Source organism: Accipiter gentilis, chromosome 31 (assembly GCF_929443795.1).
Source record: "Accipiter gentilis chromosome 31, bAccGen1.1, whole genome shotgun sequence".
In the NCBI taxonomy this organism is placed as follows: domain Eukaryota; kingdom Metazoa; phylum Chordata; class Aves; order Accipitriformes; family Accipitridae; genus Astur; species Astur gentilis.
The window spans coordinates 19,772,654-19,894,549 of NC_064910.1; the positions used below are offsets into that span (position 1 = coordinate 19,772,654).

At 43.5% G+C, this 121,896-nt stretch overlaps 4 protein-coding genes across 9 annotated transcripts; all 4 read right to left on the reverse strand.

Annotated features, from left to right (window-relative positions):
- Nucleotides 1-14,643: 14,643 nt before the first annotated feature.
- On the reverse strand, nucleotides 14,644-32,221 carry ASB9 (ankyrin repeat and SOCS box containing 9). Of its 3 annotated transcripts, XM_049834192.1 has the most exons (8): nucleotides 31,647-32,219; nucleotides 25,266-25,345; nucleotides 24,010-24,117; nucleotides 23,008-23,158; nucleotides 22,315-22,449; nucleotides 20,757-20,948; nucleotides 17,478-17,643; nucleotides 14,644-16,245 (listed from the first exon to the last, which is right to left on the reverse strand). In XM_049834192.1, exons 1-7 carry the CDS (start codon nucleotides 31,738-31,740, stop codon nucleotides 17,519-17,521), a joined length of 885 nt encoding a protein of 294 aa, XP_049690149.1. In that variant the 5' UTR covers nucleotides 31,741-32,219; the 3' UTR covers nucleotides 14,644-16,245; nucleotides 17,478-17,518. The 3 variants fall into 3 exon arrangements, with proteins under 3 accessions (XP_049690149.1, XP_049690151.1, XP_049690150.1); XM_049834194.1 differs by lacking the exon at nucleotides 14,644-16,245 and having other exon boundaries at nucleotides 17,525-18,616; nucleotides 31,647-32,221; XM_049834193.1 differs by lacking the exon at nucleotides 14,644-16,245 and having other exon boundaries at nucleotides 17,525-19,160; nucleotides 31,647-32,221.
- Nucleotides 32,222-43,810: 11,589 nt separating this feature from the next.
- ASB11 (ankyrin repeat and SOCS box containing 11) lies at nucleotides 43,811-57,029 on the reverse strand. Of its 2 annotated transcripts, none has more exons than XM_049834191.1 (7): nucleotides 56,852-57,029; nucleotides 53,775-53,854; nucleotides 50,668-50,724; nucleotides 48,400-48,550; nucleotides 48,079-48,213; nucleotides 46,954-47,145; nucleotides 43,811-43,963 (listed from the first exon to the last, which is right to left on the reverse strand). In XM_049834191.1, the coding sequence occupies exons 1-7, from the start codon at nucleotides 57,027-57,029 to the stop codon at nucleotides 43,839-43,841; spliced, it is 918 nt and encodes a 305-aa protein (XP_049690148.1). In that variant the 3' UTR covers nucleotides 43,811-43,838. The 2 variants fall into 2 exon arrangements, with proteins under 2 accessions (XP_049690148.1, XP_049690147.1); XM_049834190.1 differs by having other exon boundaries at nucleotides 50,668-50,775.
- A 3,835-nt stretch (nucleotides 57,030-60,864) lies between these two features.
- Nucleotides 60,865-70,491, reverse strand: PIGA (phosphatidylinositol glycan anchor biosynthesis class A). 3 transcript variants are annotated; one of them, XM_049834175.1, is made up of 6 exons: nucleotides 70,408-70,491; nucleotides 69,451-69,883; nucleotides 68,747-68,879; nucleotides 67,360-67,492; nucleotides 65,753-65,959; nucleotides 60,865-64,041 (listed from the first exon to the last, which is right to left on the reverse strand). In XM_049834175.1, exons 1-6 carry the CDS (start codon nucleotides 70,462-70,464, stop codon nucleotides 63,778-63,780), a joined length of 1,227 nt encoding a protein of 408 aa, XP_049690132.1. In that variant the 5' UTR covers nucleotides 70,465-70,491; the 3' UTR covers nucleotides 60,865-63,777. The 3 variants fall into 3 exon arrangements, with proteins under 3 accessions (XP_049690132.1, XP_049690131.1, XP_049690130.1); XM_049834174.1 differs by having other exon boundaries at nucleotides 69,451-70,116; nucleotides 70,408-70,454; XM_049834173.1 differs by lacking the exon at nucleotides 70,408-70,491 and having other exon boundaries at nucleotides 60,866-64,041; nucleotides 69,451-70,336.
- An 8,721-nt stretch (nucleotides 70,492-79,212) lies between these two features.
- VEGFD (vascular endothelial growth factor D) lies at nucleotides 79,213-111,023 on the reverse strand. Its single transcript, XM_049834182.1, has 7 exons — nucleotides 110,415-111,023; nucleotides 91,487-91,697; nucleotides 87,754-87,944; nucleotides 85,292-85,440; nucleotides 83,873-83,970; nucleotides 81,278-81,473; nucleotides 79,213-79,873 (listed from the first exon to the last, which is right to left on the reverse strand). The coding sequence occupies exons 1-7, from the start codon at nucleotides 110,502-110,504 to the stop codon at nucleotides 79,747-79,749; spliced, it is 1,062 nt and encodes a 353-aa protein (XP_049690139.1). The 5' UTR covers nucleotides 110,505-111,023; the 3' UTR covers nucleotides 79,213-79,746.
- Between the last annotated feature and the right edge of the window lie 10,873 nt (nucleotides 111,024-121,896).

Here is a 121,896-nt window from a genome sequence, read left to right on the forward strand (position 1 = left end):
CCACTAAAGAATCTCCCCATGCAATTTCAGGTAACATCAAGGACAGTAATTTGGGGGAAGAAGGATATATCAATTCTTTTGTTGTCCAGACTGTACTTTTCTGCTTTTTGAAGATAGATGCAGTGTCAGCAATTCTCCAGTTAAATGATTTGAACTTGATAAAGTCTTTGATAGAAGTCTTGCAACTTCATACGGTGAGTCTTTCAGTCTATTAAGGTAGAGGCGATCTGCCCTCTTGACATGGGGACATTAATCTCTTGGCATATTGAGGTCAAAGCAGAGATGGCAATTTTGATTTCTATATTTTTGTTCTATTAGCTGTTCCACCTTAGGCCCAATTTTCTTCCTTGTCATCCAAGGAGAAAAATAAGAAGAAAACTATGAAAAAGTTTGCAGGCTTCTGCACTAAACTCTTTCAAAGCCTGCCTGCTTGGGAAGTCTTAATGTACAACAGCCTTAGTGGGTTTACAGACCATCTCCCACTCCTTCCTGACGGCTCAGCAAAGTGACAGAACGGTACAGAAACCCAAGTAATGCTTTTGAGTATTTAGAAAATGAGTTAGCCTTTGCAACAATCATGAAAACATTATTGTGAGTGACTTAGCTGTCAGATGAAATAGCATCTGAGAGCTAAACTGGACTTAGTTTGAATCAAGAAGTCTGTCTCATAGTTATGGTCTTATGTGTGTAGTAGAGCTATGGAAGCTGCATTGTTGGAGGACTTTACAGAATTACCACGGCCTGATTTGTAGCTGGTTGCAGTCATGGAAATCATGAGGGTTTTAAGACCATCCACTCTCTGTGGATTTGTTGGTGATTATCAAGTGACATGCTACAATCTGGACTTTAAAAACTAGGAATCCTTACACTCAAAATTTTGCTTAAAGAATTTGTTGTTAGCATAATTGAAATCTTAACAGTATAACCATTATTAGCCCAGATTTAATTATTGCAGGTAAAGAAAGAATAACAATACAATACAATCAGAGGTAATATCCAAACGCTTCTTATTTTCCACCCCTTTTGAGGAGTTATGCTGACCTTCTCCCTGCTCCTCTGAGCCTCAGTGTAGGTGGTTTCATGCTGGGGATTGTGGGGGTTGGTTACAGCAAGTCATCAGCATTTGAAGGCTTTTGCTGGGAAGAATGTGATGTTCACATTGATGGTTTCTTCTTCCTCACCCCAGGATCCACCTGGGGGCATGTTGATATTTCTTGGCATGCTTTTACACCTTTACTCTACCCACAGACACCCAGTCAATTAGAAAAATCATTATTACAACTAAACCAAGTAAAACGAAGCTGCAGGCAGGTCACAGAGTATTCATAGAGAGCAAGCCTGACAAGCCTCAGGCCTGAGGCCTTGCAAACTCAGTACAAGGTTTGTGGCCTATTACCAGCAGTGGCAATACCATATTACATGCTTACAAAATAATAAAATCCATATAAGCATATTTTTCAAATGAAAACTTCAATGATGAACAGTTTGCCTCTGCGGTTGCTATGTGGGCTCTGCTTGTCACTGGAAATCTTTCTCAGGCAGATAGAAAAGTTTCCTTAAAACCTGTTGCCTTGCTCACTACATCTGCAGTTCTATGTCCTGCAAAATGTTATTCTGTACTATTTTTAATGCTAGAAGAAAAGTAATGGGAAGAAGTTGAATGTCTTTGCCTGCTCTGGGAAGAGTTTGCAAATCCCTACAAAAAAAAAACACCCAGCAGCATTCCCTTCAATTTCCATGAAACTGCCTTTCAGGGCCAGAAACAGAGGTCAGGCTTACACTCATGAATCTGCTTCCAGTTAGTGCAGGTGTGAAATAAAGGTGACATGCAGGTAATTGAATGTCGCTGTTGTGATTGTATGGAGAAACGTAAGCAAACTGTGGCCTACGGACCAAACTCCTCCTCTGGAAGCTACCTGTGCTAGCAGATTAAATCACAGAATCACAGAATAATTGAGGCTGGAGGCGTTGCTGGAGAACATCTAGCCCAACCCCATGCTCAGAGCAGAGTCAGCTAGAGCAGGTTGCTCAGGTCTACATCCAGTCGGGTTTTGAATATCTCCAGGGATGGAGACTCCACAGCTTCTCTGGGCAGCCTGGGCCAGTGCTCGGTCACCCTGAAAGTAAAAATCTTTTTCTTTATGTTTAAGTGGAACCTCCTGTGTTTTGCTTTGTGCCCACTGCCTCTTGACCTGTTACTGGGCACCGCCAGGAGGACCCTGGCTCTGTCTTCTTTACTTCCCCCCCACCAGCTATTTATACACATGGATAAGATCCCCCTGAGCCTTCTCTCCACGTTAAGCAGCTCCAGCTCTCTCAGCATCGCCTCGTATGAGAGGTATTCCAGCCCCTTAATCATCTTTGTGGTCATGCTGGACTTGCTTTAGCAGTGCTGTGGAGCCCAGAGCTGGACCCAGCGTTCCAGGTACGTCTCACCAGTGCTGGGCGGAGGGGAAGGATCACCTCCCTTGACCTGCTGGCAACTGTCCGCTTAACGCACCTAGGAGGCTGTTGGCCGCCTTTGCTGTCAGGACACGTTGCTGGCTGATGTTTAACTCGGTGTTAAAGAACCCTCTGAGCCTTTTCCTGCAGGAGTTTTGTGTCACTTGCAAACTCGCTGAGGGTGGACGTCGCCCTGTCGTCCAGGTCCTTGGCCCCAGTATCGACCGCCGGTACGCGCCAGCAGTGAGCAGCCTCAGGGTCAGCTTCCTGACGCTGATCCTGATCGCAACCCTCAGAGCCCAGCGGTTCGGCTCGTTTTCAGTCCACCTCACTGCCCATTTGTCTGCCCATTTAACAGCTTGTCTATGAGGATGTCACAGAAGACAGTTCCAAAAGCCTGGCTAAATCTGAGCTAAACACCACCTACTGTTCTCTTCTCATCCACTGAGCCAGCAATCTTGTTATAAAAGGCTATCAGTTTGGTCAAGCAAGACTTTCCCTTTATAAATCCATGTTGACCACTCCAAATCATCTTCTTGTGTTGGTCTGCAGAGAGCTACTAGCAGCTGGAAACTAAAGGCTAGAAATGAGGGCTTTATTAACCTCATTCCCACTTTCAGGTGAAGAAGAATTTCCTTTCAGTTGCTTTTCCTAAAAAGACTGGTGCCCATGGTGTGCTGGCCGTCAGAGAAGGGAGCCGCAAGCACCGTTCCTTGCTGCTCTCTGTGCTGGCTCCCAAGTACTGTACAAGAGAACCCCACCTTTTGTAAACGGGGACAAGACTTGTGAGGTCGGAGAGCGGGAATGACTGCAGAAAGAGATCAAATGGGAAAAGGTAAATCAGAGAATGCTTGGAAAGGAATCAGGGCTGGAGCTGGGAGTGGGGAGCAGTGGGGGGGCCATGTGAAGCAAGATGGAAAACCTAGTGAGAGAAAGATTGAGTCTGCGTGGAAAAGGAGGCTGAACATAGGAAAGCTGTGGGTGGGCAGGTGGGAGATTACTGAGGAAGGGGGGAAGAATCAGGGATGAGTCTGGTGATGGGGTCAAAGAAAGAAGGGATTCAGGACATGCTGGACTGCCAGGGAGGAACCCTTGAGCCACATCAACAGTGAAGATGTGGTGTGGTCTGAAACAGAGGCCAAACTAATAACGTCTGCCGGGACTGGTTTGCATTTCCCAACTGGTTTGCGTTTCTCCAGTCACTGCCAATGGCAGGGGGAAGGAGAAGCAACGGGAGGAGGAAAGAGAAGGAAGAAGGGGAGAGGTGGCAGAAGAGGTTGCAGGGCTGGGAGAGAGCTCACCGCCTCCCGCTGTCAGAAACAGCCGCTGCACCTCCAGCGTTCACTCCTTGTTGCTCTGGTCCTCTGGAGTTCAGAGGTGCTGCTAGTCCTGTGGGATGTACTTCTCATGGAAGCCAGAAGCTACATGTCCTGGGGGAAGGATGAGGTCCTGGCGCAGGGAGCTGTAGGCTTTTCTGGAGATGTGGGTCTCGCTTTGCCCTTAGCGACTGCTACGTACGTACCGCCAGGCAAGATATGTAAACATGGTGTTTAAAAAGAAGCAATCAAGCTGCATGCATTTTCTCCGCATCTAGCTTGATTACCAATAACTTTCTCACAGTTGCAACTGAAATGAAAACCAGCTGCATATTAAGTATTTACAGTGCTACATAATACTAAGCAGCTGGGGGAAATAAAGATGCCAGATACCTCTAATGGGCATCCAAAATTAGGAATCTTGCTGTGACTCTGCTCCCCGATTATACAGCGGGGACTCCTTGCTGGGGAACTGGAACAACAAATTGTCTAATGCTTGTGTAGAAGACGGTCACGGCACCGATCAGCCCCAAAGAAAAGCGCTGGAGGAAATTAGCAAACCTGTTATCAGGGCATGGTTTGAATAGCCTGCAATGAATGAGGCAGGGTGCCAACACGCTGAGCAATGAGAAGGAACCGCGTTACTCCACACCTCTGCGGTGACGATGCAGGGTCTAGGGGAAGAACAGCTATCATATAGTTAAAGACCGTAGCAGGATTCATAGGTCCAAGGAAACTGAACTGAGGTTGAAAGGGCAGCATTACTGCTAGCACTGTCTGGTTTTTTAGGGTTTCATCCTGAAGCCTTAGTTCTTGTGATTATAATTAGTTGGTATAGGTTACTAAGAAATGCACTAGAAAGGAGAAAAAAGGAGGTGAAATAATTTCAAATTATTTCTTTTGCTTCATGCATGTTAAAAAACCTATAGACTTACAGAAAAGAGTGGGGGTCATGAAACATCAGTGCTGCCTTTCCCAGTAGTATTCAGGTTAAGTCCAGTAAACTTCCCACGACTAACATCCAAAGCGCTCATCCAGCTCCATCTTCTAGAGCTCGGTCCTCTCCTGAAGAAGGCCAGCCCTGCGGGTGGCAGTCCCAGCGCCTGCCTGCCTGGGTGCGTTAACCTGGGTGCTTCCCACAGCCCCGCACGGAGAAAGGCAGGAAGGCATCAGCACGCCTGTTTTATGGCCTGCAGTCCCTCCCTTTCTATCTCCTTGGCCCATCTCTCGTCTTCCCTGTTATTTTGGCACCCCGAGGATGTGTACACTCCATGCAGTGCATGACTTCTGAAAGAGGTGCAAGCCTGTGGCAGGTACATGCCATCGCTCTCCTCCAGTAAACTTTGAACCCATTGTGTGTAACGTATCATGAAAACAGCTGGCCAGGCAGAGGAGAGAAACTATAGCTACGTCTCTGCCAGCATGTTGTAGAGAGAACTTCCCTGTCCTGGTTTCAGCTGGGATGGAGTTGATTTTCTTTCTGGTAGCTGGTATAGTGTTATGTTTTGGGTTCAGTATGAGAAGGATGTTGACAACACGCTGATATTTTCAGTTGTTGCCAAGTAATGCTTAGACTAAAAGTCAAGGATCTTTCAGCTTCTCATGCCCAGCCAGCAAGAAGGCTGGAGGGGCACAAGGAGTTGGGAGGGGACACAGCCCGGACAGCTGACCCAAACTGGCCAAAGGGGTATTCCAGACCATGTCACATCAACTGGGGGGAGCTGGCCTGGGGTGGCAGCTCGGGAACTGACTGGGCACCGGTCAGCAGGTGGTGAGCAATTGCATTGTGCATCACTTGTTTTGTATGTTCTAATCCTTTTATTCTTATTATAATTTTATTATTGTTTTTATTATCGTTATTAGTTTCTTCCTTTCTATTCTACTAAACTGTTCTTCTCTCAACCTGTGAGTTTTACCTTTTTTTTTCCCCAATTCTCTCCCCCATCCCACTGGGGGCCTGCGGGAGGCGGGGGGGGGGGGGGGAGTGAGCAGCTGCATGGTGCTTAGTTACCGGCTGGGCTTAAACCACGACATTCCCAGAAACACAAGCTCAAAATCTCTTCCCATACTGTTACACTGTTAGAAAAACAGCATTCTTCAAAGGGATTGGTTTGGGACTTAGCACAGGCCAGGAGGGACCACTCCTAACTGCTGATGCAGACACTTTGTCTTGGAGAGGAAGAGGTTAATGGTAGAGGCTTGGCAGGTTTCTTTGCTATTGGTCTCAGAATCAGCAAACAGCCCCGGCAGGTGTGTTAGCGCAGCTGTAGCTCATCTGTGCCTGCTCAGAGAACAAGGCTGCTGCCTAGCCATTATTAGACACCAGAGAATCCCCATGGGAGAAGTCGGTACCTGTTCTGTAGAGGGGTGACGAGGAACTCCAGCTAGGGGCTCTGACCCGTGAGATCCCTGGCTGAAGGACCTGTGTGCTAAAAAGGAGACAGCTTGTTCGCGACGTTTGTGTAATACTCCCCACTGAAGCAGTAGTTCACCGTCCGTGCAGAAAACCAGCCTTAAATGACACTCTTTTTACTGTATTACTGTGGTTTACTCCCAGTAATGCGCTTGTGTGACAAAGCCCCACAGTTCCACTCTGCAGGAACGTGCTTCACGCCATTCTCGGTGGCCAAGAAGAAGTGGTGCTAGTGGAAACAGTCGTGCCAAGCGAACTTTGCAGCTGGGGCCTCAGCACCTAAGGATTTAAACATCAGAGTCAGTGTCCTGAACTGCAGCTGGAGATCAGGTGAAGCCAGCCCTGTCTCAAAAGTAATGCTGCTGTGTTCTCCCAGTGTCCATTTTTTGCTGAACGATTGGGCCGTTTGATTTTGCAGCAGCTGTAGCTTGAGCACTCTCCAAACACAGCTGACTGTACTACACAGTGCATTAATCCAAACCCCAGTCTTGACGTCAAGATATCTTGAGTAAAACTATGTGTTTTGGAGAAATAGCTAAAGCTTTTGTGCAAAGTAAAAATGACCAGCAAAGCCTCCAGGGTTTCCCTTTATAAACGTGGGGGAGAACAAGGGAAGTGTAGGAGGGTGCACTCCATTGTGCAAGACATTCTTCCTTCTCAACAAAGCTGTAGGAAAGATTTTTTTTTTCTTTTTTTTCATTTCCCCACCAGTATTTTTTGTCACGTTTTCACTTCTTTTCTCTGGGAGAAGCATGACATCCAATACTTCATGAAACAAACCAGCCAAATTGTTCTGATTCCTTTAACAACGACTTGGCACCCTTTCCTTGGTCACCCACCTATGAGATAAATAAGCTTACAAAAACTTTGAACTCTTTGGATATGTAAGGACTATGAACAACATCCTATGATTCCCAGCTGTACTGAGAATAACATCTACAATCTGACCATCTGACCATACTGCTGTTTCAGATATGCACAAAACACCATTCTGCCTCTTTGATGGGTGAGATTCCGGTAAATTCTATCTCCACTTTGTACCCCCCCTTCCTCCTGGTGGGAAAGACACTCGGTCACAGCGGTCTGAAGGAAGCAAAAGCATTCTCCAGTCTGGTCCCTGATGGTGGCAATGGGTGGAGCAGAAATCAGGATGTGCTGTGCCACCCAGATACTGTTCAGCCTCAGTGAAGCCAAATCAACCATGGGCTTCTTTTTAGCCATTATGAAACACTCGCCAGAGGGGAATCCTTAATTCCAGTTTCATCGTGTACTACGTTTGCATATGGATGAAATGCTGCCATACAAGTGCAGATACGAGAGCCTAAATCCGCAGGTCATCCACATGTCAGAGGAAGGAGGTCCCTTGTAGTGATGGAAGGTGGCGGTAAGGCATCCGAGAACTACGGGGGAGATGGAGGGTACGCTTGTACACCTTGCACTGTGGAGTAACAGGAACTTGGGGATTTCTTTGCAACTAAGTCCTGAGATGTGTTTGAAAAATGCAATAGGGTTGCATAAGGTACTGAAACCGTGAGTCCATCGGACCTCTCATTCACACTCTGGCCCAAGCAAAATTTGTGTACTGTGGCATCTAAATAGCTTTGAGGATCTGGATGTCAAAGGAAGTTGTGTGACTGTGTTGTTTTCAGCATGAACAATAGTTACCAAAAATTATAGATGTCTATTTGGGGGAGGGTATGCCTGGGTATGCCTGGATTTGGATGCAAAAGTGCCTTTGAGCCAATGTATAATTCTCAACTAACTTTTTTTTTTTTTTTAAATCTGCCTTTTGGACTCTTTCAAAAGTGCTCTCCAAATCCCTCAGTGTTCACATCCATGCCTCATACCTGTGGTGCTTTAAAAATACTAATGCTGACGGTCACCTTTCATGAAGCTAAGGGAACAGAAATGCCTCTTAAGTAACTACAAAATGCTGCAAACAAAGAGCTGCAAGTTTTTCCCCAATGAATGTTTCTTTGGAGATTCAGCAGCTGATATTTTACTGAACTTGTTCTGCCTGTGGGCAATCATAATAGCTCTCAAAAAAGTAATCCACACCAAAGCCTTGAGCTATAAAGCAGAAAGCAGCAGGAAATTAGGTTTATTTTGCTGTTAATGGAAAGAGGCAAAATCCTGCAGCAACTTAACTGTTTTTTTTCATTTTTAAATGATTGAAAGAGATTAATAAAATTTTAGAGAGAGAATTAACTTTCACTTGCTATGAGTATGAAAGGGCACTGTATACCAACAGTAGATTTCTGTGATAACCACAAAGCAGAATTTAATGAAATTGCTTCAGAGAAATGCAGCAATAAATACATGTAATGAGCCAGCAAAAGGAGCCAGGAGGCAAGGTGCTTCCATAGATATGAGTCAATAAGTGCATTAGTGAAAGGAAGAATGGGTTCTTAGAGAGAAAATTGTTTGAAGTGATCAGAAAAGAGAACAGAAGTCATTTGTACAAAATTCCACCAAGAAATCGTCTTTTTTTCCCTGGTTATATTAGAATATTTGCACTTTAAGAGAAGTTTGAGGAGGCCAAAATGGTAGTTAAACCACTATGCTTTTACTGCCAGCCAAAGTCTCTTCAAAGGCTGCTGCGTAATAGAAAACCAGGTTGTTCGTTCCAGCCCACAAGCACCTATTACCAACCAGCACACAAAATACAGTGCTGCGGAGGGAACAGCAGCCTCAGGATGACCATAGCTGGAGCTTAGTGTTAAAACATGCATCACTTAAGATAGGGCCCGTACTAAATGACCCAGAAACTCCCCAGCACTTATATCTCTGTCGTGCATGGTTTCCACCCGGCGGGTTACAGCACTCCCCCTCTCACGGACGCAGGCTGCAAGGGTGATTTCTAATCAAGAGAGTCCAGAGGCACGCAGGTGATAGAGAGCAAAGCAGAGCCCCTGTCTCCTTTCCTTTATGGCTTTTGTGGAGCCAGAAGAAACCGGTGAAGGAGCTGTGCATCCCGTATGCACCAGCCGGCTGCAATTTGCTGCACAGAAGTAGCACAAACGCACCGTTTGTGATGCCATTCTCGCCCCTGCGGTTTTTTCTCACTGATATTTGCGATATTCTAGGCAGCTCCTGCAGAAGATTCAGAGAAATGAGAACACTATCAAAGTAACTGCCTCCGTTTGCACAAGGCAAACGCGCATCTTCAGGCAGTCACTTGTAAGTCTTACTAAATTACCTTACCTAGAAGGGTGGGTGAAGATCTGCCGTAATAGTTCACAGCATACATTACATTTAAAGGCCTAGCCTACATGTAGTCAGTATGTGAAGGCTTTTTTTTTCTAAGATGTGAAGCTGAATTAGATCATCATATGCAATGCATACATCTTCTGGGCTGTAGACCGTGGAAAGCGGTATAAACAAAGCATTGTAGAGACGACGGGGAAATAAGACATTTCCCTGAAATCGGAGTCACTGCACAGCTTGGAGCACAGATGTGACGAGTCCCAGCTGTGGCACCGAGTGGATTTGTGAAGTCCTGTGCTGCATGTTTCTTAGGAGAAGGCTCCAAGGAGCTACAAGGAGCACTCTCATGCAAAATAAAAATTGTGGGAAGGACTCTTGCCTAGAGCTGCTGTCTATAAAGCGGTAACAGACAGCCTGTGAAATTAGAAAGCCGGCAATAGTAATTATTTCCTTAGAATAGAGAAGGGGTTTTGAAGGGTATTATACTCCAGTAAGTACTCATTCTGAACACCAAGGCAGATTCAGTGTCTAATTAGTTAATTATATGTCATTTCAATAGGTATGGATGTTCCATTTTCTGGAACTGTTATTTCTTCTGTCAAGTGTTAATGGATGTTGGGGGAAAAATATCTTGAGCAAACTGCTATGTAAAAAACTAAGGCAACAAGCAGACCTTTCTAAGACTGGGAGTGCGGCAGGATACCTCTAATTACCAGGTCATTGGCAACCACTGACCAAGTGAGAGCATTTGCATTCGGTTTTTCCAGTGTTCTCCAGTGCTTTCTTCACAGCATCTATGAATGGTAAAAATATTAGTCTTCACCATAAAAGGAAGGTAAATATAAAGCACAGTTAATCCATTAGTTAAGAGAAACCCTGAGCATTCTATGCATCCTGCTGAATCCCACTTTTGGACAATCAACGCAGAAATGCTGGGCAATAGTAGGGCAGTAAAAAAACCAGTTGCATGGCTTTCGGATAGAAGTGGCGATGACGGGCGATTCCCTGGTCCGTGTGAGCCTGAGGTCGCATTCACTCCCAGCACCGTGACCCTCCTCGCTCCATTTTTTCCCTGATTATTCCTCTCGCAAAACTTTTCTGCAGAGGCGTGTGCCAGCAATACCATCTGCTGGCTAAACCTAGCACTGTCCGGAGCAGCGGGCAGAGGCAGCGGGGCTGGCAGCCCCTCGGTGGGCAATTCTCTGCCCCGGGAGGGCTCCTGTGCCCGGGGCAGCGGACAGCCAGCGCCGGGGAGCAAACCCCTGTCTCAGCCTCCCAAGCCAGAAATGCGTCCAGTTACTCCTATCCCACGCGTCTCTCAATGTTCCGGCTTTCAGTCCGGTTTCACAGGAGTTGGGGGCTTGGGGGGCTTCAAATCACGCCGCTGAATGGGGAAGAAATGCCTGACCGCCGCTCTGCTCAGCTGCCCAGGGACACAAGAGCAGACACAAACTCCGGACCGTATGCAGGGATGAGGCACAATCCTTTTTCCGCGTCTCGGGAAAGAAGAGCTCTCTGTGTTGTGCCCTTTGGACGTAGCTGTCCCCCTTTAATCCAGGATAAGCATGCAAAACAATTAAGATCATTTTTATGGAATGAGATAACTGAACAGAGAAAGCACGTGCAAAACCCCTCCAGGAACTGAGCTGAGTGTGTTTTCACTAGGTATGTCTTTTGGATTAAGATGTCTTGGTTATATGAGCCGGGAACAGAGAATTATCTGAGAAACACTTCAGGGCACGCAAGGAAAGCAGCTGGGAAGCAGTAGAGAGCTCTGGCCATTTTTAGGGTTGGGGTGTTTTTTTTTTTGGTGGGGGGGAGGGGCGGATATTTTATTTACAAATAGAACCACAATATTTCTGTCACCCAGCTTCTGTCTGATGAGCAGCTAAAGAGGCTGGGAGTCTCTGGCCTGGGCAAAAGCGGCTGCGAGGGAGGGATGAGAGAGAGGGCTATGAAGGGAGTACTGAGGAGAGCGTAAGAAACAGTTGTTCATTTTCCCAGATAAAATTGGCTGAAAACTCTTGCAGAACAAATTGGGGGAATTAGCCATACACAAAATACGTGGATGGAGCTATGGATCTCCTCTTTACAGGATGCCTTGGATGCTGATAATTCACATGGCTCCCCAGACATCCAGGCCCTGAGGGCATCACCAGCACTTGCTGCCCCCCCGGCAGTCCCCAGGGCTCCCCCCACCCTGCCCATGGCCCCCCCGGACCCCTGTCAGCCCCCGGGGCTGCCAGACCCTGCCCCAGGGGTGCCCTAATCCCAAGGTCTGCTCTTACCCTTCTATGTGCTGAGGCGCTATCAGTGAGAAACTCTTAGTGAATTCAAGTCAGACGGTCCTGCTGGATAAATTGGGTGAGAGAGAGGCTTAGATTCACCAAAACCGAGGGGATCTATCTCCAAAGTGCCAGGGATAGCAAAGATAGAGATTGAATCTATTTCATTCTAGGAGGGGATTTGCATTTGCTTCCACCACCTCTAAAGAATATGTCCCGATAGCCCAATTGGTGGATAACATTTTTCATGTGTTTTGTTCTTTTCCTGCAAGAAAAATGAGCAATATTTGCTTGATTTGGATTGAAATCTTTGGGGTTGGTTTTGTTTATTTTCTAGCCTCAGATATAATAAAAGTAATCAGAGCTTGAAAGAGAGAAAAAGTTACTTCTTAACCTTTGGTCTATGAGGAAAAGGTTTTGGGTAGGGTGTCTGGCTGACTAAAAAAATGACTGGGAGCTGTGAGCAGAGTCGTCCCCCCTCCAGCGGTCAGTGAACAAAGAGAGTAACCTGGTACTCCCAGGGCCGGCGGAGTGCTTCGCCTTTCCTATGGGATGAATTAATAGACTTAACTGCAAGGAAGTCGGGATATGCTCACACCTTGCGCTCGCCAAGGTCTGATTAGCAGAGGAGCAGAAATACATTTGTCACCTGTTCTGAACCCGTGAATATGAATGGAGTTATTTTGGAAAGGGATGTCTATAGTTCTCATCGAGTGACTTGGCGAGGCAGAGGTGCTGCCGGCCACCTTACAGGAAAAATTAGATATGAACAGTTGGAAGGGACAAAGATTTTGTCAGCCTCAGTCCTCATGCTTGTCAGGAGGGTGCAGAAGGGGAGTATTCTGCAGGGGTGACACATCTTCGGGGAGGCCTGGGGAGAGCAAAGCAGCTGCTGGGAGCTTTGCTCCACGCAGAAGCTCACACCACCAACAGTCCCTGTTTTGGGACAATTATTTAATCAGGACAAAGCCAAGATGATTCCTGTTCCCCAAAAACAAGTTAATAAAAAGTGCAGTTTCAATGACAGTGAGACAACCCTATATTTGTCACAGTCATAACATCTTTTTGGGGTCTGCATGAACCTTCAGGATTCAGAGTCAGCATGCTCTCATAAACAAAGAGCCACTTTAACTGCTACCACTGTATTTTTCAGACACAGAAGGAAAAGCTCTAGGGATTTCAAAAGCCCCAGACTCGGCAGAGACTCCACAGTTTAATTTGTGAAGTGAGACAATTGACAGATTAGAAACTCAATTTTACTTCACAGGTGCTAAAGCCATGAATCTAGTCCTGTGTCTCTTGAGTAGGTGATGATTAACGAGTTTCAAGGCCTTTAAAAATGCAAAGGGCAGTAGTTCAGAAAGGAAAGGCTTCACCTGGCATAGAAAAGAAACAAGACCTTGTTGCATGGTGACATGACCCAGGTATTGTCCAGGTGTGCTACCTGAGCACTCAGGTAGGGCTGGAGTAAGGGTTACCGTGTTGAATGGGGATGTAAGAATTCAAAATATTTCTCTTCCCAGCAACAGTTCACTGCTGTCATTCTAAAGAAGGGTGGACTCCTCGAGGCATCCTAGAGAGCACTTTTGCATCAAATGCCTGTGTGCATGAAAGTGAGTATCCCTTGGAGCAGTGAGCTGAGCAATTTATCAAGGAATGACAAATAATTGTTTGATATGCAGTGAAATAACTCTGGGGAATTTTTATCCAAAGCCAGCAGGCTTCCGGCTGGGACTGCAGGGCAAGGCAGTCTCCATTTTGACAGATAAAGTGCATGTGTTAAGCAAGAAAAAGTGGCTTCAGGAGGATCAGGTCCTGGACCTGTGGCTCTCAAGAACATGAGTCTGAGAGAAATTGAGTGTATCCTGATTTAGGGACACAAGCACGCTCTTTTCGCCCTTTTAGCACCCTTAATCTGCTATTTTGCAGCTGGTTTGTCCCATTTTGCTAAGCTAGTAAAGCAAAATTTATTTCCTTCTTAGTCATCTTGAAATGCATTCCTGTCAGTGGAGAGGTAAGAAGGACATTTTCTGCATATGCTCCAAAGCTGTATATTACATTTACTAGATTAAGATGTCTGTGGTTTCCAGTTAAGAGAAAAAAATAAAATGGTGAGAAATGGGCAGGACAGCTGTGGACCTTTGCACACGACTGCAGAATGAAGATCTGCATCCTGGGACATGGCTGATCCCACCTAGCAACTGCTGTAGAGCCAAAACAACTTTGCAAGGATTTGTTGTGTCAGACATCTTTCAATAAATCAGAATTTTCTTGCTTAAATAAGTTGTCTTCTTTTGTTGAGGTGTTGGTTGCTTAGTTCCACAGTTTTCATAAGCAGCCCTGTATCCAGCAGAAACAACATCTTGTAAAGCAGTTTGCTGGCACTGCTTTCTCTCTTTCAGAGATGCATCTCATGGAGAGGGAATTACTGCCCTCCCATGTCTCTCCAGCCCTGCGGTGTACCCACTGGATGCTGGCAGATACCCCTTGGACTTCGGACCACACAAGGGTCTCCACATGCTCACTTCTAGTAAAGGGTTCTTGTTGTGTAGGCACAGACAAGGACACCCAGATCATTACATGTGCCTCTTGCTGAGGAGACAGGAGAGACAAACTGATGCAAATTGGTAAAAAACCAAACCAAAACAAAACAAAACCCTAAAGATGGTGACCATCTTAATTTACATCTTTTCATACTTCGTGAAATCTCCAGCTCCTTTTCACTAACTCTCAAGTGAGTAGAAACAGAATTGCAAGAGTCCAACTCTACCTTAAAACATCAGCAAAAGGCAAGATTTGCACAGTATTTGCATTTTAGTCTTATCTTCACTATAGGTCTATTTGAAGGAATTCTTCTGTACACTACCCATCTGTAGGCAGGATTGCAGACAAATAGATTTTAGTCCAAAATTCCACAGTATCAGACAATCCACAAAATTAGTGCTATCAATTAAAAAAATTAAAGACAATCAAAAAAAACCATTTATAAACCATTTATTTTTGAGCAAATATTCTATGCAACTGTGGCTTGACTACCATTAAACTCCTAACAAAATAATAGCAAAGAATCTGCTAAAATATATTCCTGACAATCTTTCAAGTCCTGCATTACATTTGGAATGGTTTCAAATAGAGAAGATCCAAACCTCACCTATATGAGCTTATTCAGTTTGCATCTTGTGCAACTTTTACAGTTTATAACTGGATAAATGTTGATGCATAAAGCTGTAATTTGCCAGTGTTGATCACAATTTATATTAAAATAAATAAGCAAACATACTGAGATGGTACAAGCTGAGCATACAGAATTCATCCTAATTACACTTGATCAGAGGTATTCAAGTAAACAGTCACACTATGAAATTTCCAGAAGAAAAGCAATCTAGAAGCAACACTCTCACCACCTTCTAAGAGCAACTTTCTCCTGGTATTAGCATTACTCCTATAAACCCATGGGCTAAAATTACAAAATAAGATGCTTAAGGGTAAATGATAAAACTAGTATGTAAAAAAATGGTTCTTCATCATCTGAAATATCATCAGCTGGATCTTCAGCTTTCAAATGTGTCACCCAAGCAGGGATTCTTCACACTTTAATCTTCAAAAGTTAAGCACTAGGATCGTTGTCCTTTCCTTGCCTGTTCAATGCAAATTCAGCTTAACCAAGATACTGATTTTAGAAGGATCCTCCTTTCCCATCCAAGATGCCTGCTTTTACTCAGGCTACGAAGATAGGTGTCTAGTTTCTTCCCCAGAAGGAGGGAAAGAATATAGAAGGCCATCTTAAACCAGCCAGTGAATTTTTATGTGGCTCAAATTATGTGTGATGAATCGGGTCAGATAAGTGAAGATTGTTAGGTGCCTCTATCATAAGGGGAGTTCCAGACCTAATTGCGTTTGTCCTTTTGTCCCATTAGGGTACACTTAGTATCCCACTAAACCAAGAGAACTGCTTTTGCTGTGTTTGGTCAGCACAAGAAAATCAAACCATTGTACTGGATACCTATAGTGAGCAGTAACGTTGTCCAGCCGAGGATTTGAATTGTAATTTACACCAAATATGAGCATCCAGGTAGCATTTGACCCATCCTCTTTAACTTCCCCTATGTGAAAGGAAGATTTGCACCGCACACACCAGCACACTAGTAAACATCAAAAGAAGTTTGTGTATTGGAAGGCTGCCCGTCGCTCCACTTACAAGATGAGGACTCTGTATATCTCACTGCTGGCATTAACAAAGTTGTCACGGTTTTCGCACACCAAGCCCACTCTTGCAGGAGTCTCCACAGCTAAGTGAAAAAGAAAAGAAATTCCAAAAGCGCTGAAGCATGTGGCCTGCCCCTCCAACGCAGGGGGTAGGAGGTAGCCCCTCAGGGGAGGTGGTGGGTGCGCTGCTGCTCCCGGGTGATGCAGATCCATCACGGTCCAGATCCAGAGATGAGACAGGGTGGCAAGCAGAAGAGCCGGAGCTTCGGCATCCTCGCTCCCGCATGTATCAGGCAGCCGATATTCCCACGGGAGCGCCCGGGGCAGCCCAGAGTGGTTATAACTGCACTTTGGTTTGTGGCAGCAGGATGTGTTTCTGGGAGGGGAAGAAAAACACCCAGTGTTAAAGTTTAGCTGGAGGAAATATTTGTTCTTTTGACCTCGGTGAAATAAGAACCACATGTCATGTTTGTCTGAGAGACACATACAGTGAGCCAGCAGCTCAGCAACCGAGCAGGGGGCAGAAATTATCCATTATCTCTTTACTTTGGAATGGACTTTAATTTCAGTATTTTCATTGTTTGTTTTATGACCACAAATTAGAGGTGTTATTGTTACCACTCCTGTGGAAAATGCTATGAATGAGGTAGCACCTCTCCAAGAAAAAGAATTATCTCACTCTTAAGGCAATCTCTTTCCTTGGGTGGGGAAGGGGGATGTTTTTCTGATGCATGCTGAGAAATGCTTAGGAAATATCACCTGACTTTCAGGGTAGAAAGGGGAAGCACTCAATGCCTGCAACTGATAGCCTGTTAGCCTGTGTCCTTGAAAAATAATACGTTACAAGGAGAAAATGTGTAGTTCTGAAGTGTGGCTCCCTTACGTCTCAAAGCATCAGGAATAAGTGATTTTAATGGATGATTAAAAACTTTCCCCCCACTATGATTGCACCGTAGGGAGCTGCCATCAGCAGTGACCTACTTGCTGCCACGGCAGAAACGTGTGTTTCAGATGCTGGCCTAAAAGCAGATGATTGTTGGTTCGTGCTCATCTATCCACAGTGTGATATACTTAGAAAATAAGTAACATCTGCCAGAGGGCCTCACTTGCTCTACAGGTAGATTCAGTTGGGTTCCCTTTCCTTACCCGTACATTGGTGTGGGTACAGCCCTCACAGATGACAGGCACATGAGTGCTGCTTACAGAGAAAGTGTAGCTACCCTCAGTACCCTTAATATACACGTGAAGTGCTGTTAGTGCTGGGCTGGGATATGCGGGGGTTTTTTTCTTTGTAAGGGGCTGTCAACCATGAGCCCTCTAAAACTGTGTCAGAGAAACAAGAGATCTATTTTAAAATGCTAGGCTCATTTTCTACACTTTCTAGGGGGCTCTTGAGTTATATTTCCAAGCTTTACCATGCAACCATGCAGAACTGTTCCGTTCCAAACGACCTATTTGCTGGGGGTGGTAGCAGCAAGGACTGAGCGAGTCGGTCAGTCCTGCGTTTCTTGGACCCAGGGCTTTACCAGAGACCAACAGCTATCATAAATTAACATTGCAGGCATTGGCAACACTACTGATGAGAAAAAGAGTCTTTCCTCAACAAACCTTGCTGTGTTATTAAAGGCACCATTTTGAACATGAGAGGCTTAAACGTGGAGAAGGAAATGTTTCAGCTCGTCTGGGAGGAGGAGTCCGGTTATTTTTTGATGCTGCTTGTGTCCAAAGCACCGCCTGATGCACAGGCGGCACAACTGCATCAAGGACAGCGGCCCTGGAGAAAGAGCCAGGGAAGAGGTTACACACGCGGTTTTCTCACCCCAAAACCGTAAAGCTGAAACAGCAGTTGTGCATCACCGCTCCCCCCACCCACCTCCTGCCACCGGGGGTGCGTGGCCCTCAGAACGCTCAGCAGTGAAAAGCCAGACCTGCACCCACCAAAGGACATCAGCCCAGACCTGCACCCACCAAAGGACATCAGCCCGCCAGCAGTTCAATTCAAGCCTAATCGCTCTCTGTTATTACACGGCTGCAATTAGCATTAGCAGCATCAGTCTTTCCCTTTTAAGGTTCTCTTAAATAGCTTCTCTTCACACGAGTGTGAAGCAGTTTGTGTTGTCTGATGTTGTCCCATGCTGAGAAGTACGAGCCCTGCTGAAGAATCTGTGGCACTTTTTTAAAAATCTAAGTATAAAGGCATTATACGCTTATTTGGGTCCCTTATCGTTTCCAGGAAGAGGCAGATCCCGTGTGACGGTTTAACTGCGGCACCCGTCAACATTCAGCCCCCCCGGCGCGTCACCTGCGCCGCGATGTGCCGCACGGAGGGGCGAGAAGCACGGAGGGTCACAGGGGGTTTTGGGGGGCAGACAAGAAGGGGAGGAGGGGTCAGCAAGCATAGACATGGGGGCTGGATGCTGGGAGTGGGGAGGAGATAAGAAGAGCCAGCGTGGAAAGCAAGAGGGAGGTAAGTGAGCCGGGAGGGGACAGTTTAGGTGCCACCCGCGGCGCCTGCCTGCTGGGCGAGTAAGATAGCGGTCACCAGAGAGCTGCAATGTTAGTGGTGGTGGGCTGCGGCAAAAAATGCGGTGAGGTGGCAGCTTTAATCAGCTTTTGAGACTTCTCTCACACAGGAGACCACATTTCCAGGAGCTCTGCAAGGCTGGACGCCGCTGCACCGTTGGAAGGGCTGTGCAGGGGGCTGCAGCCTTCTGCTGGGCGTCAGCAGATGAGTTAGTCACCCTGTGCTTGGGTACAGAACAAGGCAAGCCAGTTAAATGGGCTATTGCACGTGGGTTTGGCCATCCTGATCCCACAGATAAATGCCCTGCCTGTAAACAGCTCATTATAAAAGCTTCCATTCAAAAATAAAAAAACCAAACCTAAAGACTTACCAAACGGCAAACGTTGTCACTACACTGAAAAATATTTAGCAAGAACAAGCACGCTCTTCAAAAACACAGTGCGTTTTTGGATCATTAGCTCATTCTCCTGCCCACGGGTAGGACCCTCCCTGCAACACAAGCAGGGTACGAGCAGTCCAGCAGCACGGTGAAGTCCTGGGGCGAGGGGCTGCTGCCCCCCAGCATCTGCGGCTTGGGGGGAGAAGAGCTGTGCGTGGGAGCAGGGCAGGGCAGCAGCAGCTCAGCTCTGCCAGTGCTGAGGGTTCACAGGGCTGGGGGGGGACTCTTGATCCCCCCAGCACATTTCCAAACCTCTGGGTGAAACCAGAGGGGTCACGTCTGCAGTCAGCCAAAGAAGTTAGATGTCAGCTGCCCATCAGGCGCGACCCTACTCGGAGAAGGGCATGTTGGAGAACATCAGAAAAACAGTATTCAGCAGCAAAAGGCCCTTCAGGCATTTATCCTTTCTGACTTCGATTGCTGAATTTCACGTAGCAAAGTTCCTTACTGCCCGAGCTGTCGGCTCTCGGGCCAGCTCCACAGGGTGTGCCTGAAATATTTTTCTATATCTCAAATAAACAGGACACACATGGTGCCACTGGAGTCAGGAGTCTAGCACAGCAGGGATTGGAGCTCAGAAAGATCACTGCTCTGTGCACCATAGATTAGGCTGGGAAACCAAGTATCAGTTGCTCGTGCATAACATGCGCAGCACAGTTGTTTTCATGCTATTATTTTCATGTTACTATTTCAAGCAGGGCCTGATTCGTCACTTTGTTATTCCAGTTTTACCTTGGTGTAAATCTTGTCATGACAACAATCACATCAACATGTAACTGGCATAATAGAGTCGTGGACCACACCATCAGCAACTTGTGCAAAATAATGAAAATCCAGATTATTTAGTAATGTGTATAGCTTACTGACTGAATAAGAACATCTAAAGAAGAGCATAAGTACTCCAATGAGTAGACACTAGAGACCTTATTCTAATTTTCCTCGAGAATGGTAAGTAAAATTTCTCTCCATAATTCATTAATTTATCCATAATCAATAAAGTATAATGACCTGGAACTATTTCATTTACAGGTACAAAATAAGCACTTCCTAAAGGTTAAGCTTACAGTTTGATACTGCTGGATTATTCAGCACATAACGTTGGCCTTTAAAAAAAAGCCTGGTGTATAAATGTATGTACATATATATATATATATTCATTATATCATTCCTGTGCAATTTTCCTTAATCCCCACAAAAAACCTAATATAGAGTCTTTCTCTTTAAAGATACTTTTGCACCTACATAAGAACTTGGCCCAACAATAAAAGTAAAGGGCAGAGAACTAGAAGACCATTCTTTTACTATACTTTTTTTTTTTCAGTATCACATGCATTAAAAATTTTCTGGTTGCAATTTTGCATTTATGCTGAGACCAGTATTTGGCACGGACCTGACCATCAGCATACTGTATAGCCAAAGATCCCAGTCCTAGCGCTCACTGCCTAGCCTCAACTCCTATCAGAGGTGATTTGCTGCCTGCATTTGTCAGCACGCTCCAGATAACGTTCCTTGGTCTACTCCCATCTCAGACACAAGGGAACTGAGAGACTCCCACTGACTTCAGTGCTTTAGGTAATCAGAGAAAGCTACCACTAATTTCTAAGGAGCATTTTGCTGTTTTTTTCACCCTAAACTCTATTTTGCATTATATTGCAAGCTCCATATGATTGCTCCCTGATGCAGTAGATTCACAACCTGGAGGTCAAAAGATGGGTTATTGTTGTTACTGTTATCACCGTTAGTGTGCCACTATATTCTGACACTAGAAAACATAGTGTCCCTATGCTGGTGAATGGAGGTAAGCTTAGTTATTCTCAGTTCTGTACTGCTAGTAGCATGGAATAGCGTAGCCTTTTACAGTAGTCTGGGTGGTTTTTCCCCAACAAATCCTGAGTGAATGAATAAAACAAGTGCTAAGTAGTACCTTCTTTCTGCAGGAACAGTCGGCCCACAGGACTGCCGGGTGGCACCAGCTCCATCGGCCTCTTGCTTTCCTCATTCTTCACCCAAATGTCCGCTCCAAAGTCAATCAGCAGTGTCACCAGCTCTGCACTGCGATTCCTGGCGGCTGCGTGCAGAGGGGAGTCCAGGCCCTTGCCGCTGTTCACATTTGCTCCTGAACACCAAGAGATGACAAAGAATAATGACAAAGAATAACGACTATACAGTAGCCTGTTTCCATTTCCTGCACTAGCTGCTATTTCTCTGAATAATCCATAGATACTGTAGCATTCACCCAGAGGTGGATTTCCTTACCCTGGGGCTTGGTACGACAATTTGCACAGGCACTGGTTGAGGAGGAGTGGGACTGTGACTGAGAAAATGATCCCAGAGTAATGGTGCATGAGGAAGTCCTTCATCCAGCCCATGGATACCTTCAAGCAGGACAAAGATGTAGTTCCACCTACGGCCCACCTTTGCTCCCCATCCCAGTGCCCCATTCCCTTAAAATACATGCAGGGCTTCAACCTGCTCTGCACCAGAGGCTTAAGCTGGTGGGATTTCCAAATGCCAAAGTATCTGTTGGAGAAAAGAGTTCTAGAGGCCCTTGGTAGAGGAGCATATAAGGAAGCACCCCTGATGAGTGTTCCCCCATCTGCTATCCTGGGCTAATGGCTCCTAAAACACCCTAAGAAGGGTGAGCTGCAGAACTAATTCAAAACTATTTATAATGTTTTTATAGTACACATTCTCATATATAGAAGGCAGCAAAAAAACAAAATAGCAGAAAACAGAAAGTAGTAGCCAAACATTTAATATTTAGATTAATTTGTGTTTGACTTCTTCCAAAAAAAGATCACTGTGCTAAAAGATGATCACCCACCTAAAAGATGATCTATGTGATGTTTTCTTGTTTTTTCCAAAGCAGCTTTGTTGGTCCATTGTTTTTGTACTAGCTACGTGACTACTTTAGGTTATATGGCCCCTTGGGTTAGAAGAGTTGCACTACTGTAGATAACAAGAAATGGCCTTGTATAATTATCCAAGCGCTTAGACTTACAGCTAGGTTGGTTTGATGCAATGTATGTAGTGCTGAATGTTTTTCTGTGTTGGAAATGTTTCAAACTTTTTATGACCTCAGTGGGAATTAAAACATGTTTGCAGAGATGCTACGTAAAAATAATTGAATCAATTGTTTTGGGTAAAGAGGGAGGAAGAGAAAAGGAAATTTTTTCCTGCCCACTTCAAATAACTGCAGCATCACACACAGAGACACTGGAAAGGATGGTGTTTGTTCCAGGCACCACGAGCCATGTGAAATCCAGAATCACCCATCATTTTTTTGAGACCTGTAAAGCCAAGTTCCTGGGTCAAGAAGACCCTGGTTACCCTGCTACCCCTTTTAACCCAGGACTGCCATTAAGAGTGAAACATCTCCAGGTCCCAGAGCAGAAGCTCCTCTAAATTTTTGATGCAAAAAGAATCCAAAGATAGATGTTGCAGGAAAAAAAAAGCACACCATCCTTTATTTTTCTTTTTACCTGACTCAAGAAGCTTCTTGGCACAGTTCACTTGCTGGTTCTCACAAGCTACATAAAGCGGAGTACCCAGATGCTTGATGTTGTGATCTATATTTACCCCACGGGATGCAAGGAATTCGACACATTGCACATGACCTTAAAAGGGATAAAGGAAGAGTCAACTCACAGAGAAGTGGTATTTTTTTCAGCAAATTCTCTATTGCATGAGTGTAATTTGGCAAAGATTCAATGATTTGTCAAGAGATGGTAGTGTAGTACTTTCATCCACTCCAGTGTTTCCAACTTGGAAAACGGGAGCTGCAAAGCCATGGTTGGCAAAACAGGCAAAAGCCCTCGCATTTTATCTGACTCATTTCAGAAGTCTACCAAAGACGAGTCAAATCACGTTGTGTTTCTCTCCACTGCTTTTGAAGATAGCCAGATGACTCCCTCAGATGTCGACATGGTAGGGGGCTGACTTGGACAACGCATCCCCTTCCAGATGTTGCCACATGAACTCAGAGGTCCTGAGAGCCGAGCTGAGCTGCCCTCGGTGAGCACCAGGGGTGGGAGGAACTGCACCACTTGTGATGACACCGACTAGGAAGGTATTTCACATGACCCAAATCAAGAAAATGATCTTCTTTAACTCTCTCTTCCACTTCAACACACTGCTAGTAACATGGAAAGGAGTGCTGATGCCTGGGGGGTTACCTCTCTTAGCAGCTTCATGGATGGGGGATGCCAAGTCACAGGGCGGGTGCAGGCTGGCTCCGTGCTGCAGCAATAAATTCAAGCAAGCCACACTGCCACTGACACAAGCACTGAACAACGGAGTGTGCCAGTCGACAGTAGCTCCGTTCACCTGGGGGAAAAATAACAGAATCAGGCTTCTTTTTTTTTGCCTTCTCAGTATTTCAAAATTGATGAAAATTCTCCAGTTTCCTAACAGAAAACAGGGTCCGCAAAACTTTTTATTTAATACCTTGCAAAAACTGCCTACTGCTTCTGAAGATTACAACTTTTCATTAAAAAGATCATTAAAAAAATCTTTTAAAAAATTGCCCCCAAGTCTCTCCTCCTGCAAAAGAATGTCTAACCAGTGTCGCTCCAGGGTCTCTCAGGAGTTAGTTACCAAGTTAAATGTGTGCCCATTTCTCAGTTATCTCAGCTGAAACACACCTGCTTGTAGCCCTCTCCTGAAACAGTCCATTTTCAGCTGAAAGTGTGCAGCCTTTGCCTTTTTTTTTAAATTTTAAACTGAAAGGTAACATCTGTATAATGAGTTAATTTTTTTATTCACTCTAATTTCAACATTAGCTTGAAAAGTAGAGGCCATGAGACACACCCATTTCACCATTTTACTTGCATGTTGTTTCCATTCTCTTCCCATTTTATCATCAGTTGATCCTAATAGTCCTACACCTCTATTTAAGACTCCGCATATTGACACCAATGAGATTAGTGTGTGCAGAAAATAAAACACGACGTTAACTGTTGCAGGATTATAAACGCTTTATAAGAGGAACTTTCCCTTATTCTTTCAGTAAATGATGAGAACACTGCACCTTCATCTAAAGAATAATAACTGTTGTTTAGATCTGTGCTTTTGGGATTGCTTTATTAAGTGCATTTTATAACATATGTACCTTAAGCAGAGCTAAGTACAGAGTGTATATCAGTGGTATGCTGGCATAAAATGTCCATCGTACTCACCTGAGCACCGTGTTTTAATAGGACACTGGCACAAGCAGCATGACCCCCTAGGCAGGCTTCATGAAGAGGAGACACCTGGTCTGCTGTAACAAGATTAACATCGCTCCCCTGATGAAATAATGGAAAATATCATTACAACCAACTAGCAAACCCCCTATCCAAACAAAAAAGCCCCACCCTTTCTAGCTTCAAATATTTATGTAATCAGACCTTCCTCCACTGCCTGGAGGTACTCATCTCCATAGGTAAGCAGAGAAAGAGGCTGTGATGCTTTGGCTGGAGTGGACACTGGCACAGCACACCAGAGGTCACGCCTTCTACACACTGCTAGTCGAGGCAGAAAGCTGGAGGCAGTGGACTGTCCAATGGGACAATACAGACATCCCTTTAGGAACTCATCATGATTCTATTTCTACTACACCATGAATAGCAAAATCTCAAATAAAATAAAAAAAAGATGACAAATTGCTACTAGAGTTCTTGGCAGGGTCATGACTGCTGCCTTTTTACATCACTGCTCAAGCCGTCTGACCTCCTGCCTGCTGAGTCTGTGGTTGGTTGACCGAGTCGAATCCTGAAATGCTTTTGAGGTGTTTTTCTGCTCTTTGCAGTGAGGCACACTGAAGGAAAGCCAGCCCCTGCATTAGAAACCATTGGTTTGATTCTACAGGGTCTTTTGTTTCTAGCAATCTTGGTGCTCCAGAAGGTTGAGCTGGAAGAGTCTCCAATACCCCTTCCCACTCCATCAACTCCTCCACAGGCTAAATCCGAGAATTTTGAAGAAACGGAGCAGTGAGGTTCAGAAATTGGCTCTCCATAGCTCTCCCTGCCCTTCTGCAGCAGGAATCAGGGCGCCAGCTACCCGCAGGTCTGTGGGTGGCTGAATTGATGCCTCAACCACAGCCTTGCCTGGGTCCTGAGCTGCCCCCCACCCATGGCACCAAACGCTGCTTGCAGGCACAGGAGCTACAGAAGGAATCCCCCAGCTGCCCGGAGATCCCAGCAACCGGGGTCCCGTTACCTGCACCAGAATTAAAGTATGACCCAGGATATTTTGACACATCACCAGCTTAGTGCACAGAGCTTGCGCTAGGCAAGGAACCACTTGTAGAAAAAAACCCATCTGTTACACACCGATTTCACTGCATTCTAGTCAACATGACTTTCTCACCCTGAAGGTTTCACAGTAAAGCACAGACCGCATTTAACCCCTGAACAAACCCAGCAGAGACCACATCAACCCAGCGGAGGGGTACCTGTTTGATGAGTTTCTTCAGAGTAAGCAGACGCCCATGGATAGAGGCATCGTGTAAAGGAGACCAGTCTGAAACAAAGTCTGTATAAAGACAAAGACAGGAAAAAAGGCTAACAACTCTGTGGACTGTTTCATCAGCGTACTTTACTTCAACTGCATGACCCCAGCAAACCTCTCTTCTTCTACTTTATTACTTGAGCTGCCAAGCTTTCCTTGCAGCAGCTGCCAGGAGAGAGTGAGACAAGAGGACGGCTTCTCTCTGGGTGTGTTTTTAACTCATACCGTGTTGGTGCTGAGCAGCTGTGCTCCCCTTCAGAAGACACGAGAGGGATTTGCAAACCATCATCTTGCTGTGATGGAGCTTGTCCTTCACTTTAAATTACTTCCAGTGCCTTGGAAGCTCATCACACTTTACCAATTAGCTCAAAAGGACTGTGTTTTGAAGAGGGTATGGCTGCTCAGTCATTTACCCCTGCTCAGAGCTGGGCTAGAGTCAACAATACCTAACAAGAGAAGGTACCAAAGTACAAGGAGATAAATTGTGTTACCTGTTGATTTTGCCTTTCAGTTTTCAGTGTTTGGTGTTAGCCTGTGCAGTGGTGCATTTTAAGTAACAGCTGTATTCTCTGAGTTGTTGAAACCACAAAGTGAGGTACAGCACTTGCATACCATCTGCAATAGTACAGGGTTTATGGCTCAGAGCCAGCTGACAACAATAATCCCTCTGGGAGACATTTACCTCCTTCAGCACTCATTGCCTCAAAACCCTGTGTCTGGGTTGCCTCTGGGAAGGAAGAGATGCATTTCCAGAGGGCATTTCACCCAGCTTCTTTTGGAAACACGTTTTGCTGCTCTGGAGATACCTCACTCTCCTTCCACTAATTACAGAGAAAACCCCATGACCAACTTGGGCGAGCTGCTGAGGTTTTCAGGACTATACTAGATCACATGTGTGGAATAGGATGTTTAGCAGTAAGAAGTCCGCCTTCAGCAACAAAACCTAATAAACTACCACAATTCTTTAAAATAATTTTTATAGATTAGCTGATGATGCCAGTGCTTATACAAGATCCGCAGATCTTGTCTCAGGTATGAACATGCATGGAAGAGCTGAACCCCTCCTGGCCAATGTCCTGCCCCTTCTGGCTATGCCGTGGTGTGCTGGAGTGGGGTGATAACCCACTGTGTCAGCCGTCGCCCAGCCTGTTGGGCTATCGCTCTCTCACCTTCGAGCGTGCTCAGTAAAGGGCATCAAATTTATACAAGATCTACTATAGCGAGACTTACAATGGTTTTGTGATTGAAAAATTCTGCACTAAGTAAATCGTGACCTGAAGATGGTGGTATCTGAAACGTGTTATCACACACAGAAGACCTTTGCCTTCATACCTATATTAGGTAGGGGGAGACTTTTTGCCAGCATAGTGCCTGCAGAAGGTCTGCTATAGATTTATAGTTAATATCTCAAGACTCTTTTATAACCGTGCAATCCATTTGTCTAGAGTTTTTCGTATAGGTAAAAGGATATTTCTGCTACTACAATACACAATTTTTGAGCCACTTGATGTCCATCACAATGCTTATCTGCATAGCACGCTTTTGCAACTATGTACATATTGCATCTTATCAACTCTGAAAAATGGCCCATCAATGGACTAAACTAGGGTAAATTTTAGTGTTTCCCTTCTTGGACACAAGCAGCGGGTCAAATTGGTAGTAGTGACACACACATCACAAGAGGGAACCCAACTGGTCCCCGTGATAGTTCTTATTTGAATGAAGCAGTTAAAAAAAATCTAGCAGAATAATCAAGACTTCACCTTCTCTTGTGAGAATCCTTCCCTACCAATGCTCCAGCATGCTCCTGGATCACAGGACAATCCCAGTGACGTCCTGGAAATAACCTCAGGGTGGGTTTGAAGCCTGAAGTGGGGGGTGAGCTTGTGGAACAAGGCCCTTAGGAACAGGGGTCTCATCAGGGATGATTGGACGAGCAGCTGATTCATGATTTTCACCATTTCTCTTCATATCCCTGTCTCTGGTTATGACTGCTACCTAGTTGGGGGAAGGCTTGTATAAAACACTAGATCATTCATTGGTTTATGCTAGGTTTATATTTACTTGACCTAAGCTATCACTGGGCACCCCTTGGACAAGAAAGGAGGTTTACTTTGTGTCCACCAGAGACTGACCATGACTAGAGACAGGACACAGATCTGGTGGCTGGAGGTTCTGTTACCTGGTCAGTATATCCTGCTCAAAGGTGCAGTTAAAATGACTAGCAATCAGCTTTGAATTCTGAAGGAGAGATGCCTTGGAGATCAGGCTGGAGGGACCAGCAGCCCCAGGCTGTGCCTCCTCCGAGCACGGGGCACAGACTCTATCCTGCACCCTCCTCAGGGAGAAAGCTTGGCACCTTCTCCTGCTCTTGGCATGTATTTGTTATAACTGTGGGTTTGGGTCTTTTTCTTCAGATCATAAGTTTGTTGGCAGGGAACTGGGAAGGTGTTTGGTGATCTATTGACCGTGGCCTACAGACTCTGTGTTTGGTGGACACTTTGAAACCTGGCATCTATTCCACTGCTGCCTGTGACTATGAGGCACTGCCAGAGACTGTGCAGAGCGGGTAGGTAAACCTGCACTGCCAAGTAAAGAAAGCCAGAAGGATATTTCAGCATTCAGCTTTAAGCAGGTGAAGATGTGAAGGCAAGTCAGTCTCCACCATTTGGTCTCAAAGAGAGAAATGGTCCCGATCTCTTTTATTTAGCAGTATAGAAATGGCTAACAAGACGAGACTCTGTGAGTCAAGTGATCTTTTCCAGTCTTGTATTACTTTCACTATGAAAGCCAAAGGGAAAAAAATGAGAAACTGAGAAGCAACTCAAACATCACAGGCACAAAAAGATTCATCAACTCAGATGTGATTAGAAGGCCAAAATTAGAACCCCAATACAGCTTTATGGGATGTACCAAGTATATGAAAAGAACAGAGGAATGAACTCAGGAAATGTAGGTAATGTACGTCCATTAGTTTTAAAAGAAAATTGTATTCTTTGTTATTAGCAACATTTGAGCTCTGCCTGCCTCCTTCTATGTTCCATGAGCCATGTCCCACAACAAACACGTAGTTCCAGTAAGTTCACAAATATCCTTTGGCTTTAGCAAGTGAACAGCCATTTCCAGAAGCTGTGGTTCTGGTCTCATAAGGACAGCTAAACTATGCTGCGATTATTAAAGCACAGTATTACTAATTGACTAAAATAGCTTTGCTTTAAATGATGCGTGTCAAATGATGCTTATCTGACCATGCTGTTGTTCTTGCTGATCCTGCCTCTGTTACCATTGGTTGTGTTTCCAGGCTCCGTAAAAAGCTTTTGATTTTCCCCTTTAGAAACTAATGCCATTGCCCAATCCGCGTGAGTTGCAAGGGAAGCATGTTTATAGTAATTCTAAAAATTTAGATTGAGGAACAAGTTTTCTGAGCTGCAGCTTGATCTTTTTTTGGACACACAAATACAAGCAGGGTTTTGTGCAAACTACCATGTTGTTATATCATCGTGTCAGCATTCTGGTGACAAAGAGGGAGGTGCATGGTCATGCCATCACATCCATGTGCAGAATTTATCCATTCAGTGCTTGCTTGAGAGAAGGCAGGTTTCTACTGAGAGCCTAAAAAGAGCCAGACCAGACCATAGTCATCTATAGGCTGGCCATTAGCTTGCAATTTTGCCAAGTCTTAACAATGAATTCAAAGATTGATCACATAAGTGTCAAAAATAGATGTCAGTGGAAAATAAAAAGAGGTATGTGCCAACATGTCATAATCCAGCTGCGAATTCTGTACTGAGAGGAACCAAGACTTTCATCCTAAATGGAAGTGGAGGCCTATGGTAGCTTCACACCAGCCTTGGACACATCAGGAAGAGGGTGCTTAAAGGCCTGTCTGATGACTAATTGCCACGGCTTACTTCCAAATCTGCTGCCTTTAGCTGCATGGCCCCAATCTGCCATCTCTCCTACCCTAGCTCCGTCTGCAGCAAACAAACACCTCCACCCTGCAGCAATGCTGGGGAGGCAACCTCCCTCCACGGGCAGGCAAATTTCCCCACTTCCTGCACCCTGGGTGTCACCCTTTACAAACCACAAAGTCTCTATTTTCTGCCTGCTCCAGGCTGGAACTCGTGTTTCTCGCCTGGAGGAGGAGGGAGGCTGAAGTGGATGTTGGGGTCTCACTCCCCCCTTCTGCACAGCACGAGAGGCACGCCAGCAGTAATATAAATGATCAGTATTAATACCATACACAGGCTTTTCATTGAAGCCTAAGCAAATGCCAGTGCTAACTGGCCATGGACTTTTAAAATCCTGAAATAGTGACTTTTAGGAAAGTCCTCAAAACACTTTGCCCACCAGAGCTGCCCGGTAAGGAGCAAGGCTGGTGTATGTGGGTGGCCCAGCTGCATTCACTGTATGTACCACCACAGGAACAAGGATTTCTGACGGCCAAAAATATGTACAACTGCTCTTTCACAGAGGAACGAGGCTGTTTATCCAAATTTGAAATTTACCCACACCTTAGTCCACAGGCAAGCTGAGTCAGGCCTCAACAGCTTCAACATCTAGACATCCAAACCCCACTGGCTTTCAGTGGCATCTAGCTCCTTTTTCACTGCTGAAAATCCCAGCCAGCCCAGATGTTACATTAAACCTCTGGTCATATTTGATAGCACTGCCATCACTTGGGCATGTGAGCACTGGCAGGGTGGTGTACACAGAGGGAACCTTATAGCAATAACCACACAAACATGCAAACCCTGACTGCTCCCTGTGGACAACAGAGCATTCACTGGACCTTTCTAGAAGAGCACTCGTTTTTGTGGTGATGCTAAAAGTATCTTTTTTCAGCCTTTGACCATGTGGAGGGTGTTGCATACTCCATGCCTGTCCCCAGGCTGGTTTACTTCCACGGTGCAGCTTGCAAGGGGCTTCGAAATCCTTTCGGTGGAGGTGTGCTCTTGCATACATATTTGCACACACATATGCCTATGGCATTATATATAACAGTATTACAAATGGTATTTTCATATTCTAAGGCTTTCCCCTAAAGTTCGTGGTACATGTAGCCTGAGCCACATACATTCCTGCTGTAAATTGCCAGCAGAGATTATTGACTCTGCTAAGCAGCAAGCAGACACAAGAGGAATGGGCTGAACTCTAATTTCTAAAGGACCAAACGATCTCTGTGCGGCAGTGCAGCATGTGGGCTCCCTTCTTCCAGCCTCCATTTTGCTGGAGCTCATCTCCAGTGTGGACCTGGTTCAATTCGTACTGTCAATAACATCACTATCCCATCCCTCCCACCCCAGCCTTAGGATGTACATGCGTGACATGCATGAGGAGAGGCAGACAACACAGCAGATATACTGATCATCTTTGCGTTGTGGTTTTAGGGTCTTAATTTTCTAGTTGGTATGAACGGAAGCATCCTGAGCAGCCCAGGAAAGGAGTGAGGACAATGTAAAGTCACATTATCTTAATTTACCTCATTCCTTCTGCACGCGCCATAAGCTGAAGGATTAGCTTCTCAGAAAACAGAGCTGTAGGGAACACACCCAGCTAAAGTGTTATGTGAAGTTAAATTACTTGTCTTTTGTCACCGTGTCATATTTTCAAGGGTTCTGGGGCAGACAACAGAGCGATGGTCAGAGTGAGGCCATTTGTCTGAGTTACTGTTCACTGGTGACCACAACAGCATTTGTCACAACTAACCACAATGCCCTGGCCATTGCAGAAGAACCTGCTAGGGCTGGTGGCTCAGCCTGGGCAAAAACACTTAGGTCTGCTCATCTGAAAGAGAAAAGAAAAGGAAAAGGATAAAGGAAAAAAGGAAAAGGAAAAAGAAGAAGAAAAAGAAAACAAGGAAGAAAAAGAAAAAAGAAAAATGAAAAGAAGAAGAAGAAAGGAGAAAGAAAAGGAGGAAAGGAAGGAAGAAGGGAATGAAAAGAAAGAAAAAAAAAGAGGAACTGAGCCAGTGCTGAGCTTCCAGCTGGCACTAATCTAAGTCAAACACGCCACATTGCAACTTCTTTTTCAGTGTGCTGTGGTTCAAGTGCTGCATTTGTTTCTGCTCGTACAAACTGCAGTACAGAATCAGATACTCTTTCCTGTGATACATCAAAAAAACAACCAAAAATTCAGTATCAAATAGGAATAGCTTATTAAAACCCCTTTTGAAGTGCAAGGGCATGGGGACGTTTTGTGGGACCGACTGTGGACCTGCCCTGGAAGCAGGACATCGGGAGCAGCACGGCACCGTAGCCTGATCCTGCCCTTTGCCACCGCCAGCAGAGGTGAAGGCTTGCGGCGAGGCAGGAGCGCTACTTACCCCTCATCAGAGGGTTTGATAGAGACGTTGCAGATGCCTGGCCTCCAGCTCCTTGCAATTTGCTGGCACTTTGATTTGTTCCCTCATCATCCATCTCAGCCCCGTCTGTCCAATTTCTGTTTTTTCACTTCGCGGTTGGTCTCCAGAGTTCAAATTCCATCGTCCCGGCGAGCCCCCAGCAGTGGGAGTGATCTACTAAGCAGACTCTGCACGCACGAGTCAAACAGACCGTGCGGCAGCCTGGGATGTGGTGCCGACAGCACTTTGTGCAGAAACTCGAGTACCTGGGTTGGGATTTAACGAAACGGCTCCCTGACTGCCCTGGTAGGCAGCCAGCGATCCGGCGAAGCGAGAGATGTGCCTGATGTCACATCCTCTCCAACACGGCACCCAATCGGGGCGCCCGCCGTCCGTTTTTATCAGGAAGGAAATTCTTCGTTTGCCAAAAAAACAAGACAGAAAGAGCCAGTTCAACTAGTTGAGCAAACTCTGCCTGCAGGGGATTTGCAAAGAAAACCTGCAGAGGTACGAGCGCGCACGCGGATCTGCACCGCTCCCAAGCAAGTTGTTTGCAGGCAACTTCTCCGCGTGCCTCTCTGGACGCTGCAGACTGTGCAAAACCACCCCTCTTATCTGCCAAGCCCTGACCGTATGCAAGAAACGGAGGGCTGAATGCCTGCTGCACAGCGGCGATCGCGGCATACCCTACGGATATTGAAAACACATGTCCGGGGAGCTGCGCTTCCCACTGGAGGCCCCGTGTTGTCTGCACGGCATGGAAATCGCGGCACTGCACGGGCTCCTTTCCGTCCCCCCGCCGGTTCAATCGATTTCACTGAGTCACGGTCACACCAGGAGTTTGATATCTGAACAGTGCCCTTTTATTTTTAAGCAATTTCTCGGTCTAAAACAAACATTGGGAACCTACCAGTGAACAAATGGGAACATTTTTTTCAAGAGGACCACCACCTCATTTCTCTGGGTCTGTTTGCAAAAATCTGTTCTCATGGATTTTCTCCATTTGCACTTCTTTCCTTCCAAAATTAGTGTAATATACAAGTGTGAAATCCTTTTTCTGTCCCTGAATATTTGCCTATTTGTGTACCAAGTTGTTCTGGGTTTGTGTGGCAGTTTTTTGGGGAGCAGGGTAGGGGCCGCAGGGCCGGCTCCTGTGAGGAGCTGCTGGAAGCTGCCCCGGCTCCAAGCCGGACCCGCCTCTGGCCCAGGCCGAGCCCCTCAGGGACAGTGGAAACACTGGTGGGAGAGCAGATTTCAGAGGGGAAACCTGCAGGGAGTGGGGGATTGGAACGGGAGAGGAACCCCTCTGTGGGTACCGAGGTCAGGGAGGAAGGCAGGAGGGGATGCCCCCGCAGCCCGCGGTGAGGCGGCAGGCTGTCCCCCCCAGCCGTGGAGGGGAGCGGAGGCCCCCCAAGATGGCCGCCGCTCCGTGGGGAAGCCCGCGCTGGAGCAGGCTGGGACTGAAGGACTGCAGCCCGGGGAAGGACTCACCTTGGAGAAGTTCATGGAGGAAGAGTGTGAGGAGTCCTCCTCCCCCTGAGGAGGAAGGAGCGGCAGAGACCAGGTATGACGGACTGACCCCAGCCCCTGTTCCCCTGCGCCGCCGGGGGGAGGAGGGAGAGAGAACCGGGAGTGGGGCTGAGGTGGGAAGGAGGGAAGGAGAGGGGAAAGGTGTTTTCAGGTCGGGTTTGACTTCTCAGTATCCTTGTTTTGATCTGATTGGTAGTAAGTTAAATTGATTTCATTCCTTCCCCAAGTTGAGCCTGTCTCTTGCCCGTGCCCATAAGTGGGGAGTGATCCCTCCCCGTCCTTGTCTTGACCCACGAGCGTTTCTTTATATTTTCTCCTCATCCCACCATGGCCTGAGTTGGGGGTGGTGAGTGAACAAGGAGCTGCGTGGTGCTGTGTTACCGGCTGGGCTGAAACCAGAGCACAAGTGCAAGTAGGCAGAACTTCCATGCAAAAGTCTACACTGTGGAAATAAAAATTAAGTTGTTTTGTGGTTTTTTTTCAATTTGTCTGCTAGGGAAGAATTTGCATTTGTGTATTTGGAGATACAAAGTTGCTAATCCTGGGCTAATTCTGATCCTAACTCAGCTGAGCCTAACCAACTTGATTTCATTTTTATTCCTGTCTATAACACATGCAAGAGATCTGGAATCATATTTAGGGTTTCTTTGTCCATATCTTTAAAAATAATCAGTTACATTAAAAGATAAAAACATCAGTGTAACGTCATCCACAAACCCTGTCAGCAGGGAATCTGTGAAGGCAACCTGGGCATGCGTTGATGCACAACTGCTGGTGAAATACAGATGAGGACAGGGTCAGCCCCTACCAGGACTCCCCCTGCTGAATGCCTCCTGGATCCCGGGTTTGGCCTCACGTGCTGGATGCAAGCTGACACTTTGGTCTGACTGGAAATTACATTTGTGTTTTAGCCATTGGAATTTCCGCATTAAAAATGTTGTGGGAAAAAATGTGTAAATGGAGAAAGCGGTAAAAATATTGGTTTTGATGATTAACATGTAAAATGAGGAATGGAAAAACAATTTTTCCCCTTTAGTATTGTGTGAGTTTAGTGGTTAGGTTGCCACATCTTACGTGTGATCATACCTTTAGCAGTATTAACAAACATGTCAGCAGTTCCACCACTAAAAGGAATCAGCATGTGCATCCAAATATGCAATGATAAGGGTTATAAGTGAAGAAGCATTAGCTAAGAGCTTTAAATTCAACCATAATAAGAAGGAGCCTAGAAGACAGAAATCCCTTAGTCCCTAGTCACCCACGGACAGGGAGACTTTGGCCATTTGGTCCTTTGAGCAAGAGACCTGCTGACTGAAAGGGTCATCGTTTGAATAGTCTGTTATTGATTGCACATATTTTGGTCATGTTGCGTTACATAAACCCCTACCTTGAGAGATGAGCTGTAGACTGGTCTTCCTGGAAGCTGGTAAGGTTGCACAGAGGACCTACTGGGGCCGAGGAGCCTGCAGCCCTCCCCATGGGGGTAGACAACCCTGCCTTCCATCACCCTTTCTGAAAGGGGGGCCTCTGAGATCCCCACAGCAGGTTGGGAGCCCACAGGCACACTTTATCCTGGGCTGTCCTGATCCACATGTATTTGTATCTCATGGAGTAAATCAACACGGGGTTCACAAAAGGCATTTCTGGTTTGATCACACGTCTTCTGCCAGCACCGGCGAGGCAGAGACCAGGGTGAAGCCACAAGAAGCACAGAATCCAGTTGCCATGTCCGTTCCTCAGAACTGGGGCTCCGGTCAGGACTACAGGACCACACTCTGTAATTTCACTCTTTGGGCATGATTTCTCCTTTGAGTCATGGTATACTCCCCAATAACTAGACACCTGTCCCTTGGGCTGGTCCTGAAGTCTTTACTTAGTCAGAGCATCTTCAGTTCCTCTGATGATTCCCCCATCTTTGTTCCAACCTTGAAATGTCTTATGTTACAAAACCCTACAGTCTGCTAACAAACTGGAGAAAAGTGACCCTTACCAGGGATGAAGCCATCCCATTTTTTGGCACAAGCAGAATTTCGTCAGCTGTTAATAGTCTTAGCAACAATTCTACCCCAAATTAGGCACTCAGCAGACCACAAAAAAAGAGTTCTCTATCTTGAAAAAGTAAGCATGTTGTGCCCAGATGTTGTTTCCACATCACCTCTCCTTACGACAGCGTTGGGGCAGGCATCTGAAGTTCTGGAGCAACCCACTTGCTCAGCTTACCGTTTCTTCTGATGACAAAGTTTGCTAGAGATTTATACTGGCAAAGAGAATTGCCTGTTAAAATGTGCCAAGGATGAGCCTTCTTAGTTGCTGTGCCCAAGCCACGTCCAAAAAAAAGGAAAGAAAGAAAAAAAAAGGGAACAAAATCCCTAACAAGTGATTTCACGGTCAGTGGCAAAACCATATTTTTTCCCAAGCTGCTGCAAGCATGAAAAGCCTAGGTATTTCCCATCCATTTACAATGGCTGAATAGCAGAAATTTTCTCCACAGAATGAGTCATTTCAGCTCAAAGACTTTAATAAATGTCAGATGAGCTGGAGTCCCCCCGGACACCCAGTAGAGCAGCTGTGGTTCCTGTGGCTGCCCGCAGTGGGTGGGAGGGGAGCACTTTGGGGGCAGAACTGGAAAGCACTTCTAGCAAAAAGCAGTGTCAGGCTCCGGGTGAAATTTCTTGCCCTCTCTACACCGACAGCCTGTGGGAACCTGCTTGTGGAAACAAGCTGGCATTACTTGTTGGCGTCATTTTACAGGAAAGTTTTCACTGAAGTCTCGGAAAACCCCGACCCCAAAAAATCTGTTCCTCAGTCACTGCAGTTATTCAGGATGCCTTGTTTCATATATATGCCTTGCTGTAAATCTGTAGTGACCCTGAAAGCACAAGTAGCAAACCAAAATTATCTCACTCATTAATTAGGAGGCATTCTGGCATATCTGGGGACAAGTGGTCTTCGACAGGTACTCAGTGATGAAAGGCACAAAGTTCCTGGGCCAAAGCCAAAATACCTTTATACACATCTCAGGCTACAGGCAGCAGGATCTCACCTTCTGAAACTGTTAAAAGCAAGCATCTCTCTGCAGGATAATGAGATACAAGTAATAAACAAAGGATGTGTGCTTCTGGGCCAGTGTCCTTAAAAATATTTCAGTTTACATTGTGATGGAGACAGCGTGAAAAGGGAACAGTAGTGTTTACACAGAGTTTGAGGATGATCTTTAAGCAGGTAGCAATTCATGAAGGTCCATCTGAAAAGTGGGCATATTCTTTCAAAAATATATGGGGATAGATATACCCTGATTTAATATTTGAAAACACACTAAAATGCTGAACCTTTTAGACACAGCCTGTTCTATACCCCCATCATGTGCCCTGTCCTCAGCCAGAGTTATGCTACTTTAATATTAATATTCTTCATTTAATTCTTCTTTAATACTCTTCCAGTTGCCATAACTAGTTTGTATACTTTTGTTTTGTTTTGTTAATGCATAAAATGTGAAAAAAATACACCTTGTTTCCAATGCTAATAAACTCTATCACCCTCATGGGGATTGCTACACCAGCCTTCAAAGAAACACAGGGCCATTGTCACTACCTATAACCATTTGTTCACTGTGGCTGGAAAAAATATGTGTTTAGTCAGCACCTAGTGCAAGAAAAGTGCAGTGAACAAGGATTGTTAACATCCTAGCTCTAAACTAACTTTCTCCAGGATTCAGTAAGTTCATACATCTCCCTTCTCCAAATACAAAGCATAAAGCATGTTCCTTACCACCTTAGGAAAAAGAAAAAAGAAGTTGGAATAATGTTTGTGAAGTTGGTGGAGCACGACATGGGCATCACACACTGGGTAAGTCATAAGGCCTGTGGACTTGTTAATTCTTCTCTTCCTAGGAGAAACAAGCACGTTTTACTCACAAACACTCCTGGGACAGAAAATATATGTTAGAACAAGTTATCTCTGGAAATCTCTAATTCTCCCTCCCTTCCCATCCTGTCTAATTTCTACACTGTTACGGCATGTTAACCTCCATAGCCAGCAGGTAAACCTGGCAGAAAACGAACCATCCACCGCAAAAACTTACTGCCAGCAAGCCCCTGGTAGCATACAGCTAAAAATATGGCAGGATGCTGCAGAATTCACCTACCAAACACCAGAAAACCCAGCACATAGTCAGAATAGCAGGTTTTGTCCTTACTGACCTTATTTTTCATCTTCTTTTCTACAAGTGTGGGTTACCAGAATCTCAGGCACTAAGAGCTGGCTTTGGCCAGGCACCCCCCTCCGGCATGGCACACCACCTTGCTGGCGGTGGCGGTGGCAGTAGCTCCTGGCTCTTGGCAAGAACAGATGTATGCCAAGGAGAAGACAACCCTTATCCCACCACCTCCGCAGGGCTGGGGCTGGAACAGCAGAGGAGCGGCTCCCGGGGCGGCTGAGGGAGCTTGACCTCCGCCTTTCCTAAAACACGCTGTCGCCCAAAGCACAGTCTTGGTTAGCGTGGTTACTGGGTGAGTCCTGTGGCTTGCGTTACAGAGATCAGATGAAATAGCCACAGCCTCCAGGCCTGAAAAGCTATTAAAGGGCAGGATATTTCTTCTCTCGCCGACTTCAGACCTTTTCCACTGAATCTCTCCACCTGGGAGAAAGGCCAATACCAGAAAGCCCTGTATATTACCCCATTAGATTGTTTCAAGAAAACATGGATTTAAACCCAAACCCTGCCTTCCCCACAAAGACTGGTTTGGGAGTTTCATTTTTTCCCCCTGTTTCTAATCACCACAGAGTTCAGTACATCTTGTAGCCAAAAGCATTAAATACCTCATTATCATAAACATCAAAATCACTTCACTTTTTTACATAGCTGGAACATAATTGTATTTCTCAGACTTCAGTTTTGCGCTTGAATGAAAATGAGCCGAGTTAGCGATTGTGATTCTGGTAGCCCAAATTTGTAAAAGATAATATCACAAACTTGGTGCAAAATGACAAAAATTGCTATATTGACTATGCGCTGGGTTTTGGTATTTACAATAGTTCTGTTCTAATTGCTGTGAATCAAAGTTCTGGATATATACATTTAATTCACTGAAAAATAAGTTCAAAATCTTTCATACGTGAAACTTGATCCATTGCTAGTCAGTATACGTATTAGTCGCAATGGTTTGCTGACTAATGTGTTGCTTTGGCTGACTTGTTAAATTGCTAGAATGACGTGCTCTGCTGATTCATCTCTCTCCCCCTTGCAGATGTTATTCCCAAATGAATAGGTGAATTATGCTTTCTTCCACAGTTCCTGGTACCTTTTATTGGAGATTTTTCAATTCCAAACCTGACATCATTTTCTGTTTGCTTGCAATGTGCCTCATGAGTTTCTACAAATGGTATAAAATTTAAGGGTAAAGGAATTTTCAAGAAATAGAAATCAAATTAGACAGCAGGTCTGTGTGGAATAATCTATATTTGACATTAACATATTACACATCTCTTGCAGAACATTAAAAAAATCACAGTGAGGAGCAATTGGTGTATGAAAAATGTTAATTTCTGAAAAAAATGTACAAAGGCATCATGAACTGCCAGCCCAGCATATAGGTCAGCCAGATTTTTCAACTGAGAGTCAGTGAACGTGTTTCATTTTCATTAGCATCAGTCTTGCCCTAACACCCTGCTGGGACACACCACCAGAGTTTTCAATCCAGTAAGGACTGGAGGGTTGTTAAATGCCAATAGCAGAGCTGTGCTGCAGGACACAGAGGTCAGATTTGGGACAGAAAGGTGTCGGGCAGCCCCTGTGCCTCCTGCTCTGCAGAGCAGACACCAAGCAGAGGACAGCGAGTGGCACGGAGGGGATGCTGGTCCCCTTCACAGGGGTTTGCACAGGGGCAGCACAATGCTAATTTCTAGCATGAGTGGCGAGAAGTCTAAATGCAACGAGGTGGATGTTGACCAGGCTCGAGTTCCCCGGGGGAAGGCAGAGTTGGGAGGGGACGAGCCCCCAGTCCTGCTGTCCAAAGTGGCACGGGCATGTCCCGTCACAAGAAGAGGGAGCATGTAGGTGGATGGATGGATGGATGGATGGATGGATGGATGGACGGATGGATGGACAGCCTCCCTCAGAGCCTGCATCTGCCTGGGAAGGTAAGATGTCAGCACCTCAAGGCAGATGTGGGGAATTTCAGCTCCTAGAGTATGACCACAAGTTTCAGCAGTTTAGCATTCCCCCCACACACCCCGCTTTAATTTCACTCTGAATGGGAGATTCTGTTGGACAGACAGAAAATCAGGGACATCTGCTATGAAACATTGAGACAGGATTTCCTGGAAGCAGCTTGAACCCAACAGGTTGGTGAGGAGACCAAGGCAAGGATCTTTTAGGGGCCAAATTAGAATGTTTTTTTTTCTTTTCCTACCTACCATCAGAAACATTGTTCGTTAAACCCTTTCAAAATGTGCTGGTCTATTTTTCACTGTTGTATGTCCCCGAGGAGGTGGCCCGTTAGCCAGACTGCTTGCAGATGAGGCTCTGGGCAAAAGTGCTCTCAAGCTACAAGGAAACCTGTGGAGCCAGGTTTCGGGCCAGGGTACTGAGATAGCAACAAGGGGACAGCAAGAAGAGCATCACCACAACTGCCTTTACAGATTCGTGCAAACTGTGAACAACAGCATCATGTCTCTTGCCGTGATCAGACACAGAGAAAACCACTCATGTGCAGCCAGCAGGACAGCAAGTAGGGGAGCCATGCCTGGAGTTAGCCCAGGCAGCACCCAGCATGGCAAAATGACTTGTTCCAGTTCTGCATGAGCACGGTGGGTAGTACAGTCCTGCTCCCACAAGGATGTGCCAGCTGAAAAGCCTGTGAGCAGGACACGTCCCAGGGGGTGACGGCTCTTCGAACACCAGTGCCCTCCCCCGGGGCTAGGGAGGACTGAGATGTGCAGGTTCGGGGGGGGGGGGGACGGACCCCAACACAGCAGCCTGGTGAGCGAGAGAAATAGCACACCAGACAAGGAGACAGGTTGACCTTGGCTAAAATGCCTGCTGTTGAAGAGTCAGACTCCTCAAGGAGGAAACTAAAAACTATTTTCTTAGTGACAGAGGAGAAATATGTCAATCCAGGAGAAGCTGATCAGGAAAGACATGCTCATGAACAAGAGCTTAGTGGTGTGAGAAAAGATACAGTGGGGGAAAAAAACCTGATTGTAAAGCTGTTTGGAAACATGGGAATGCATCTACTGGTAGAAAGAACATAGATACGAAGACTGCTTATTTTAAAGACAGGGCTGATACGAAGTCCATTTAATTTTTTTTTTTGCTTTGGATCATGAGCAATGATAGACACACTGAGTAATGAACGATGGCTTGAAGACAAGATCTGATCAGGTTGAGATCTGTGAGGTCCTCATCACTGGCATTTCTGAGTCTACACTGGATCTCTCCTAATAGATGGATAAGAAAACTGAAAAGTAGCCCAACAGATTGAGAACGATAAAAGGAAGTCTTTGGGGATTATATTGCACATCAGTAACCTATTTAAGCCACTCCTGCAAAATACACTCAGGACCAGGGGCTTTATGGCTCGCGAGCATCCATAGTGCAAGCTCGTGTTTACACTGCAAGTCAGTGTCTGTATTAGGAATCAGTAAGTGTTTGTGGTTCCGTAAAACTTTTCCAATAGTCAGCATAGCGGGTAATCATTCCTGTTGAGATATGAAGCACTTTTCACTGAAGCAGATAGTACTGGCAGTTGTTGGGAGTAAAGTCAGAGGGATGTGGTATAGCAGTGGACATTGCAGCACAGAAAAATGTCTGTGTTGCCAGGAAAACCATATGTTACCCAAATAACTGGTTTCTGTCAATGAACATAGAGTGACAGAGAAGACACCACCTGTTTTGGAGGAAAGAGAACTTCTGAGGTTAGTTAGCCCTTCTCCTGCCTGGGAAAAAAAGCACCTGACAGATGTTGTTCAAACTCATTCTGAAAAATCACCAACAAGATTCAGTAGCGTCCTAGAAAATTGTCCCAGCCTTTCCCTATTCTCACATGAGATGGCATATTTGCAAAAAAAATTAAATACCTCCTCCAGCTATTTCCTCAGTAATATTTCCATGTATTGTTACAACACAAAGCACAGTCAATGAGAATTAAATGGGTAACTCAATCATTTGAAATAAGAGCAAGAAAGTCTAGGTAAAGTTTCTAATGAATTTTCTTAATGTCAGGACTTCTGAGCTTCTCTTCTGATTTATTAAGGCTGTGTTCCCTCCAGAGTCTCTGATATACAGAATTTCAGGAAGAATGATGTCTCCAGGAGGAAGCAAAGGTGAGGTGATTTTTTGATAGGAAGCTAATATCAGCAATAAATATAGGGCAGCGTCTGCTGCTTCTTAACATAAACCTTCCTGAGAGGCTGAATAGACTTTGCATTTCCTTAATGGAGATACATTTTTTCAATTTAAAATCCTATGCAAGTGAAATACTGCTTTCATTGATGATCACAGTAGAAAATCAATTCAGTATTACACATGCTGAAATAGATTCCATAAATTGCTTTAGCTCCTTGATTGCAAAGCAAGTCTGACAACCCACACAGCTGAGGCTCGCTCTCTATTTAGATAGCGGGTGGTATTCTGACTGCCACCTTATAAACAGAGTAGGTGAGCTGGTAGTAAAGATAAGACAGAGAGATCTGCTGACATCAGATTAATATAGACATTTCTTTCTTGATAGTATTTGATTTTCAGAGGCCCTTGAGAATTTAGAGTTCAAATCTCTGAGATTCATGATATACTGTACTATACAAGGTCATTCACGTCACTGACACCTTTATGGGCAATAGCTCTTGCTGTCAGATAGCATTCAATATGTGCAAACACAGACTGAAAACTACATTCATTTTTGGCTGTAAAATTGCAGGTCCAGTCTCATGAACTGCTGGGAGCACGATTTCTCTTATTTGTGCTGAATTAATCATAAGAAAGTACGGGAAACTTTAGACCTATGGCTCAGAGAGGGAGACTGTCATGGTGAAATTAAGGGATTAGCATCGACCCAGAGAGGCTGCTGCTGCTGGAGCAGGGGCAGGATCTCAAAGGCTGCTGGAAGCCAGTCCCGTATTCAGGCTCCAGCAGGCCAATTCCCCCTGACTTAAGATGTATGGGCAGTGAAAATTGGTACCAGCATGCACAGGTCGTAATGAAACCACTACATCTCATAGCCTGAAAACGTGTCATCAGCCTCTTGAACCTGTGAAGTTGAGCAAAATGGAGACAGACTCTCCAACTTCCCATTTTACTACAACTAGTGAAACACCATCACCTGTCTAATGGCAGAAGTTTACCTAAACTCAGGTCTAAAGAAACATTTTTCCCCTCAGAACAACCTCCACAGGAAAAATAAACAAATCTTTACAGAGCAGTGCAGGCATTGCACCAGTCACTGGATTCCGCATTTCTCGGCTCAGAGGTACACGTTTTTAGCTCTGCTTTGTCCAGGCTACTAACCCTGACAATATTTAAAGTAATACCACAATGGGCAAAGTCATAAGATCTCAAAAATCCCTTTTCCCAGGGAGGTAATGAAAACCTCTTGAGTGGGGGACGAGGGAGCAGACAAGCCTGCAAACTTCTCCTCCTGGTGAGCAATATCCAACAAGGAGAACATTTGGGTGATGCACAATCATCCTTAGGGGCCCTGCTTCTCTCTGGCTCTACAGTCTGAGGACTTATCTTGAGAAACATCAAAGCATGCAAAGCTCAAAAGAGCAGCAACGCATTCCTTTGCTTTTCTTTAAACCTTGCAAAGGACAGACCTTGAAAGCTGACCTGCTGTGCCTATGAAAACATTTGCAATTCCATCCTGGAATTAAGCTAAGAAAAATTACCCGTGTAATGAACGCAGCCAGATCTCAGGTGATATAGCTTAGGAGGGATTTTTTTTTAGAAGAGATGAAGGTTTTTTTAAGACTTTCACACATTTTTGTGGGCTTACTCCAAACACCCCACACCTGCTTTGGTAACATCACTTGCACTTCAGAGGACAAGATGTGTTAGCGCTGGGGGCAGCTGGGCTGAGGACGAGGGCATGTACAGCGGCTGGACAGCCAGAGCCCGCTGGAAGTTGCTGCAGCTCCACTGGACTATGGGAAAGAGATGGCAGGATGTGAACAAAAGATGTGCAATATATCATAGATGGCTGACATTGGGCACTGGAGACTTTCATTCTGACACTAGTGGAAGAATAACAGCCGCTACCTTGATTTTTGACAATGAGATTGGATAGGCAAGACGAGGAAGATGCACAGATACTGCATGAATAAATATAACACTAAATGCAGGGGAAATCTCTGTGTGCGTGCCTGGGGGTGGGTGGATGCGTGCATCTACAAACGTCAAGTGCGTTGTTCATGTACTACAACTTCTCAGGCTGGCATAAGTGGATGTGGCAATAGAGTGTGAGGGAACTGTACCCATAATATCATTCACTGTGAAAGGTGTTTTCAACTTGCACTGTCATGTAGCAGCTAATTTTTGGTATCCACAGTAGACAGTAAATGATGTCTTTGATTTTTTTCTTTGATATAATAGTTTTGGAGTAAACAACCATTTGTTCCTCTTTCTTTTCCAGGGTAAAGATAGTCACAGACTTATCGATAAAGGAGAAAGTTCTCAAGTGGCTCAGGTAGGTGCAGCTTGTGGACTGCATATAGGCACGACCGACCCAGATGCTTTCTGATACACAACCGGCACAGCTGGGCGAGGCTGGCAGGACCTGGGGAAAAAAAAGGCAAGAACAAGAACCCCCAGCCCCACCAACAGTATAAGTCAGAAAGCAACCAACACTAGCAAGATTTGAAAATCAGATCAAGCACTACCCAATGACTTGCTGAAGTCAGGGAGAGCTAAATACATTATTGTTCATATTTAATTTATGTTGTCAAAGTTGGTTCAGTGATTTGAAAACTATAAGCACTAAAAACCTTTTTCTGCATGCATGGCTAGGCTTTCCTGCATCTTTTCTTGAGCAAATACTTAAAATACCATTAAGGCGGCTGCACTGGAGAGAGAGCTCCAGGACGCATAGCCCTTGCTCAGGATACAGGACAACACCCAGCGGTGTTGTGAGGATAAAGACAAGAGGAATTACAGGGAGCTGCAGAAGTGCTCAGTGTAGACCAGCCATTATTGGGTGGATATGGCAAACACAGTTAGTTGTTCATATATACAGAACATGCTTCTTCCAACCACTGGTGTCTCAGCAGGTACCTGCACAAGTAGTAACTACAACTTAGGCATTTTACGTGACCACGCTGTCTCTGAATATTTGTGTATGTCAGTCAGCCTATCAGTGCTCCTCAGAATAATTTCTTAATGTGTCATCCAATTTTAATTAAGTCTGACTGAAAGGAAAACATCTTGAAGATAGAAAGTCTCCAAAAGTTTTGTGCAAAAAGGCATTGAGGGTAAAAAAAAAAAAAAAAAAAAGAATAACAAATAAAAAGATAAGACCCCTTTTTGCCCTTCCCTTGCCTTGGGGGAAAGGTTGCTGCATGTGAAAAACTCATGTTAAACGTCATAGGGTCCTCTGGTAGGAGAGCTGTGGGAGGACTCGTCGGGATTACGGTGACGCCGCCTGGGCAGGGGTTCACACGGCGCTGGACACAGCCCCCAGCCCACCCCACTGTCGGTCAGGTGAGGGGCACACCAGGCACAAACCCACTGGAAACGGGGCCCCGTCGCTTCTGCAACAGCAGGCTTGCACGTGCAAATGCAACTTGATAGTGACGACGTCTCTGCTCCCCCTCCGCGCTCCTCTCGCTGGAGCTGCTCCAGGTAGAAGCTTTACACCTGCTCGGAGGGGCTCAGTTTTCAAGCCGTGTCTCAGCCCTTCCCCTCCAGTTGCTGGCCAACCAGTAGCGATCACAGCAGTGTTTGGCAAGCAATGGGTAGAGACGTGTGCTTAAAAGCCTGTCCTTATATCTTCCAGGTAAGTTTCGTAACCTGTGCTTTTACTACAGGAAAATTTAGGAGCCTAAAGAGGCTGATAATGCCCCCTCTGAGAAGAAATTAATAGAAAAATATGGGCTCTATAGAAAAGAGCACTTGTACTACTGTCACTGACGTGAAGAAGCTACCATCTCCCAAAGCAGTTAGGAAAACAGAAACATTTTATATTTCACATCACTTAATAGCTAGGAAGAGGAGCAGTTAAAGGGAGCAATCTAAGTAACCACAGCAGAAAAGTCAGGGGGTAGAAAGAAAACTGGGGTCTTATTTCAGAAAGAAGGACCTCAGAAAACACAGAAGCAGGGGAAAAGGGCAGCTGCAGATGTTAGATACAGCAAAGTATCTGAAAGCAGGACTGAGGGGACAGGTGAGGAAACTGAGGAAACTTCATTTCTGAAAAGTGAAGAGCCAACAGGAGCTGAAGTGCCCCTATAGTGCCTCTGACTGTAAGGGAGGAGAGGGCAACAAACTGAAAGTGGAAACCAAAAAGAAAATTCAGGAAGAGGAAATTATTAATATTGGGATATTTCTTTATCTACACAAACTGTCTTTCACACAGGGCAACTGGAGCCGGACAACTGCAAGTACTGCCTTTGCTCACACTGCCTGACGTTGCCAAGCCCTGAACGTCTCAGATACGGGGACAGAAGTCACAAGAGGTGAGAAGCATTCAAGCAAAAGTCCTCCCAGAAGGTTTTAGACATGACAGATTAAAGCTCTGCATGAAAAGCCATGGAGAAATGGAGCCGGACAGAAGGGTATTAAGCCAGTGTTTCATTTCCTCCATAAAACCCACCTGCGTGCGGAGGGTAGGCACAATTCCTACCTGCAACGTTAACAATATTAATAAAAAAAATAATAACAATTCCTGCAGCTGGAAGCAGGCTCTCCGTGCACTTCGTGCTTTGCTGCTTGGGGGCGAGCAAGCAGGCTGAGGGAGGTGGCAGGCTGCCTGCGCGGGGGAGCACCATTCACCCTCCATGCTGGCAAAGCCCCGGGGGGGCACAGACCAACTAACGGGTACCAGTGAGCTGGGAAACACGGGGGTTAAAGGAGGGGGGACACGACTTAATTCAGCTTGTCCATATCCCAGGGATATTGCTATCGGGTGCATCAAACTCTGGCTGTATGTGGTGCAGGTGAAAATAGCACAAGAGGATCGAGATTAATTTCTGCTCAGGGTTTTCTTCCAGTAGACTGGAAAGATAATTAATTGTAGGAAGGCTGAAAGTAAGCTGGTTTGTTCTGGGATTGCAGCTCCGTGAACCGCATGGAAGAGCTGCGTGCCGTGAAGCTGAAGAGCCACCTGGCAAACAGCTCTGCTTTCTGCTGGTGACCGGGCGCACAGGCTCTCGTGTGGCTTTTCCTGTGGGAAGCAGCACATTGAGCCACCGTGCTAGGCTGAACACAAGGTGGTGGTACTAAAATACTATCTGTGAATAAACGCGCACGGCAGTTTTTAATCCTTAGAGTCCTGATAGGTAAATATGTATAATTTTCCGTCAGTAGACAGGAAAAGAAAGCACGGAGTAACTGCCCAATTTACCCACTAAAACCCTAACACTTAATGGCAGATCTAGCAAGAAAACTGAGGTCTCTTACTCATTTGTGTGTCATGTGCTGCAGGCTTGAAATCAGTAGAGAAGAGAACTTATATAGAGCATTACTTATAAAAGCAGTTAAGAAAATGTACTTAGGTAAAGGAAATAAATACTGTTCTACTTAAAAAGAGAGAAGAAGAAAGGAAACCACTACCTTCCCGCAGCAGAAGCACCTGCTCCACTTTGCTGTTGGGTACGGCAAGATCCAGGGCACATCTGAGTTCAGCATTTCTGCATTTTGGGTTAGCACCATAGTCTGTCAGCAAAACAACTACCTCCACGCTGGATTTTCTTGCTGCCGCATGAAGGGGGGTGTCTAATCGCTTCCCCATGTTCACGTTGGCTCCTTGAGTGAACAAGAGTATGTGGTTAGACCTGGGAGGCAGCAGGAACTGTCCGAACCTGCATCACACAGGCTAGTTTCCACCAGTAGCTTCGATAAATTATGGGGATGGATGGCACACAGGCCTCCCTCATTTCTCTCAACAGCAGCAGTGCAGAACTCAGCAGGTCAAATACCTGCTGTGTAAAAGTCCTCTGAGCCACCGAACTGTCTGCACTGGACAGAACTGAGCAGCTTGACCTTCAGCCCAATAAATGTTCAAAGCCTACCATATGCTCTGTAAATTTGTTAATAACATAAAATGTAACACACATTATGTTAATCTAATTAACGGGGTGGGGGACGGACGACGACCCTTTAGGTATCTCATTATGATAACTCTGGGAGCACAGCAGGGGAAACGCTTGCCCCAGGGTCACCAGGCTCAGCAGGGCCACACTTCGAGCAGGCGCAAGTCAGCTAATGTACACCCACAGCAAAAATTTATGCTAGCTCATAGGCTGTTCCTGGACCCGCAGTGATTATTCTTTCAAGCAGCTTTACTGCTGTCTTCATCATCCACTGAGAAGCATGTGAAGTTAATGCTTAGTATGGCACTATGTCATAATCAAGGGTTGATTTTCACCACCAATATTAGCCAGCACGGTCTGTGCTCCCTGTCATCATTCTAGAAAACTAAAAGTATTTTATTTTCACATTCAGACAGTCTCAGGGAGGTCTCTGTAATTAGGGGGTTTTTTACTGAAAAAATCGTAACGTCTTCATGAATACAGGTGAAATTTTTAATAGCCTCAAACAAGTCTCACAGACTCGGGCTGCCCAAACACCCTTTGTGGAAATAACCCGTGATGTCTGCAGTGCAGAGGCAGCCTGGAGAGACCAGCAGTGTGGGCTCACACCACCGCAGCTCTCCCCCAGCCCCTTTTCCAGGTGTACCTAGCTCCAAAAGCTTCCTGACACAGTCTGTCCTCTGGTAGGTGCAAGCCACGTAGAGCGGGGTCCCGTGCTGCAGGTCTTCTTGGTCAATGTCAACCTCATGGGCCAGAAGGATCTCCATGCACTCCCTGTGACCTGTGGAGAGAAGGGCCGTTACTGAAGTGCTGCAGATACAGCCAGGGAGGCACAAGGGCTGGGAAAAAGCCAAAGCTATTTATCCATACCAGTACAGACAAGTGGTTTTTTTGAAAAAAAAATTTAACATCAATAAAAGATGTATTCTTCAGTCTTTGTTAGCTTCACTCACAGCCTGAACGTTACCTCTCTTGACCGCTTCGTGAATGGGCGACGCAAGGTGGTTCCTGAGCTGCGGCTTGGCTCCAAATTCGAGCAGCATGTTGACACAGGCCACGCTGCCACTGCAGCAGGCATTAAACAGAGGAGTGATCCCATCAATGGTGACTGCATTGACCTGGAACAGCAAGACACGCTCAGGATAATCTGGTTTAAGAGGAACGCCCTTGCAGCATGCCTCATGTGCACGCCAGAAATGCACCAGAAAAAGATGCTTGTTTAATTTCAGAATTGATTTTGTTAACAGCTTTCAGAGTTATGTGGTGTGGCACAACATATATAACAATCTCCCTTGAGGCCTCATAAGGCAGCGACACTGCCTACTATGAATGTTCCTCCTACAGTTGCTCAGAAAACGCAGATTTAAAATTTTTTTTATGTGGACAGCTTGAGTATCTTCAGTCCCATGCATTGCAAAGGGGATGGAGCACCAGGGTAGAAATACCTTAGCTCACACAGTTTAACTAGCAGGATATTTTGCCTTTAAAGCAGAGAAAGGCAGTGATGTTTAAGGACCTATTGGTTTATTCCAGGTAATTCAGCAGCAGACCATCTGCAGTTGATACCATCCTAGATACCACTTGTCCTTTCTCATTTGAACTACCCACTTGTTTACAATGCTGTATGAGTTAACCCCTTTTCCCACAAGGTGCCCCGGCTCCTCGGTGCCTCCTCTGCTTGCTCACCTTCATGGAAAACCAGCGGCAGGAACAGATCTGGCTGGAAAACAATCGTGACAGGCCCAGGAGGTGGGCAAGCCAGCACACTGTGGGGAGATACCAGGTACCACAGCACGGGGGACAGGTGTCTGCTCAGATTTTGGAGCCCAAAGTGCAGCTTGCTCTTGTGAAATTGCAAAGCTCTGACTTTTAACACTCTGTTTCAACAGCATCATCACTACGGATCCCAGACTCTTCCTTGATCTTCTTCCCCTCCTGCTAATTGCGGAGCTAAACTATCCCTCATCCTGCACAGCTTCAAAACCAGCACAAAGTAAGAAATAGATGTGCCTTGGGGGTATCTGTATTTCAGACAGAGTACATGCTGGAGCCCTGCAGCCCAGCACTGCATCCCACCTCCCCACAGTCTCATCGAGCAGATGTGGCTGGAGCTGCCGCAGGCGCTGGGCGTCTAGCAGCATCACTTCACAACAGGGCCAGCGATTCAAGCAAGCTGAAAACCAAGGGTAAGCAAGGAGAGAAGTGAAGAAGGAAAACGACCTCTTCGGTTTCCCTCTCTGCTGGGCATTGGTTTAACTGGTAAAAGAGGAAAGAATGGCAAGACAGCTGTTGTGGAGTAAATGGGTTGGTAAAACAAAAAAGAAATAAAGAGCACAGCAAGAAAGGAGAGTGGCAGAATGGCACATTTTCTCCCAGAAGCTAGACAACAGCCCATGGACTTTTTATTTATGAACAGAGTGGGGTGAAAGCAAAAACCAAAAAAACCCATCAGAACTACATATTATGCCAGGAATGGGCTGATTTCTTAGGAAAGCAACAGGTAGTTCAGAGACGATTCTCTGAGTTATAAAAGGCAATGCCATTAATATACCCAAATCAAGTAAACCTGAGCAGAAAGGGGGTTTCTTTTCATCTTTCCAAGGGATTGAAATTTGGCATTCAGTTCAGGAAGTTAACAAATGCATTTTCTTCTGCAGAGGGTAGCTTGATTGCCTGTTTTGGTGGTGCTCAATTTCTTGCCATATAAATTATACTTGAAAACCCAGCTGAATGAAATGTAGTCTTAAATACTTCATCCATTCCTGTATCTCCATTGTTAACATGTATTGTACCTTAGGTCCAACTGGGGGAAAAGTTATTTTATTAGCAGATGAAACGTTTCATTGCTCAAGCACAACTTTTTACTTACGTGAGGCTCCCAAACCATCCCACAGAAAAACAGAGGCAATCCCAGTGATCATTACGGGGCGGGGAAAAAAGTCATTTTCTTCAAGGTTATTTTCACCTAGCACCTCTCATTCCTTTTCCATCAATCCCGACTACGTTTCGCATACAGAGGGAGAACAAAACAGAATAACGGGGTGACCCAAGCAGCCACTGGGGGAAGGCAAATCCATCACCCGCGGAAACAAAGCACCCTTTTATTTCCCCCCGGTTCTGCCCAAGATGCTCCCGTCTGTCCGCAGCCTGGCCCTGCCAGGCGGGCAGCCCATCCCACATCCCCGCTGATGCGGGGAGCAGCCGTGGTCCGGACGCCCGCATCCCCGGGACTCACCTGCGCGCCGTTCTCCAGCAGCACCTTGGCGCAGGCGACGTGGCCGCCCAGGCAGGCCTCGTGCAGAGCCGACACGCGGTCTGTCGTCACCAGGTTCACGTCGAAACCCTGCAACGCAGGGCGGGGGGCATGAGAGGGAAACCCTGCCTGAACCACGCGGCTCCCCCCGAGGCCAGCGCGGGTCCCAGGGGTGGTCGGACCACGGCAGGGGAGAGCTGCGTCTCTGGGTGCGTAAACAGGTTGGATTAATGCTGTTCGGTGCTTCGGTGCTCATCCCCAAAGGCGGCAGCTGGTGATGGGGTTAAAGGGCGAGCCAGGACAAGCTGTGCCTTCTATTTCTAGCTCTTTACAAGGCACAGTCAATCACAGACATCATGTTTCTCTAACTTATAAAGGCGGCGTTACCTTCCCTGTTAAGTCCGGCACCAGGAGCTACAGCTGGTGGGATTCACCTCCCTGCACGGGGACGCCTCTGGCAGAGGTATCAGCAGCTCGGCGGGAGCCCTCGGCTCCTTCAGCGGGGAGAAACAGGCTCCCCTAGGATGCACACGATTCATCCCACGCTAAACCAGCTGTTTCTAGTGGGTCAGGTGAATCGTGTCCTAAAAATACTCCCACTGACTTTAGGGGGTGCCCAGTGTGTTTCACTCCCAGGTAGCAAGTACCTGGTAAACCCGTAACATAGATGAGATGATAAATTCCACCCACGAATCAGTTCCTCTTATTTGACCACCTAGGAAACGTTTTACACTGGAAGAAGGAACTGGGATTTACAAACGCCTTATTGCAGGTATTTCCCTAAATGACAGTTCTTACATCTATTCCTGCGCAAGCAGCAACCAGGCATGTTCACAAAGGAGGAAGCAATTGGCTAATGTGTTTTCCCCAGAATGCAGCTAAGTCTCCTGGTAACGAAGATTTCAGAGGCCTGGAAGCAGCTGCATTTTCCGCCTGATGTCTGGCGGTTTGCAACAAACCCTCTCGGCTGAGGATGCGCTCCAGCCGCGGCCGCTCACCAGATGGCAGCAGCGCACTTCGTGGTGGGCACAGCCCGGGGCTGTGGGCGCTGCCGAAGGCACCAGCCCCCGTGCAACGAGCATTAAAAGCAGCCACTCTGACCTCTTTCAGATAGAAGTTCTACGATAGGAAAAACAATGGTTTTTCAGTTACGTGAAAGCATTATTAATGTAAAGGCTGTCGCCAAAAATTTCCCGTACATTACACCAGTGCCAGGGGAGTAGATAAAACCTTGAAAAAATGTTGAGATCATTCCATTTTCTAATTGTATAGGTGTTTTATACTTAATGATCAGCATATTCCTTCAAGAGGAATGTCTCCTAGATAGTCCTGATAAAAAGAGGAGACCTATTCATAGAATCATATTCTCAATCATTATTCTTTTTTTTAAAAAAAAAAATGAAACTCAGTCATTGCAAGTGAAAGGCAAAACAGCAGTCCCTTCCATTACAAAATGAAGACCGAGTTGTAGATCTTACTATAGCTGTTTGCCAAACACTGCTTACGTTAAACCTTGTTTTCAGATGGTTATAAACTCTTCCCAATGTATCTGAAAAATCAATGTATCTGAAAAAATCTTCTCTCGGTGCTAGAACAGGCGAGTTTTTGAGCTCTTTTAAAATCCAGCGCTCCATTGTTCCCTTATGGCCAGGCATCCCCTGGAGAGCAGAAGCCTCACTGCCTTTCTTGAAACCTACGGTCCTACAGCAGAGACTTCTCAGTGTCCCACATATACTCTGAAGTACCGCTCCAGATTTAAGTTTAGGCTAGTGGTGTAAGTATGTTTGAAGCAATGAGCAATGATTATGCTGCTCCATGAACAGCTTCATCCCTACATTTATCACACTGTGGTGAGTCAGCTCCAATTCAGTCTCTGCAGACATTGCTCCCTTGATCTCTTTTCATCAGTAAGGACCCTCATCCTTCACTCCCAAAATTAAATGTCTTCAGGAGGAGAAAGGGTGGATTAACTAAATCATGTATAGCCACAACACTGGCTGCTTCTTTAGCGTATAACCATGACCAGTGTATAACTGGGGCATCTAGTGTGTAACCACAATAATAGTGTAGCCCCACAAAGAAGATGGTGTAAGGTCAGCATAAATGGAGATAGAGGGGGTCAGAAAACCGGCAAAGCCCCGAATGAATAAGCCCTCTTCCTTATTATCTCTAACCTCCATCACTTCCTTTTCCATGAAATCATTTGATATCAGCAGGTGAAGGAAAGAGGGATCAGGGAATGAGAGGGGGAATACTGGCTCTAAACAGCAACCTCTTCTAGCTGCAGCCATGCCTCCATACACGTCTAGAGCGGAGGCTTTCACACCAGCGGCTCCACTCCCTGAGGATGTTGTCCATTCGAGCTGTGGCCTCACTGGTAAAAATTATTTACCTTGAATATAAAAGGTCTGATGGCCAAGTCACAGAGCTTACACTCAGGGAATTCACTTCCCTGCAGTTGTCTTGACCGGGTATGTTGGGGGGGGCAGTCGCTCACCCACGCCAGGCGAGGGCACCGAGTTTAAGCGAAGGTGGCAAGGAAGGCGGTTGGCAAAGCATGAAGAACCATAACCGGTCTCTGTCCAGCTGCCCACTTTCAGATCCAGCTTCTTGTCCTTTCTAGTATATTCTTTCCTCTTCTCTTTCCTTTGCCTGAACTCTTGGTTCCATTTGGAGCAGAGGGTTTAAGGCTGACAGCTCTCTCTTTAGGAAGACCATGCTTGCTGTTTTATAAAGCAAGATTTTCTTTTACAGCTTTCTACCACTATTTTTTAAATAGCTGATATATGTATATATATTGCCCCTATTCCCAAGCCCAGTTTGCATGGTTTATCACTGAGAAAGAAGCCAGGGATTATTGCTTATCACACAGCAAGCTACAAGCTGTAACGGTCTTTGTCCTGGACTTGGCCCCAGCATCCTAACTAAGCAAACTAATACATGCCCAAAGGCATACACGGAAATCTATTATTTCTACAACTGGATTTCTTATGCTCTGCTGCAGTCTATTACCAGCTCACCAACTCACAGATGCAATTCAACAGAAACTACGGTGCTTCCCAACCTTTTCTTTACCTGTGGGCTTTTACCTGTGCAATCAAGGTTTTCAAAGACAGGAGACGTCCCTGGAAGGCAGCGTCGTGGAGAGGGGATCGGTCTGCCCAGCTGCCTGAAATACCAAATGCATAGAAGTTAATTCAGGTAAGCAGCAAAAGAGGATCCTTGGAGGACAGGGAAAAAACAGCTGCGTGTAAACGCAGATCAGGGCTGAAATCAATGTGGGGGTCAGCGGTGAAACTGTTTGATAAATTGATTTCAGCAGAGCAGCTGAGGGCTCAGCGTTCCTGAGAAAGCTGGCCGCTCACTAAGGGACCTACAAAAGCTTCTTGGCAGAACTTTTAAAAAAAGCTAAAAACATGCTTCAGCAAAGACCACGAGTTTAGTGCTGCTGGGACTCACCCGGGGAGTTCAGAGCCCTGCTATTCTCCTATTCAAAACCGTATCAGCCTCCGTCTTTCCTAGGGAGCTGTTGTCACAAATCATATTCCAGCTTCTCTTGCACGTCATTAAGAGACTCACAGCAGGGAGACGCAGGGATGACTTGTCTGTCAAATGACTTCTGGCATGTCCCTGGCAGTTTTATTTCCTGAACTGACAATTTCATAAATAACATCCTCCAGCTCAGACTACCAGGTAACAGGTTTCATCCTCCTCCTCACTGGAAGGTTTCAGAAAAGACATGGAAAAAATAAATTCTGCCTGAGGCTTTACTTTTCTTCCTTAATCATTTTGAGTTGTTGAACTGTTCAGGCTCCTTCATGTAGGCTAGCTTGCCCTTTTCCTTATCTTAATCTATTCATGTGCCACGAAAAAAAATTCCTTAGCCTAGCTACTACCTACAGGCAGAGTCAGTCAGCCCAGGTTAAATCCCTGCAACTCGAGTAGAGAGCAAATTTACTTGCCCTATATTAAAATTTATAACCGTACCACAACACAGTGTGTAGTAAGTAATTTTCCAAAGGCCAGCTGCATTTACAGTGCCACAGGACAGAAGCAATACCAGTGTTTGCATTCATGCTCTGTTGTACAGCAACCCCATGAGCACTGTATTTGAAACCCTTGTCTTGTTTAATTTTTTCAGCTACGGCGCACACCAGAGAGAATGGAAAGGGTGATTTATCTCCGTTTCAGGTGTTAACCCAAGGCAGGGAGAAATCAACACAGACACATCCCTGGGGACCCGAGGCCAAGGACACAGCAGAGGTTTCAGCCTCGGCCAAGGGAGTCTGCTTTTGTTACCCGAGAACCGGGATGCACTTCAGCTCATGGGGTTACGGCTTTAACTTTAGTTACTACTTGTGTTTCCATTTCTTTAAGGAGCTGTGCCGGGGCTCCTAAGGCAGCAAGCTGGCATGGAAATATATACAACCAGCACAATATATAACCAGGCTCCTAAGGACCAAGTAGGACACACCAGGCAAAAGGATGGAAACACGAACCAGGTAGGGACTGAGAAACATTTTCCTGAAAATACCCCAACCCCCCGCCATCCCTCATCATGCTGGTGACTGGAATAGGCAAGCTCAGTTCAGAACCTCAGAAGACATTGCAAGGGACAAAACCCAGGGCCCCTGTACAGCAGGAAGATTCCGAAGTAACTCAGGCAGCAGAGCTGCAGTGCCTTATTTAACCTTTTATGCATCCAGTATAGCATGTGCCAGTGCACGTCACATGCATTTACAATGCATGTGGATGCACACGCATGCCTCACCATGAAAACACATGCTGCTGCATACTTCCATGCTAGCCACAGCAACCTACCTCCCTGAAACGTGTGGCAAATATAGTTCCCATATGGGGCACTTCTTCCCTTCACAGGCGTGAGTGCCATGTCTGAAAACACTGTGTCTTTTTAAATGTCTACAGAGAAATTAAGCAGCCCTGCTGCTGCTGCGCTCCTTCACTGCAAAGAGAAAAGGCTGTGAAGCTCCGCCTGTAATCCAAAATAGTGCCCCAGCAACAGCATCACATGATCTTAGGTTTTGTAAGATTATCCTTAATGGCTTTTTGCAAATGGCAACTTGCAGATAAAAATATGTTGCGGTCTGCTAAACTTCAAGGCACTTCAATAAGAACCTGCATGACGGAAAAACTGCTGTTTGCCACGTGTCTGACTACAATTGCATGAAGGCACTTGGAAAAAAATGACAGTAATAAATTATTGGAGTTATGTTCTGGAGAATAACAAGTAAATTAATAACCCAGACATGCCTGTGTATAAAGGCTTTGTAAAAAATGCTCTGCTGCAGTAGTTTTCTTGGCCAGATCTTAATCTCTCTGCTTTGGGTGGCAATCTCGCACCACCCATGTTCTGCTCACTGTTCATGGTGGCCCTACTCATCATGAAGCAAGTGCCCAACAAATGAGTCACATAAAAATCTGTGATGTCACAACAGTGATAAGAATCTTCAAGTAGGAAAATATGTCCTCAGTCTTAGTAAGTTTAAAATACTGTCATTTTAATTACTGGAATTACCAGGCATGCAAATGCCTGTCTAGTCATTATTATGGCAGTGATGTGAAGGAGTAAAATCACTTGGAAAAGGAAAAAAACCTCAAACAACAACAAAAGACCTACTAAATACAATCTATTCCCGTGCCATATATTTTTTCAGAATAATTTTAGCTGTATTCATTTTTATCATCTGATTTAACAAAACAGGGGTTCTTGGCTTGGATTCATAAAGTCATTAGTTATATCCTCCTAGTATCTCCTTTCAGAAAATCAACATGCTAAAACTTCTCCCTAAATATTCTCTGGCAGTAAAGCTAGCTATTTAGTAAAATCATCTGTTAAGCCCACTAAAGAATGCCTCGCTTCCGAGAACAATCTTTTTATTTACCACAGTGCCTTGAGCAAATGTTGTCCTCATTCTAGCTGGGTAATTGTTGGAGTCTCATATTTTGCACACCTAAATCATGCCAACAGATACTGACACTGCAAAGACCCCAGAAGCGGAAGGCACTTCAAGTTAAAACATTCACCCATGCATTTAGCAACAGATTCCTCATTTCATGGCAACTCAATGATTTAAATCCTCAAGTTACAAAAATGTAGCAAATAATACACATTTAAATGTTAGAGCGACCATATTTTTTACTTTACCTGGGACTATTCCATAGATCTCTTCTGCTATCCTGGCAGCCTCTTTTCTGTTGCCTTTAACAATATAGAAATGGGTCAGCAAAGCCAAGGAAATCTTAATTAAAAGCTTGAAGCAAAACAATGCAAAAATGGCAAAATAAATGTTTGTGAAAGCATGGAGTATAGAACTGCCCTCCATTTTGGTTTGCTCTCTGAATAGTTTCTCAGGTCGGCTAAGTTGCACCGGGCTATTCTTGGTATCACATGTCATCTATTTTAAACCCTCCAGAACCTGCTGTTGCTCACTTACCAAAAATACATTCTGGTTTTATTTGATATGGGCTATTTGATACTAAATAACAATACCAAGGATCAGGTAGTTTGACCATCCCGTGCCATACAGGAAACAAAGAGAAAATCCTTTCCAAACCCACATGAATTAGAATAATTTTTCAGATGGATGATATCCACGCCACCTGAAAGCCTACACATCCACATTATATTCCTTCTTTGCTGTAGCAGTTTCATTTACAAAGGCTGCATAGGTAAAGTTGCAGGAATTGTTCAGAGATACTGCAAAAAGAATACTTCTCCGTCTTTCCCGTCTTGGTAACAGGCCTTGCTGGTACTCAGATACAGAACAAAGGCAAGCATATCAAAGAAAAGCATTAGCATGAAAGAAACTGAATAAAGCCAAGGCTAAGAAGTTAAAGTTGTTCTAGGAGGAAAAAAATACCTTGAAAGTGTGTCATCAGAAACACACTGGTATTTTCCATCACTCAGGGATAAAGAATGGTGTCTATTAATATCTCTTGCAAACAGCATCTTACTGTTTTGAAAGAATAGAAATAATTTTACATTATCCATCTTTGATTCAAAGGTGTAATATTTGAACCTGAAGAAGATGCACCCATTCTTTAACTGCCCTTTTTTCCTTCTGAAGGCCCATGGCTTCCATAGAGAACAGAGTATTTTTTCTGCATGTAATTAATTGAATCTATGTAGAATACCCCATCTCCTTTTCATTTGAACTTCTCTTAATTCCTATTTTCCTATATGCACAGCAGGAGGGAGATTTCTTTCTTTCTTTGAATCCCCTCTATGCGCAGGTTCTCTTACCCTTCAATTTACAGACCTGTCAAGGGAAAAGAGCAGGATGACTCCTCTCTTAGAGATCCCGAGGAGATGGTGGATATGCAGAAGGAAATTTTATGGCAAATTGTTTCTCAGGACATTTTAGGTGCAATTTGTTTTGCTTTGTAGCAATACAGCTGGATTAGTACCTTGCTGTCTTCAGCACTCTGCCCTCTGAGATGCACTAGAATACTATATAAAATACATGTGGACAGACTGAAGAAACCACCCCAAGCTATTTTTTCAAGTGAAGCAGTTTTTCTAAAATTTTGAACTAAACCAAGATATTACATTTTTACCAATAACACCTTCCATAAATATTACGTATACCTTTCCTTCCACAGTAATATACCCGTAGAACCTGTAATGCCTATGAATCCAAAAGAGGAAAATTGCCTATTTTTAGTCACTTTAATACTGTTTGCCACAGGACAAGACAGCTGAAGACACGGATTACATGGCAAGAGAAGTTCACTTACAGAATCAGAAAAAAAGCAGGTAAGTTTGCCTCACTGGGAAACAAAAAGGAGACATTAGCAAACAAAAGTGGACCAAAAAAAAGATGGGATGATCAGTTAGACCTAGAAAAACATAAGATAATGAAAACACTCCTCCTAAGCCAGAGGAATAGCAAAAGGCATAAAGAACAGAAGATACGATGCAGAGAAAAAGAACAAACAGAAAAAAATTAAGATCATTACAAAGAAAAGGTCAGTCTAAATGATGGAGAATCTTTCTTGTGCAGAATCTACACAATTGGCACTCAATAGGATGTAAGCAAGAAAGAACAGCACCTTTTAAGAGAAAGGCCAGAAACAAAACTTTTGGTCGCAAAGGAGATCCGCTGATCTTCTTTCACAATCAGCCTGCCCAGGTAGTAGGTAGAATTGTACAAGTCCACAACCCTTGGAAAAATACAAGAAACTAGAGATCAGGTGATTTCCACTGAAATTCTCTTATCCCTAAAGGAAGGTGAAATTCCAATAATACTGAAGAACTCTCCAAGTGGTCTAAAAAAAACCATGAGGAAGTTTGACCACTTGGAAGCCGTCCTTGTTCCAGAAGGACAAGCTCCATTTGTGTAGTAGCAAAATCACCCTGTGGCTTCAGAACAAGACAACTGAAGATTTTTAGTTAAATGAAGGAGTCATCTGAGAAAAGCTCATGTAATCTCTTAATCTGCTCTTAGTGTACAAGAACACTAGGAAAATTACTACAGTGAATTAAAAGAAAATCATCAGTGGGAAGATGGCTGAACAGCATGGTGGAAAGTATTATTACTTGTGAAGATGGTAGTCAGGTAAGCCGTAGCAAGACCTGGTGTGAACGCTCAGAAACGTCTGTTATTTCTGAAACTAAATAGAAGTGAGCAACATAATGTAGGCACAAGAACAGACACAACACAATGGAAGAGCAACGACAACGCAGAAACAGGAATCTCATCTTTCCTCCCGCGCTGTTTTGGGTAACATTGCTATGAGTTGAATGAGAGGGATTTTGCAACTCCATAGATAGACGGGAGTGAACAAGTCAGCCCTCCGTAGAGAAATCGTGCCTTATTGAGAACTTTTGCAAGCTGCCCAAACTACTCCATGAATCACTCTAGCTTTCAGCTAGAGTAATTACTAAATTGTCAAATCAAAATATCCAGAAAATATATTAATCCTTCAAAAAAATTGTCATGAGATTGTGAATGAATAGAAGTAGTTTAGCTAGATCCTCCAAAGAACTGGAAAGCTAATGTTTATATATCCTTAGTTTACAAACACGCAAGGAATAAGCACAAAGGAAAAGGCAGACCAGCTTAGAAGACAACTCATTTTCACCATGGTTCACCTTAACTTTAGCCAACAGTGAAAAGTGTCAGACATGACCTGAAGAACTTGGCAAGGAAATAAAAGATTAGAGGGATCCTCTTCTCAAAGAAATTAAAAGAGGTATCAGTCTATTCTTATGCTAGACACTCCTTGAATTACAGCAGTGTATTTCTAATGTATATAGTTGAGAGTTTGACTTTCAAATATGTTCAATCAAAATAAGACAACAGGGGGAAAAAGAGCAGACAGAAACCCTTTATCCCACAGGGAAGAGATCAGGACAAAGACGTACGGCGAGCCTGCCTCTTTCTTTTCTATCAGTGTGACCCAATAAATTACACTAATTCCCATACAAGCCTTGCCTCATTTGCATCCTTGGGTCAGCACTCCTGCTTTTAAAAAGGGACGTACATAGCAACTCCCTGGCTGCTCTCAAACAAGCAGATGTGGGATTCATCTCACCTATCCACCACCCATTGCACCACATCAAGTCTGGTTATCGAAAATCCTACTGCTGCCTGGGGCGGAAGACGGCAAATTCCAGCAGGCAGTTAATTTCCCCCCCATCCGCCTCCAACACTGTGCTAGCAAGGGGATGACTCCTTCTCTACCCCCCTGCCATCAGTCTGTCCTGCTTAAAAAAAACAGCTTAAAGAACTAGCGCGTGCTAGACAGCCAGTTTACGCATGGTTAAAGTTCAATTAATCCCGCACAAATATAATCTCCAGAGTTATGCCAGTGTTGAAGCAAGTCAGACTCTGAAAATAATCCAATCTGTTACGTTTACAAGAAAAATGCATAATTTCAGTACAAATGTAAATTCAGATGTAAATTTAGTTTTATTCCCTTAAAAAATATCCACCTTTTATCATCTGACTATGTCAAAAAATAATTAGGAAAAACTGTGGAAGTCAAGATACTACTGAGTGTCATAAAAGATGTACAGCAAATATGATGAGAGTAGCTTAAGCATAGCAAATCAACCATTAAAAATATTTAAATATTTTTTAATATAAAAAAGTTTGTAAAACCATTTTCTTTTGAGACTGATTGTTCTTGTATCTATTTACATGAAGTCTGTATTTAACTGGAGCATCAAAAAGATGCACTTTTACAATTATTTATTTATAAGCCTAAGCATGTATGAAAACAAGGACTAGTGAAGAGAAATAAGTATCAAAAGGAGAAAAAATAAGTTTATTTTAAAAAGATGCAGAAAAACTTGAGCACAAAAATAAGTACATTACAGTGTATTTACCTTCTTACAGATCTATCCACATCCACGAAAACACGATCTGAAAGACGAAGCTTACATTCATACTTTACTTGATACTTGCTCTGGTTTAACATACAATTTTCAGTTATCAAGATGCCGTCTATACTTTAATTCACAGTGTCTGCATACAATGTATTGGAAACACAATTGCTCCTTGTGCCTGCGGGATGGAATTTCATTGCAGATGAATAGTCCCTCCTATACAGAAAGTTTGGGAGTGTTCCCTCCTCCTCCACACTGGAGGCTCTGCTCAGTGCAAGACATTACTCAGTATCGCTCTCTCTTTGGTAACATTTTCCTAGTATTTCACAATGATCAAATGTTACCTGCAAGCACAACTGAAACATTTTAGATTTTTTAAATAGTTATTTTATTCATTTCTAAATATACTCGTTATGTCTGTTCTTTTATTATTGTGATTATTTTATTTAAACTTTTCCATTTCACCCACTGATGCTTTTTAAAACTAAATGATTCAGTGACATCAGCCCTTACTCCACTGCACAAGACCAGCGAGTGAACCAGTCCCGCAAAGAGTTATGTGTAATACAAGTTGCATTACTTGAGAAACAGCACAGTTGTAGTTAAACCAGTTATGGATTAAATTTTTGTGGCAGCTTGTGCAGAATAGTTTTTAATGATCATCTTTCTCATAAGAAGTCTAACCACCAGATAGTAATGAAAAATATCCATTCTTCATGGAAAGGTAAATAAAAGTTTTAGATAAAATGTAAATTTGTCTTGTAAACAAGATTATAACAAGGTTTTATTATATTATTCATAAGTAAACCGTGTTCCACAAAAGAAAAGAGAAGTATTTTGAATAAATTCTTACAATCCTGTCGAAAATTTGATGTGTGTTTCTAGATGTTGCAGGAAACCAAAAAGAGATAAATGAGAATCAACAAAATATTATTAAAAAAATATATAAAAAACTTTTCCCTGGAATGATAAACAGTATTTTTTTAAAAGTTGTTATAAACTTGAGTGTTTGGAAAAAAGAAAAAGTAACTTTGAAAAGTAAAATATTACCTTAATTCCACCCACTTAGCCATAATCTGTGTGGCACCATTTTAGCTGACCTCCACTTTTAATGTAGAGTTTGAAAAATTCAAATTCCAATACAATGCATATTGTACATTACATATCAAAGGCTAAAAACTCTAGTAAAAGAAAATAGACTTTGTATATGGCATTTATTTCACATTACCTTTCTGTGTTTCATGAAAATATGTTCAGTGAAATTATAAAATGTCAGATGTTAGGGTAACTATGTTTGTACACAAACAAGATGATATTGGCAGAAGTTGTGTTTTAAATACTGCCCTTCAAGGGTTTGGGAACAGTATTTTCATATTGCACAGTTTTAATATTAATACAGTGTCCAACACTACATAATACTCAGAGTCATAAAATAGTAAGATTTTTAGTCTTTAGTGATGCTTGAGAAAGAAATTAACCCAGTGCATTAGGCAGGGGCGGGGTTTAGAGGTGGGTGACACGAATGAGATAAATGCCTCCTCGCACATTGGTAAGTTGTGCTGCCTTTTGGCCCAGGTATACATTACTCAGGACTACTAACAGATGCAAGGAGCCACTTTTTATTTTTTTTCCTCTCCATGAAAAGCATACCTATTGGTTATTTCCATTTAAAGGATACCTTCCCAAGATTTCACTTGCAGTGTCTCTGATGTGGTCTAGGTGAAATCATGCATACTAAACACTGTCTGTCCCTCCCAGAGATGGGCTGAAATGCCATTTTGGTCATAACTAAGGGGAAGGCAAAAAAAAAAAAAAAGGGGGGGGGGGAGCGGAGAAGGGAGACAGAACGCGCAAGCACAATTGTGCTCACTAAGCCCTTCACAGGTTTCTCTCTCTCACACATGTGTGCACACACACGTGTTAACTTCACACTTTGGCATAGTCTGCTGGAGGAGTTTTCAGGCCTGAGCTGTTTCTGAAGGCTATATTATCTCTAAATAATATAATTTCTTCACCTAAGTACTGTAAAAAAAGCCACCACTATTAGCTTTGTAAGACTTTCACACATGTAAGTGAACAGGACAAATTTAGCACCTCTGAAAATACCAAAAATTCATTATGGAGTTTTGACTTAGCAACAAGATGATCCAATTTTGACTAGGGAAGAATTTCAAAATAACACTATGCAGGCAAAACACTGTCACTGGGACACAACTGCTAGAACTAAGTCTCTGAAACTTACATGATAATGGACTTCATGACTAATTTCAAGTGCCATTTTCATTTTAGAAGAGAAAAGGTGTGTTTTGCTGGGGTTTTAATTAAGTGTATTTAAACAGGTCTCAAAATAATAATCACAGTAAATATCAGGAATTAGCAGGGACTACTGTAAGCTAGTAATTTTTGTGTTCTGCTTTCTCAAATACCACTAAAGTTTACAGTCACTTTCTGTAATATTCAAGTGGTCGAGAAAAATCTTGTATTTTTGTCTCAAAGGCTTTTGACACATATAAAAAACCACACTCTCCTCCCAGCTTTAAGTGCAAAAGAGATCTCCATAAATCTGCATGAATCCAAAACTAAATTAAAACATCATCCTAAATTGAGGTAGCACATTTAACCAAGTTTCTTTCCAAGAACTTCAGAAAGAAACTGAAGAATTTTAAGAGTAATGTCTCTATCAGCAAGCATTAAAACCTTTAGTGACTGACATGTTCTTTCCTCTCCATTTGAGCATTTTAGGAGCTTGGAAGTTCTTCTTTAATTCCTCCTTTTTTCCCCCCAAAACACTGCTTAGTCCATGCACCTTTAGGTCCTGTGGCATCTATTGCAACATCAATAAGAGAATCTGGAGTCATCCACCTCAGAAAGGCCAAGAAAAGGAAGTTCAGAACAGCAAAAAGAGCAAAAATATACCCAGTCACTGGGCCACAGTGAGACATCAGCCTGTCAAGTCGCTCATCCATTGGTAAAACCACTTCATTTGCCACCCTGTCATACACCTAAATGGAGAAGAGACAGAAAGTAAGATCTTAAAACAATGTTGCTTCTACCTCAAAAATCAGGCAGTACTTTGTTGTCAGTGTGCAAAATAAATTATCTATTCCTAACTACTAGAGGGCACAAATATTACCGCCCAAAAAACTTTGCAGATTTTAAATGCTGATTTATGAGTACTGTTCTAGAAATTATTTAAGGAGAAAAAGGAAAAGAAACCTTCTGTTTTTATTTTTTTTACAGACCTCAAGAGTATTTCATTAAATAGGAAGACTGCATCATTTGTCGCTCATGTAATATTATATAGAGAGGGTTGGGGTTTTTTAGTTATTTGAATGGGTTCTAATCTTGTATTCACAATCAGTCACAGGAAAAGAATCTGAACATGCAATTACTAGATTTTCAACACAAAGATGGATGAACTCATAGATGAGTTGGCAAACTTCCAAATCTGTGTTTGAACAATCAAGCAAATCATAATAGTACACTGATTTTTATTTAAAGAAACACTAGTAATTCTTAGTAAAATTCTTAAAATTCAATGAACGTGAAAAGCAAATACATGCTACTCGTGACTTAATATACATATTAACTGCAACCACTAAAAAAAAAATTAAAAGTTATACAGTCCTGTGTTTCATAGAACAGAAACATAAATACCCACTAGACACAACTGAAAAGAGGCTTAAAGGATACAGAGTTTTTTCCTAGAGAATATTACAGACTTCATCCTATGGGTAAATTCACAATAAGCTAACACACAACTGTCTTTTGTATAATATAAGTTCCATGCAGACTTCTTCCAATTATACCAACATTTTCTTCACAGAGCTTTTGTGGTTTTGTTTTTTCTTATAATAAAGGGCTATAAAGAAAACTGAAATCTAGAGTAACTTCTATAAAAACTTTGCAATTGAAATGCTGCTCGCAGTTTCAAGTTATAGGAATTGTACTGACGATACTTGAAAACAATAAAATAAACTGGTTGTACATGATACTTCAAGGAGACTTGTAAGAGATATATATCTCAGTACACTACAAAGTAATTAAGTGGCATGTGATTCAGCTACTCTTTACTAAAACACGGGGACTGAAATCAGAAGCGACAGATCTCCACAGGCATTTATCACACTATTGCAGTAAGCATTCTTCACTAACAGCAGAGTTTTTATGCTGAAGTGCAGTTCTAATTGCAAAATACCATTTCAAAGGTGTGATAATTTATTTTCATTACATCCATAGCTTATGTAAATTCAACTATGTTCAGCCTACCAGCATTAAACTACCTCTCATAATTTTAAACCACTTGTTAGCAGGTGGCAGGCAAAACTTCGTCATGAACTCTGCCTTTTCATTTTCATGCATCTCATGCGGCATTTTTTCCAGTTATGCCAGAAAAGTTACTTAATGTGAAGACTGGAAAAAATATGTAAGTAGAAATGTAACTAAAGATCTAGGCTGTTCTTCGGAATATTTATCAGCAGTTAGGGCATAGAAAAAAATGCAGATAGGAAAAAACCCCACCTACCTAGGGATATATTTGGGGCAGGGGGGAAAGTATTGCCTGAAACTTTTTAAACCATGTATTTTTGAAAAGAAACACACTGAAAAATTACACTGAAAGATTACATAAAGAATGTACATAGTAATGTTTCAAAGAAGAAGCTGTTTCAGAAATGTACTTTAAGAGAATTTAAAAGAAGTGGTTATACATACTTTCTCAGTTCTCTCTGCTACATTCCTCCATGTATAAAATGTCTTCACTTTATTATGAACAGTTTCTGGAGATGGTAGTGTTCCTGATCTGAGCTGGGCAATAGCTTTTTCTAATCCATCACACAAAGATTTCACAGAAGGTTCACATAAAATAATGAGATTTTCTGGAAGCACCTCAGGAATCCCACCAACTTTTGTACTCACCACCTTCGAAAGAAACAAAAGAAATAGCACATATGCTGCATAACAATAAAATCGAGCAATGACACTGCTATTACACCGTTTAGATAGAGCACTTAAGAATGGGGGAAAAAAAAATTACAAGGAGTGGTTGCCATCATGCTTTGGGAATTTTACCTGTATGCAAACTAAAGGTCTAGGCCCTAGAAGAGACCTAGCATAGCAGATTAACTTTAACAATGTTTAGAATGATCCTTTGGTAGCATAATAAAACAGAAGACTTGGTCTAATGAGCGGTTTATGAGACATCGTTCCTAAAGTTCTTTGTCGTAGTACACGACTAAATATGTGTAACCAGATTTTGGACTTTCCATAGTCCCTCATGAAAACCATTACCTCTACTTGGGGAGGACAGTTTTATCACATCTGCCTTCAGTTTACGCTTTCTAGGCTACTGAACATTTACAAGAATTTCTTCAGAAGTTCAGTAATCTTAAATCTGAATTATTATTTTTAAAGGGAAATTAGGAACTACTAAGACTCACATTACACAATCATCTCTAAACAGCAGGCAACAACAAGAAAACTGCAGAACTTCCTCACCTCTAGAGAACAAAACAGATGACAGGGGAATAACGACCACAACTAGGTAGTAACTACTGTCAAAGGATACTGGAGCAGAAAAAAAAAATAAATTAAAAGAAGTCCCTCACATTTTCTATACTTCTTGTATATTAGACACTCTTATCAGTCTGTCTTTTAAAAAAAGTTTCTTTATATTTTAATGTGAAAATCTAAGATCTTTATGGCTGTTGATTTAACTTTTTTTGAGTTGTCAGGCCGAGTTGTAAATTAGCCAGAAAGGGCTTTTACTGGTTTTTCTCTCTCCAACTCTTATCTTGAATCCCTATACGGCAAGGCAAATACATCTTCAGTTAATACAAGAAAACAAATGTCAGTTCTTGGTGCAGGAAGAAAACAGTTCTAGCACAACGGTGTAGTCTGATAATTCATTATGCCTGACTGACTAGTCACCCATGCTCATGAGCTGTTTTTCTGCAGCTCCTCTTAAAGCAGTGTCAAAGTAAACCTTCAATGAACATCAACTACCCCAAAACTCTGTAAAGCAGTACATACAAAATAGCATTTTGGAGAGGCAGTCTGGTTAGTTCAGAGAACTGAGAGTTAGCAGATCTACATGTTATTCCCAATTCTGCACAAGTTTCTTCTGGGAGCTTAAGCAGTTTCGGTTAACCCTTCTGTCTCAGCTTCCAGGTGATCTGTAAATGGGGATAATATTTGCTTACCTTTGAAAAGACAGAGCCTCAGATGAAATCAAATGTTACAAACACATAGTATTTAATCATGAACTTTGTTTAAAATTGATACATGCATTCCAGATAGTTGAGTTTTTTGGGTTTTTTTACCTGTAAACCACAGCTTGCTGCTTCCACAATCGCCATACAAAAGGCCTCAGTGAGGGAAGTGTTGAGAAAAATGTGCCCCTGGACTAGAACATTTCTAACATCCTGGTGTTCCAAGGCGCCTAGGAGACGTACCCTGCATATAAGAAAAAAAAAAGAAAAGAAAAAAAACAAAGAAAGAAAAGAGATAAACACTAGATTTGGACTGTAATAATACGGTATGGTGTTACACATATTCTGAAAAACGTGCCAATGGATCACACTTATATAGTGAGAGAAGGAACACAGACACCTTTGTTCCGTTTTCTCTAAATTTTTCCAGCAATGAAGAAATAGAAGACTGCTGCTGATTTTCGCACTAAAATAAACTTCTGAAAATGAAGTCGGGGGAAGAAGTTGCTCTGTTTGTTTTACTGGCAACTGTCTTCAAAACATTGCTACTGAGCTTTCCAGTTCTATAAGAGAACATGGCTGCACACAGTTAATAATTAAGACTTGTCATCCTTTTTGATTAGATCTGTTATGTGACTCCTTCTTGATTAGACCTGTTATGTGACTTTTCAATGTGAGGTCTGATCAATCTCAGTCTGAGGTGGAAAAAATTATTTAGGGGACAATGATCAGGAGCTATTATTTTGAAGAGATACTGGGACACAGAAAAGGGCAAAATAAGAACGATACTAACAAACAATTTTATCAGCAGAATCACTGACTGAAGTACAGAACGGGCAACAGAAAACAGAGAAAAGGAAATAGAAAATTAAGAAGCTTGTCCTTGCCACATAAAACTGTCTCTGAACAACAAGAAAACCCCAAATACACAAATGTGTATGCATCACAAACATTTGAGTAACACAGTAGCACCAGGGAACATGTTCGTAGTACCACAGGAACACATACTAGATAAGCACTACCCTGAAGAATTTCACACTGAAATATTAAAATAAATTACTAGCAGTCATCCTCACAAGCAGCAGTGACACAAACTAGCTGTTTAACACCTTATGCCATATGGCAATATGCGATCCAAGCATCACGGCTTCAGAGAGCAATATGATATATTTATGTTTAAGTCAGCTTTTCTCCAACTCAAGTGAAGGTTCACACAGGGTCAATTTCTATGAATTAAGTTGCAGGATCACAGTCCAACTCCATAAGTCTTCAGGTTAGTGTCTGGTCTATCTGCCTTGCTTTCAATAGTTTTCATCTTCTCCAGCCTTAAGTTTTTGGTTGGTTGGTTTGTTGTTTGGTTGTGGTTTGTTTTTTTTTGGGGGGGGGGGGGGGGTGCGTGGGAGGGCCTGGTGTCAGGTTGTCAGGCAGAAAGGATGTTGCTGTTGTCTTCCCCACCCCTAAAGTACATTGAAGGGTCATAGGCATGCATGGAACAAACCTGTCATGTAGCTGGTATCTTTCCCGGACTTCTTCCAGTATGATTCGTTTTGGTCCTTCTCCTCCAACTAAGAAATGTAACTCTGGATATTTCTGACAGAGCTCAGGAATTATACCACTAAGCAAATCTATACCTAAGAGTAGAAAAGTTGGGGGAAGCCGTTATTGTATTTGATTTTAGAACTTACCATGATGTAGCCTACTGCTATAACTCTATTCAAGAGAAGGAAAAAAAAAAAAAAAGAAAGAAGTCTCTTGAAGACAGTTACACTGCTGAACACTAAATTCTGAAAAAAGACAACTTGTGCTCTACCAGGAGACAAATATGGGAGGAATAAAAAAAAAATAAAAAAATAAAAAAAACAAACACTTACGGTGCTGTTGCTTGAGTAAATAAAAAACCAGTTAAAACATTTCTAACAGAATACATAGATTAGGGCCTAAATCTTATCCCCAATATAAGCCAAACCTTCCGTTTTAAAAATTTCAGTATCTTCATTCAGTACTACAAAAGAAATGCACCACTGAACCCAACACGCGCAAACTGAAACGTACATTTCTTCTTCCTGAACATACAGACGCAAAAGCTCAGAACCACCACATACCACAAACACAGCATCAGTGGTACCTAACCAAGGCCCTTCTTACCGTATCCTAAAGAAAAAAACCAAACCAACCTAAAGTTACGTTTCACCCCCCCATTACCTTTTCTGTAAACGAGCCTGCTGACAACAACGATTGTTATTGTACCGTCATCCCTCTTCGACGGGTCTGGGGTGAAGTCAGTGGGGTCAACAGCGTTGGGGATGACGGAGACGATCCGTGGGTCCAAGGCCGCTCGCAGCACTGTGTTCTCCTTGCTCGTGTAGGAGACGCAGATGATGTGGTTCGTGTCGCACAGGGACACCGTCAGCAGCTTGTTGGTGAGCACTGAGCTGACATCCGCGAACCCGAAGAGGGAATGGTCCGTGAACACCGTCCGCAGCCCCATGGTCTTGGCATGGAAGAGGGCGTCGTGGGCCATGGCGGAGAAGGAGCTGTGGGCATGGACGACGGTGACCCTCTCCCTCACGAAGATGTCCCTGAGCAAGGGCAGGCTGTGGAAGAGCGTCGTCGCCGTCGACTGGTTGTACATGACCTTCAGGGGCAAGTAGTAGACCTTCAGCCCGTTGGTGAGGTAGCGGACCCCTTTCCGGTGGCCGTAGGCGTGGGTGACCACCAGGACCTTGTGGCCTCGCTCGATGAGGCACTGCGACAGCTGGTACACGTGGCTCTCCACGCCCCCCATGTTGGGGTAGAAGAAGTCCGACACCATGCAGACGCTGTGGGACACCCTCGCCGGGCCCCCGGCCGCCATCCCGGGCCCCGCTCCTGCCGGGGGGGAACCACAAGGCGCCATCACTCGCCGGCAGCGGCGGCCGCTCCGCCGAGACCCCCGGCCCCCTCACCGCCGGGCCCGGGCCCAGGCCCGGCCATCCCTCCCGCGCAAGCCAGACCAGGCCGCGCCGCGGGTCCCCGACAGCGCCGGCGAGGCACCCCCGGCGGCGGCGGCGGGTCCTTTAAAATGGCGATCACCCCGGCAACCGGCGGACGCCTCGAAGGAGTTGGAGGGCGAGGGGGGGGCGACGGGGGACGCGTGCGTCCACGCGTCTGTGGACGTACCTGCCGGCTGCCGGCGCTCCCCCGGCGTTTCTCGGCGCTTCCCGGCGCCCGACCCATTTCCGGGCACGGCCGCCCGGTCACCACGGCAACCGGGCGACTATTCCCCCCCTCCCACCTCTCTCGTCACGCAGCGGGGCGTTCCCGCCCTCCAGCCTGTCGCAGCGACGCCGCAGCCAATGGCCGCCCGGCGAATGCGTCACGCGGGAAAAGAAGCAGCCAATCGGGAGCGGTGGCGGGAGCGGGGCGGGTCCTAGGGCGCGGCGGCCTGTAGAGGCGAGGCGGACATGGCGGCGGGCAGGGCGGCCGGCCCGCTCCCGGTGGCCTGGCCCGGCTCCCGGGCGCCAGGGCAGTGCGGTGGCCGCTCGCCTGCAGTTTGCCTTTGTTGTGGCGGGGAACCAGCCTCGGCCGGTCGCTGTCAAAAAAAAAAAAATGTCCCGCAAAACCAAACCAAAAAACTTGCACAAAAAAAAAAAAAAAAAAGCGCGGTCCAAAGGGCTGAAAAAAGCGAGTGCGTGCTGTAAAGCCATAAAATTGCCTGAAAACTCCAAAGGCTTTGCCGTGCCCCCGGCAGAGACCCTCTTTCAGTGCGCTGTTTGGCTCAGTCACCCCTGGAGCTCTGGAAATGTTCTCGAGCCTTTTGCCACCAGTGCTGGAAGGTTGCTCTCTCTAAATGAAAATAAAAATACCGTGATTTTCACAGCCGGCTCTGAGGAAGGCGGCTGGGTTGTGTCAGTTGTGCTCTCACACCCCAGGCTGGCACCGCGTCGCTGTTGTTTCTGGTTTTCTCAAGGAGCTTTGCAATCTGCTGCCGGCAGCTCCAGCACCGACCCGACCACATTCGATTGCCAAGAAAGATGTTGCCTCACCAGGCAAGGGTTGTTCATGCCTCTCCTGTAGGTTCCCCAAATTATGTTCGGCAGCTACTTCTGGCCAAGATTTCTGATAGAAATTTTGTCAGATTTGGTTCTGTCGACACTCCTATGCAAATACGTGTGTGGTGAGGGCCCGTACAAGCTGACCAAGATGGCAGTGCTGGCTGGATTCCTGGTGAGGTTGAGGCTTGGACAGACGTGGTTTGGAGGGGCTGATCCCAGGAAGGACCAAGGAGGACATCAGGCACTTCGTTCTGGGGACTGAAAAGCGTGAAAGACGTTAGTGTGCTGAATAAGAAAAAATATTGCTCACTGTTTGAATTTTCTCGTGTTCAGAAAGGTGAGACCGGTATTGGCAAATCTGACTTCATCATCAGGTGCTCCTCCGGGGTGGGGTGGCAAGAACCTGAATTTCAGGATGAGAAGCTGAGTATGAGGCCAGAAGGGGGGAGGCTTCTCACCTGCAGCAGCACGTATCCTGCTGTGAAAGAAGAGACCAGGGACCAGGGGGCCACAGGGATCCTAGTTCTCAGAAGAAACTGCAGCCTGGATGTAAAGCAGCTGCCTGAATTTACATCTAGGGAAAAAAAAAAAAGTAGTGCCAGGAGAAGGAGGGAAGCACTTGGAGGTTCTCAGCTGCAGCACCCCATGATGTGGTAATCCTGGTAAATCCCTGGTAAATGACAGTGGCGACCTCCCTTGGTGTCAGGCTGCCCTGAAGAATCAAGCTGTACTAGTCACTCCAGTTTTAGCTGTCAGAAAAACCATGCTTACGGTTTTAACTGATGATTATTTTTTTTTAGACTAGCTTTTCTTGTGTGCTGTCTAGAGAAGTTGTAATTCTAGGTATGCAAGCTTAAAAGATCCAAAGAGAAACCGTAACTGGTGTACAACATAGCAGCCCCTCTCTTCAGTGAAAGACGGAGGATTTGACATGTTCCGTAAGCTGATGCTGACCGACCACTGTGCAAATCTAGAATACTGGCACTGACCCACAAAACCTTCTGCAGGACAGATCCACTTAATGTCAGAAACCTCTTTTTATGCCACAGCAGTTGTGATTTTTTGTCCCTCTATGTTTATCTGAACTTTGGAGAGGACTTGGCACTTTTGCAGCAGCTGGCCATAGACTCTGAACTCTGTCTTTCTGAAGGAGGTCAGGAAAAGTATTGTGGCCAAGCCTTCCTGCCTTTGGCCCGGCATGTTAGCTGTGGTGGCCTGACATCTGTGTTCTTCATTAAGGGTGTCTAGTTGTGCTTAATGTCATACCTGTCGGTGGTCCAACTCAATCCTCCTGTATCAGCAGTCTCTTCCCATTGTCACGTTCAAACGACCTTGAAAAATTTGTCTACCAAGGGGCCTAGGAAAGAGCTTAATGGAAAGGAAAGGAGTCTTTGCCACTGCGAAGCTGGCAAAGGTGCTGCTAAATTTTCTGTCCATGGCTGGTTCACAAGGATGGGGTACCACACACTTTTCGTTGGCTGTGGTGTTCTGTTGTTTATTCATAAGATTGTCACTGATCCTGGGCAGATCCAGAGTCTGTCCTGACCTGATCTGAGGTGAAGCCATTGTGAAGGGACCAATGCCTGAAGAGAGAATAAAATTTTCTTCCTTTCTAAATGCCTGAACTCAATGCATTCACTCCCTCATTTAGAGCACGTACAAGGTCAGAGTGAGACCATGGGATATGTAAAGTAGAGAGTAAAGATGTTAAACCAGTGACAGCAGAGTAATTATTGCTTCCAAGCCTGGTCCTTGAATGCTCCCTAAAGCACCCTCATAAATCGAGTTAATGGAGAGAGAAGATGGACGACACTTAAAGAGACTCCGGTGGCTTTGTTCTGGTAGCAGATGCCGTCTTGCCTCATGAGAACACTTGGTGTTCTTGAAAATGCAGGAAAACTTTCTGCTGGGTACTGTGCTCGATCAGCTCCCTCTCAGCCTCCTCTCAGGCTGAATTTGCTACTCTGTCCTCAGCCTGGTGGACGATGTTTCTTCTATTGCATGCCTGCCTGGAGCAAAAACTATCACTATTTGGTGAAGTGGCTTTGCTGTGTGTAATAAGCTGGTGTATTAAATTAATGCATTTATTTATGGGCGCCTGGCCTCAGAGTCCTTCCCGGTCCCTAGCAAGAGCAGTCGTCACAAACAAAACCTGGGTGCTGGCTGTCTTCTGCCTTCTCAGCCGAGTCAGCGATCCAGCTTAAGGGCTCTCCAAATGGGGCGGAAAACATTCCTGGGTACATAATGCAAAGTGATGGCTGTGCTCTCCCTGACACTTGAAATCCGTCAGAAGGACTGGTTACCTTTGTACTGGCAGACCTAAGGGATATCCGTCCTGCAGCCAGCATACCACCAGCATCAGCTCTAACAAGTCATCTGACTAATTTGACAGAAATGCAATTCTGCCTGTATCTGATCTGGATCAAATGAGATAGAGTAACACACAGATCTGGTATCAGTTATTATGAAGCCTCAGCCTGTTGACCAGGCTAGACTTGGTTTTACTTCCTTTTCTCAGCTTTACTAGATTTTACTGTCTGTTTAGTTGCAGATCTAAATGTCTGTTTCTGCAGCCCTGAGGCCATATCAAAGTGCTTTGGCATTCATGCATCAGCTGCATTAGAAGAGAAGGCCTTAGAGGTCTTCTGTTTGTACCTTTAAGACTGTACTTGATCAACTCTTTTAAAAAATCCTGGGAATTTATGTCATAGAGTCAATACAAACTTAAGTGCCAGAACTCTCAGATGGGTTTCAGTATTAAAATGCTAACAAAATGGGTTTAACTGAAAGTTAAACAAGTGTAAGGACTTCCTAGCGGAGGGGGAAAAAAGGTGTGGTGACAACAGCAGATGGAGCTGTTGGAAACTTAAAATGCGTTTGTCCTGGTGGAGATACAAAATGTTCTGGGTGTAAAGCTGAAGAACCTGCACCTGGTATGTGTTATTTCCTGCTACTAATGCTCCTACCACAAGTATGCTCCAGAACATTATCAGCGCTGTTCTCTTTGTTCATGATGCTCCCCCATTAGTGTAGTACCTGCCAGCTTTCTATAGTTTGAATTAAAAGAAAACTGAGTTTCTTATAAAACCTAAACATGAACTATCCAATATTTTGATAGTTTATATCCAGATTTAAACTGTAAAGCAAGAATAATTCATTGTAATTATACTTTAAGATCCATGAAATGAAACAAGGGTTTCTTTAAGTTGATAGTGTTATTGTAGCTTTGAATATCTAAAGATAAAACCAAGATAAGGTCCACAGAGGAAGCAGTATTTTTTATTTGACTTTTAGAATTGGCAAGAGTCAGAGAGGCTTCCAGGCACGCAAACCCTTCTTGAGGTTTGAAACAGAAGCCACAGATTTCCAGCTTTGTGCAGGTTGGAAACTAGTGCTCTGAGTTTAATTTAATTAATGTGGAGCAGAGCAAGGTGATAAGGTGATTGGCCTCTAGGGGACGGGTAGAAAGGCATAGGAATTATTACCTATGAAATCTTCAGGAGTGAGCTGTGGGTAGTTTTAAAATGGGATGCACAGGGAAATGGCAGATCAGAGAGAGCGGATGACTTCAAAAGGATTTTCATGATAGGCCTTCATAACTGAGCTACAGGAAAATATTGCAGTTTATTATAGAGACAACATTGATAAAAAGTGTTGCATAGTTCTTGTGAAAATGTTGAGCTTTTCCTTGTGTTTCATCACTTGAATTGGAGGAGTGAAGCTAAATAACCACTATGCAACCACATTTGAGTGTTCAAACATGATACTGAACAGTTAGCCCATTCATAGGGAGCAAGAATCGCTTTCCCAAGAAAAATGAAAAGCAAAGGAGGCACATGAGTGTGCTTACGCAGCGGGATCCGGATTCAAGGGGAAGTTTTGGATAAATGCTTTGCCAATGAGTCACCTAACAGAAACTGATGGGTTAGTCTGGGTATCTTGCATTACCATGTCAGCTGGACCTGCAATACTAAGCCACCTATTAGAGAGACAGTCTTCACCAATTAAAAATACCACTTAGCAAAACAAGTGGGGCAGAAGACTAGGTGGAATGCTTCCTATCTTGTTACCTTCTTTTCTTGATGCTTAATTTGTAATCATACTCATAACTGGGTATTTTTTTATATAACCACTGTTATATTTTTAAATATATAGCATATACTGATGCAGACTAGAATTAGATCATTGATTATTCATCCATAAACATTTTAAGATAGTTTTTGATGTTTAAGAAATGAAGCAGTTCACACTAAGTCATGGATCCTCAATGCTCTTAACCTGGGAGGACCTTTCACACTGAGTAAGTAGTATTGTAAAGTGTGACAGAAGTGGAAACAAAGCACAGTTAATGGCATAGAAGTCAAAATACAGACCAAGCCCTGATAGCATCCTTTTATGTACTCATTTTGCTTTATTGGCAAATTTCCTTTTAACTTAGTTTAAAACAGACTTTCTCCCCCCCCCCGAGTGAAAAGTTTTTGTTGAAGTTTTTGAGTAACTGCTGATGTAGGAGTCTGACAGAAATAAAATGAATGGCAGTACATAATTCGTAACCCCTGACTTGTTTTTTAATGTAGACTGTAATAAATGAGAACATAGATTCACTTGTCCTGGTAACCACCTTGTAGTTCCAGAGAGACGAATTCACTCCAGGAGTCCAAAATTAGGAGGTGACAACCTCTTTGATATTTTAAACTTCAAACGCTTTTATCAGTTATTTAGAAAATACAAAGGAAACTGGCAGCTGAAGGAGCTTCCACAAATTTTGTTTGGGGTTTTTGAGGTTTCCCTTTCCTTGTTTTACACTACTGTAAAGCAAAATAACTCTTGATTTAAATAGCATAACTCCTAGCTTACTGTGGTACAAGAAAACAAAGAAGAAAAAAAACCAACAAGCAGATTCACATTTTTTTTTGCCTGGAAAACAGGAAGGGACCTTAAGTGTCAGCTGGAGTTGATGGCCAAAGGATACATATAGATTTATATGTTTGCAATGTACATGAGTATGACAGGATTTATATATGGTCTGTCAACCTTCCTATGAATAGTGCTTGCTATAAGCAATGTCACAGTACATGACATACGATGGCTTTCGAAGTAAATGATAGCAGTACTTTCAAGATTTGCTTGAATTTCTTCAGTGTCACTGGCATTTTTTAAGATCACACATACCTCTGTCCTTCTAGAAGTCAAGCACATTTTTTTGCAAGTAGATAAAATGTCCTGACCCTTTCAAATGCAGTGTGCATATTTTGCTATTATTCTCATTCAGTCTTTTCCCTTGCCCACTCCCTTCAAAAAGCATACGCAAGTGAAAGCTAGCTACTCATAAAACCTGGTGGGTTTAGACACTTCATGTATTTTTATCTAGAATTAACAATTATTATTTAAGTATTCTCATTCCTACTATACACATTAATATGTAGAGGCAATAATGCAAATATCACATTAATGATCTTTCTCAATATATAAAAATTAAGACACAGCATAACAGGAAGTTTTAGCATTATTATTCTGGCTATGAAATCTGTAAATCATGTCCATATGCTTAAAAAGCAAGTCACGCTGAACACAGTAATAAAAGGCATTTCAGACTTCAAAGAGAATATTTCTCTGCTCAATAACCTTCCCTCTGAGAAGGTCATTTAGTCATAGGTTAAGAGCTAATGACACCAGTCAAAAACCAGATCTGCTACGAATTTTACATACCTCATTTAAGTCTTCTGAATCGTTATATTAAAACTCTGTTGTTAAATTCTGACGCATCGATATGAAAGATAACATAAAGCATTTCTATTTCAAAGTTTGTTGAATACTTTTAAATGGATTGAAGAATCCAGAATTTCTCAAATAAAATAACATTATGAGTTTTTATAAATCCTCATCAAATCCCAATTATCTGCTCGTGTTTCCGTCTCCACCCAGAGCCTCCTTTTAGTCCTGGTTTTCCAAGCAGAGGATTTAGGGGTGTGCCACAGCGTCAGTGAGGTTAAGGGTTAAATTCACCCAGAGGTTTAGGCCTGGGCATGGCAACATCTCACTCCTTCCCACTGGGATCTTCAGTCCTGACATAGACCTCCAGGCACAGGTCTGTTTTCCAGTGGTCTACGAAGGTGTGAAAACCTCAGAGCAGGGTTCACAGTGGTAGTCAGTGATGGTCCCTTCCTAGGCGGGTATGCTAACGGCTATTGCACTCTCCTGGGGGTTAGGTTGCTCACGTTCAAATCCCTCTCTGCCTCACGGAGAAAAGCTTTTGAACGTGGTTTCAGCCCCTGCAGTGACTGCTTTACCTAAGAGCCTTCTGGAGTTGAAGCAGGCTTATTTGTCTCTCAGGTTGGAGCAGTCCTGTTTTGTAAAAAAAGTTAATGTATTCACAGGTCAGGACAGAAAACTGAGGAAGCCTCTACAGGTCAACACTGATGAGACTCAAGCATAATTATTAGAGGGTTCCAGTTTCTAAACTTCAATTGAAGAAAAGCTAGGAAATGTGAAAGCTTAAACTCTTTCCACAGAATTTATCTGTACAAATACTGCCGTAGTTTCGCACAACGGCATATTTTTACTCCATGTGCTTCTGGTGCCACCAGTTAAGTGTCTGGTTTGCCTCTGCAGCTCCCTGGCTTTCTGAGGAAAGTGCTAATGGTGTAGCCTGTATCGGCAATCCAGCCACGAGGTCGGGGTGCCCCCAACTGAGCTGGGCGAGAAGCGATGGGGCAGTTTGTGCCTTTTACAGACCCTTGTATAGCTCAGGGGCTTCACCCCCCCACGTACACGTGTCTGAATGCAGAGCCTCTCAGAGGAGCGAGGGAAACGTGAGAGTTCTGCTGCTGCCGAGGTGGTTCCCCTGGTTCTGCAGTGGGGTCACGTTCCCCTCCTTGCCCACCGGAGCGCTTGCTCGTTGCACGGGTCCTTCGCTCTGGAGGAGAACCCTCAGCAGGGAGCCCAGCGCAGACTGGTGGGTGACCTTACAGCAGGACCTCCACCCAGTACGCCCACAGGTCAGACTGCGTTCCTCGGTCGGAGGATCCCAGGCCAGTTCCCAGCGCAGATCACAAAAGCAGCCTGATGGTTTGTTTGCGCAGACCTAGATCACAGGCGGCTTAGGAAGCGCCCGGAGCAGTCATCCAGGGGCGAATCCTAAACGCCTTACTCGGACAAAAGACACATTAAATTGTTCGGTGCTCTGTCCAACAATTCAATCAATCTTACAGGATTTGGCTCTAATTTTATTTTAAAGCAATCTATTTTTTCCCTATATAAATATAAAAAAATCTGAGATGCACATCAAAAAGCCATTTTCTATTCCCTGTGTTGTGTCAATCCATCTCTGTAGCAGTTGTTTCATTTGCTCTATTCCCTTCATTCACAGTTCAGTATAGAATTGGAGAATTCAGCAAAGGGGAAAAAAAAATGATTCAGTCATTGAGACTATCACTTCCAGTTCAGGATTATTGCTCACAATATTTTCTCTGGACTGGCTCGGTCCAGACTTCAGTGGCTCAGAAAATAATGCTGTCCTTGTATTTGATTTCATTAAGACACCATTACTCAGGCCTCACACTGGTGACAGGAATTTCAGTGCAAAGGAGGTATTTTCATAGCATGGTAAGCTAAAAGGAAAACCATCTTTTAGTGAACCATGCCTTTCCAGAAAATCACTGAAGAGTTAGTACTAGTGTGGCTGTTATCCCCTTAGGGACATTAACACACTACACCAGGAACAAATAAATAAATCACACATGGCTGTCAGGCAGACGTGGGAAAAATGATTCTTCTCTACTGAAACTATTGGATCAAGTGACCTTGTTTCGACCCGGGTTTGGGCAGAAGCCAGTCCCAGTGGGACAAACATAAGAAGGCTTTGGGGTTTTGCTTGTTTTCTTTTTGTTGGGCAGAGTTTTAAAATAACAGAGAAAAATCAAAACCACTCGAATAACTGAAGTATTTATTTTCTTATATACAATTAAATATGGCACATCTGACAGTAGTTGTACAATAAACTCAAAATGATAATCAAAGCTGGACAGTAGATCAAATAACTCAGTGCTGAACCTATTAGAAGCCAAATCCCGTACACTGAATTTCTGAAGAAAGTTTCACCCAGGAGCTGCATTAGCTAAGGATTCAGAGGCTAAGATTACCCAGTCTCAATTTCTGAAACACTGGCTGGTGACTGTGACTTTATTACCAATATACCAGCTTCATCTTCCATAATACTGAACTGGCTCTTTCCGCTCTTTCTTCCACACAGCCAGCAATTCATTGGTTGTTGTTACCTCTTAGAGAACAATTATCAATGTCCCAGAGGATTCACCTGCAGTTAGTGATTACTCTAATAAATAAATGCAGACTGGATTCATTCTTCTGCTATTAATGTGGAAGATGTTCGTGTTTACTATTGTTTGAAAGTCAGTGACAGCTACTTTGCAAAGCAGTGGATTTTCGGAGAATAGGGGAAGCTCAGTCAAGGAGTTTCTTTGCTTTGGGACCCATGAGATCCTCTCTTCTCCTTCGGACAACGACAATGCCTGGAACATATTGGTTTTGCAGTTGGGCACGTTCTGGGTTGTGACGGACATCTGTCCTCACAGCTGTTTGATAAAGGAGAAAAAAGCAAAAAGAGAGCAGTAATGTAATATGGTAATTCTTTACTGTCACATTCCTCAGCTTTCATGACAGTTCTTGTCTACAGCAACATGTCTTGCTGTTATCCACTTGTCGACAGTCACGGCCTAAGTAATGCTTTCATTTCTTGAGAGCAGTGAGGTCCAGAGTGTCAGCACTGCATAGTGCTGCCCTCAAATTCTGCAAAATACCTTAGCCCACCTGATGCTTCAGCTTTGGTCCTCCAGGAATACTGGGCATGAAAGTCTGGCATAGAAGTCCTGTGTCGAGATTATATTAACTTCTAGAAGCCAAACTCACGCAAACAACTGCTTGCATTGATCCCCTCCCACCTGTCTGAAACACAAAAATGACCAAATCTCTCATGCTCACTTTCAGCTCTGCAGATTGTTTTAGCTATTTTTATACTTGTCAACTATTTTATGCTTGTCTGTATTTTCAAAGCTGAACCTAAAGATGCAAAGGTTACTTCTTCCACAGCTTCTTCTCCATGAGTGAACCTGTGAGGTCTATGCGAATGGACCCTGTGGGTGACCATGCAGTGAACTGCAGCTCTGCTGAGGTACCCAAGAAAAACGGATGCTGACTGTCCTTACGTAAACGTTCAGACCGAGTTACTGCATGCTCCCGGGTCTCTACACAGGACCAAAGCTTTCTGAGAAATTTAAAAAACAAACTAATGCATGAAAACAGGTATTTTGAGAGGGAATTTTCTATCTAAGTTTTGGCAAAGAAACCTCAAAACTAGTTACACAAAAGGATTAGGGAAATGCCTGGAGTATAACAGCCCCAGAACAATTTTCCCGCTTCTCAGTGGTATCAGAGCTGACTGAGTGGGTTTGTACGTGTACAAAATTGCATCAGCTCTAGAAAATCACTTGCTCTGAGGACAAACTGAATAAGGAATAAGCTATATGGTGTGGGTGCCAACTTAGGGAGCCTTTGTCTCTAGATGTCCATGAGACCGCATCCAGCTGTCGCAGAGAACACGGGATGGGTTCTACCTATGTACAAATGCAAGACTCAGTATCTCACTATAAATCCCCTGTCTCATACAGTAATTTCAGTTGTAGCAGTTTTAACGATCATTCCATTAAGATTAGGGAATAAAAAGTAATAAATATTGGTAGGTGAATAGCACCCTTGTCCAGATTTCCTTAAAACATGTTAATTAAATAAACTTTAGACTCCTCCTATGAGGCAAGTGTGGTAAATATCATCTCTATTATTATTATTGTTGTCTCCCTAACTGCAGCAAGGTATTTAATCCTGGGTGGACCTCCTAGCTAATTCAGCACTTGCACCTCCAGCATCTACACGAGCTAATTCAGATCTTGCAGCGTAGACACTGAATGACAAGGAACACTTACCTGCAGGTTTCAGCATGAAATATCTTGTGTTTTAGAGCACAGCTCTCCTGGCTCTCCCTACACAAATAGCAGCTGCAGTTCTCTTTACTTTGAAAGAAATCTGTGGGACACTTCTGTCTACAGATGCATTCACAATTTTCTTCATCAAATTCCATATGTTGTCCACACATAGCCAGCTCAGCAAGTGGAGGGAGTCCTGCAATACCACATACATCTTTTAGTGGTAAGCTTTACATGCCTGAATCCTGCTTTTGAAGAGACTCACTCTTTCTTTGCAATCACCAGGGCTCACAACATGTACTCTCTGATAGATTCTGATCTTCAGAATTTCTCTTGTAACTTACAGTGCAGAAAAGGACTTGAGAGGATTGGGCTGATTATTTCACTTACTCTAATACTGCTTTTCTTGTGGGTTGAACCCTGTATAAAAATACTTTATTTGGGAGCTGTATATTAAAAGAGCCTAGTGACATTATGGAATGCACACATCTTTACAGGACAGCAGGTTTTAAAAATAAAATTTCAAAAAGAATTTAGTCTATACCCATGATAAAAATGCACGTTCACACAAACTGTCACACTCACTACTCAACGAACTTCATTATCCATATACCTTGGAAATTTTTGCAAAAGTAATACTAAGTCTAGTAACATGCGAGCTGGTATAGCACTTTGATAAGGCACATATGCACACTTGTGAGTTCAACGAATAAGAAAATACTCTGCTTCAGAAACAAAACACCAGCCAGGTGAAGGCACTGTCTATCTAATCTATCTTCCCTCAAAATACACATCTGGAGTACAATATGAGGCTGATCCTAGCAAAAAGGGAAAACATTTTGTGAAAGCTTTATTAAAATGCTAGCAGCACATCCCTGGTTAAAGGTCATGGCATATAATGTGTCATTGGGAAGGTAATTTCCTGTAGTTTTACAATTAGCTCTTGGATTTACTCTACGGAATGTGGAATGTAACCTGCGTCCGTGACCTCTGCAGCCTCGGCTCTGATCTCAGTGGCCAGAAAAGGCTTGCACATGACTTGAAAGAAACCATCATTATTATTTACTTAACGCCGGAAAACCAATATCCAGACAGAATAAAACCCAAGTCCTATTGGAAGGGAGGAAGGAATCTGCCCCAGATTCTTGGAAGACAAACCCCTTCCTTGGGGTGATAAAGCTTGGCATGTGTGAAGCGGTGTAGAATATTTCAGTCTCACTTTGTTTCAACCTCAAAGACAGATTTTAAGTTATTTTGTCCCAGCCACTGCCAAACACAATGTACTTCAGAGAATGGTATTTTATCTGAGGAAATATTGAGTCTATGTCAACAAAAGCTGTAATTCAAGAAGCCACACTTTTTAATGCTCCAAGCTGACCTTACAAAAGGCTAAGAGTTAGGAGGACTCTGCTTATTCACAGTCCTTTGGACGTACTCTGAAATACAGAGTACTAATCCTTTCTTGAGTGAAAAGTCTAACCTGAGCTTAACTACCTAACCTGATAGTCAAATGATCTGATCCAGAATGACAACAGAAACCTCTATACAACTGATCTCTTGCTTATTAACATTAGGAGATGGTAATCAACAGACCAGTTTATGAGGTTATTTTGTTTTATTTTAGCTTGCTAGTCTTGGAATTGCTTGCCAGCTTGCTTTAATTTTTGCCTTGGATGGTTTATTCTTTTGCTTGCTGCATGTAGGTTAAACCACAAAGGCAGGGCTTCCTTCTGTGTCCATCTGCTCTCGTGCTACAATAATTTTATTTTGACCAGTGCAATTTCCTGAGAAAAAAATTTTTTTAAAAAATCTCACACAGGGCTTGGAGAAATTGTAACTTCTCATAATGTTTATTGCTAGCAAGTATCTTTAGACTTACACAGTTACACACCCCACCCTGCCCCAAATATTTCCTGCAAATTTCTTTGACAGATTAAAGTTTTCCAGGAAAACAGAAGGAAAAGGCAAGTAGTTTACACTTCTAATTTTACCCTCTTCCATTTCCTTCCACAGACCTGAAAGGGTTATACTTACATACACCCGAGTATGTAAGGCATAATAATTTGAAAGCTTTCTAAATACCTCAGTATTATCATAAACAATACTAAAATACTTTGAAAGGTCATATAATCTTTCGCACTGACTACAGCTAATAATCTTATTCCTGATATGTCTGTTCTTTAAATAAACTCTCAAAATAAAGATTCAGCACCATCCCCATGCAATATATTCAGGGCATATTTTTTTTTACAATTAAAAAGTTTTCCCTAATGCCCATTATATGATTTAAGGCCCATGTAAAATAAAAATTTATCCAGGGTGCCTACTTCACTAACTCTTTTTGATACTTTCCTATTTCCTATTCAGGTTGCTAATATAGAGGGAGTAAAACATCCAAGCAAAAAACATGAGATGGGGATAAGCACATACGAGTGTTTATTTTCAGGTGAATTTCTATATCGTAAGCCAAATCTATCCAGGGATGTGAAATCAAAACTATAACTCTCTCAGTGAAAAAATGGGACAAAACCAAAATGAAACACAAGCAGCCTGGAGATAGTAAGCAAAAGTGTCCATTTGTAATTTCATCTTTACCTTCTCGTCTGTTGGGGTGCTGTACATCTACAACACATTCACATTTGTCACTATCCCAGATCCATCCGTTATGGCACAGTTTGTTGGTAAAGGGGCATCTAGATGAAAAAAAAAAAAAAAAAAAAGATAGGAATTAAAAAAAAAAAAAAAAGGAGCATCAGTGTAGTCATTTGGTAGAATGAGCCTGCTAGTATGCTGGGTCTGTCACTTGTACTACGTGAAGGTAGGGGATCCGTGTGCATTACTGCTGCAAACCTTGGGAAGAAAAGAAAAGAAAACCTTGGGACTGGATGGCTTTGCTGATCAGGCTGAGCTGTCTGGCTCCCAGCAACCAGACAGAGCAAGTACAGCACATATTTCAGATTACACCCTTAGGAGACAGCTACGATTTTGCAGCTTCACTTTTCCACAAAACAGCCCTACGCTACCCAGGGTAGTTTTTGTCTTACAGTATTCATGCCACGTAACTGTGTTCAATTTTGCCATGCTGCCAGAAAGTGCAGGTCCAGTTTAAATTCGCCCATGCTTAAGGAGGTACAGTGGACTCTTTTCAGGGTGAGAGGGGCCAGTTTGACTTTTAGGCACTTGGCTGTGGGAGGGGAACTCACAAACTGGAAGAAGGCTGAGGTTCTTCTGTATTTGCGTAGGAAGAGAATTCAGAGTGGCTAGCAGGCTGAGTGTGGGCTGGAGTGGCTTTGCTGAAATGCCACCTCTCCTCCAGATCAGATGTGTGACCGAAGGGCAGGTATGGGGGCAAGCCTACCTCCAGGGCTAGACAGAGACATCCGAGCTGACTTCCAGTGAGTCACTCAAGCTATCTGTGTTTCTAGAGTCTTTGCTAAATTAATGCAGCCTGTTCTCACCAGGACTACAGGTTATTTTATACCATATTTTGGAGTTAGGTGTGAGATCGCTTTTCTCCAGCCAATGAGCCTGACAGATGCAAACCACAGCTGGGCCAGAAAGTTAAAAGCCACGATTCACGTTGATTCTGACCCGACATGAAGTATGGCAGAGGGCTTTAGCCTTGAGCACAGCACTCTGTGTGCCCTGGCTAAATAATGCATAAGCAGATCTCGTGTCAGGTTGAAAAAGTCTATGCACACATACCCAAATAGCTCCAGTGGAGCATAGTGCTAGTATATGCACTTTGAGTCCCTGCTCGAGCACCTAAATGTCTCAGTGACTCCAGATTCTGCTGAACCAGCCTGCTGTTTGTTGGATTCTGGTGTTTGTTCACTTATAATTCACCAGGTTTAGCTGAAGCTTTCTAACCCTGAGTGATAATCAAGTTATTTGGAAAAACTGTTGGGATAACAGAAAGTGAATGGACCATTATAGTGACCACATCAGAACAAAATAATTTTCATACTTTGGACAACAAAACATGTGTAGAAGTTTGTAAATGAGGGAACTTACCCATCTTCTTCCGGGTACTGGACAGATCTTCGTATGATGGCATACTGATGGCGCTGGGTATTTGATAGACACTTACAGCCTGTGTGATTGGCAATTTTGATTGGCACGGGCTCAGGAACACTTGTCAAGGGAACCGAGATCTCAAAGAGCTAGGTGGGTGAAATTACATTTATTTTTCAGTTTCCATTATACAGTTAATATCTGGAGCTTTAAATCAAAACTTCTTATTCTTTGCCACCATTTTTCCCACCCTTGCTCTTTTCTAGAGATAGTTACCATAGGCATAAATGAGCAGGTAGGCACTGAGGGTTTTGAAGAGTAAGCAATGCCCATCAAGGTAGGAACTTGCCAAAACAGTGGTCCAATACAGTGCTGTATTACCAGCTATTAAATATCCAACACCATTCAAAATTATTTGCAAACACACTCAAAAGCCTCTTCTGGATGCTAGGGCCAAATGGAAAAGATGTAGGTGTTGGGAACTTTGTTCTCAGTTATATCAGTTGAATCTCAACCACTGATGGAGACGGCTGTTTAACTGTCCTAGGGTATAATCACAGCATGCATCTTTACAGGTCTAACTTAACCTCCACAGCCTCCCCAGAGAGGGAAGAAACAGGAGGAAACAGAGGAGAGTTCATTCTGCTTCAGCTGGGCTCCTGCAAGGAATCCTCCTGGAAACATCTCTCTGTTGACTATAGCAGGAGCCTAAGGAACAAGCAGACTACCTTCAGTGCATCCAAATTGTTTAGGATGATCTCTGAGTAGCCCTGTGGGAGCCCTGGTTCCTTGGGCAGCTACGTGTGGGAGCTGTTGAAGTGACCCACACCCCCTCTTCCCCCCAAGCCAGCTTCCTTCCCATGGAAACCAGAGCACAGGGCATGTGTCTGCGTGCCAGCACGTCTCAGCTTAATGCTGCATCCACATCCAGGGGCTGAGAAGTATTCCTACGCCAGACTGCTTAGACAAGTAAATTTATGTGTCGCAGGGTCTAATCTGAGGTGAAATGAGCATCCTTCAGTGGATATTTTATACCAAGGAAAAAAAAAAAAAGCTCTAATATGGGAGTAATTCCATTAATTTTAGAGGAGTAAATCTGGACTGATGGTGGTGTATCCAGGAGTGGAACTTAGCTGGGGGCGTTTGAGGGAATGGTTATTTTGAAGGATGCTAAAGGAATGTTACACTCTGGAAAACTGCAGTTTTTCAACAAACTTAGGAAACTGCTGCTCCAAAAACTCATAAATAAATAAATACTTTTTAGCCTGACCTAGCTCCCTGAGCTGATCAGATGTCTTGTGTGTGTGGCCAACAGCTCGTACGGCTTTCTCCTTCTGGTGTGGAATGAAAGCAATTAATGAACATTGACGCAAGAAGGACAGGGCCTGATTTATTTTACTCCAGCTATATTCCAGTACAACCAGACATAGTGGAATTACATTCTAACAAACCTGAAACAAATACAGAAGTGAATTGGACCTGCTCCCCATGAGGACTTCAGTTTTCTTTTTAAAACAACTGCCCTCGATCTTTGTTTTGATTTAAAGAAACGCCTTTCTAATAAGTAGAATTTAATATATTACTCCAAGTCAAAAGGTGTTATCAATTATAATTAGGGCTGCATGAGATGAAGATTAATCAAGCAAGAGCAGTCTCCTGTGCTCCTTCTGTAGGTGTGAACACAGATGGTTTCATCCATAGAGCTGATAGAAAGTACTAAACTTGGAGCCCTGCTCAGTCACCCACTGGAGCAAGATATCTGAGACACTAGAGGGAGTCTACAAAAAGAAGCTCTCTAGCTGCAATCTTTATGGTCATTTTTTGGCACTGGTCCTTAAAACTCAGATATTTACCACCTGTTGCACCTGAGCAGTAACTGACTACTGGTTTAAGCCTTTCTTTTCCAAAGTGACTTGTGATTTGGGACATTCAGACAGTGAGACATTCAAATTGAGAGCATCTGGATTCTCCTGCTGAAAATGTCTCTTTTTTAGGCTTGCAGAACTGCATATCCAAAATTATTAGCCAGCCTTTTTGGCGCTGATGGCAATTTTGAAAATGCAGCACTTGGACTCTTGGCCTCACACAGCAAAATTTCCCAGAGTTGCTCTTAATCCTTTGGTGCAGAGGATTCCCATGAGCCAATACCCTCACAAGGTCCCAAGTCCAAGTAGCGATACGTTAAAGAAGGGTTAAACTCCCTAACATCCTGCAGACACTTTCTCAGGGCCTGATTTTCCGTCTCTACACACAGATACCCATTTTTAATAATGCAGCATGAATGTAAAATGCTATTGCATGTGCCTGCATTCACTCTGCATGGATAAAAAATTAATTATTCTGTTTGTTTTGGTAGTGCAGACAGATGTTTCGTAACAGGATCTCAGAAACCAAACATCCTCTTTCCCCTCCCTTCTTGGAGAGCCAGGGTAAAAAGAAAGCAGATGAATAGCCTCATTTACCGTTTTCGACACATAAGTTGTACTTGTATTCATGCAGCTCAGACTCTCCTCGTTGCAGCAGCCTCCGCATCTGAACACATTCACACAGGGAGGCTTGAAAAATTTGTTGGTTGTTGTACCCAGCTCTTTGGCCACTTCCACGCAGGTTTCCCTTGGCACACATTGAGTCTTTTGCCATTCCTCATCTATGACTGGAGAAAACACCATTTTTATGAGCAATCATGGCAAAGTTGAACTTCTGATTAGTGAGGCAGAAGCATTATATAAATAAAAACGAAGTGCTGGCAGGCCATTTGCACTTACTTGGACCAATCTGCACTTGCTTGGATTGATCTAAGGACCAGAGAGACTGAGAGCAAAATTATCCCAGTAACTTACACCAGCTGTACTGGCAGAAAGGTTGTTACATTTATCCGCCTTTAGCTTTCAACGTGGATGACCAAAATCTCCCTTAATTCCAGTGGGTTAAGTAGAGCTGCATCGATTTCCCTAGCTGAGAGTCAGTTCCATGGTGTCTGTCTGACAAAGCTGACCCACACCATGTTCTCCCTGTCTCCAGGGTAGACCTCCTTATTGTCATTTTATCCTCTCTTTGTGTGTACCCCACCGCAGACTCAGTAAAGCCTGGGCCTGACTGCAAAAGCACATTAATGATTAACAGATTCTGGTCAGAGGGTATTAATACTCCTACTGGATGTCAGCCAGCGAGCACTGTTTCCAAAATGCCTAATGAAATCCAAGACAAACACTCTCACACCTCAGTACCATCAGGGGGTTCAAGTTTGAATAACAGGAATATGAATTCAAGCATAATTTATCTATTCAAAACACTGTGGCATCTTTCAGATACTGAATTGTTGTAGACTAGTAATTTATTTTAGACTGATCTGTCAAATTCTGACTGTGAGAAGGAATAATGCCTTAACTAACTGAACCAGAGGGAGAAAAAAGTGACATTTACACAGTATTATCTCAAGTCTTGTTAAGAGGTGACCCTGCTTTTTTTGGCTTTTGCTTACTTGATTCAAGTTATGGAATTACTCAAGAGTCATCAATGCTTATGCTTTAAGTCCTTCTTAAAATTATGAAAAAACATTTTTTCTGTCTGCACCCCTGCAGCAGGCTTCTGAAAGATTAAAAGTAACTTCTATACTATAAAGAAAATTGCTCTCTTTTCCAGTAAGTCCATGTCCCTACTATTGTGCAAGCAGTGCATACATTTAAAGGGAAGTTCTGAAAGAAAAAAAAAATCTGGAATACTTTTTATCTACATGCTATACTTTGTCCTCAGATGAGCATTTATTTCTCTCTTTCCTACCTGACTTTCATTTTTTTTTTAACTTTTTCTTCAGCTGACTGTGTATATTTAAATCAGTTTGTTTATTCCTGCAAAGTCCTTCCCCAGGGTTGATTCACTCCACTTCCCAGTCATTCAAAAAGTACAAGAAATAAGAGCTTGAGGTCCAAATTCTGATTTTACAGCATATATTAAAAGAAGAATCACTAAAATAAATAGAATTTTCTGGAGTAATGTTAGTCTATCAAAACAGCAATCTAATCCTAGGCCTTAAAATAGAAAATAAAGTATTTGCCAAACTCTTTAAGGTATGTGCGTGTAATCACTTCAGAGGTCACTTCAATGAGTGTAAGCGGTGATGACCTTTCCAACTGCACACATCCTCACTTTTTTAACCACTTCTTTAGCAGAAGGGCTGTTATAGGAAGGGGCCAGTCAAAGAAGCAGGTGTCATTTTTTTCAGAAGCACCGTGGTCACCCCGATTTGCTCTGTGAGCAAGCACAGGGCAGCTGCTGAGAAATTTGGCTCTGACACAGACTCCAGCTTGAAAGTGCTGCAGTCCTAGGTGAGTTAAGCTGCTCCGAGGGGCCTGTGGTTAGATGAGGTGACACAAGCTTTCAGTGAATTAATTGTTAAAGCTCTAGAAAGGAGGAACAAAGTCCTGAAATCACCCTGCTTGGAGTTCGGAGTGTTATGGAAGATGGTCTAGCAGTGAAACAATGAGGAGCCTTGACCCAGCCTTCTCATCAAAACACTTTATTAAAACAAAACAGGTGCCCTTGGCAAAAAGGTCAATGCTTAATGACTGGAAAGGGTGTGGGAAAGAAATACATGTTTATAGGCCTGGGTTTTTAAAAAGGAGCTTTAGTGCCTTGAACATATTAAGATATTAGACCAAAAGTAGTTTCTGTCCTGGAATAATTCTACTTTGGATGGAAAAATGGAGAGAATGACCCAACAGGCTTTTTTTGACTTAAATTTCAGTGGCTTGACTTTGAATGAGAAAGCTGACATCTCTGTGTCTAGTTAGACTTTTAAAGAGAAAGCAGGAAGTGACCTAACAGCTGTTCCAAGCAGAAAATTACATCTATATGACGATAGTCATCTGACTTTATTACCTGAACAGTTACATTATTCTGCCATTTAAAAAAGCCCATTACAATATGCACTGCCTCAGTAACACTTGACAACATCCTCTGTTGTCTTGCTGTTTTGATAAAAGGAGTATTTTACTTTTTCAGAAATGCTGGTGCTCACTAAATAAGCAATAGTGAGTAAAGAATTACAGCATTTGACACTGGGTACTACCCTAATAACTCTACAGATTGTTAGTGTTGCTGTGTAGACTCGTAAAGGTATGTAAACAAAATGTTTATCATTAATTAAAGCCCTCTTAATTGCTCTTCCAGTGTGTATTGGATTTAGCTTCTTTCTGTACAAAATTTCTGTGAGAAGTTTAAAACCATGCCTGTGATATGCAAACCCTTTTCAGACTGGCACTCATGTCTGCATTTCTGTGCTGTGGCTCAGAAAAGCAAATTAAAGCCCTTGCTCAGCCATAATTTAGCTGAGTAATGGTGTGCAAATGTGGCTGTGGTTATTGTAAAAGTGGTATTGGAACAGGATCAGCAATATCTGATTTCCCAAAAGGAAAGCGATATGATCATACCACTTCAGGCTAAAGACTGAACAGAAACGAATAGCTCAGTCTGTCCTTCGTTAGGCTACAGTGCAGCTCTGCTGTAGGATATCCATTTGCTAGACCAAAGTATAGTAACTGATCCTTTATTTTAAATCTATGAACATATAATGTCTCTTGAGGCTCTCACCTACAAGGCAAGATATTCATTTTTGCTCCAGATGAGGGAATAGATTGTGATTCCCTGCATTCAGGTGTTGGGTGGTTGTTTCAAGATCTACTTCTTTCTGGATAGACTTCCTCAAATAGATTGAAATTAGGGCAATACCTCCTTCCTCTGCAATTCCCACCCAGACACTGCTGCTGATGCAATGCCTTATATCACAGCACACCTAATAAAAAAGGGATTTCTTTGCCTGAAGTAAAGCTGATTTGTTTCTGCCTGCAAGCAAACTCTGAGATTTAGCACAATGCTGCTGGCCAGCCCCTCAGCCAGTCATTCTGACCTGTTCTTTGCAGATTGACTTCCCCTCCTTTCTGTGGACTGACAAATCCATACATAATACATCTCCCTTTGGAGAGTATACAGAGAACAATAAGCCTGATTTGGCCACAAAACAGGGAGGTGTGCTCAGGCTGTTGCCTGACGTTTTTTCATACAAAGTCATTTTCTGTGAATGCCCTGTTGTTTTCAGTACGTGTGTATTCTAGGAAACCCTTGGTACTTCACGCTTTACTGCACAAGAATCAGTGGTCCTGAAGCTGAGATCAGACTAAGCCGCAAGCCTGCACCCACCTTTCAGTGTATCAATATCATAGAAAGCAGCAGCAAATCTGGTGGAACGATGTGATGCAGAGCGGGAGTCTAAACTGGCCAGACTCTTGAGTTTTAGCCTGCATTTCCACAGCTTCCAGTCCTCAGAGTGAGTGATGCGAAGCAGCTCTTCCAGGCTGGATGCTCTCCTGATCTGCTGTTCTGACCGCTCCAATGCTGACAGAGATGTCCTCTGGAAGGGAAGGGGGAAGTCAGAAAGCCAGTACCTTTACACCCTGTCCCCAGTGTAGCACATGGAGCACTTATACAAAAAGGCAGCACGTTACTGAGGACAGCCAACAGTACCTGGGAAAACAGGAGCACACAGAGATGTCTTGGGCTTTGGCAGTATCTGGCACCAGACTGACCTGCAGGATTTGTACCCATATAAATTGGGAAGGGGAGATACCCACTTCCTCACGCCTTCAATCACAGCCCTCAGGGCTATTTGACAAATGCGGACTTTACTGCATCCCTGGTCCCCTGGGAACCCAGCAGACACTGATCGCATCGCTGCTGTACTTGAGCTGGCCAGCCATGCCAGCGTGAATCCTGGGTCACCCCTACGGACAACCTGAGTTCAGCTGGTGAGCACAACCCAGGTGCCTCCATGGCAGGCCGCCTCGGGTGCCAAAACTCTGGTGCCAGCCGTGAGACACCGCTGCGGGGGCAGGCGATGCAGCTGGAAGCTGCCCTGAATACACGGGCCCATCCGCACGGCGGGCAAACATAACATTCAACGCGCTGCAAAGCGCAGGATGCATCCGCCATTTCCCATCCTGACCACCATCTCGGTCATGCCCAAGTCAGCCAAAGTGGCCTCAAGTCCAGCCTCAGCGCTATGGCTGTGCAGCAGCGTGAGCACAGCCGTTGCATTTTCCACCCACGTGATGTACATGACCATTATCCGCTCCCACGGGAGAACGCTCCCTACAAACACCTACCTCATCAGTTTAAAGTTGTAACTCACTTAAAAAATACCCGTTTAACAGATACTTAATATTGGACAGCATCGCATAACAATACTGGTCTCTTTGGCTGCTGCTGCTTTCCAACATCTGTGTTTGTGCCTTTATCAAGGCATTGTGTATTTCTTGCCACTGACTCACCAGATCTGCTGAAAACTGTTGCCTCCAACCCAAGTAAGAGGTTATCTTTGTAAATGTCTGTGTTGCACTGGGCTGGTGCTCTCAGCTGTACTCTGTGGTCATGCAGTTGACTGTACTTTCTGACTTGCAAATAAAGGGCTGCAGTGCCAGCGCCAACTGTCATAAATAAAACACCAGTTCTTAAACACAAAGCTGAAGTATAAGAAGCTGGCGATGCTGCGTGTAGCAGCTTGCAGTCTGAACCAGCAGCAAGTGACTGCTCTGTATAGGACTGGGGAAGGGGTAGGGGAAAGGGTCACCTATAAGAGGAACATTTTTAGATGAGATCTGAAACTCTGGCACTGAGTGCATCTGTTATTTGTTATTAAAACATCTGTGGCATTTATTTTGCAATGATACAGATGTTAGCCTCTACATATGGGCCAAGTTCGTTTTTGGGTAATTACCTTCCACTGACCTAAAATTCCCTATGTAGTTAACTCAGGACAAGTTATTTGCTCTTCTTTTATGCCCATACAGAACACTACATTGTGCTCTAGCAAGCTGCCATGTTTCATTATGGAGATGGCTCTTTTTCATAGGTGAATGATTTCTCATACATTTCATATGTGGTGAAAATTGGAAAGCCCATCTTGCTACTTAAGGACAAATAGCTCAGAAGGAATGTGAATGCTTAGCACCAGTAACTGAATTTCAAGACAGTTTTACAAACAAGTTACCCAGAATTCTGCTGATCTAGGAAACCTGAAATTCAGCTTGAGGTCAATGCGTCAAGACTTATTTGTTCTAAGAACCGCAGCTTACATTCACTCCCATTCACAAACTGTGTCCTTGACCTTGCAAAACATGCGAGTGTAGGACCAGCACTGGCATGGTAATGGGACCAAAGATATTAAAACCGAACTCTATTAACCATTAACAAGACTTTTTTTCTCTCATTGCAGTAAAAAGATGCTCTAGCTGAATCAACACCCAAGACTTCTAAACTAGACTGAATTTACAGAGAACCTGTAAAATGTGATGATGGTATTCTGTAAGTTGGAAGACACATGCCTGCACTTCTTGTAAGAGTCAGTAGTTTGGGACTAGCTTTTCCATTCCTTTTAGTTAAATATCACAAGTTTTTATAAATTATTATTACATGAGGAAAATAAGTTTTAAACCTAAGATGAAAGAGTACAGAAAAAGTATACATGGCTCTTCGTGGTAAGCAAAGATCTCTGGGTTTAACTAAAGCAAGAATTTGTAAGGATTTTTTTATTTTTAAAGCTATACAAGTTCCTTAATGTGGACTGAAATTAACTAACTTTGTACTTTCACAAGTACTATGTATAGAAAGAGGAACAAGTTATATGAGTAGAAGTCATTTTTATACCAAAAACATGCATCTCCAATAGGATTTGAATTCTGGTAATTAAAAAAAGGTACCTCTGATATTGATGTGTCATAGTGGCATTGACAAAGCCCACCTATGTGTGCAGGTTGTTCCTCCTCTGGTTTTCATATATTGGAAATTGGAGAAGTACAGTCAAAGGAAATGGAAGGAGTAGTGCTCATTACAGAATTACCTCTGCAGTCATCAGAAATGTATCCTAATTAAGTAAACCATGATCATCAAAACTCACACAGAGGCCTTGGAACTGAGTTATCACTTCTCTGTCGGCTCCAGCCCTGCTCAGCATTGCCTGGGCTATTCAACCCTGAAGTGAGTGAATCTGTTGCCTCTACTCTCTTCATCTTTCCTAACGCCTGTCCGAGCTTTGCAGACTGACAGGATTACCAGTTGCCTACCATCACAATAGCAGAATAATGGTCTTCCTTCTGCTTATATTTGACATCTTCCTGGATGGAACAGATTTTACAGCTGACTTTGTAACTTCTTCACAGGAGCCACAGTCCAGTACAGAATTTCCTGATGCCCTTTCCTGTAACAACAGCACTGAGATAAAGGACGGTCTCTCCCTCTGAGCATTCCTGACACTAGGCAAGGTGGTGAGCTGAAGGCACTGCTCGCTTTTAAGGGAGGGCTGAATCCCAAGTAGTTGTAGGTTTTACAGCTTGGATGTCTATTTTGTCTGTGAGCTAGTCACTCTCAACTCCCTCTATAGCCAAGACAGAGAAATAAAGACACTTTCAGAGCATGATTCATTTGAAATCACACAGAAAGTCTTTCTGCTGGCTGTCCAGCAAGCCTAGGGTCACCACAACACAAGAGGTATCAGTGTGGTGGATCTTTGGTCAAAGAAATCTCACCACAGCTATCTGGGGTATAAAACATCTGAAGAGAAACACCTAATTGTGTTCCAATCTACATAAATGCCTGTTCTGGGTTTGTGCGGCAGGGTTTTGGCAGCCAGGTAGGGGGCCGCAGGGCCGGCTCCTGTGAGGATCTGCTGGAAGCTGCCCCGGCTCCAAGCCGGACCCGCCTCTGGCCCAGGCCGAGCCCCTCAGGGACAGTGGAAACACCGGTGGGAGAGCAGATTTCAGAGGGGAAACCTGCAGGGAGTGGGGGATTGGAACGGGAGAGGAACCCCTCTGTGGGTACCGAGGTCAGGGAGGAAGGCAGGAGGGGATGCCCCCGCAGCCCGCGGTGAGGCGGCAGGCTGTCCCCCCCAGCCGTGGAGGGGAGCGGAGGCCCCCCAAGATGGCCGCCGCTCCGTGGGGAAGCCCGCGCTGGAGCAGGCTGGGACTGAAGGACCACAGCCTGGGGAAAGGACCCACACTGGAGAAGTTGTTGGAGGACTGTCTGCTGCGGGAGACACCCCTCGGCGGAGCAGGACCGAGTGCGGAGGAGTCCTCCTCCCCCTGAGGAGGAAGGAGCGGCAGAGACAAAGGGTGAGGAACTGACCCCAGCGCCCATTCCCCATTGAGGTGGGAAGGTGGGAGGGCTGGGGGGAAGGTGTTCTCAGGTTTGGTTTTATTTCCTAATATCCTTTTTTTTATTTGATTGGTAGTAAATTGATTTTGTTCCTTCCCCAAGTTAAGCCTGTCTCTTGCCTGTGCCCATAAATAGGGAGCGATCCCTCCCTGTCCTTATCTCAACCCACGAGCGTTTCTTTATATTTTCTCCTCATCCCACTGGGGCCAGGGTGGGGGAGGAGTGAGCGAGCAACTGCGTGGTGCTTTGTTACCGGCTGGGCTTAAACTGTGACAGTGCCAAAACAGGAACAGTGAATATCACCTTGTATGTTTGGCTTGTCTCCTTTGAGACTACTACAATACTCTCACCTAAAATGTTCTTCTAAACACTTGCTAGAGCATGGACAGACTGTTCAACATCTGGAAGGGCATCCCTCATCCTTATACACTTTGACCACAGAGGTAGCTATCTACCACTTAAAATCATTCAAAACTAAGAGCTTAAAAAATGGAAAGAGAGGGGAAGGTGCACTAGCCCCACCAGCCGGGCACAGCCCTATGGCCTCAGACACCACAGACTGAACTGCTTCAGGCGGGCATCCTCTTGCTACGGCACAGCAGTACTGAATAGCGTGTCATCATGAAATCTTTCCAAAGCATTCATTTCTGGTCATCCTATTTTGAAAAGGACATCATTAAATGAAAACACAGAACCCCTTTACAGTCTCAGATAATGGCATAGATGATGTGCCATAGGGCTGCTACACCATGCAGATGTGGAGACTTCTTTCACATATTGCAGTTTAAATTCAAGCCCTCTTTAGATGTAGACAAGCATAATCTGGCTGACTGAAAAGAGTGCAGCTTTGCAGGGAAAGGTGAATAAATGTTTCAAAATGTGAAATTAGAGGAAGGTGTTAGGTTCGACAGCATCCCAAACCTACCCCTCGTGATGATCAAGGACTTTATCCCCTCTCGCAGTGATATCGAGTTAAAATCAGCATTTGAACACAAGAGGAGCTCCCCACAGCCAAGAGCAGGGGGAAGCATGCAGAGAGGTCAAACCTCCACTGACATTTTGGGGAGATCCAGCTCCTCACAAAAAGCAAGAGGAACAGAACCACTATCTGTCTGCTTCTCCTGACTGTAGTCATCTGCACATGGTATTTCCTACTTTTCACATACTCCCTAGCTCCCTTTTTTAGGCTTTCTCTGGTAACTACAGTCCTTCCTTCCAGGTTCCCCTCCCATTCTTCACTCTGCTCTCATCATCTTGTACTGCTTGGATCCCACTATGCTTTTATGTTGTTTCTTTTTACTCCTTTCCCTGTATTCTGCCTCATGGGAGTCTACGAAGACGTCCCTCAGGCTGAGCTGTTCAGCCTCCTGATGCAGAGGAACATCCATTTTTCTCCCTGCCATGCCCTCACTCCGCTTCCCTTACATTGACCCAGATTTTAGTAGTCAGCTGGGGTGAGCTGTCACCATTGTGGGAGTTGTTGGTTGTAATGGCTGCAACCTAGATGTGGAGCAAGACTGCACTGCACTTGGCATGGTTCACACAGGTAGCAAAATTATGTATCTCTGGCCTCAGAAAGCTTATAATATACATTAACGCTTGAGAGAGAAAGAAAGTAGAGAAGGAGCCATTGGCAAAGGGCCAGGGCAATGTCCTTTACATGGTCCCAAAATGAACAAATTACCTTTGGAGCCATGTCACTGGAAAGCTCCAAATGTCCTAAACTTTCAGTACCTGTAAATGTACACCCTGTAGTCAACCAAACACATAATGCTATTGCCCACAAGAAATGTTTGCACAGAACTCATCAATAACAAATATCAGAGTAGGAGGTTTAAGTAGTTCATTCTTATCTCTTCAGCTTACTGCTGCTCTCAATATCATTTTTCTTGGAAGTACCTTATCTAAGAATGGATCCCATACCCAGAGATAAAAATCAGATTCATATTTAAATGAAGTTGCATGTTTTTCATAACACTGATAACTCATATGTTACAAAACTATTCTTCAATTCAAAGAGGAATATCTATTTTCCTCTATCTGGGCTACGAGCAACATCACTGACATCAGGAAATGATAACGTGGGTTAGCATTGTGATTTTTGGATAATTACAACTTTAGTCCTTCCAAAAGAAACCATAATGGGCTATCTATCTTTTTCCTAGCAATCTCAGATGCCAGAAAAACCCTGAAAGTAGTTACCATTGGAAAGGAACAAGAGAAAAACTGTGATACATTCAGCGGCCTTCCCCACCTTGGATGCTGGCTTAAATCAGACAGTGAGTTCATTACCCCGTTGATTTATGCTAGTCAAATATTTGGCTCATGCTTCATGTCATACAGATGCACAATCCCACACATAGTCTACATTGTTCAAACTGGGCCCCTTCTTGAGAATCAGTATTGACAATCTCCTACCAGGTGCTGCAGCTCAGCAGTTTGCACCTTTTCTCCATGCTTGACAAGCTCCTAGGTTTCTTGCCTAAGAAAAAATACCCCACCCTTTTCAAACTGATGCCTGAGTGAGTCAGCAGAACTCATGTTTGTGGAACCTCTTTTTTTGCATGTGCTCCTCTTGCCAGCCTGACACGGATGGTCTTTGTATTAATGCTGTGTTTCAGGATCTCTTGGAGGTATTTTGAACAACGGAGGAAAGATGTGTAGAATACAATAGTAAAAGAAAGGCCCACTAAAGTCCTAAATTTATTTGAGGACCTATAGCACAAACGCATGCCTAGGACCCAAAATTAATTCTTTTCAAGGCCATCAGTAACTATCAGTATTTTTATTAAGTAAACACATGCACAGTGAATAATATTTTGGGTACATGAAAAGGTAAAAATAAAGGTTGACTGAAATCCATATTTTGCTCAATCTGAGGAAAAGTCCGGCTTGCATTTCAGACTGTAGTCAAGCACACCCACAGACCCAGGAAATATATCCTGAAAGCTTACACAGATGACTACCTTCCTTAAGCCCCAGCCTTACAGTCTTTATCCATAGTGGGACATAAACCTCTGCTAAAAGCTAAACACGTGTAAGAGCTCTTCTGAAATGGAATGTTTTTCTGAGTTAGGGTCACAGATACTATTGTGGCAAGGGCTGCATAAAATACCGATGGAACTCTTCAACATTATCACTGCGTCTGGGGCCAGGACAAATGATTAAGGAACCTCTCAATAACCTTGCACTGTTTCATGATCCATCCTCTCAGCAGCTAAGCAATAAAAAGAAGGTAACAGCTTTATCTTGCCAGGGAAAGCAGATTGTAGCTGCGTAACCCAGAGCGATGATTCTCTTAATGCCATTGTATCACAAACATGGCCAAACAGGTTTAAGCTAAGTTCAGACTAAATCTTTCAAAATTAACCAATCTGGGGGGAGAGAGTTTCATCACAAAGTGAGAGCACTTAGACATCAACAAAGAGTGCTGGCAGCATGTGAGGACATTTTGAACCCTTATGTGAGTATTCTGTGCTTAATGCAGCAGTAGCAGCTGCATTCAGTTCAAGAGAAGGCATGTAGAAGACAAAGACTTCATACAACCAGAAGTTGAACTCCCCCCCCCCCCCCCCCCCCCAGTTCCAGTGCTGCCCAAAGGCTATTCTCAGAACTACACTCAAACCAGTTTAAATACTAGGCAGATGATTCATTGCCACATGAAAATACCAAGGAACTTTGCTGCTATGTATGCTATGCCTGAAAATAACCTCCTTTTCTTCCGTGATGCATTCCCCAAGGTGTTTTTATGACAGTGTACGAGCCAATTATAGTTAAGGGCTCACCTTGCAAAGATAGAGTGCCTACAGCTCCTTGCCACCCCATGATCATTAAAATAAAAAAATCCTATCCTATGGGTCATTCACCTGTATGAATATGAACTAGTTATCTGAGACTCCTATTATAGTTAATGAAGAAAAATAGGTCCATTGGGTGAATGTTCATCTCATTCTAAAGTCTGTTGGATAAACTGTGCCTCCAAACTGCCTCTTTCTCCCCACTGACGCTGAAGGAGGAGTTGGCAGGTCACTAGCTCAGCTATAGTTAGGTGACCTGAATCCCACTCAACCGAGAACACTCAAATGACATGAAAACCCCTCTCCTTATCCAAAGCACAAGCAATTTATGAGGGACAGTGCTCAATTCTTCTCAGATACACAAATATAAACAACCAGGATGTGCAATTGCACCAAGGTCTGAAGGACCTGGGACTGGCTGATGGCCTCAAAGCCGTAGGGTAGTTGCCCAGCCGTGCTGTGGCTCGCAGCACACGGACTGTGAGCTGATGTGGCCAGGGAACTGCAAGGGAGTTCCTGTGGAAAAGTCTTGTTTAATCTTGGCAGGAAAACAGGGCAGCTCCTGCTAATTGTGAGGTCTGTCGTGGTGTTTTTCAGCACCAATCCAAACCATAGCCCCATACTGGCTACTATGAAGAAAATTAACTCTACCCCAGCCAAAACCAGCACCAGGTCTCATATTTGGCCATTTTCCTGGTGAGGATGACAAGCTTGTGTGGAGTCTGTGCAGTAAGAAGAAGTCCTTTTGAGGATTTTCATCATTATTAGTAGTATTTTTAGCATTATTGTGGCTCCTAGGAGTATGGGGTCAGGTACAAACACAAAATAAAGAGACTATCCATAACCTGGTGTCTACAACCAAAGTAAAAGATGAGAGAAACAGAGGAAGGCATTCATCCAAAGGGAGTACCAAGGAAACACAAGAAGATATTGCTCAAAGTGATTGGCCATGATTTTGAGATAGCAGGGACTCAACCACTGCTGAATTTTATAACCAATGTTGTCTATAATACAGCATCTTGTATCTTTGGGGTGTTGCGTAATGGGTAATAAATCGTAAGGGAATCTTCTGCAGCTTGAAAACATTAGGCTTGCAGGAGTGACTTACTGCCTTATCAACAAGCAACTGCATCATCCTATAAACATCTAGCATGAGGCATCTAACTCTACCACATGTCTAACACATACTAGTTTACACTAATTTTATCATCACCATTGTATTTAATTTCTGAGGAGAGGAAAGGAAGAACATCTACCTTTCAACAGCTCCAATAAAATCAGAATTTTGATTCTTTCAGCTGTGAACTTCTGAGTATGAAGTCCCATCCCTGACTGTATCCCCTCTGGAAGCATGATTATCTATGCATTATTAGTGCAAAAATAAGCTATTTTTAATTATAGTGAACATAACCACAGAGAAACAATGAGATATTTTGACTTCTTACTAATATTGTTCTCTGAAACAGATGGCTTGTCACGGGATTTTTCAGTGACTATTACAGTCTTTGCCATCATTATCAGAAGCATGAATGAAGTTTCAGGAGTATGCAGTACTTCATTCCACCTTCAAATGGTGACTGTTTAAACAAATACTCAAATCCATTCTAATACTAAGGAAAAAGTTGAGGCTCTCTGAGTGCACTGCCTTATCCAAACTGAACATTCACGTGATCACCAGAGTTAAAGCATTAATAACCTGGAGGGACATGCTGCTCATGGTGGGGAGAAGTTTAGGCCCTGTGAGGCAGATTTCCAGCTGTCACTTTTTTAAAAAGGTGCTTTCTCCAGTGAGAATTGTATTGAAAGCATACAGCTATGTTGTCCAAGTATATAGCAAAAAAATGTGCAACTGGGCTGAATTTCTTCTTTAAGAGGTTGAAAATGGCTTCCACATTGTTTCCCTGAATATAAAATTAGTAAGGACTGTGTTACAGTTGAGAAACCCTAGGGTTGCATCAGACATATGGTCACCAAAGAAGTCAGGGTTTTGGGGCTTGGAGGAGAATCACCAGGGCAGCACTTTTTGTTTTCCAAAGCCCTCTCAGGTAATTGATACCTTGATTTGCCTGCTGATATTTTCAGCTGTACCCACTACTACATTGTTTTCTGCAACTGCATCAAAGGGAGACTCTGAATAACGCTCACCAGCAAAAATACACGCGTCAGACATGCGTCGCCTGGCTGTAATGCCCAGACGGCTACTCCTGCTGTGCCTGCGGAGGAGGAAATGGTACTCTGAGTGGAAAGCCTGAAGGTCACCTCTCTACCCTCATCAGTGCCTGCTTGCCCAGAAAAAGCTCAAGGACTGAAGAGCAGGCACGGAAAAAAACTTTTGCTTCCCCCCACCCACAGCCTATGCGAAAACTCTCCCTTGTCTACCTCGAGAGTTAAGGAGTGTTGGCATTGGCCATGCATCCTCTGAGGAAGGGGTGACTGTGCGATCTCACCACTTCATCCTGAAGTCTCTGCGTCATGGCTGCTGAAAGAGAACCCACATAGAGCCTGTCCTGTAAGAAAAGCAGTGGCTCTTTGCCAGAGCACAGAAAGGAGGACTGGCAGATATGTCACTTGTGGGTTTGGGAGGAATGTGAAAAGGTAAAACTGATAGTTTGACCAGGTGTTGTATGAGGGGGCAGGGAGCCGACAGGGAGACATTTATCTGAGGCTGTCACAGGTGTGACATTTGAAGGCCTCTCTTGCTAAAACCTTGTCAGTACATCATCTGACCAAGACCAAAAACTGGAGGAGAAGCAACTTCTAGACTGCTCTACCTCTGATGTTCAGTGCAGTAAAAGTTCACTCCAGACTCCTCTCCTTGGGAGTCTGTCTCCTTGGGCTCCAGCCTTACTGGCAGTGAAGACGGGAGACTTAATTACCCATTTCCTAAACTTAGTAGTCAAGGTGGTGATAAAACAGCTTCTACTTTAGCTGAAGATGATATGTTTTCACAAGTAAATCATATTAGCTATCCTATGGCTTCAAGAGAACAGATGTTTCATATTTTGAATGGCCTTTTGAACTAGAATAGATCTTTTGTGGTGCTACAGCAAACAAATCAGACTTTTTGCACTTCAGTAGCATGCTTACATTATCAAAATCCTCAGAGACGAGACATTTCAGTTGCTGTATTTTTGGTTTGAATGAACAAAAATATTCAAAGCAAAGAACTGAAAATATCAGAATTGTACATGATTTTGTGAAAGCAAAAATCTCAGAATATTTCGTATTTTTCATATCCAAAGCAAGAGACTGATAATATTTTATCAAAACACCTGTCACAACTACAAAATTTTAGCCAGCTAGATCTTTACATCAAAATGAGGGAGATTTTCTTCTAGCCAGGAAACATTTTGAGAATCAGCTACAACTCTCATTAAACAAATATTTCTTCCCACAGCAAGGTCTTTTGGCTCTCACGGGAAACAACCTCACAGCAGCTGAAGAATGATTTTGAAGGTAACAACATTCAGTGTCCATCATTTTGTTGGCAGTGACGGAAATGCCAGATGGGCAGATGGAATAAAAGAGTAGGTCTACTATGGTATGGAGTTTCCTTCTGTTGAAGCCTTCTCTCATCTACATTGAGAGTTTACCTCTAGGTCCCTCCTACGGTGATCACGCAAACTATATTTGCCTGGTCAGTGAAAGGACACAGATGGATTGTCATAAATGTCCAGGGTGGTTTCTCATTGATATATCCCAAATGCTACGGACAGCTTTGGGAGTCTTACAGTACGTTTTCTGGGCCTCTGCTTGTATGCTTGTTCATATCGCCTTGCATTGCTGCAATCTGTTCGGGAAGCTGTGATGCTCAGTAGAGAGTGCAGCTATAGAAACATTACATAGCACTTACTTTATCATACACAATGTTAGGTGCTAGTCTAACACGGTGACAGGGTACACGTGGCAAAAATAGCATATTATATGTGTTTACAAAGAGCATGTCCAGACTGTAGTCACTTTGTTTTCATATTTGTCCATTCTTTGCAAGTCACTGGCATTTGGACAGTGATTTTGGAATGGCTCAGTAACAGAGACCTGAATGAAATCAGATGACTATGTATTCTTTTAATACTTGAAAATATTTTTTAATGTGATAAAAGGTTCCTTCAGTTAGTGCTTTCATTGGTTTCTGGGTTTGCCCCAAGACACTTTAATAAATGTTTTGGAAGTGTGACTAGCCAATTGGATAGCCAGGTTTCAAAATGTCACTTTACAAAGCAAAGTCATTGCCAATACTGAATGAACTTATGTTACCCCAATCACATGCACACATTTTCCTGGAATTGTACTTTTTCTTAAGTAATATTTCCCTAGCAGTTCAGGAAAGTATCCTAACATGGTTTCTGAGTCATATTGCTAATTAAAGTGAAAAGTTTTGCCTGTTTGTATGGCACATTCTCTATGTGCAACGTGACATATGATACAGTAACATGATGCAACTTTTTTGCAATTAAACCTGACTCAAATAGAATTCCCTCCCCAACTTCACGCAAATAGGGACCACACTGCAGTCAGCGACAATGAATTCTCAAAACTAACCCAGCACGCTTCCCATCCGAAAGCATGGCTCAGACAAAGCCATCCTGACATCCCGATAACAAGGAGAGCAGTCGCCCCTTTCCCAATGCCTGTGGCACCCACACTGGATTGCCAAATCCTGTATGTTCAGCTGCACGTCCCTTGTATTCGGTATGACTGCTGAAGCAGCAAAGACCCTAGATGGCGTTCTACCACTAGCTGAGTGGTCGCATGCTTTAAGTCACATTTGGGGGGAAAATAGAAAAAATATGCAGATGTCCTCCAGGAAGCTGAATTTTTCTTAATGCAAGCAAACTAAAATACCCTGCTCAATGGTTCCGCTATTCATTGATACAGAAGCCCATATGTACAGCTCTTTCACAAGGACATGAAAAAAGAGCAAATTCTGCTTGGTCTTCCCATGGGCAAATGGGGTGTCTGCAGCTCTCGTGGGGGCACACAGCATTTTGTGTCCATTCCTCAAACCCCAACAATAATTATGAAGATTTGCAAAACATGCTGGGGAGGTAGGGAGCAGGTGGAAAAGTGGATAAGCATATAGTGGGAGGAATAAGGAATTCCTAAGGAATAAGGGTTTCTGTAGGAAAGGTATCATATCCGATTTACTTCACTGCAGCAAAGTATCTCAGGTCATTCCCCCCTCCCCGAGCAAAGCTGAGCAATACAGTCATTTTGGGACTACATCTCAAAGCCAAACCCAAGAAACAGCAATGGCCAGTTTTGTAACTGGACTTACTTGCCCTGAGAGAAAGGTCTAAAAGAAACACAGGTCCCAGTCATTTAGTGATAACTATAAAAACTACTGTACAAGGTTTTTAATGGCAATAAGAATAAATGAGGTGTCACCTACAGCAACTGTACCTTATTTATTTCTCCCAAATACCAATGTGGTGTCCACAGTAGATAAGACAGAAGTAAACCTTACTCAGATCTAGTCTGGAGCAGGGACAGTATTGATCAGAACAAAATTTGCAGACACAATGGCAGAGGTCTCACAAGCCAGTTTGCACAAGGTTTTTTTTCCATTTTCAAGCAGACTATTTCTGCCTCCTGTAGGACCCTGCATCAATACCACCACATCAATGGTTAGAAACAACGCAAATTCTTGTGAGGGAGAAAGCACAAGTAGGCTGCAGGTAACAGAGCCAAGCAACGCTCGCTGAGCCTTAGCTGATTGCTTGTTTTGGTTGCCTTGTGACCACAAATTAACAGAAAGTTGCTCCACTGCCCTCTGAACATGCCTTCCTGCCCCACCTTGGTTTCAGAGTTTCAGATGTGAGCCACCGATGTAAAAGTTTAATTAGTGCTCTCTTCATTTCAAACAGCTGACTATTAGAATGAATTTCTCAAATGCTGCATCTTGTTAATCTAAACAGCCCGATGTACTTTTCAGAGCTCTGCTTTTTCCTCAGACATTACAACCTTAGCTGAGAGGTACTGGACTGGGAGCGATTTTTTTGCGATTTCTCATGAGCGAGAACTGCTCTTGAAAAGTAGCAGTGTGTTAGTAGTTCCCTTTCCAAACTGATAAGAGCCAAGGACAGATGCCATGTGGCACGGTAACAATACAGAATTGTTCTCTTATCCTTCACTGTACCTTGTCAAGCCAGTAGCAGATAAGTCAGAACAAATTGGCTGATAGGTTCCCACTCCTGCAGGAAAAGCACAAACAATCATTTCTGCAGGAGTGCGGCAAGTACATTTTCACACGTTTTTGGCTTATCATGCCTATCAGAGATGGTAATCACAGAGAATCAAAAGCAGCAGTGACAAAGCTGGGATAATAAAATACTTCTGAAAACCACAATTTCATAATCTTTATCTAAAAGAGTTTGTCAACTTCGAAAGGAAGCTGGATGTGAGGATGAAAAACCTAGTTTATACAGACAAATTGTTTCCAACAACCTTTAGAGTTGCCTTTTCTAGCTGTTGAGCAGTGTGCCGTACTTTCAGGAGTTGCCTTTGAGGAAGATAACCCATGTGATGGAAGATTTGTTAGAATCTCTCTTGTCTAGAAACTAAGCAACATTTGCAAGCAGTTACTAGAGAGCTGTGTAGGTCTATCAGAAAAACAGTGTCAGTGGTAATTAACGAGACAAAAGCTTACATCCAGCTCTGCTGCTCAGGTTTCTTTGCAGAGCTCTGTTTTGGCTGTACAGACAGACAGACTGCAGCTGGCTCTGAGAAGGGAGAGATGCAAAGAGCCTCCCGATTCCTTCTGCTCGTGGTGTGATGGCTCTCCAGTATTTCCATGCCTTTCCAAGGGCACAGCATTCTCCACTTAGGTGGTCCAGGGCCTGAGAATCATGGGGAAGTGCTGTTTCACCAGCAGACAAGGACGATGTACCAGCTGTGTTTGGAAAGTGGCTGCCACCTCTGTCCAGTTCACACTGGCAATATGAGATCACTGAATCTAAGATCTGTTAGAGCAAAAACGACCACTCAAGGCTGTACCAATGTTTAGTGCAGAAGTAAAAAAGGTTTAGCTGTCGAAAAGGAGTGCACGTAACAGAGAGCAGCCATGTTTGCCTCCTGGGCTAAGCATGTCTAACCCCTTGGTCTTCTGATCAGAAAGCAGATTTCTAGTTCAGTGATACTCCTCAGGCCTATCAGTTGTGGGTTTCTCTCTAATGAACCCACAAGGAGAGTTCACCATGGGGAGAAGACCTCTGCAAAAAGAAAAGGCTGTGAGTCTGTTTATACCTTGGGCGTTACCGATTGTCCCTTTCTCTTGCCTTCCCCCTAACACTTTATTAACAACATAAGGGGCAGAATAGGGCAGAAAGCGATGAGACTCAAATTCTCAGAGATCAAGACCTTGCAACCTCATTAGAGAGGCAGTTTTAGTGTTGGAAAGCAGAAGCAGCTCTGACAGATCTTTGGCTTTTCTTGGCAAAAAATTCACTCAGCTCTGGTGAATATAGGACATAGCTCTTCGCATCTAATTTTAAAATTCTGGAAAAAGTAGCCTATGTCTGTTGTTGCTCTAGGAGAGGAAAAATGTGTGGGGGAGAGACAGGAAAAGAGACAGTGAAGTTTGCGGTTCCCTAGCTGAGGGGTTCCAAAACGTAAGAGACTGTCAGGAGAAAACTTCAACATGGAATTTTTAAAGTACTTCCTGATGAAAAAATAAAAAAAATAATAAAAAAAAATGCTCAGTCTTCAGAAAACCCATGTGGAAATCTAGCTGTTCAATGAGGACTTCATATGTCAGGCTGGCATCATGAACCAAGCAACTGGCGTGCGAGGCAGAGGGCTTGCTGCCAGCCTTGATGCAAGTTCAGCTAAGGAGCCCTGCCGGACACCTGCACGGCTGCGCTGTCCCAGTCTGAGGCTGCCCACCGCTTCCCATCATGAGACTGTTTTCCAGTTGTTTATAACACTGCCAGACGTTAGATGTTCAGGCTGAAACTTTCCACGCCAGATGTCTGCCTCAAAACGATTTTAATAATTTTTTTGCTTTCACTGTCAAGACGGTTTGACTGCAGTTGAGGATGAAGGTCCTTCTTTATCCACGCAAAAACATTTCCTGGCAATCTCGTCTTTGAAAACGTCTGGCGTTTCCCTGCTGTGGGTCACAGATGTGAAGTTTTGACACCTGAGGAACCTTCATTGGCCCAGATACGTCTACTGCTGTTGCGGCAAAAATCCACCCAAACGTAAAAACCTCCGAAAGCAACAGCAGAGACCTGCCAGAGTTTAGCAGCTAGGCGCTCAGCAGATGGGACCTGTGCTGACCCCACTCCATCTGGGAGCAGAGCAGGATGCGGGTGCAGGCCACCGCCGGTCCAGCCCATGGGGCTGAGAGCAGAGACCTGCCCTTCCTCGCCCTCAGACCACAGGCGTCGGGCAACTGGCGAAGGGAAGCTGCCAGATTTGCCTGTGGAAGGGGAAGGAGATGAACACTGATGGAAGAAGGCAAGACCTGGCCGAGGAGACAGACAGCATCTGGGGAGACCAGAGCTAGAAACTGGGGTGAGGAGAAAGAAAGCCGGGAAGTCATGACCACAGAGACAAAGCAAGAAGCTAGGGATGGAGGAGGGAAGGGGGGACCGTGGTCAGACAGGACTGGAAAGCAAAAGGGTCTGGTAGGGCTGTCTCTGAGGAACTTGGACAGACCTCCTGGGGGTCTGAGAGAGAAGCAGGACATCCCCACCCAAGAGGAAGCAAGTGGGAAGGAGGACGGCACACAGAGACCAAAAACGGGAGCCTAGTAGGGAAACCAAGACCCTGAGTCCTGGAGGGGAGGGAACACAGGTCAAAGTGCTGGGACTGGAACAGGTCAGGAATTGGGAGACAAGGAGGAGCTGGGCCTGACAGGCAGGGGAAACCGGCCTTGGTGTGCACATGGGGGAAAAGGGAGCCCTATATCCAGAAGAGCATGGCGTTTCTGAAGCGTTGGAAAAAGCCAAGCACAATGGCGATCCTTGCTGAACCATGGCAGCTTGTATGTAAGCTTTTTAACATTCACGGCATTAGTTAGGATATTTGCGGGAGCGGGGTAAGAGAGTATTTAAATCCTTAGCCCCCTGAAACTCTATCGCATGATACCACACTGATAACACCTGATTGTTTACAGCATCAACAGACTTAAAACTTCAGGTCTCCTGGGCAGAGCTCAGCTATGTGAACACGTATCATGGGAGGACAGCAGGCTGCTGGTGTTAACCCTCCTTGGGTCTCATTAATTGCATATTACCTGCATCCTGACCTTGTGTTTTTTATCCAGGCAATACTACCATTGATCTTAAAGAACATCAAAAAAATATGGTATGGTAGGCGAATGCAATACATTGTTTCTGTGTTCTGCAAATTGAACTTGAAATGCGATTGGTAAGAATAGGCATAACCCTGTGTACAATTAAACACTATAACATGAAGGACTTTTTTGGGGGTTATATGTACACACATGAAAGTCCACAGGTCATACATGCTAAAACAACCCAGAAATCTAACATACTATGTAAAAAATTAAAAGAAAAATAATCAACAGCTTAGCCAAAAATCTCTGTCTACGCAGAAAGAGACAGAACAAGCGGAAAACCAGTCTTTTCCATGTGGCAATCAGCGGCCAATGCATGTGAAACACAGCCCTTTTTAGAGTGATCTACACAATAATACCTTTGGGAAACTAACAGTGATTTGTTATTATATACAGTACCCTGTGGCTAAGCTGGCTGCTTGAGAGTGGTAGCCAGATTTCAATGAAAACAATTACAGATGTACATATGTTGGATGGGCAATCCTATCACAGTGAATAAACTATAAACCAGTATAAATTAGCAAGAAAAGCTCTTGCATTTATTCTAGGCAAAGTGCATGTGGCTTCAAAATTTAATTAAAGGACTAACTAGTAGTTTACTATTAAGCTGAATAAACTTGTATCCCATGTGAGGACAGAATTATCATCACTGCCAATTATACAAAGGTTCATATTCTATATTAGAAAATGCTTTCTGGTTTAAATAGTGAGATTCCTACATGCAAGAAACCAGTGATTTGTCATGCAGTGCATAAAGGTAATGTATACAAGACTGATTACTCTGGTCCTGATGCCTTCAAAGAACTGATTGCTGAGGTTGTAAATTAAAAGCCCGTGAATGGTGAGCAGGCAAAGGGGTTAGCTGTTAGTCACCCTGAGGCACACATTGCTCACCACTGCTAACTTCTCATGCTGGCAACAGCAGTCTGCAATTAAGCACGTAACTTAGCATTTCTTTTCTCAAACACAGGTCAGCATGCGGTGCAGTTTACAGACTAGTGTGTGGTCATCTCCTGCAAGCTGGAGGTTTTCTAAAGTGAAAACAAAAGTAATAGCTTGTTTTGCTCTGTTAGTGAAAAACAAATAATTTGTTGTGGACCACACACTGAATTAATCCTTTTTGGACACACTGCACATGTAGAAACTTGTTCCAGTTTTTGTTCTGATTTTCCTAAATGATTGTCCTGGATATTCTCACATTGTCTCAGAAAGTCAGATCTGAAAAATCCTACTCTCAAGGTGAGGCTTCAGCTTAACTTTTGTTGCATGTATTATATTCAGTAGACAGGTTAATTGCCAGGCAATGTGCTCTATTATTACTAGTTGCTGCTTATTTTAAAGTCCTGGATAACATCTCCTAATAAAACAAAAGAAAAACATTTCTCTGATTTCTGGCAAACAAGTGAACAACTGATGAACACGTGTTTTTAGAGGAAAATTTTCAATACCAGGATACCAATTCCTGCAATTATAAATACCTGAAATAAAAAAGTGTATTTAACAAGTATTCTAGATGCTCTGACTTGCATTTTTGTTTAGATTTTGCTTTTATTTTGCATGACTGACACTAAAAGTTTAATTTAAGAACAAAGTATACAAGTACCTAATAATAACTAGTACAAAGACATAAAATATTTAACAGTGAATATGGATTGAACTTCTTTATAGATTCTTTCCTCTGTGACTGCTAAACATCTGTGCAACTAAACCATCACAAAAAAACCCAAGCACCAAAACAGCAAAAAGACCACCACCTTGCAAGTGAAATGTATGTAATTCTGGCAATTTGGATTAAGAATGACAGTAAATAAAGATCACCTACCTTCACAGACCCATTCTCATAGTCAGATCCCTGCAGCAGATGTAGAAAAGAAACTATGAATATATTCACAGTTGCCCACGTTTTGTACATTCTGGTGTTCAAAATCCACAGGTTACTACGCAGTCGTCGTCATACAGCTAGAGGCGTCTGTTTCAAAATGCATTTCTCTATCACCAGTACAGAAGAGAAAAGCTTCCACAATTTCTCTTACAAACTCACAAAGGATTCCAACATCCGAGAGTAAATATCTGGCTCTTCGCTGCTCAAAACAATTTTAAGTTCATCTAGAGAATATAATTTCTTAGAGCAGATTTTAGATACACTTGAAAGAAAATCATGATAAGGGTTTAAATAGATATATATCTGTATGTATAAACATACACGCTCACAAGTGATCAGGTATGGATTCCAGTTAATGAAGTTAATATATCTTCCATCAAGACACAAAGAAGCATCCAAAATCCATCTGTGGTCCAGAAAATGTAAGAAATCTGCTCTACTCTGTGCTCTGTGTTACAGCAGGCTTTTAAGATGGTAGTGTAATGGCCAATGTTTTGAGCTCGAGAGCTGTAATCCAACTCTGTATTAAAACTTTTTTCACAACCTTCATGGAAGCTTGCAGAAGCATGTGTCTTAAATCTGATACAGACTTTGGCAGTAACACAGTCAAATTTTGGCTCTAATCCCATTTTGTCCCTACCAATAGCATAGCAGTTTTTAAACTAACTGATGCAATCTAGACTCCCATTATTTTAAAGAAGATTACCTGAAACATGAAACTTCAGCACACGTTCTTACACAGCACACATATTTTAAGTTACTTCTTTGAAAAAAAGAGAGGGAGGGAAAGGAAAAGAGAAAGACTAACTTTCTTTAATGTGTTCTACCTTATGTGGCATCGGGTTTTCTGAATAGATTTTAAAAAGGAAAGTTAAAAACTATCTTTGACAAAAAACAAGATTTTGATTTTTTTTTAATGAAAGCTCATGAAGCTACAGCTATAAAAGGAAAAAACCTATTTTTATTGCAGCAGAACACAATCATTATTTCTGCCCCAAGATATGCATGAAATTTTTCTGTAAATTTCCACAGTTTTAAACCAAAATGGAGATGTAACATTTAAAATTATAACACAGACAAAGGGTCTGATAATTATGCATGTTAAATCTATATTGCTGAACTCATATATTGTGTTCAGAAGAGTAGTTCCACTCTCACATGGCTTAGGATTTGCATAGGATTTGCAGAATCAGACTCTACAGTTGTTATAGAACAATCACGTACCTATTATTTCAGAGCGCTGGTTCCCTACATCTGACACCCAAGCAGAAGCTCTATTAAATACAAGTCACACTTCTGTAACTATCGTTATCTTGCATAATTTATTCTAAAGTATTCATCACAAAGGGACATTGGAGAGAAAAATATTTGAATCCAGTCTTTCCAGCTGTTGTCAGTTAACTGGGTCATTATGTTTTAACATGTATGAAACTATTATTTTTTGTCTTTTCTCACTTTTTTTGTGAAAGCCACCTATTTCTCATTTTTTGGCTTCCTCCCCCACCCAGCCCACACTGGTTTGTACAAGGACAGCAGGAGTTTTATCTCTTTGAATTGGGTGTGAAAAAGCTCCTCTGTGTACCTGCTGCTGCCCCTCATACCTCCCGTGCACCAGGCTGCCAGCAATACTCACAGTTTCACAGGCCCCATACTTCAAGGGACAGTCTGTGTCTGTGCAGTAGTTGACCATTAAAATACTTTAACTATTTCATTCATCATTTTAAATTAATGTGTTATCTAATGCTTATGTACAGCTGCCTTGACCTCATTTAATGTCTCTGTTTCCCTTCTCATATTAATATCAATCTCCTTGTAGGAGCTGAAAGCCCGCTAAAATAAATGAATATGCCTTAGCCTCAGATGCCCTGCTTCAGCATAAGGGATCAAACAAAAAATAACCACTATACTCATAGGACTCCATGATAATAACTGTCTGTTGACCTGTCGTTAACTTGAAGTTAACTGGAGTGCCTGGCCATCCACATCTCTCATTTATGGGATCATTATTTGAAACACAGACCCGGATTCACAAAACAATAAGAAGCAATACATGCCCTCAAGCCTGGTGAGGGGGACACTTTTACAGCCTGTCCCCAGGACAGGTCAGGGATGAGCTGCTCTGTTCCCCTGGCAGGGCTGGTACAAAATTCCACCAGCCAGACCCGGCACCTGGAGCGAGCTTTCCCTCCAGCCATCGGCCAGATTGCTTCTGTCCTCACAGGCATCATGTCTCCACTTCGTGAGCTGGCAGAAGCAAGGGCAAGCCCAGGAGCAGCACTGAGGTTTTTAAGTACCAGCTATGGAATTTCTCCCATCAGCCCAGCAAGTGTTTAACTGCTTACATGAAGCAAACCAGCTTCGGCGGAGTGTGAAAAGTACCTGTGGTGGTATGTTCTGCAAATCAGCAAGGAAGGCACATTTCTGAGAACAGGAGCATAGTTCAGGTCTCTGCTCTAAATCAAGATGGAAAGCAGTTCAAACCCAAGGGGTCTCAGGTCCTCAGCCTCACGGTGAGGGTGGTGATTGCCTTTCTGCCCTTGCAAGACCTCCAAACTGTACTAAAGGGACTCTCAGCATTCTAGCGCTAGAGAATCAAGGGTCTTTGTTTTAGAAATGTTGGAGGGAAACACCTCAGTAATATTTTGTGTGTGTGTGTGTTTAGTTCATCACTGTTACTTACCAAATTCAGCTCTGAAATACAAATACATTTGGAAAGACCAAACTTGCATCTTTCTCAAAGCAAACCGTTCATCGGAAAAATTCACCCACCTCTGGCTTCAGTGGGCTTTTTGGCAGGAAGACTGAACAGACCCTCAGGCACTGAATCAAACTCATTTGCAAAAGCAAGTTAGATGCTGCAGGCAGAAGACAAAAAATACCCAGTCTTTCCCTTAGGAGTCAGACACAAAGACTAGCAAAGAAGGAAAAAACCCTTTAACTTCAGAGGACTTTAAATCTAGCTCAAAGTTGTTAGTGAAAGCAAAGGCAAAGCAAGAGAAATCAGCTGATAGCACAGCAGAGCAACTCTGATGATGGATTTTTGGGAAACGGCATTTTCACCATCTGCACCAGTGCCCCCTTTCCCTATTTTCTCGTCTCTCTCCTCCGATTCAGGATACAAATCAGTGCTCCCTCCAGCACCATCTCAGCCTTGCTCCTCACACAGCTTTCTTATGATTTTTCCTGCCTACTGCTGCACTGAGAACAATTTAAATACTTTTGCGTTGGAGCTCGAAACTCAGAAGTATGTTGAGATTATATTGCAAGCTGCCTGCGACAGCAGTGAACAGACTTGCTATCTGACCAAACACCTCCTAGGACTATGCCATATGTTTTCATTTAATATATGAACACAAGTTCACAATACTCACATTCTAGCTTCTTATCTGAGTTTGCTATTGTAGAACCACCTGCTCAGTTCTGTGCATGGCTTGCATTTGTATTTCTTTTCAAATCTAGCACTGTATAAAAAAGTACTTAAATAAAATTTACATGACTACATGATTCTACTTTTGCAGCCCAATAAGCAGCTCCATTGACATCAACAAGGTTAAATACTGCGTAATGAACCGAGAATTCAGACATTTATGGCACTGTAGGGTGAGCAGCTAATAGATTAATATTGTGGCAACAAGTCAGCTCTTTGCAAGATGAGCTTAAAAATGTAGTTTATTTAAGTCTATTTCAAATATTGATCAACACTGATGTCTCAAATGGATGAACAATACAGATGAAAAAAGTTTAAATCTATTTTTCTGTAAATATCATGTATAATTTATTCAACAATATTTTAAGCATACGAGGCTTTATTCCAAAGTAACAGTCTCACATGCATTGCACAGAAACTCTGATTCACTGATTGCCATACTGTATTTTTGTGATGGAAGAGGACATATAAAAGACCCAGAACTTGGTAGATATTCCTAAGAACAGATTAATCATACTTTCTTGGTACTTTCCACTAATTTTTAAGATAGAATATGCAGACCAAATGCAGCTTATTTACCAGAACTGCTTACCATGGTGCATTGCAGGTTCTATACTTGGGTTTCACAGCACATAAAGAGAAAAAAGGCCAGTACACATGGCTAGAACTTGATAAATAGCACCATATTTAGCTTACACATTTCTTGCATGTATACACACCCAAGGAACAGAAGAATTTCTTGACAATGCTTAACAACTCATATTCTTCAAGCTGAAATTCTTTCAGGTGAGACAGTAAATTCCTTTGGCTATCTGAAAATAACTTACACCCGCAGATAGGTCCAGACTAGTGTCACTATGCCAGACAAAACTAAAAGGGAAACACCTCAAACAAAAAACATCTTCATTTGGAGAAATGTAACAAAACACAAAAGGAAGATATTTCAGGCCTTTTAACACAAGAGTAAGCCATAAATCAATAGGACAACTCAGATGATGGAAGGTTTGTGAGGATATGCCCTAAATAAACTCCAATTAAATTGATCAGTCTTAGATTGCAGTTAAAATTGGGGCAGTTCATTGTCTTTTCTTCAGATAAAGTATTATTTCACCAGAGACTTTGCACTTGAGAACTCTGCACAGTTCCAAGTTTCAGCATGGTGCAATGTTCAGGGAAATAACATAATTCCCAGTGAAGGTCATTATATAAGTATTTGTAAGATGATTCTACGAGCAGATCTGTAATCCACACAGAGAGGAACTTTTGTTTTCTTGAAAATTACATAGAAAAAGAAAAATCAGGTCAATTTTCTCAAATATTGCAAACAAGAATCTAACTTAGATTTAATAAGACACTCATGACACAGCAATTATATGGCAATTTGAGGTCACTCAGTACACATTATTAAATTAATTATCACATAATCATTAAAAATATTTTTTGAAATAAAGCAACAGTTAGTGTAACAGCTACTGGCATCAGAAGTTTCCATCAAATAGCAGAATGCTTGAAACATCACACTAAGTGCTAAGCTGGATTGATGAAATTTAGAAAAATACACAAAATCCAATCTGCAGAGTCAGAGATTCAGAGCATGACAAGACTCTGCCGAAGCTCTGCGAGTGGAGTGATGGAGGCAGAACCAACCAGCCACCTCCAGAGCCAGCCCTCACACCAGCCAGACTGCTGCTTCATCTCCTAAGTTTACACTTCAGCTACCCTTAAATTAGATAGCCTAATCGTCTACTTGCTGCAGCAAACCGAGAGCTCCGCGCAGGCTGAAAAACCTGCCCAAGAGGTGGGCCAACCCAACTGGGTGCTGTGCCTCTACTGCGCTCCAGGCTGCGGTGGCTAAACTGCTATCCACACCTCTGTCTACCTGGCTTGAAGTTCTCTAGGGAATGTCTACACAAGCTACAAACACACCCTTGGCTGAAGGGCAGGCATACTCTTAGCTTTAGCAAATGCGAACCACAATATCCACGAGTCCAGTTCTTAGCCACGCCACGGCCCAGCGCAGAGGAGGGACGCTGCTGTTAACGGCACGCAGCAGGAGGAGCACTGCCAGCAAAAGGCAGATAAAAATCACAAACAAACATTTTTGGGTGAAGTTTTGAGAGAAGAACACACCTTTGAATTGCTTAGTCTTTGAAAGGCTCTGCCCCAACCTCCCAAAGAGCACAGCTGCCTTGTTACCCTTCTCTAGTTCACAGTTGTAATATCTAATGCCTGGAAGGATGGAAAACCACTGAGAGGATGGCTGTTTTGCTGAGCAACAGCTTTAGCTAGCCCAAGTATGAAGAAATTGGTGTTTCTTTGGTTTCAGTGCTTCCTTTGCATCTGTTTGTGTAACTCCAACTTCTAAGGAGCCTAACCTACATGGCCCCTGATCCAGAGAGCAAGACCTCTCTCTGGATTCCTGTAATTCATATTTATCTACAATAATGGGAGCTCTGTGTCTGCTTGTCTTCACATCCATCTGTGTTTACATAACCGTTAATGAGGGCACAACTGGAACGATAATCAAACTTTAATTACAGAGGCATGTAATAGCATTCACAAGCCTTTACTTCACTTGTGACTTTTACAAGTCCTTGCTGCTTTCTACAGAGAAATAAGGCAAGCTGAACAGAAAGATAAAAGAGGTCTCATGGTTAAGGAGAAGAAAGGGAAAGAAAAAAGGGAGGAGGGAAGGAGAAGGAGGAGAGAGAGGAGGAGGGAGAGGGGGAGCTCTGACCAGGGAGTAGATGCCATCCTTCATACCTATTATTGTAGCAAGGGCCTTGCTTCCACACTGTGAAACGCTGGCGTTTAAGTACATCTGAAGATCACTACCTGTTCAAGTTAGATGTCTGAAACAGCTCACAAAGCCAAGGAAGGAAGCAGATACCAAGAGGATAGATTCAACATCACCAGTTCAACGTCTACATTCAATCTGACACTTCATCCTCTTCTACTGTACGGTAAGAAAGGGAGGTACAACTGCAAAGCACGGTGAGTATCCAGACTGCTGAATCCTGAATGGGTTGCAAGCAAAACAGATGAAGAAGAAAATTATAATAGGTTCTCATTTTCTCCAATACACATGGCACTGTTGCTAAATCACTCCGGGACTCAAGGGTATGCACAGCTTGCACCAACTTGTGTTAACTGAGTAGACATTTGTTGTATTATGCACATCAAGGCTAAAATTTCTCAAAAGGAAGATGTGACTGCAGAGGATATCAACATCCTTAGCCTTGCAGTCTCTCATAACGTCTTCGACAAGTTAAAGAGCCTTATCTGCTCCTGCTGGACATGCTTCTGTACTCCTGCTGCAACAGACAAGGTAGCACCAGCTGGCAATTACTCTTTGGTCAGAACAAGATGTTAGATATTTCCACACGGAAGAGCAATAACATAGCTTGTAGTTTAAACATTTCCTTTTTTTCTCATCCAGTACTGTAGAGTCCTACAGCAATATAATTCAAGTGTCTGTAGGGTGGATGGTAGCAGCAGAGCAGCTACAAGACATCAGGGAGATCCGATGCAGCCTTATAATGGTAAAAATAGCATCATAAAACATTTGTTAGATGAGAAAATACTCAGTTTGTCTAGTGACTGCTGCATTCTCAGAGGTCAAAGAGCAAATACATATTACAGACCTGGCCACTTAAAGCTGAATTCATGCAAGGACATTTGCTGAAGCGGTCCTTACCACAGGATCATCTTCAAGTCCTCCTGGAGAGCTCCATCCAAATCATCACGACACTTCTTTGAGGTAGGCAGGCTTTGTGACAGAAGTGGAAAATGCAAGATGAGTTTCATCTTTGCACTTCAGACACCAGGCTAGACTGCCAACATAAGCAGTCAGTGGAACTGTAGGCATGACTTGGTCTGTAACGGAATGACAGAAAAAACTAGTCTCACAACCAAATATATTCACCTAAAATGTAAATTAGCCTTTGGCCTTTTCTGGACATTTTAATCATAACCAGTCTACTCAAAAAAGTTCTTAGCTAAAAGTAATACAGATACCTCAAGTTCAAGCACCTGGCCAAGTTCCAGGGCTCAGATGTTTCTTGCTTCCTAGTTCTGATGTCCTGTCAGGGAGATGAGGCCTTGAAACAAGTAGAAACAACTCCCTGGGAATAATTTCTGTGCCCAAGTCCCAGACTCGTGACCTGGTGGGTATGGCCAGAATTTACTGTGAAAACATCCTGTCCCTCAAGGTCAGCAAGGAACTCCAAGGCCAAGCCAGAGACACAAGATAGCTTAAAGACACCTGTAATCACCCTCCCTTCCTCTCCCTGTCTTCATCAAAAATGCAGCAGCTTTTTGCAGGAACTTTCAGCAGTAAAAATTCCTTGGAACAACTGCCTTCACCCAGCATCTCTCCTGTACAGAGACTCCCACTCCCCGTACAGGCATTTTCACAAATAAAGGCAACTAACAGGTCAGAGATAACAGACAGAGAAGTAGAAATGAGGAAGAGGTTCAGAGGGACCAAATTTTGATACAAGTCCTAGGCAAACTGAAACTACATTGTAGGAGGTATGAAGCAAGAGAATGACAATAGAGAGGTTTATACTTTTATTTTCTACAGGTGATTTCTCTGCTTACTTCTGTAGCACCCTGAAGCAACATCCTTGGAGCAATATATGCATATCTAACAGATGGTCTGAGAACAAGGGTCAGCATAATTGACCTTGCAGTGAACACCTGAGAGTATGCACACAGTGGTTTACAATGACAGCAAAGCCCCAAAAGTTCCTTTCAGGAGTTATACCTATTTAAGGACACTTTAGAATAACAACTCAGCAGTCTGAAAATAAAACCTGTCTGGTGCAACTTAAAGTGTGGGGATGAAATGTTTATTATTTACATTTGGTTTCACTGCTTTAACATTCACAACCACTAGGCCAATAAAAGAGTAAGTCCGCTCCCTGACATCAGCAGGGGAGAATTAATGATCTCTCTTTCGGATGTTTAGAGAAGTAAATGTATACTGTAAGGTATGTATATCACAAAGTTCATCTCTAGCTCTAATAGGATGATTTTTTCACACTTAAAACACAAAAGCACTTCTGTGCTTTTCTAAGAAACTCCATTTCCTGTTTCTATGACATCCTATTGCTATCAATAATGTATAAACATAAACACAGTTTGTCAACCTCACCCTGCATTTCCTATTGAAAACAAAATAGAAGATGCCCTGGCCAACTGGCCTTTGTAAAGAGTTTTCATCCCTAAGCTGACAGTGCCACTCCAGCTCTGTCTGCCTGCCTGCATACCAAGATCAAATGAACACTTCAGATCCATCATCACCTGGTCAGTCACCTCTGTGAAATGATCTACTGATCTCTAATGCCCATCCAATGCAGACATCAGGGTTCAGAAGACCAGGTGCCATCGAGGCTTCTCGAAGGACAGGAGGACTCCTGAAGCAGCTCAGAGAGTACCCCGGCATTTGTTCATCTCCGAGTCTGCTGGTCTCACACCTATTTTTTATGGATCAGACTTCTACCTGCTGTTTCCCACATCTGCTCTCAAGCCCAAGATTCCGCAGCTGTTTTCAGATAACACAGAAAGCCTGATGGATCACCCACCAGTCATGGTGTTGTAGAGTAGAAGACTTAAGTTGGCCATATAAACCATAAGGTTTTACACAGAGTATTTTATAATGGCACGACAGATCTGAGAGACCTCCTCATCCATCTGGGAATTACTCTGTTGGTGGTATTTGATGAATACACCATGAACTTAAGCCTCTGGCATTGCCTTTTGGTGGGGTATTCATAACAAAATCCTCTAGGTTCAGGAGGGCAGTCAGGGAATGGCAAGCAAATCTATGCCGTTTAAGAGACAAGGGAAAAGACAAGAACCAAGTAAAATAATGAGATCTTAAGTTCGTATCAACTACTAGGTTAATCTTTAAATGCAGCTGAGAAATTTGATAGAAGAATATCTAATTTAAAAAGTGAACCCCTTTTAGATTTTGAAATAGCATTTACTTATTAAAAGTTAAAAAAAAAAGGCAAAGAAAACAGGAGACATGAGTCCAAATGAAATTAAATCTTAATTAGCTAAAAACTTCTGGGAATATATACCTGCTGTGCCCAGTTAGAAAACAGTAGTTACCTTAATATCAAATTTTCAACAAGTTTTAAAACACTGCAAAATAACCTATGATCTGTACCTAATTCTTCAACTCTTGCTCTTGTGATGTCTTCACTTTGACAGAAAGCTCTTCAAGGATAAGATCAGTCCTTATCTGACAGGTACCAAATCTTAAAGAGCTGGACATGTAGTAAAATGTTTTCAGGTTTTCAAAAGTAATTATCAATGCTCCATAAAAGACACTAAGCAGCAGATTTTAATCCAATAAGGAGGTTTTAAGCAACTTTTTTCAGGATTGACTGGGAACTAAGGATACCTCTAGACTGTTAAATGTAAAAGAAGCAGTCAGAGAGTTTTGAGTATTGGTTCTCTGCTCCTCTGCCCTAACTCATGGCTATCTTGCTCCCTGGCCCTGTTTTGGACCACTCTAGTTAGCTCACTCCAAGGCAACACCCAGGCATGGTTCTAGCAATAATTCATTCCAGAGATCTCTTTATCAACAAACACAACTGTAGCAAGGGGATTCCCTGATTCCCCTCACACTGAGCTTTATGATAGTCTTCAAGCAGGCTTTGCATCTTCAAACATGCACAAGATTCTTCCTGCCATGCCCCAAGGCAAGTTACATATATAATTATGATCTAATAATTAAGTCATTAAGGATAATGATGATTAAAAAGTCATAAAAAGGGGTAATTATGACTTAAAGCCACAAGAACATCACATGGTGCTTAGAGGAGACGCCTGGCCAAATACTACATAGCCCAGATTCAGCCAACATGCTCATAAATACTAGCCTGACGGGTTGGCCTGAAGAAATCTGGACATCAGCCTCTCAACCTCAGGGAGAGGGCCTGTCCCTCTTTTATTCAATATTATCAAATAGTCCAAGGGACTACCTGAGGCTTAGAAAATGTATGCTATTAGGAATGTTTTGTGCAGATCTCCATCTTCTATGACTTGGATGCAAGCAACATTGACTTCCCTGATTTTAATTGTCTTCTGCTATTGAGGGACCAAAGCAAATACAGTAAACACATTTCAACAGATAATTACTTATGTATCTTTCTGCCAAGCTGGACTCCACATTAAGAATATTTCTCTGGCATGCATACCACCCCACCCATCATTGTTCTGAATACAATAAAGAGCACCCAGCAGAGGAGGAAGCAGAACACAAGGAAAAGATCAGATGAGACAGAGGATGAGAGGACCCCACCATGATGTGATTGATCCAAGACTCATAGTGACTTAGAGTGTCTACTTTCACTCCCTGAAGAGACACTCTATCTTCCCATTACAGTCTCACAGATGATCCCCAAGGCTGGAAAAGTAGGCAATACACAAGACAAACTCATCTGGAGAAAAATTAGCATGCTAAGTGTAACTACAGGCCTATTGTTGTCCTGTTATCCTATTGTCCTGTTTTGGGAAAAAGAAGAACTTTATTCTGGGCTAGTTAAATTTTTAGAATTGCAAAAGAAATTTAAAAGGAATGATCAGCCCAGGTGCAACTGTCCCTGCTGATGTCAATGAAAGGGTCCCAGTTCCAATTCCAACTTCACAATTAAAGCAGAGGTCAAGGGATTGACGTGTATCATGAAAATGAAGAAAAATTTGACCAACTAATAAAAGCACAAGCATTATGGAATATTTAGGCACTTTCTGATCTCAAATTCTGAGAGTATGTTTGTAAATTTATATTCTGAGGGCTACGGGAATGTGTAAGGAAGGTGATGAGCCCACAGTTATAGCTTATGGCAACAACGTGAACAACTCTCATATTCAGTCTTATCAGGAAGTGTCTTTCAGGGTGCAATTATTAGAGCAGAGGTACCTTATTCTCAAACTGAACAGTTGCCATCAGTCTATACGTATTTTAAAATGCAGGAGAAG

Bases quoted from the DNA above. Each gene is read 5' to 3' on its own strand.
- VEGFD (XM_049834182.1), bottom strand. From the start codon at position 110,504: ATGTACAAAACGTGGGCAACTGTGAATATATTCATAGTTTCTTTTCTA. The intron at 83,971-85,291 runs GTAAGTTCCCTC...TTTTTCATCTAG, and splicing joins CAGTACCCGGAAGAAGATGG to ATGCCCCTTTACCAACAAAC. The intron at 81,474-83,872 runs GTAAAGATGAAA...GTGGTATTGCAG, and splicing joins GCACCCCAACAGACGAGAAG to GACTCCCTCCACTTGCTGAG.
- PIGA (XM_049834173.1), bottom strand. From the start codon at position 70,144: ATGGCGCCTTGTGGTTCCCCCCCGGCAGGAGCGGGGCCCGGGATGGCG. The intron at 68,880-69,450 runs GTAATGGGGGGG...TTCTACTCTTAG, and splicing joins CAGGCTCGTTTACAGAAAAG to GTATAGATTTGCTTAGTGGT. The intron at 65,960-67,359 runs GTAAAAAAACCC...TTTCTTTCGAAG, and splicing joins CAGCAAGCTGTGGTTTACAG to GTGGTGAGTACAAAAGTTGG.
- ASB9 (XM_049834192.1), bottom strand. From the start codon at position 31,740: ATGGATGATGAGGGAACAAATCAAAGTGCCAGCAAATTGCAAGGAGCT. The intron at 23,159-24,009 runs GTGAGTACGATG...TTTTTCCCCCAG, and splicing joins TATTAAAACACGGTGCTCAG to GTGAACGGAGCTACTGTCGA. The intron at 20,949-22,314 runs GTAAAAAGAAAA...CTTGGTGTTCAG, and splicing joins CAAGAAGCTTCTTGAGTCAG to GAGCAAATGTGAACAGCGGC.
- ASB11 (XM_049834190.1), bottom strand. From the start codon at position 57,029: ATGGAGGGCAGTTCTATACTCCATGCTTTCACAAACATTTATTTTGCC. The intron at 50,776-53,774 runs GTAAAAGCCCAC...CCTGCGTTGCAG, and splicing joins TGAAAACCTTGATTGCACAG to GGTTTCGACGTGAACCTGGT. The intron at 47,146-48,078 runs GTACACCTGGAA...TGTTCACTCAAG, and splicing joins CAGGAAGCTTTTGGAGCTAG to GAGCCAACGTGAACATGGGG.